Source organism: Eretmochelys imbricata, chromosome 13, assembly GCF_965152235.1.
Source record: "Eretmochelys imbricata isolate rEreImb1 chromosome 13, rEreImb1.hap1, whole genome shotgun sequence".
Lineage (NCBI taxonomy): Eukaryota > Metazoa > Chordata > Testudines > Cheloniidae > Eretmochelys > Eretmochelys imbricata.
The window spans coordinates 28,324,729-28,468,907 of record NC_135584.1 but is presented as its reverse complement, the minus strand read 5'-3'; the positions used below and the strand labels follow the sequence as shown (position 1 = coordinate 28,468,907).

Here is a 144,179-nt window from a genome sequence, read left to right as displayed (position 1 = left end):
AATTCTGGAGCACAGAAGGGTCCACTAAAGGACAGACTAGATAGTCTGAGCTGATGTGGCAATTCCAGCATTCCCAACTCTGCAACCTGCTGATTTCCTGTGGCAGGAAGTTTCCCCATCAGCTGCCCGATGAGGCATTTCCTTTCTCCCCCTTGGCAAAATGCTGCCTTTTGGCTCTTTCACAGCCCCCTAGTTCTTGTCCAGATTAGTCAGAGGTTATGGCTACACTCAGAGACCTTACAGCTGTACTGATGCAGCTGCGCCATTGTAAGCTCTCTAGCGTAGCCGATGGGAGAGAGCTCTCCTGTCCACTTAACTAGCCCACCGCCAACGAGCAGCGGTAGCTATGGCGGCAGGAGAAGCTCATAGCGCTGTTCACACCAGCGCTTAGGTTAGTGTAACTGTCACTCAGGGGGTGGCTTATTCACACCCCTGAGGGACATAACTTACACCAACGTAAGTGGTAGTGTAGAGATAGCCAGAGACAAGCTGTCCTTCCTTTTAACAGCACAATGGAAGCCAGAAGAGCTTCACAGAAAACATGGGCGCTTCCTCCCACTGCAACAAGTTTCCCAGTTTGTCTGGCCAGACAATCCCCAGCCAGAGACCTCACAGCATCAACCTCTCCAGCCAGGGGTGGATCCTGAGGTGCTGTGTCAGGGAGCTCAGTTTAGCACAATCCAGTGCAGTAACCCATGGAGAGCACTATTGTTTTACCAGCTGAACATTCTTACCAGAGCAGAACTAACTAGACGGTTGGCTTTAACTCAGGTAGAAGGGACACGTTCCCAGTAGACCTGCGCCCATCCTGCTCCTTGTTAAGGGATATGGGTATATATCATTCTCCTCTTTGGCATTTGTCTCTTTACACTGCTGACCTAGGTAAACAGCTCTAGGCTGCCATGTGCCTTTTTACAGTAAGCAATTGAGTCTGCCCACCTCCTGGCTGCCTTGCATTTCCTCTCAGGCGACACAGTGGCTTGGGTTAATGGGTTTACTTTGTCATGTCTAGTAGGGAATGGCCTCTGAAAGTGGGTGTTAATTTGTTATTCTAAGCCGGCAGCTGTGTGGTGGGATGGAGAGAGCAGGTGGCAGCCCAGCGACCAAGGGCAAACAGGGGGGAGGAGGAGGGAGGGCAGGGCTTCTGTCAGAGGAGGAGGTTAGTCATGAGATCACTATGTCCTGTATCAATGGATTAAGCATCATGTGATGCCAGCCCCTGGAATGATGCCAATTATATTATTCCACCGAGAGGCAGACTTTTCCTGGGACCACCATGCTCTGCTCTGTGCCCCACCGCCGCCGTGTTTGATGCTTAATTTAATCACAACATTCTTTTGTCCTGGTCTCTCTTTCTTTAGCTTAAAAAAAAAAGAACCCTGAGAATCTGACGCTGAGAGTTGAAAATTGCCAATTACACGCCGGAATCTGCTTGGTAAAGCCTGGAGTCCCAGACCAGCACCTGCGTGTTCTGGTTGGTCAGGAAACTTGACCAGGGGGTGAGAAAATTCTTTCCAAAAAAGAAAGAATGAGACACACATAGGAGTCCTGAATTGCATGATGGGAGCTAGTCTGGGGAAGTGGGCGGGGAGGGGTCTATTTCTATGGTTGCCAGTCCCATGCTATTCCATCGGGACACACTCGGCAAGTTGAAAGACAGACGAAGGAAGGTTTCATTTTCTTGGGCGGGTGCTACATTAGCCTTTTCTACCTAAAACTTTCCCAGCGGTTCTAGCACCAGCAGCTCCAGAGCTAACGGCAATGCTAGAAACGCTAGGGCTGATAACGTGCCAGTCTTTCTCCGCTTGGAGCACATCTAAGGCCTGATCTACACCTAAAACTTAGGTCGACCTAGCTACTTTGCTCAGGGATAGAGAGACGCAGTTAAGCCAACCTAAGCCCCTAAGTGTTCCATCGACCTAACTACCACTTCTCGAAGGGGTGGATTATTAACTGCAGTGCCGGAAAACAGCCTTCCATCGCTGTAGCACGTTTCTACACCATGGCACTATAGCAACACAGCTGCAATGTTATAACTGTGCCACTGTCATGTCTGTAGTGTAAAAAAGCCCTAAATTAGACAGCAGTTCAATCTACTGTGGCCTTCCAGGCCTTGTCCATACTAGCTTTCCAACCATCGCTATTGCAGGGGAACCTGCCTGGCTGGTAGCAACTGGGAAATTTTAGAGGGGGGGAAACTAATGTAGATGAGGCCTCTGATCCCTGATGGATGGAGCTGGCTGAAGAGTGGAAAAGGGCTATTACAGCTAAAGCAGGATGTTATGGCTAAAGGATGGCTCAGGGTAATGGGGAGAACACCAAGGAGGAAGTGAGCTAAGGAGGTACAGTTAGGAGCAAAGACTGGAATTAGGTAGAGGAAAATGTAGGTTGATTATGACGAATGTTTCCTAACAGTGAAGTGGAATAGATTGGGAAAATAGCTCTCCCTGAAGGTTATGAAAGCCCCTTTATTTGGGTCATGGGGACAGACTTCTCAAGATGATGGCTTTAAGGAACAATTCTGCAGGGATGCACTATGACTGTGACTTAACTTCTTTCCATCTCTGCATCCCTGCAGGATTGTTCCTTACAGCAGCATCTTGACATATTTCTTTACCCGAATATTAATAGTCCCTTTCTCCTGCCCACTCCTCTGTCTGTCCTGTCCATTTAGATTACAAGCTCTGTGGGGCAGCAGCTGTCTCTTGCTAAGTGTCTGTGCAATATCTAACACAGTGGGGCCCTGATCTTGGCCAGAGGCTCTAAATATTAATGGGATACAAATAATGAATAATAGCATAACATTAACCTGTGGTATTCACTGCTGCAGGTTAATGGGGAAAATAACTTAGCAAGATTTGAGAGAGGATTAGACTTGAATTTATCTGACTAGAACAGCATCTACTGTTCTATTATTGAGTCTAAACATGTCAAGGACTTTCAGAGCTCAAATCCCTTCCCTCTACCCCCCAAAAGTACTGCACAATTGTCCCAATGCACTGCAGGAATTTGGTCTTAATACTTAGCATTTACCGGTCTTTATATCTTCAAGGCATTTTACAAACATGAACTAAGGATCTCTCACAATGTATCCGTTAGGCGAGGAAGTGTTATACCCATTTTACCAATGAGGAAATTGAGGATGAGCTGTTATGTGCCTTGGCCAAAGCTAGAGAGTCACTAGCAGAGGTTGGATTTGAACTCAGGGGGTCCTGGCGCCTAGGCCAGAGCTCAGGCCACACTTGTTCCTCAACAAGAAGAGAAAACAATACAACCAATATGTTGGTACTTGGTGGCATCCCAGCCAGGGAGGGCAAAACAGGTTCCCATGGCCTGAACTCCCCAGTACCACTTCACTAACTCTCACAAATCGTGCCCGCCACGGGTCAGCATCACACATGCTACACCAGAACTGCAGGCCCCACCACTCCCCACACTGCCCACCTGCTGCAGGCTCATTGGGGGGCACAGTGACGGCTGGTCAGAGGGGAGGCTGACCAGCAGCAGGGGAGCACGATAAGCAAGACTATGCACAGTGGGCAGAAGTGTGGCGGGAAGGCCTGAAGGGCCCTAAAATGTTCTGGTATGGGGGAAGGGCAAAGGAGGGAGAAGGGAGTGGGGTAAGCAGGAAGGGGCGGCACATTGCATGAGGCAAAGAGCGAAGATGGAGGAAAGGAAGAGGGTGAGGCAGGAAGGGAATGGGGCTACTGGAGAAGGGGACAAGAGCAGAGGACACAGGAGACAACTCGAAAGGAGGTGGAGGAGGGCTGGGAATTGGCCAGGAGAGAGGAGAACCTCAGAGTGCCAGGCAGGATAGCTACCTCCAGGACTGGGCAGGGTGGAGCTGCAGGGAAGAGCCGGATCCCCTGGTGAAGATGAGAATGGGGGTGGGGGTGGGGGGAGTATTCAAAAGGACACAGTGCCCCTGTCACTGCTATTTCTAACCCTGCCATAGCAGAGTGTGGGGATCACTGTGCCCATGCATGTGTTCATGGCAATCCCAGGGGCCTGTCCGGATTGATGTTCTCCTTCTGGTTTTTCGCCTAGCTGTTTGCCTGAGGACAGACAGACTCCCACAGCCCCTTGCCTGGCCAGAGGAGATGAGTGACACACAGACAGGGTGCTCTCTGCAAACGCCTGTTTCCTTATCCATTCTGGCCTCCTCTGTCAGAGAGCAGCTTAATGTTCCCCTCTCACCTTTCCTTACCCCGGCCTGTTCCTCACAGGGAAATGGCTTTAAATAAACATTTCGGCCAGAGCAGCAGAAATGGCAGGCAGGTTTCTGAGAGCTGCTAAACTCCCCGCAGGCTTTCACTTGACATGTTAAAGGCACACTGCCTTGTTTACACTCGGCTGCTAACCTGAGTTAGCTAACACCTTCTAAATCCTAGCCTAGACAAGGCCCACTTGCTACAGCAGCTCAGCCCCTCACAGCAAGCCCCTGCACACACTCCGGCCACAGGAGTTCCACCCTCACTGGATAGCACGGATAGACAACATAGCACGGATGGGTATCCAGCATGCATTGCAATATAGCATGACTGGATAGTATTCATAATGGGTCTAGCTCTTCTGATCAGTAGATCTGAGGGAGTTATACAAATGAGGGCAGTATCATTATCCTCAGTTTACTGATGGGGAAACTGAGGCAGAGAGCAAGGCAGTGACTTGCCCAGGATCACCCAGCAGTTGAGCTAGGAATAGAATCCAGGTATCCTAAGTTCCAGGCCAACGCTCTATCCACTAGGCCATACTGCCTCCCAAATAGCCTGTCTATTCCAAGTCTGAGCCTCTGGTATCCCTTCCCACAGCAGTTAAGATTAAAAAGCTTCTGCCACTCGAATGACAACACAAGTGGTCTGAAGATGGGGCTTTTCCTTGAATAATTCTGACTCATAGGCCTGCTGGCCCATCTATCACTTCAATCTTTGCTCACTGGCTGAGACTTTAGAGCTGCTCCCCCACGCACAGTCAGTGAGTAGAGATTAATCTGATGGCTGAGAATTTATCAGTTTGCAAAGAAAGAGACTGTCTCTGAACCCCAGTCTGGAGAGTGGCAGGAATTTACGCTCCCTTGGGCCATCAAGGAAATTCACCCCAGTACAGAGCTGTTGTTCCTGGCATCTGCTAGGCAGAAAGATCATCAGATGCCCCAAATATCCGTTTACTTTAAAAAACAAATATTCGCTTCAGGATGCTGTTTACGTAACAAGTCTCATATAGCTTTAAGTCATCGCCTTTTGCTCATTGTCACATGCTATTATTGCACATTTAATATTTATTTAACTCTGCATGTTGTGCCTATGGCAGATGGCAGGCAGTCTGCTAGGCTAGCCACTGAGACAGATTAGTGCCACATCAAAACTAAAACATTGGATGGTTTGGGGAGCAGCAAACTCATCTGCTTCAGAGCTGTATGTCTACACATTGGTGTTTTCTTATTATCACAGATGCATGAATGTTGAAGATTTGTGTGTTGCTGTTGGGCCCAGATTCATGCTGGAGACCACCTGCCCCCGCCCCACCCCACCCGCTCGGTATCCAGGTGGCACAGGGATGACTTCTGAGCACAGGCACGGCCCGACGGCTTCAGCCTTTGCTTTTAGGCTGACCTCGGAGGCTCAGCTTGTGTTTCTGCATTAGGATGAACAATGGGAGCTAATCTCCTTAGCACTAATAAAAAGCCTCAGCCAGCTTGCCTGAAGTCTAGAGAGAGCCAAGTTCCAGGGAAAGAAAGAGACTTAAATGGCAAAGGGTCTAATAACCTACACCACTTGCTGAGACACAAAATGGGAAGGGATCTTGTGCCTCAAGCATGGGCTGATCACCAGTCAGGTCCAGGAAGTGATTCTCTTCCCTTTAACGGTGTAATGTTGCACAAAATCACGATGGGGCCTTTCTCTGAAGCAAGATGAGACAGAACCAAGATGCCAGAGCAGAGAGATCAATGATCTGTTTCATTGTGGCCATTCCTATGTGTCTAGCAGCCCAAAACATTCAGCATGATGCCGTCTAAAGGAGAGGAAATAGTGTACTCAAATCACAGGGTCTTTCACTAGCAACATGCAGGGCTGACAAGAAAATACATCATAAGCTCCTCTGTTTAAAGTGCCAGCTCCAGAAGTAATCCAACATTTCAGTCTGAACACAAATGCAGATTCCTTCCAGTCCATGACTGCTACTGACAGTCCCCTCCATCATCTATGCCCCCAGAGGGGGTCTTGGCATCACAGTGGCCAATGTAAATACCACTCATGCACAGCAAGCACAAGTGATGGCAGGATAAGCCTTGCTCTTCAATGGATGGAGAGCTGAGAGGCCCAGCACAGCGAGCGACACCCCATCCCTAACAAAAATAAACTAAAAACAAGGGGAAGGGGAACAACTTGGAGTCACAAGATTTCCTAGGGGTTAATGACCATCTCAAGCCTCTTTTGGCAACCAAGATACAAGAACATAAGAGCGGCCGGGGCAGAGCAAAGGACCATCTAGCTCAGTATCCTGTCTTCCAGCAGTGGCCAATGCCAGGTGCCCCGGAGGGAATGAACGTCTTTCGGTCTTTTCAGCTGGTCATTATACCCCAGGGAGTCCTCCTCCTTGCTGGTTGTTGCTTAAACCCCACTGGTACTACTTTCCACTTATGGGGCCTCATCCTATAAGGTATGAGCACTCGTTTCAGCTCCCATTGACTTAACTCAGCTGCTTGTGGGATGAGGGTCATACAGTGCCTTTAATCAGAGGATCTCAAAGCACTTTACAAAGTAAGCAAGTCCTCTTCTCCTGTTAGAAAGTAACTGATGCATGATTGATTGCAGTTTAGATGCACCAGTCAGGAATCTCTCCAGTGAGAGCTGCAACGAATGGTCATGGGAACGTTAAGAGCAAAATCGCTTTTACTTACGAGCACTCTTCCATGATGCTTTTCTTCCACCCCCTTTGCTGTAGCTCAGCCATGCTGTAATCCAGGAGCAACAAATGGCGTCTCCACTTTTCCCTGAGATCCATTCTGGTTACAGAAGGTTTCTTCTCCCCTGCAAAGGGTAGAGAAAGAAACGTACATACTCAGTGAGAAGTCAGGACTCGGGGTAGATTTTCCCTTATAGCTTTTCCAGTCACATACTGGCCAAGTGCAGAGCATTTCCTTAGGCCACGTCTACACTACAGAATTACTTGGGTATAATGTTACTCAGGGGTGTGAAAAATCCACACCCCTGAGCAACAGAGTTCTACTGACCATAACCCCACATGCAGACAGCACTATGCTGACAGAGAGCTTCTCCTGTCGACATAGCTATCGCCTCTCGGGGAAGTGGAATAACTACGTCAATGGGAGAAGCTCTCCCATTGGTGTAATTGCATCTTCACTAAAGTGCTGCTCCAGTGCAGCTGTGCCTCTGTAGCACTGTACATGAAGACAAGCCCCTAGTCACAAAGCCCTTCCAGTGCCACTGGCTCTTTGAGTAGCGAGCAAAAAGCCAGATGGGATTAGGTTTACCAGCAGCACTGAGGAAGCATTCACTGCAGGGGAAGCTGCAGTGCTGTGGTGGTCCATACTGCGCAGGGAGGCTGCAGTGCTGCGGTGGTCCGTACTGCGCAGGGAAGCTGCAGTGCTGCGGTGGTCCGTACTGCGCAGGGAAGCTGCAGTGCTGCGGTGGTCCGTACTGCGCAGGGAAGCTGCAGTGCTGCGGTGGTCCGTACTGCGCAGGGAAGCTGCAGTGCTGCGGTGGTCCGTACTGCGCAGGGAAGCTGCAGTGCTGCGGTGGTCCGTACTGCGCAGGGAAGCTGCAGTGCTGCGGTGGTCCGTACTGCGCAGGGAACCTGCAGTGCTGTGGTGGTCCGTACTGCGCAGGGAAGCTGCAGTGCTGCGGTGGTCCGTACTGCGCAGGGAACCTGCAGTGCTGCGGTGGTCCGTACTGCGCAGGGAACCTGCAGTGCTGTGGTGGTCCGTACTGCGCAGGGAAGCTGCAGTGCTGTGGTGGGCCGTACTGCGCAGGGAGGCTGCAGTGCTGTGGTGGGCCATACTGCGCAGGGAAGCTGCAGTGCTGTGGTGGGCCATACTGCGCAGGGAAGCTGCAGTGCTGCGGTGGTCCGTACTGCGCAGGGAAGCTGCAGTGCTGCGGTGGTCCGTACTGCGCAGGGAAGCTGCAGTGCTGCGGTGGTCCGTACTGCGCAGGGAAGCTGCAGTGCTGCGGTGGTCCGTACTGCGCAGGGAAGCTGCAGTGCTGCGGTGGTCCGTACTGCGCAGGGAAGCTGCAGTGCTGCGGTGGGCCGTACTGCGCAGGGAGGCTGCAGTGCTGTGGTGGTCCGTACTGCGCAGGGAAGCTGCAGTGCTGTGGTGGGCCATACTGTGCAGGGAAGCTGCAGTGCTGTGGTGGGCCATACTGCGCAGGGAGGCTGCAGTGCTGTGGTGGGCCATACTGCGCAGGGAAGCTGCAGTGCAGTGGTGGTCCATACTGCACAGGGAAGCTGAGATGGTACAGAACGTGTTTAGATTTTATTGAAATCTTGTGAGTTGCTGCCACCATTAGTCTCGCTTATACCATCCATATCCCATATTGTAAGGTAATATTTGAGCATTGGTATTGGAAGCCTCTGTAACTAGGTAAATCACCAGTCAGGATGGAGACATTAAATAGTGCCGAGTGTCAATCTGCAATCAAAGGAGCTACACCCTGCCCCACAGGGAAGGTCAAGTAACACCAGACATACTATTGTGGAGCGTTAAAGAGGACAAAAGACTTTGTTGCTCTGCTCTCCCCACTCCGCCCCCATGAAGATAAGTCATGCAAGTGGATTCCTCCTGTCAGCTGAGTTTGCAGCTCAGCACACAAGGCAGGAGGGGGATAACAATAAGTAAGAAGAAGTACTGTACTGTTCACAAGAAGTAACTGTGTCTCTATGCAGCTTGGGCTCTGGAGGGCAAGGTTTTCTAGACATAAGCAAGAAGTCCCCAGCTGTTTAGCCCTAAAGGACATATAGAGCTTGCTTATTATAAAAACTTCTATTACCTTTTGAACTTTGTAACTCATTTGGGTATCTCTCTTAGGAAAAGGAAACAAGAGTTATGTATAAGGTTAAAGCAGGTGAGCCTATTAATAAATCTGCGTATATTTTATTATAAGATTGGCTACAAGCATGGGCTTTGATGTTAGATCTAAGGTGTGGTTGACCTAGGATAAGTGACTGGTCCTTTGGGACTGAGATTAATCTGACTATTGCTGTGATTCTCGGTGTAAGGGACCATCTATCACACAGGCAGGTTTATCTGGATGGCAAGACAGAAAATCCAAAATTGCTGTCTGTAACTCCATGCTAAGGCTGTTATAGTACCTGAGGAGTTTACACTTAATAAGTGGTGGGTGAAATCTATGTATAGAACTCATCAAAACCAATTTGGGGTTTGGACCCTTGTTCTTAACAGTCTGCCCTGAGGCTGGTGCTCACAATGCAGGCAGCTTGACAAGGCCATTAATAATTGTCTTCAGAGCAGGCTTTGAATAGAATGTAGTAAATAAGGCCTGGTGCCATCCATTGAACAAGGAGGAGAAACATAATAATGTAATAGCTGCTCATTCAGTGTGTACTGTCTTTCTTGTGCACTGAATAACACAGAGGTCTAGTGGAAAAAATAGAATGTGATCATGTCATTAAACAACATACCATAATACATACCCTTAAGCTTGACAGGCAACCTCAATTTCGGCATTTCCTAAGTTCTGAGTGCTAGACTTTGCAACCTAACTAATAAGCTTTCCTTGTTGTCTGTGTATTTATGCACACAACACTCACAGAATACAGATTGCATTTTTATACCCCAAAGTGTATTTTAACAACAGCAATTTTAATGATAAAAATGAAGATAGAGCCCAATTCCATGTACCCATAAATCTCCCTAATTTATGCAGCTATTTAAAATGTATAGAACAGAAGGACATATACTAGAAAACATCAGGGGAACAGACGGGTGCTGCTCAGTTGCACACAGAACATAAATACATAGGCACAGAAAGAGGTCATTTTTTTTGTAGTGCAGCAAATAAAAACTGCTCCAATTATTGGACTGGGCTAGGATGGCAATTAACCCCCATGGACGACTGTTACACAGGCTACTGTACTTGACTACTACACCTCAACACGGCAAGCTGCAAGACACTCCTGGCTTGTTACGGGGTTTGCAAAAGGATTCATAATCCTCACACGCAAGGCAAGTGGGTTATTGGGTGAATGACTGCTCTCTGGGGAGAGCCAAGAGGCAAAAGGGGAGGAACTGATCTCTGTTGACACAAAATGTCACAGCAGTGCTGGGGTGAAAGGGTTGTTACCGCTCCCACTGCAAACTGGGGGGATCCTGCTGTGCTATGTGTTTCTTTCAGTGCTAGGCGAGCACCTCTGTTCCGAGTCACTAGGAGGAGGGAAGGTAGATTGCTGACCAAAATGAAACCATATAGAAACCTTTCCACAACTCTCCAAAGAAACACACAGGCACGCACTATTATTAAGATTTATATAGCAACTGGAGTGGCTGGAGCAAGAAAATATAGCTCAGACTCTTACCAGCACTCCACTGCATGGGGGTGTCACCCTGTGTACAGAAGGCACCTGCATCACCCAGCTGCCACTGAGGGTGCAATTTTTATTATTATTCCTGGGGGTGCATGAGAAGGATTGAACCCAGCTTGACTTGGAGATCCCAAAGTGTCGACAGGGCTGGCAGACAGAAAAAAGCACACTTTTAACCTGTAAAGAGAGTGCGTTCAATACGCCCAGGCCACTTTGGCTGGGAGGGATGCTGGGTTCCTTTGCAGCATTGAGTATGGTGCGCTTGCTAGGATCCTGTGGGCACTTCGTCTAAACAATTGCCTGCCATTGTAAGGACCTCAGGCTTTGCTGGCACCTTGTTCTCACCTGTTCTTTGTCTGTGGACTCAACAGTTTAGACTCTTGAGGACTGAAATGTGTTACTCTAACTAAAGTCATTGGGCTCAGGATAGGGGTGTCCGGGTGAAACTGAATGGTCTGTGTTATACAGGAGGTCAGACTAAATTCTAATGGTCCCTTCCGGCCTTCAACTCCATGGAAAGCCTCTGAAAGAGAACAGACATGGAAAACCCATGATGCTTTTCAGAACTGAACTGCACTTTTCCCTAGTCTAAACAATGGAGGACACAAGCTCACTCCATCCACACCCACACAGCATTGCATGGGCCTCAGGACAGACCGGCTCATCCAGCATTTCCTTGTCTCACAGACGTTCCCTTCGGGATTCTAGTTTGTGACAATGGTGTCTGTCTTCTGTAGGATTGATGGACTCAGCCTCTGCTCCTCTTCTCAGAGAGCTCTGAGTTGCAGGTCCCCAAACACAAGTCCCCCACAACCCATCTCACGTGCCACAGTAACTAATCCAGTATAAATGTCTGGTAGCCAGACTCCAGCTCATGTCTCCTTGTCAGTGTAAAAACCCAATAGAATCCCCAAGCTGCATGCTGGGGGATAACTGTGTCAAAAATGTGACGTTATTTGTGTCATGCAGTTTGTTGTGTCAGAGGGGCCCAAGCCTACTGACTTAATGCTTTTATAGGGAGAAGCCAATGGCAGATATATGTACCCTACACCGATGGTAACACACTTCAACCCCACTTCCTTCCTCTGTAGGGTTACCCCTTTGATCCATTTCACCTCTGGAAATATAGAACAGGAAACAAGCTCTAACAGTTCTGATACGAGTGGCACTGCTTTATCTTAGGGCAGCACTGGAAGGGACTAGAAGGATATTTTGCTGTAGATGTATCAGCAAAGATAAAGAAAGAGCAAAGGGGAGATAAAATCTCCCTATCTGTTTGGAAAATAACTGGTTAGAGACAATAAATGGGATAGAGACTTTGCAGAAGCCTGGGTTTCTGGAGTACTTTCTGCTGCATTTTGGTGCTGGTGGTGTTGGGGAATGGTTCAACTTCTTCCAGGTCCTCTTTTTAGTGGGGATCTTGATTATTATAGCAGCATCTAGAGCTGCCAACTGAGATCAGGGACCCACTGTGCTAGGAGCTGTCCATACACAGGAAGTCACGGAGCTTGTCCCAAAGACTTTCCATTACTTTCTGATGAAAATAACACTGGTATTTCACTAATCTGTTTAGCTTTTGCAGCCCTCTTCTTGTACTTCCTTTCCAGAGCAGGCATGCCTTCTAAAACAGGCGCCATGCTGCAAGGTCAGGCTGCACAGAGAAAAATGAAATACCATTGACCCTGTGAGGAGCAGCAGCAGCAGAAATTGCCAGCACAGCTGTTGCTGCACCATTTGAGTGCTGTGGCATATGGAGGACTCCAAGGCCAGATAGCACTCTTTGGGGAAACTCAGTCTGCCTCAGCTTCGGTAGTTTTCTAACGGGTCTGTGGAGCATTTCCAGATGGTCAGTAGAGCTGCTTCCGTAACATTGGTGCAGCGTCTGTCAGTGTTCAAGCAGGGATGCTCCCTGGAAGCTGGAGTCAAGTCCGTGACTCTTTCAGGGTTTTCAGAGTCTTTTGCGACCAGCTAAACACAAAACCCAAGTCCTTGTCAGCATTCAGGACCACATCTCTCTGGTCCCATTAGTGTAAACTCAACCACAATCAAGTCTGCAGATGACACTGAAATTGAAGTGGTAGAAGACACTCAGGAAGACAGAACTAAATTGCAAAATAACCTGGAGAGAGACAAAAGCACTGAGAGGGTTTTGGTGGGAGGAGAGGAGAGAGGGATACAGGCTACAAAGGGAGGTTTGGTCCTGAAAATAAATGTTAAACCCAGCATTCAGGAAGAGGAAACAATCACTGAGATAAGACTAGACTGCCACATGGACTACGTTCAAAGGGAGTTAATTTTTACTGTCTTCCTTTAAAACTGTCCAAAGTGACAGGACTTCTTCATGTGAAGAAACTCTGCTGTTGTGTAGGGAAGGTATGGAACCAGAATTGGGAGGACAGGTGAGTCCATGAGAGGATCTCTGTCTAAGAAATGGCCAATTATATGAAAAAGTGAGATTTATTGCAAATTCTTTAAGGTAAGGTAGGGGTTCTCAAACTGGGAAGCGTGACCCTTCAAGAGGTCATGAGGTTATAACATGGGAGGTCATAAGCTCTCAGCCTCCCCCGCACCCAAACCTTGCTTTGCCCCCAGCTTTTATAATAGTGTTAAATATAAAAAAAAAGTCTAACTGCATGTGTGTAGTTTTAATTTATAAAGGGGCGGGGAGTCGCACTCAGAGGCTTGCTGTGTGAAAGGGGTCACCAGTACAAAAGTTTGAGAACCACTGAGTTAAGAGCTGTCCAGAAACTTTCCTTTAATATAACAGGAACTGAGCCATTAGCTGCAGTCACATCTGGTGAAGAGCCCATTTTTTTCTCCTGCGCTGTTCAACAGCATGCATGTTGCAATCAGACCATGCTTTCAATGATCTGAGCAGCACTGCTCCAGAGAGGACACTGTCTGCCTTTCCTACAGGTGAGCTGGCCATCTAACTTAGACACTGGACAATCAGCCTTTTGTATTTGAAGGGTGATGGTGGTGGGATGTCTCATGTGCCTCCTCTTCTGCAGGCATCTGGCTGCAGCTGGTGTAGGCAGCAAACACAAACTGAAACCTGTCTGCCAAACACATCCAGCTGTATGCGAGCTCCTGCAGATCCAACCACAGCAAAGCAAAGCATGGGATTCTACAACAGATGGGCCAGGGAGTCCGTCTCTCCCAAACTCCTCCACCCCTTGTGCTCCTTGTTCAATCCGGCAGTCCCCCACTGGTATTAAAAATAGCATCTGCTTATGGAAGACTTTTCTGAGCTCCTTGCAGTATTGGGGTCTATTATATTATAAAACTCGTTTTATATTATACCCAAGTAACTCCCCTACAAAGTTCCTCAAAGCTACAAAATGACACCTCTCTTCAGAAAGGCCAACAACTCAAAGCAAAAAGGGAGTTTCTAGCCCAAGCCATTCTGGAGACTGTATGAGCCAAACAAGATTAAAATGAATTCCAGATACATTTTTTTCAAGACACCCTAACATTTAAAGTCCTTTTCTGAATTTTATCCCAGAGAACTATCCCAGGATGAGCTGTGGCATATGGAAGTTAGTTTATTTTGTTAAGTCAGGCTGCCACAGTGTGCTCTACTCATCACTGAGTTGACGCCTCCTTCTGGCAATCCTGGGGCTTCACTCTGCCCAGTTCAGCACTCCCTTTCCGGTCTTCCAAAGTGCAGTTCTCCTCCCACTCATGGAGTCACCGTGCAACTGTTTCATGACTTGGCCCTTCGGCCAGGTAACCCTCTGATTTGCCCTTCTGGGGGACTCTTTCGAAGTCCCTCTGTACCAGCAGCACCAGGCCGTCCTCATGTCCACTGCCTTGACTACGTCACTCCTGCAGTGACTCAGGCAGTCATCTCATTCACTGCCCCAGCAATTCCACTATGCAGTGGAGGGTAGCGGAACCCAGGCCCGCCTTCTGCTTTGGGTTCTGTCCAAAGCCCTACAGCAAGCAGTTAAGGTCTGTGGTTATATCTACCTTACTGCTCTTGCCCCTGGACTACTTCCTACCATGCTTCCCCAAACTTTTCATTCTCCAGCCTTCCTAGTCAGACCCCTCTCTCTTAGGCCTGCAAGGTAAACTCTTGCGGGTGGGTGGTTCTTCCCTTCCCTCAGGGGGCGAGACTACAGCCTTCTTCCCTGCAGCTTTATGCTTCAGTCTTTGCAGAACCCTATCTGTTCTTCTCTTCATTTTCATCATGTCTGCAGGGGTGATAAAGTAGAAACTAAGCCTGAAAAATTACTCTATATTTGTCCGGACATTATGCAGAATAGCTGCACAGTCATTCAAAACTCCCTTCCACTCCTGCAGCATTTCTAGGGGGACTGTCTTGGTGACTAACTTCACAGAGAACCTTGCTGCTCTGCCCTTTGCCTTTTATGAATAAGGCCATTTTTTACCTCCCAGTCACCTGCCTCAGTGTAACATCATAAAAGGGCAGGACAGTCTAAAGGCACGTAGAGAGGGTTATTACCCATCTGTCCCCCAGATACCACCCACTACCCCCTGACATCATAGAAGAACCTCCAAGGCATAGCAAAACTGCAAAGCCAGACCTGAAACCTCCTACCTCACCACCACCATCTTTGCTTTCACGGCCGAATGGCCAAGCCAAATGGCACATACAACAGATAAAATCCCAACGCAGCCCTCCTTTCACACACACCGCTTACCATCTCGGAGGTTCCCCGAGACTGGGATTCTTCCCAGGGAAGGACAGGCAGAAATGTGTATTGAAGTGGCTGTCAGAGCCTCTCTGAAATATGAACAATAATCACTTGTGGGGGTTTTGCGCTCGCACAGCCACAGCCCCTGCTCCAGCCAGACGGTCTAGGACAGGGCCTCTAGCAACGGCCGAGCGACTGGCCAACCTGACGCGTGTTGACATGTTCATGGCCCTCAGTACTGAGTCCCATAAACCCCAGAAAGCAGCAGGAGAGGTGGAAGCAGTACTGGAGTATGCAGAGGGAAACCAACAGGGAGGTCTCCAGAGAGAGTGGCCAAGGACAGCATTGCCGTGGCATAAAGACAGTAACGAAAAAGATTGGGAGATGAAGAGGCGGCTCCTGGAGGCAATACACAGCCACAAGGCCCTGCTGCGGCACATGGTACTATTAGGGCAGCAGGCAATGCAGTGCAAACCAACACCCAGCCATGTTATGCAGCCCCTGGACAATACCAGCTACTGGAAACAGCAGCAGCTCCTCCCCACTGTACTCTGCAACACTACTCCCAGGGACCACTTCCTTCCCAGACCCCAGCTCAAGGAACTGAGAACAGTTGTGCTTGGAAGCCTGGCTCTTTTGAGCCTTCTAGCCCCCCGGGGAACTTTGAGCCTCACCACCCAACACCAGAACGGTTTATGAACAAGAAGAGGCAGAGGCAAGCATACTTGCTGGTGACATTAACCCCCTCCCCCTGTGTTCTGCCCTGTTTCATTAAAGGTTTCTTTGTAGTTGCTAGCTAAGACTGTTGTTTAATAATAAAAACCTGTTGTTTCATTATCGTTTCAGGTACAGGTTTGTTTGTTTGTTACATAATACATTGCTGTTTATTAATAATAATAATAACCTTGAAAACATAAGGAGTCGACAATGCATTTTACACAGAAAATTGTTACGTCTGAAATAATTCATAGGGTTAGGCAAAGACACAAGGTAAAATAAAGATTCCACAATGTTACATGTTCACTACCCCTAAACAGCACCGAACTGATCACAGTCCTCCCCCACGCCCTCCCCCGGGTTAACAGCTGGATGTACAGCTGCACAATTTCAGGCCTGAGAGTCAAAACAAGAGCAGTAGACATCCCTGGCAATATTGCCCTGGCTGTTTCCATTTTCTGTGGGACACATTGCTGGATGCTGAAACCACGGAGTAAGTCTCTGCTTCTCAGCCTCCCACCCACAGTTAAGGACTTCTCAGTCACTCACAAATATTATGCCAAATACAACATGCTGCTATAATCTTTGGCACCTTTTTTTCCTGCTGTTTCCAACCTATTCCGCAAACAGCGCCACCTTCCTTTCGACTCCGCTGTCATTCTGCAGCTTCTGAGGCGATAGTTAAACAGTTTCTTCCTTCTGTCCCATTGGTCTGTGAACAGCTTCATTAACTGGGGAAGCAGAGGATAAGCCGGGTCTCCCAGGATAACTGGAGCAGTGTACCACCATTAATGTACATAGTGATCCTGGGGCAAAACAGTCCTTTCTCCATTAAGGTAACAGAGATGAGTTCTGAGAGATCCTAGCATCGTGGACCTTCCAGGCCACTCACCATTTATGTCTGTAAACCTGCCACAGTGGCCAAGCAGCCCTGGAAGCCCCTTGGAGAAATACCCCTTTCTGTCTATAAATTCTGAGCCCTGCTGGGGGAACAAATAATAGGCACAAGGGTTCGCATCAGTTGCCCCAGAAGAGTCTAGGAAGCCCATGTGTGCAAAGCCATCAGTGATCTCCTGGGCTTTACTAAGTTTTATAACATGGTGCAACAATGCCTTTACTGGGGCACCACACACCTGCAGGACAAGGGCCCCAACAGCCAATCTCCTCCTCCACCAAACTGGTTGACTATGGACTGGTAGCATTCAGAGTGACCAACATCCAGATGGCAATGATGACCCACTTCTCAATGGGTGTGGGGCACCACGTTTGTACGCTGCAGCTCCAGGGTTAGGTTAGCACAGACCTCAAGAAAGGCTGCCTTCAGCATGCTGAAATTCCCTCACCATTGCTGGTCATTCCAAGTCTGCAGAACGATCCCTTCCCCAGACTCCAGGCTGGATTCCTGAGCCCAGAAATGGTGCTGCACAGCATGAAGCTCCTCCAGGAGCTACTCCTGTTCTATCAGTTGCTCAGCGTCCTCCTTCTCTTCCTTGTCCTCATCCCACTTCCTCTGCCACTCAAGCTCTTTCTGCTGCTGGAGGAGCTGCTGCTACATCATCTGCTCGGTGGTGCAGCGGGTGCAGTCCAAATCTGAATTCATCTGGTTTTGAGTGCTGAAATACAGCCCTCAAACAGTTGTTGCGGCTGCCAGCATAGCAGTGAAGAGCACTGTTGCGTCTATGCTGGCTGACAGAAATGGTGCTGCCCTGCCCAGAAAGGAAGCATGCGGCCAAGGCACCAGCAACATGGCATTTTTTAAAAATTTGGACTCACCTGGCTTCTGCTATGCATCCCACAATGCACAGCGAGAAAAACCCCTGCATGCACATTTCTCAGCAGCAAAGCAACAGACAATGGAATACCCTCCAAGAATGCCAAATGCTTAGTACGCAACAAGCCACTGCCATATGTACACTGAAAGAGGGCACAGGCATCCCATGTGCACTATTAGTGCAGCTTGTGTATTGCACGTTACCTGACATGCATAAAAAAGCTGTGTATTAAATTGCCCATGTAGACAAGCCCTAAGACAGCAGCTAGTTAGTTCTGGTGTTGAACAAAGAAGCTCAAGGTTATACTAGTATTGAAATGCACTCAAGAACAGCCAACTGATTTCAAGTACATGCAACTGATGGTTGCCCATGCCAGTCAGGACTCAAAGTAGAGAACTGCCTTGTTATAGGAGCAGAATAATATACTAGAGGAGCTCGGGCCATGGTGGAGCAAACGGAGGGTCCACATGCTGGCAGAGCATTGTTTGAGGGCCAAGAGGGTGTAACTGCTTCTTGCCCAGATCCACCTGATTACAGAGCCCCCATTGGTCCCCATTTCTCAACCAGGCCATTTGCATTTCTCCTTATTTTCAAGGCCCTGCAGAACTCAGCCCCTTACCACAGAAACACAGGGAATGCCTTCCCAGATTAGATCAAAGGTCCATCTAGAGTCATAGGTTCTGAGGCCAGAAAGGACCATTGTGAGCATGTAGTCTGATCTCCTGAATAACACAGGCCAGAGATCTTCCACGAAATAATTCTCAGAGCAGATCTTTTATGGAAAAAAAATCTAATCTTGATTTTTAAAATAGTCAGTGATCCACCACAACTCTCAGTAAGTTGTTCCAATGATTAATTACTCTCATTGTTAAAAATGTACACCTTATTTCCAGTTAGAATTTGTCTAGCTTCAGCTTGCAGCCATCGGACTGTGAGATACCTTTCTCTGCTAGATTGAAGAGCCCATTATCAAATATTTGTTCCTCATGTAGGTACTTATAGACTGTAATCAAATCACTCCTTAACTTCCTCTTTGGTAAGCTAAAAGATATATGGTATAGCTCCTTGAGTCTATCGCTATAAGTACCATTTCCAACTCTTTAATCCAGGGGTAGTTAATAGGCAGACCATGGGCCGAATCCGGATCACCAGACAGTGTTTTCCCCAGGAACTGAAATGTTTTTTTTTTTCGAATTTACGGGGGTGGATGGGAAGGGCCGATGAGGGGTGAGACCCTGAGGGTGAAGGGGGGGCTGTATGGCACCATAGTAAAAACTGAAAAATGTTTCATGACCATTTTATTAGATTTAATTCGTGTTTTAAAATCATCACACAAATTAAAGTTGGCTACTCAAGCCTTCTATGAAGCACTACATCTACATCCTTCTTGGTTTGTTATAATTTTGCACAACTCTGTTAATGAACTTCTTGAATGCAGTGTGTTCATCTTTGGTGGCTTCTTGTGTGTCCGGTACTTCCATTCCTTCAGTTGATATGCTCATTAGTTCACTCACATGATCAGGCAGAAAGCGACTTCTTTCGGAACACAAAATTCTATTCAATGATGAAAAAGAACGCTCAACTGTAGCTGTTGTGACTGGGAGTAGCAAGAGATGAATTCTTACTTCTTTCATCCCAGGAAACAGAACACAAAGATCGGGTCGAGCCACGAGTGACGATAAAAAAAGAAGTTGTAGTCAAACCTTCATTCATTCGTCATATGATATTCCACTCTGTGTTCAAATTCTCTATTCTGTCCTGATCAAATGGCAGCCCCATTGCTGATAGTGCCTCACTCCACTCAATCGTTGGTGTTTTAAAGGACAGGGATCTGTAAAAGCTACGTAGAGGTTGAGTAGAACCTAGAAGTCACAGTTGAAGATTTTTAAGAATCAAGCCTGGGTACTTTTTCAGTTGTCTTAACAAACACTTCTTGTCCTCTTCACTTAAGGATTCAATACAAATGCCTTCATTAGTCAACTTCTGGACTGAAGTCTTTGCTTCTTCCTGTACTTTTTCAAGGGATAGCTCTCGGATTGATCCAAATGTAGCTTCTATTGCTGGACAAAGATCTACTATTGTTGTAGCAGATGCCAGGATGGCATTGTTTAATGACCCAAGTGGTTTCAACAGTAGACTTTAAAGAGAGAGAATGGCAATAATCTTCTCTGAACGTAGTAGCAAAAGTAATCCACCAGCCTCACCACTTAGATCCATCCCATTTTGGTAGATACTTTCCAAAGCCAGTAATAACGGCTGGAGTAATTTTAAGACAACAGCCAAGGATCGCTCATGAGAAAGCCAGAGGGTTTTCCCAGGTTGGACTAATTTGAACTTCAGTCCCAGTGTATCTTCTATATTTTCCAAGATATTCAGTCTTTTTGGACTCTTGCTGAAAAAAGAATATAATGAAGACATTAAATTTGTAGCTTTTTTAATGTCTTTTGAAGATTCTGCAGCTTGTACTAGTGCTAGTTGGAGTAGATGGCCTCTGCAGTGTGTATAGGAGAGATCAGGCTTACGCTTTTCTCTGAGGAAAGCTTGTACTCCACCATGTCTTCCAGAGAAGTTTTCAGCTCCATCAAATGCACAAGCAGCCATCTGTTTGGGGTCCAATTGACAAGTATTTAACTCTTCTAAGATGTGGGTTGTCACAGATGAAGCCAATGTGCCTTCTGTAACTTGAACAGCTAGAAATGAATCTACTGGCCTACCACTGACACCAAGATAACGTACACAGTGACTTAATACTTGATGCCAATTTGCATCGATGCATTCATCAGCCATGTATGCAAATTTTTTGAATGTGGTGAGAGAGTTCTTCACTTTTTCAACTGTTGAGTCTTTCACTGTTGCACCACATGCTTCTAGCCAGTCAGTTGAGTTTCTTGCAGAAAGATAGTGAACATTTGCTGGTCTTGTTCGGAACCAGTGTTCAACTTCAGGATAAACAAGTGACAATGCACTTAACATTGGCCTCCAGTTTGTAGTGTGTGGTATCTCTTGCTTAAATAGAAAGTATGATGCCACAGCCATGTGTGTTCACATGAACTGTGTTGTGTCTCCAGCATTCTTAACAGACTCATTAACACTCACCAGTGTTGTCCTTGGTCAGTGGAGACTCAGAGTTCAGAGGTGCTTTCACATGAGTTCACCTCCCAGGTGGGGGGAAAGAAGGCATCTTGCTCGTTCCTCCAGCTGCTCAGTGTTCGCTCTGGCCACTGTTGTTTGTTGAGCCACCGTTCACTCCATCAATCTGTTGTCAATGGCCCTGCGCCATCACCTTCTGCTGCCACCTGCCACTGTGACCTCTGCGAGTTGGTCTCTTGAGGTTCCACACAGCTCTCAGTGATTTCAGCTGAGCTCTCAGTGGGGGAACCTCGCTGCTAGTGCAGACTGGGCTGTCTCTTCCACAGAAACACTGTCCACACAGCAGGTCTACGCCCTTAGACCTGATTAGCAGTGATCTCAGCTGCAGTGGTCACTTAACAAAAGACTATTTATGGAGCCTATTCAGCTCTGTCTTTAAAGAGTGGAGAGGGGCAGGTCAAATAGTACTTGTGACTCAGGCAGACCATCAAGCAAAACACCTGTCCCCACCCTCTCTCTTGATGCCCTCAATCAGCACAGGCTAAGTACAGTTCTACTGCTCTTTACTCATACAATAAGAATAACAAAATTTCATTACCCCCCCTCCGCATTCAAGTGATTTGTAACAGAACCCCAGCCAAAATCTATCTCTTGGGCAACACAGCTCTGTTTGCTGGATACCTAGGTAGATTAGGTGTGAATGTAAATACAATCTGGTCCTGAAGCTTTCCCCACCCCAACCCCCTAGCTCATCATTAGCTGTCAGGGAGAGCTCATTTAGACTTTGCTTACAAATCATAATTTGAAATTATTAGGTTGGCCAACATCACCAAAATGAATGTACTCACATGGTCATAAAAAACAACAGCTGTATAAGGAAGCTAGTCTATGTTCATACTTTTCAAATCTATTATACTTTTTTAGATATACGCATATACCGCATACGCTTTTAAAGTGTGTATTAATGTTTCAAGTTCAATTCAAATTTCCAAACGATCACTAAATTGGCAACACTGCATGTAACTAGTTCATAAAACTGGGGGGTGGGGGGGGGTGCATGTTGGGGAAATTCAGCGGGGGTATAGGGAAATCCCTGCCACCAGATGCTTTTGAACAGACCCCAAAATCTTTTTATTTACTTATTATCATGATGATTATTATGTTTGGATTTATTTTCTCTGGAGTCTGGACCTTGACTAGACCTTGACCAAGAAATTTGGACCTTGACAAAAATAACTGACTACCCCTGCTTTAATCAGTCTTGTGGCTCTTCTCTGAACCCTCTCTCCAATTTATCAATTATGGACATCAGAACTGGTCACACTATTCCAGCACAGGTCACATCAGTGCCAAATACAGAGGTAAATTAACCTCTCTGCTCCTCCTCAAGGTTCCCTTCTATGCAGTTAAGGATTGCATTAGCCCCTTTGGCCACAACATAGCACAGCTGATTATTCACCATGACCCCCCATCTTTTTCAGTTGTACCCTCTTGCTTCTCAGGATAGAGTCCCCATCCTGTAAGCATGGCCTCCATGCTTTGTTCCTAGAGGTATACATATAGCCAGATTAAAATGCTTTACTTTGCTTGCACCCAGCTTACCACGTGATCCAGATCCCCTTGAATCAGTGACCTGTCCTGTTTGTTATTTACCACTCCCCCAATTTTTATGTCATCTGGCATCCTGTGTCCAACATTAGGAAGTACCAGATGCTTAAAGGATGGTACAAAACCCCTGTTACTATGGAATATGATACCCATCAACATTTTTCTACCCTCCTACCCCCCGGTTGGTTTTCATGTGAGTTTACATCCTTTCTAAATATTTATCCTGTCTACCGTAACTGTGGATGTTCTCATTAGTCATATAAAACTCTCCCAGTTTTATTTTATTATTAACAATGCTAGTCTCAATGCCTTGGTTATCCACGTCTACAACTGTCTGTGCCTTTTCCTGTGCTGTGGATGGAATGACTTCCTAACTCTGGTCCAACAAGCCACTACACTCACTTCAGTCAAATCTCTCAAGTCCTACTTCTTCTACGAGGCCTACAAAAAGTGAGGCAGAAACAACGATTACATATAGAACTCAAATGAGCCACAAAGCTATGCACATACCTACCAGGTAATCATTAGTAACCCTCACTTCTCCCTTACCCCATTCCCTCCCTGTTTGCTACTCCTATCCCATGCACTGTGCCATGTCTAAAATGAGACAGGAAAGCCTTCAAAACAGAGTCTATGTTATGTAAAGCATTTAATCCATTTCTGGGAGCTGTAATATTAATGATGGAAGCAACTCTCTTGAAGATGCAGGAGGTGAGGAGATGAGTGCAGGCATACAGGAATGGTGAAAAGCAGAGGATAGTGCAACAACAAAAATGTAAATATCAAAATGCACATAAAAGGGCCACAGGGAAAATGTTAAGGAAGTGTGAAAAGGAATAGGCAAGAAAATACCAGAAGTATTGCCAACTACACAGAAGTTGCTATCACAAAGGCTTATACTTGATGGCTGGCGGAAATAACAAATCTTGCCAGCATAAATCTAATCTAAAGGAAGAACAAAGTAAATGGGAAGAAAGAACATGAATCAATTGCATCTAAAGAGGCAGAATAGATGTTTACCAAAGCTAATGGAAAATGAAAGAAAAAATCACTTTAAAAAGAATGAGACTACTAAGAAACTACTCTAAACATTAAAGAAGAATTGGAACGGGAGTCTGAAAAGCAGAATTCTAGCCTCTTTGTGAAGATTCATACCAGGGGTCAAAAGATCCATGAGGTTCTAAAGGCAGCTAAAGCAAAGGCTGCTTGTCTTGAAGTAATCAGAAGTTACAGAGGAAAAGGAAATATGGCTGGAGGTCAAAATCTAATCTGAGGCCTTTACTACATGGTGACCTAGCATTAGTAATAGAGAACTTGTCCATGTTTCACAACCTGCACATTTTATAGTATATTCATTTATAGATTTAATAAAACAAAGTGGAATAGAAAGCATTAAATATGTATAGGCTTGGAAGGATTAGACTTTTATCAGTAAATATCAGTAAACATCAATTTCACTGTGCACAAAAAACTCACAAAAATAGTTCCATTGATATAAATCAAAATTTACATATATGCAGTAAGAAAGTAAGTAAGAAAAATGCTGCTTGAGAACTTATTAGAGTCAAAATTCAGTGATTTCGATTTTTGAATTAAGCTTGTTACAAATGGACTAGTGAATGAATAGTAAAACAGATCTGATTTGTTGATGTAAGGATATTTACTTCGTATATTTTGACAATTTGTGTTTTAACACTTTATAAAGCTTTAACTTTTGAATCTCAATGTCTATTGTGATTAGATAATTGTCACCCCCACCCATAATTTCCTGCAACTCTGAAGATTTAAATAGATAAAAATTTAGAAGCATGTTTAAAAATAAACATCAATATTATCTGTCCAAATTATTACCAAAAAATAAAAATGCCAAGCTTAAATATGTACAATGGGGTGCTGGTCTTAGGTGTTATGGTAATACAAATAATGAATAATACAGTGATGTGCGATTTTGCTTTGAAAAGTGATCAAATAAAACATGATTTACACAACAGATCTACTATTTGTGTAATCACAGTCCTATTCTCCCCCTCCCCCGCCCACTTTTTGCTACTGTTAACACTACAGAGCTAAAACAGGTAAAAAAGTGAGTGATTCGATTCCCACTTGTGTAGTCTGAATGGAATTATTAACTCCATTCGAGTCACAATACCAAATTCAGTCGCTTGGCCTGCAATGGAATTGTACATGTGCATAAGAGCAGAACAGGTGTAACTGAAGGTAAATTGAAGACAATAGTATTATGCAGTTATAATTGGGGACAGAATTTCATCTACAGTCTACCTGTTAGAATGCATGACAAATAAAGAGCCCAACTTGACTTTTAGGATGCATCCATGCTGCTAGCAGATAGATTTTTTTTTTTATTTGTAAAATCAGCACATTTCATTTGGAATCACTGATACAATAACAAAACACGGAACCATATCATGTTGCAAAGGAGAATCACATTTTAATGTTATAAATGGAATCTTAACTGTTGCATTTTCCTTTTTAAATGTTAACAGCAGATGCTTACCGTTGCATTGATTATTATTGTTTGTAATGCAATAGCCCAGGGGATTGGGGCTTCATGGTTGTAGACGCTGTAAAACCAGGTAGTAAAATGACGGTTCCTGCCCTAAAGACCTTGGTCTTGGTTTATGACAATGCATAGCAGGTGGATAAAGGAGGTAAACATTAGTAACAACATGATTTTACAAAGATTAGCTCTATGCACGATTTAAAATTATTTCTGAAGGGTTAATACCTGTTATGATAGCTGGCGCCTGAGCAGTACTCAGAGCTAAGGCTGCCAAGTCTTTCCATTCTAAGTCCCTGTTTTTCCTTATTCATAGCTTTCTAATACCTTCACCTTCCGAGACAAACGTGTCCAGGCCTGGTTTCTGTACAGGGGTGAATTTTTAAAATAGACTGTTGTTGGATCGAGCTATGTAAAAACCCAAGGAAAGTGTGAGTGAGGAAAGGGAGCAAAGAGGGAATTTCTTTTCCATTCATAAAAAAAGCCTGTTTTTTAAAAACAGCTCTAGCTCCTCTGTGTTTTGGGACAGGAAGTGGAAATTTGGGGCAAAGAAGCTCTAGGGGGTGAGGAACGCTAAGTGTTGTGAGTCTGCTTTGATTTGGCACACACAGAAAAAGGGGGACCACTGCAGTGGGCTTGTGCTGACTGGGGCAGGCCCTGCACTAGCAGACCTTGCAGCGACTGGATCCCAGCAACCACCCCACACAGAACTCACCCCACCATGGGGTTCAGAGGATGCCACGTCGTGCTGCCCATACAAATCCCAGCCCCTTCTGCCCCCGAGTCCTCCAGAATCCCCCTGCCCCCTGCATCCCTCCCTCCCCCTGAGCATCCCCAGATCCTCCCAGCCCCTCCCGCCCCCGAGTCCTCCAGCATCCCCCTGCCCCCTGCATCCCTCCCTCCCCCTGAGCATCCCCAGATCCTCCCAGCCCCGAGCCCTCCAGTATCCCCGTCCCCTGAATCCCTCCCGCCCCCTGAGCATCCCCAGATCCTCCCAGCCCCTCCCGCCCCCGAGTCCTCCAGCATCCCCCTGCCCCCTGCATCCCTCCCTCCCCCTGAGCATCCCCAGATCCTCCCAGCCCCGAGCCCTCCAGTATCCCCCTGTCCCCTGAATCCCTCCCGCCCCCTGAGCATCCCCAGATCCTCCCAGCCCCTCCCGCCCCCGAGCCCTCCAGCATTCCCCTGCCCCCTGAGCATCCCCAGATCCTCCCAGGCCCGAGCCCTCCAGCATCCCCCTGCCCCCTGCATCCCTCCCGCCCCCTGAGCATCCCCAGATCCTCCCAGCCCCCGAGTCCTCCAGCATCCCCCTGCCCCATGCATCCCTCCCGCCCCCTGAGCATCCCCAGATCCTCCCAGCCCCTCCCGCCCCCGAGCCCTCCAGCATCCCCCTGCCCCCTGAGCATCCCCAGATCCTCCCAGCCCCTCCCGCCCCCAACAGCCCCAACGAACCCTCAGCCCCCAGTCCCCTCCGCCGCCAAACGGCTCCCCCACGCGGCCCAATCAGGGCTCGCGAAGAGGGGAAACGAGTCTCGCTCCGTGCGCGCTGACGTAAGCGCGCCGATCGGGGGGCGGGGCGCGGGGCTCCAGGGGCGGGGCCGGTTCGGAGGGGCGGGGCTTGCGCGGGGCCTGTCGAGCGCGGCGCTGGCTGCCTGTAGTAGCCGCCAGTGTCCTGTCCCGTCCCCGGGTCCGGCGCCGCCCGCCTCGCAGCCGGAACAAAGAAGGGTCCGGCCATGGTGGGGATCCCGGGAGCCTTCCAGTGTAAGAGCCGCCTTCCCGCGCAGGCCATCCTCCCTGCCAGCGTCCCCCGACCCCCTCCGGCTCCCGCCGCCCCGGCCCCCTCTCCCGCCTCGCGGTCGTGTCCCGCCGCCCTGTCCCCATCACCCCTGTCCCCTCTGCCACCGCTACCCCCCTCGCTCCTATCCCTGCCCCCGGGTCCCGATCCCTGCCCCCCTCAGCCATCCCCTCGCCATATCCTGGCCCCGATCCCTGCCCTCCTCAACCATCCCCTCGCCATATCCTGGCCCCGATCCCTGCCCCCCTCACCCATCCCCTCGCCATATCCTGGCCCCGATCCCTGCCCTCCTCACCCATCCCCTCGCTATTTCCTGGCCCCGATCCCTGCCCCCCTCACCCATCCCCTCGCCATTTCCTGGCCCCGATCCCTGCCCCCCTCATCCATCCCCTCGCCATATCCTGGCCCCGATCCCTGCCCTCCTCACCCATCCCCTCGCTATTTCCTGGCCCCGATCCCTGCCCCCCTCACCCATCCCCTCGCCATTTCCTGGCCCCGATCCCTGCCCCCCTCATCCATCCCCTCGCCATATCCTGGCCCCGATCCCTGCCCCCCTCATCCATCCCCTCGTCATATCCTGGCCCCGATCCCTGCCCCCCTCAGCCATCCCCTCGCCATATCCTGGCCCCGATCCCTGCCCTCCTCACCCATCCCCTCGCTATTTCCTGGCCCCGATCCCTGCCCCCCTCACCCATCCCCTCGCCATTTCCTGGCCCCGATCCCTGCCCCCCTCATCCATCCCCTCGCCATATCCTGGCCCCGATCGCTGAGCCCCCTCACCCATCCCCTCGCCATTTCCTGGCCCCGATCCCTGCCCCCCTCACCCATCCCCTCGCCATATCCTGGCCCCGATCCCTGCCCTCCTCACCCATCCCCTCGCTATTTCCTGGCCCCGATCCCTGCCCCCCTCACCCATCCCCTCGCCATTTCCTGGCCCCGATCCCTGCCCCCCTCATCCATCCCCTCGCCATTTCCTGGCCCCGATCCCTGCCCCCCTCATCCATCCCTTCGCCATATCCTGGCCCCGATCCCTGCCCCCCTCATCCATCCCCTCGTCATATCCTGGCCCCGATCCCTGCCCCCCTCAGCCATCCCCTCGCCATATCCTGGCCCCGATCCCTGCCCCCCTCATCCATCCCCTCGTCATATCCTGGCCCCGATCCCTGCCCCCCTCAGCCATCCCCTCGCCATATCCTGGCCCCGATCGCTGAGCCCCTCACCCATCCCCTCGCCATATCCTGGCCCCGATCGCTGAGCCCCCTCACCCATCCCCTCGCCATTTCCTGGCCCCGATCCCTGCCCCCCTCACCCATCCCCTCGCCATATCCTGGCCCCGATCCCTGCCCCCCTCACCCATCCCCTAGCCATATCCTGACCCTGATCCCTGCCCCCCTCACCCATTCTCTCACCATATCCTGGTCCCGGTCCCTGCCCCCCTCACCCATCCCCTCGCCATTTCCTGGCCCCGATCACTGAGCCCCTCACCCATCTCCTCGCCATATCCTGGCACCGATCGCTGATCTCCCCCCTCACCCATCCCAATGCCATATCCTGGCCCCAATCGTTGAGTCCCCCTCACCCATCCCCTAGCCATATCCTGCCCCCAGGGTCGCGATCCATGAGCCCCTCACCCATGCCATATCCTGGCCCCGATCCTTGAGCCCCCCTCACCCATCCCAATGCCATATCCTGCCCCCAGGGCTCTGATCCCTGAGCCCCTCACCCATCCCCCGCCCTGCCCCTAGTTCCCCGATCCCTGCCCCCATGCCCCTGATCCCTGAGTCCCTCACCCATCCCCATGCCATATCCTGGCCCCGATCGCTGAACCCCCCTCACCCATCACCTAGCCATACCCTGGCCCTGATCGCTGAGCCCCCCTCACCCATGCCCAAGCCATATCCTGTTCCCAGGGTCCCGATCCCTGAGCCCCTTGCCCATGCCATATCCTGCCCCCAGGGCTCTGATCCCTGAGCCCCTCACCCATCCCCCGCCCTGCCCCCATGTCCCCGATCCCTGAGCACCTCACCCATCCCCTAGCCATATCCTGCTCTGAGCCCCTCACCCATCCCCTAGCCAAGTCCTGTCCCCAGGGTCTCGAGCCCCTCACAACATTTTCCCATTCCTGATCTCTCTGAATCCTTATCCTGGATCCTTGTGCCCTCACCCCACCTATTTCTTTTCATGCTCCGCCTCCCTTCCCCTGATCCCTCACCCGCATCCCCATTCCGTGTTCCATCCCCACCACCTTCCCTGTGCTCCTCACCAGCATTCCCCTTCCCTCTGGGTTCCCATCTCCTGCCTGTCCCCCACTCCCCTCATCACTTCTGATCCCCATCCCCCTGTCTTGCCTACCCCGGGCCCACTTCTTGCCCCTGCCCCTTCCACTGGGATCTGGAGCAGTGAATTGATGTTTAAGAACGATCTAGTAAATGCCTGCCCTCTCTCTACCTCGGGGGTTTCTAGGGAATGAGCTGCTGTTAGTGCAGAGCTTTAAGGGCTGCTTCCAATGTACAGTTCTCCATGGTGGGAAGGGCGATCTAGATTCTTTCTCTCCTTGGGCTGGTTTAGTGTCAGCCCCCCTGGGTTGCCCTTGATAACCACACTGGCTGGGTAGCTGGTGCTTGCTTTGACGAGAAGGAACGGCAGCTGAAAATGAGTGTGTAAATTAATGTTACTCCTGACTGCATTCACAGTTTGTTTATTTTTGTAGGGAGATGGGGAAGGAAGTGCATTTGCTGCAGGGCTGCCTGCTTCAACAGGGTCTGGGAGATTGTGTTATGGGAGTAGATATTGGTCTCAAGCTTGAGCAGGCCGGGCAGCCCAAGATGTGATGGATGTGGGGTGGGGGACACACCGTTACTCTGGAGTCAATGTACCTTAGCATTAGGTGTGATCAAGGTGTATTGGAAACTGGGTGGTGGCAGCTGTGAATGCTTTTGCTAAGCATCTCTGCCACTTCCCCTCCAGATGTCCAAACCCACTTTCTCCCTCACCCTGGCCAGTGTTCTTCTGTTCTGTCATTGATCTCCTCTAACTTCTATTTGTGCACCAAATCTCTTCAAAAATATCGAATTCTATTGCCCTTATTGCAGGTTAAATCTGTGGAAAACTTGAAAGCCCCAAAGTTTTAATTTTTTTCCTTCAAAGGGTATTTTAAAAAAACAACACCAAAAACTTCAAATAGTGTGTTCAGCTTTGTGGAAACTTTAAAAGAAATTGCTTCTTGGCTCAGACTAACATGAAAAATGTTCATCTCCAAAGCAGCATTTTTGAGAGAGATCTGAGGGAGCGAGTGTGGGTTTGGAATGGGCCTCTTTTTGTTGTGGTGGTTGCAATCGATGACGGTTAGTCTGGCCTGGAGAAACGAAGTCTGCAGCTCAGATATCCCAGGATTTTTGGGGCCAGTTCTTGCTCCCATTGAAGTCAATGGCAAGATTTCTGTTTACTTCAGTGAGAGCAGGACTGGGCCCATAGGGTAAAATTCACCTCTGGGCAGCGAGGAGCAAGTGCAAGGGTTTAATTGTTATATAGGCTGTGTGCTGGCATTTTGCACTGGAGTATATTTTACCCCTTGTGAGACAATGCTTATTTCGAATGTTGTTAAGATAACATGCTAATCATTCTGGGTTCAGTCTAACTATTGGGCAGGTGCAAGAGACCATTACATGCCTGTGGAGTTATTGACTTAAGTGAGGCTCTTTTGTAGACATGTGGGTTCACCCAGAAGGAATTGGGTGCAGGATTGGGCCCGTTCATCTTAAAAAGCTTGATTCTCCCTACTTGCCTTTGGCATTTACAAAAGTGTGTTCTTAATTTTGAGCAAAACCTTTTCAGTTCTTTTTGAAGGGAAATGTTTTATGGATACCTGAGGATTGTACAATTTGTGTCTGGGAAATTGTTTTCATAACAAATGTAAGTTTTTCTGCAATTCAAGTAGATCTGTTACTTCAAGAAATTGTGCAATGTCATATTAACTTCATTTAAAAAATAATATGACTAAACAAGTGTCCGTGTGTGAATGAAGCCGTAAATGCTTAGGGCTGTCTAGACTAGAAAAGTACCACTATAATTATGTTGGTTGGGAGGGTGATTTTTTTGACCATTATACCAGTATAGTTAAGTTGAGATAGCTTTACTGGAATAACTCCCCATGTGGACACTCTTATTCCAGAATAAGAGTGTCTACGTGTGGGATGCCATATATTAGTGTAGCTTATTCCACTTCTGAACCAAAGTAAGCTATATTGATATAAACACTTTTACACTGGTATAACTCTGTCCATACTAGTACTGTTGTACTGCTTTAACTATACTGGTATAGGTAAAGTGGCAAAACTTTCTAGGGTACGCAAGCCCCTTATGAAGTACTTCCTATTTTCAAAACTCAGTGAGTATTAACTAATCCTTTACAACCCTCTTGTGAATTACTTGGGGCGGGAGGGATAGCTTAGTGGTTTGAGTATTGGCCTGCTAAACCCAGGGTTGTGAGTTCAGTCCTTGAGGGGGCCATGTAGGCATCTGGGGCAAATATAAGGGTCAGTACTTGGTCCTGCTGTGAAGGCAGGGGACTGGACTCAATGACCTTTCAAGGTCCCTTCCAGTTCTATGAGATAGCTATATCCCCATATTAAATCCTTTCCTTTTCACAGATGGGGAAATAGAGGCAAAGGTTGTCATCAGTGCCTGGCTGCAGAGGAAGTCAGTATCAGAGTAGTGTCCTGTACTGGGATCACTAGACTGCACCTATCTCTACTAGCCCACTCATCTTCATTACACTGCATGAGTTTAGAGGGAAGGTTAAAACCTGAAACTACTTGATCTTAAGCTGTTCAGGGTGTTTGCTTTAACTCTGTATTAAATGATATTTTACACTGAAAAGTGGTAATTGTCCCCATAAAGGAACATTTTTGACCTATAACAACTTGGTTTTGTTCTATAGTTTGTAAATACTCCATGACAAAGTATTCTCTGTTGTAGAGCACAAATGTGTTTCAAGTCTCTCTGGGCTGGTAAAGCAACCGTATATCTGTGTAAAATAAATTGAACAGAAAGAATAGAACTGGATTGCAGATCAAACTGGAAGGTCAGAATGTAGGAGTCTTTGTTTTGCTTTCTGACAGTAATGGTTCTTCACTGCAAAATCCTAGTAAACCTACTAACGGTCATGTTTACATGTGTCCTTCCTATCAGACAAACAGCCAGATGAACTAGAAACAGAATTGTGTGCATGCATGTGTGTAACGGAACACTTCAGTGTTGCTATATAGCAGCCTACAGAGTGCTCCATTGGGGATAAGAAGGTGATTAACTTGAGCTCCGTTTTAACTAACTTTACCGAAACAGGAGGTCTCCTTCTAGGAAGAGTTGCAGTCCTTTTCTTTGAAAGCTGTAAAGTTGGCAGGGCTGCAGGGAAGTACATTACTGCTGCCAGGGAGTGGATAGATGGTTAGTGTGTGTATATAGCAGTAATAGCTATATTCTTCTGTTCATTCTTCTCATCTTTTCTTATGTGTGCAGCACTTTGTTAATTTATGGATAAACTTGTGTGTTCAGAATTGATTTCAAGCAACAGTGGGCTGAGTTGTACAATGCAGGAAGAGAGAGAGATCACATTGTGATGCCTTTGTGTAACTGTGGAATAGGATGGGTGTTCGCTAAGATCAGTTAAACTGTATCCTGAGTGTGTCTGTGTTGACAAGTTGAGTTCAATGAAGCAAGGCAACCAGTGAAAGTGCATCCTGAAGTTCAAAGAAAATGAGAGAGCATTTTAAATTGAAATGTGCTGGCTTGAAAGGGAATCTGTCTAAAGACAGATGCCAGCAGTAATGTAGAAACAGCCAGAAAAGCTACATGCCTGGTTACTGAAGAAATTACCAAATGAAGGAAACTACAGATGATGGATAAATCCTTGTGGGGTGGTGGAAAAATGTACTGGGATGTGGTGGGAGTGAGGATATTATGCAATCAACCCAGTTAAAAATATTTTTGTGTCAAACCCTGCACACTCAAAACACCATATTGCCCAGGTGGCTGCTGAGAGAAGTAAACTCTAGTAGAGCGGTCATATTATAATAACATGAGTTAGATCATGTAATTACATGTCTCACATTCGCAGGCTATGAAAGAGTGTTCTTCAGCTTGGATGTGTCTTGCAAAAATAACTTGCAAAAAGTCCCATGGTGACCTGTTTGTGGCGCAGAATGACTTTGCAATCAGTGGTGCAGGCATTGACAAGAATGCATATTGGTGCAGGACCAAGCACGAGGTGAAAAGACAATCTCTTAATACCCTACTCAGAAAAGCCATTCAAGGGGGGAGGAAGGATGGTCCTGTGGTTAATGCACTAGAGTGGGACTCTGGAGACCATGTTCAACTCCTGCCTCTGCTACAAATTTTCTGTGTGACCTTGGTAAGTCACTTAGACTTGGATCCTCAAAGGTATATAGACACCTAATGCCCATTGAAATCAGGTTTTGATTCAGCAAAGCATTGAAGCATATATGTAACTTCAAGCCTGAGAGTAGCCGTGTTGAAGTCAATGGGTGCATGCTTAAATGCTTGACTAGATCAGGGCCTTTTGGGTAGTCTCGGCGACACTGCAATCAGGAGATCAAAGCTAGTTCTAGTAACAAGAGCAGTAAAGTTGCAGCAGCACAACCAGTGGTAGCATGGCCAGCAGCCATTCAAGTTTGTACCCAGTATCCTGGGCAGGGTTGTACTCAGGAGGTTAGCCCATGCTGCTGTCGCTGCTACACTGCTGTTGTTACTAGAACTAGCAATGATATTCTACATCGGGGTCGGCAACCTGTCAGAAGTGGTGTGCCGAGTCTTCATTTATTCACTTTAATTTAAGGTTTCGCGCTCCAGTCATACATTTTAACGTTTTTTAGAAGGTCTCTCTCCATAAGTCTATAGATTATATAACTAAACTATTGTCGTATGTAAAGTAAACAAGGTTTTCAAAATGTTTAAGAAGCTTCATTTACAATTAAATTAAAATGCTGATCTTACGCCGCCGGCCCCCTCAGCCCGTTGCCGGCCTGGGGTTCCATTCACCTAGGCTGGCAGCGGGCTGAGTGGAGCCTGCGGCCGGGACCCCGGCTGGCAAGGGGCAGGCAGCCAGAACCCCAGACTGGCAGCAGGCTGAGCGGGGCCGGCAGCAGGGACCCCAGACTGGCAGAGGGCTGAGAGGTTCAGCCCACTGCCAGTCTGGGGTTCCATTCGCCGGGTTCCGGCTGCCAGCCCCGCTTAGCCGGCTGCTGGTCTGGGATCCCGGCCCTGCCCACATAGAGTGGGTACCTACCTTCTCCCTGATTCTAGCCCATTCTCTTCCTCTCTCTCTGCACTGAGCTGAGGGTGGGAGTGCACTGACCACAGGGCTGGGGGTGAAGGAGCAGGCTGGGGGTTGGGGTGTAGGGTCTGGCCAGGAGCTAGAATGAGGGAAGGGGCTCAGGGTTGGGGCAGGAGTTTGGAAGTGGAGTGCTTACCTGGGCAGCTACCATTTGGTGCGAGGGGTGCAGGTGGGAATGTGGGGGTGGGGGTGGTGCAGGAGCTCCCGTTTGGTGCGAGGGGTGGGGGTGGGAATGTGGGGAGTGCAAGAGTCTGGGCATGGGGTGTGGGGGGGCTGGGTATGTGTGGGGGGGCTGGAGTCAGGGCTGGGGTCGGGGGGTGCTGGAGTCAGGGCAGGAGGCTGGGTTTGTGTGAGGGGGTGCAGGGTTCAGGGCAGAGGGCTGGGTGTGTGTGTGGGGGGGTGCAGGAGTCAGGGCAGAGGGCAGGGGGTGCGAGCTAGGGTCATGGGGGTGCTCCCAGCCCCCTGCCCAGAGCGGCTCACGGCAGGGGGCTGGAGGGGATATGGGATATGTCCTGATTCCACCCCCCATCCCCAAGGCCCTGTCCCCACCTCTTCTCCGCCTCCTCCCTGGAGCAGCGAGCACCCTGCGGCTCTGCTTCTTCGCCTCCCTCGCAAGGGCCATCAGCTGATGGGCGGCAGGGAGGGAGAAGAAGAGGGGCAGGACCCCAGCACTCTGGGGGAAGAGGCGGGGGAGGGGGAACTTGCGTGCCTTGCAGCACAGCTGGCAGAACCAAGCTTCTTCACCCTGCCCCCGTGGGCGGGGCGGGGGTGGGGTGTCCCGGCCGCCGGCCCTGCTCAGCGTGCTGCCGGCCTGGCAGGCAGCAGCGTGCCATTAAAAAACCGGCTTGCATGCCGTCTTTGGCACATGTGCCATAGGTTGCCGATCCCTGTTCTAGATGATCAAACCTAACTCAGCTATGTCTACGCAAGCTGCAGTTAAATCTCTGGACTGCTGTTTGGACATACCCTTTGCCTCTTTGTGCCTTGATTCCTCATCCCTAAAATAGGCAGAGGAATGCTCCCCTACATCTCAGGGGTTCTGTTAGGATAAAAGTACCAATGTTTGTGAGGTGCTCAGATATTATGATGATGGAGGCCATGTAAGTAGATAAAGAGCAGGCAAAAAAATGGTGTGAGTGCCAGTTATTGTTAACCATATGGGCAGCAGCTGAACACTAAGGAGCTTGAGGCCAACATTTACCGCACAGTGAAGCGTAGTGTCTGTCCGAGGACATGTTTACATTTTGTCTTTGATATTTAGAAGAAGCAAGTCAGCAGGAGTGGGCATATAATGTCAGTAATGCCAAATATATACATTGACTTGGTTATTTGGCTAATGTTTTCATTACATTAATGAACAAATTTACTGGCTGCATTGATAAAGTACTGTGGAGGAATCCTTAAATGTTCTCTATGAAGCTGATGGCTCAGAATAGAAGTGGGAATGCAGGTGGCCATGTGTGTTTGAAATTGGGAATATTCCAGATTACTTTAAAATAGATATTAGCATACCTCACTTGCATATATCTCTTTCTGGTATGATAATGGGGACAGCTCTGATGCACAAAAATTAAAACTGATCTTTTAGGGACTTGACTTTGCTTTTGTCCTGGGGTAAATTCAATGGCTTTAGTGGAGTTACTCTTCCTTTACACCAGAGTAGGTAAGATCAGAAGTGGGCCCTGAATCTTTTGAACTGGCTGAACAAGAGAAGCTTTTTCTTGAATATGGTGTGCGACTTTTCCGAGCACTGGATGGAAAACAGCACGTACGTGAGGTAGAACTCATGAATCGATTTGCTTCAGAGCAATGTTGAAATGAAAAGTCACCGAACTTGAGACCATTATTAAGAATTTCATCATAAATTAACAAAGTCTCACAACTAGCTCAATTTTTACACTGTGCCTCTATTTTTTTTTTTTTTAAAAAGGCCTGCTCTGCTTTCACTTCTATTGGTGTAAATCAGGAATGAGTCCATCTATGGCGTTAGCATGGCATAAAACTGATGTAAGTGAGAAGGGAATCAGGCACCACAAGTCCTCTGGTACGGGAAGTTATGGATTCAGTGCCTCAGCCCAGATAATTGATTCACCTGAAACTCTTCCAGGCAGTTTGAAACTATTTTTCCAAGGCTTCTCCTTGCCTCCTGTGGAGAGTATCAATGAAAGAAAGTCTGTGGCAGAAAATTGTCCCTATGTCTGTCTTCTCTTCCCCACACCTGAAGCCTGTCTAATTCAACAGGGAAGATTACCATCTAATGTCTATTATGTTGTCTCAATAAACTTTAGTCTCCAGGGTTGTAATGCCTGCACCTTTCATTAGTGCTAAAATTCCCCTTCCTTTCCCCCAACAAAAAGCCCATCCTTCTGGAAAGAGAAGCACGAACTGCTACAAGTAATGACAGGTTTCAGAGTAGCAGCCGTGTTAGCCTGTATCTGCAAAAAGAAAAGGAGTACTTGTGGCACCTTAGAGACTAACAGATTTATTTGAGCATAAGCTTTTGTGTAGCTCACGAAAACTTATGCTCAAATAAACTGGTTAGTCTCTAAGGTGCCACAAGTACTCCTTTTCTTTTTGCAAGTAATGAGTTATCCTTCAGCTGAACTTTGTTCTATAAATCAGCCTTTAAGTTATAAGCAGAGACACGAGGTCAGTGGGCAGAGAACCCTGCATCCTTTTAGGGCTCAGAGTCTAGCTTTTCCCTTGAACGTACAGAATTCTGGAAAATTTGAGACTTCATTTAAAAATAGCCCTCACCCTTCTGGTTGTAAGGATGCTTTAAACCGTGTGCTACTGGCATGACTGAAACTGAACAGTGACATAGTAACACTGTTTGAAACATCTCATTCCACCCAAAAAATCTTCTAATTGGGATGGTGCCAGGTTTCAGAACTAGCTGGCAATTTAAAATGTTGATATTAGCCATTTTTCTGTGGATCATCTCAGAAGGAACTGTCTAAAGCAGGTATGTACCTGATGTTCCATTAATTTAAAACAGTGCTGTAGATGAACACTGCTGCCGCTTTTAAAGACCATCTAAGCTAGTCTTTGTTAAAGTAAATCAATAAAAAACCCCAATAAAGGGCCAGTTCTGCCGTCTCTAATGTCTCCCTTTCTCCTTCTGGTATCTGGGGACTCTGTTGTAATAGCAAATGCCTCCAAATATATCACCTGGGGCCAGTGTAGCTCTTGTATGTGTTTGCCCAGCCATTTCTAATGCACTCATTACTGTAACGTCTAGGTGCAGATCTTGTGGTGGATCTCACCCCGCTGTCCCCCATGGACAGCAGTTGCAGGGCCTGGGATGCTGAGCAGGACATGCTGGGATGATCTACGCTCCCAGATGGACAATGGACAACTTCATAACGTGACACCTTTTGCAGCCTACTTCTCCTCTCCCCCACCCTGCCCAAACTGTTGCCATCTCTGCTGTGGGGCCTCCTGGTTGTTGGGGTGGGGGAAGAGACTGATCTCAGGGCTCTGAAACTCTTGTGATGGGAAGGAGAGTGGTCCTGTGAAGAAAGTGCCGTTGGGAGAGCCTCTGCTCCCCACACCCTGTGATTCCCTGTAATGAGCCACATGAAGCATTTATTGCTATTCCTATTGCTGCTATAACAGCATCCCTCCATCGTGATAGCAATGACAAGTATTTATAGAGCACCTCACTGAGTGGTGGACACTTTACAGGAGTCTTGGGAGGCAACTGGTGGCTTTTTCTCTCATTAGGTCATCTTCTGGGCATTGCCAGCTGGCCTTCCTCCCCATGCCAGATCTTTAGGGAGTTACCAAAGGGGCCCTGAGCCCCCCTCTCGCCAAGCTCAGAGCAGGCTGTATAATTTTCAGGGGCAGAGCTGCTGCAAGACTAAGGGTGAGGCGTGGCTAGCGCACTGAGCTTGCAGAACTCCAGTCCCACCTTCCAGGGTCTGGGCCCAGGCTCTACCACTGCACCATGCTCGTACGCGGGCCTGTCAGATACAAAATGCTGGATTCCTGCATTGCAACCTTGGAGAAGCTGTGGGTTTTCCATAGAACTCGTTCCAACAGCAGTGAGCGCAATGCCTGCCCTTACCCTATTTCTTAAGATGTTCAGTGACCCATTTATCTTATGTTATCTAGTATTAAGACATAACTTAAGAAACAATACATATTTCCTAGATTTGGGACTCCAAGCTCACTGACTCTTGTTGCCAAAATTCCACAGAGATATCAGCATTTTGATTAGATGCTGTTCAAAGACAGAGATGCTTAAAAGCCATGTGGGCTCTCCTTTCCCTGAGGCCAGACCTCCTTGGAGCTAATGAAGGTTACGTGGGCCTGGCAAAGAGAATGTACTCCAATGGCTGTTTCTTGGTACCAAATCTTCAGTAGTCTCTGTGGTTACGCTGCAAACTAGATTTTCCGGAACGCTTATCTAGAACTTCTTGTTATCTAAAGCAGTCGTGGCTCCAGATATAGGGAGTTTCAATAAAACGATGTCTGAGTAAATGTGTGTGTGTGTGTGTGTGTACGTGCATGCATGCGTGTGCACACTCACATGTGTGAGGAGCCCAAGAGCCAGGGTGTGGGGTGCTTTAGCTGAATGCTAAAACACCGTGGAGCCCAATGCCTCCCAGGATTTCCACCACTGTCCTGGCTCCTCTGTTCAAGGAACCCGGCCAGCAGCCTTTCAGGTCTGCAGCCAGGGTCTTCCCTCCCCCTTATCCATAGCTTTGTTGGGGACCAAGAAACTGTTGGATATTCGGGACTCTATAGGGTTTTTGTTAGGGAGGGGAAAAAGTGTTCAAGGTGGTTGGCTCCCTGATGGGCCATACTCAGGCAGGTGGCTGGGTTTATCTTGTGACACCACTCCAATGTCTGACATTTCTAGCTCAGAAACAATAACTTGTGCTAAGCTTGTCTTATCTGTGGACATGTTTTTCTAATTAAAGACAAAGCTCAGTAAATATTTTTTAAATGATTGAATTGCCAAAGTATGAAATACACATGTTGGAAGTCAGACACACTGAATACCATGTGCGATTTCCCATAGCCCTCCATTAGAGAAGGTTAGTGTGATGCAGATCTTAGAGCTGTGGATGACAGGTTTATCTGGGATGATTGGCAAAGATTTATAAACTAAGAGGAGATTTACTTTACACACACCTCTCTCCCTCTCCCCGGTTCCACCCTGTCTCAGAAATAGGAAATTGGGATCACATTAAAGTCCTAATTGGTTTGGCTCCAGCAAAGGTTTGGCGGCTGCCAAATAGTTAATTTATTGTGTGAGAGTTTGGCCATGTGTTGAGAGGCAAATTTGCTTTAAGCAAGGGATCTTTTGTAAACTGAACATCTATTCATTCAGCAGGCTCTGTTTACAAGTGAGCTCTGAGCAGGCCCCAGGAGAAACAGGCCTGTTTTACATAACAATCAGAACACAACAGGGCCCATGGACTCCAACACAGCAGGAGAAGGGAAGAGAGAAGGTTTGGGTCTTTCGAGCCCTGTGATGAGCTGAATCAATGGATGCAGGGTTTGTCCTCTCTTCGTGTGTTAGAAAAGCTTTGGAAATACTTGGGCGAAACAGTTTAAAGGGGTTTTTAGTATGACATTAATTTTAAGTCTCTAAAATGTTTGTCTTCATGAAGGTAGGGGAAGCTCTGAGGAGAAAGTTTTGGAAAGAGAAGCAGCCCTAGTGCTGTCACCTCTAGCACAACCTGGTGGGGAGACCTACAGGGTCGTTAGTTTTCTTTTCCTTTATGTTATGAGGAAGGGTAAACTGGAATGCACTTTTATCTGGCTGGCTTTCTGTAGCCCTGCAGGACCTTGCTTTGTTCTTGATCCCGGTACTCTGTGAGATCGAGATCGCTCTTGCTGGTGATAATTTTTCATGTTAGATTTGTTATCTCTGGCTCTTTTCTCTTGGGTCTGGTGAATCTAGTAAGGTTTGACTCATGTGAACTTGTGTGGGAAGCAGTCTCAGGCTGTCACATTGGCTTTAACTATAAACCGCTCTTATTTAGACTATCATCTTTGTTTGGTGTTCTTGAAATGGAAGTTGCATGTAGTGGACAGGATATTGCAGACTGAGATGCAGTATCTCAGCATGGCTTTGGACTTGGCATATGGTTTGAAGAAGCTGATAGGGACTAAATCATGGCTGTAATAAAAATTATCTTTAATTTATCACTGACAGTTAAATAACTAACTTTGTGTTAGGGACCCGCTTCCAGCTAAGAGGAAACAATGGTATTACTGAGGTGCCCAATGGTACCCTTATTGTCAGTTGTCATTTCCATTACAAAATTGAGATCTTAAGGTTCAATATTTTGGCCATTTAATTTTCAGCTGTGAAATGTTCCATGCATGCTAACTACAAGGCAAGAGCTCAGAGGGGGATTTTAGGTGCTTAGCCCTGAGAAGGAATTTGTTCTTGTGCCTTCAGATATTTCAGAGTGCTGAGCGTTTAGGAGAAATTGGTAGGTGGTTGCAGCACACTCTCAGCAATACTTTTCCTTCTGTAACTTCCATCTGCTCCTCAAGCAACTTCCTTAGCTGTGCTAAAATCCATTAAGTCCTATTTATGATCCAAAGGCAAATACAATACAACCATTGATTTGTTTATGTAAATGTAACCTTTCTCCTGATAATTGTAATAATTCTGAAGACACCTAATGATAGTACAAAGTCAGTAAAGGTGTATTTTATGTATGTATCAAACACTTCCAGTGGAAACATGATCATTGTCACAACTGAATGTTAATCAATTTGTGTGTGTGTGTGGGGGGGGGAGTTGCAGAGGCATCAGTTCAACAAACAATATTAGATCAAGCTGAACCTCTTTGTACCAAAGCTGCTTCTGCCTGGGGCTGCCACATGCTATTCTGACACACAGACTAACACATTCAGCATGTGGCACCCTCCGTTTGCCAGTTTTAGTGTTGAGATGATGGCAGGTTCAGGCAGCATTAACTGCTTTGTACAGACGAGTTGCGTGGGTGTTGGAGCAAACAATAAAGATTGTTTTATAGAGCATCTTTTCATCCCAAAGGATCCTAAAGAGTGTAAAATCTTGTCCAGGAAACTCTTCTGCACCCACCACTCTGGGGTTAACTACAGTAATTGTTTCATAGCACACAACAGTACCTAACAGTTTAGGCAGGAAGCAAAGAGGAATACTGTATCCAGTTGCAGAACAAAATAGAATTAATATCAGGATTTGCCTCAAATAGCAGAACTGTCTTCATTCCAGCTTTGCCCAAGTTGGATGAAAGTTTTCTCTCCATTGTCTTTTCTTTGTTTTAAAGAACATCGTACTTAAATCAAGTCCTTCTTAATGTAATGATTAAAAGTAGCAAATTTTAGCCAGAAATTCTTATGAGCTCCTACCACCTGCTGTGTTTGCAGTTCAGATTACTTTACCTGGGAGAGCTGTTGACCTTCCGACACCAATGGCCCAGCCTTTACTCTTTAAGCTGGTTAACTGCCTAGTTTGTATTCCACAATGTGCTTGAAAACTCCACCACCTTCATGAAACTGTTACATTCTCACTTTCAGAGATGCTTGGACCAGGAACCATTAAAAAGCAGTTAAACTAGCTTGGGGTCATGTGCCTCAGTGTAAACACCTGCCTCCTGTTTGGGTACTGTGGCTCAGGAAGGGAGCAGTGGCTGGAAGGTGAGTGTGGATCTGTGGAGGGGAATATATAATATATCGTTTGTTTGTTTTTTAGAAGTAGCCTACTTATCAATAACTGCAGTCCTCCATCATGGGGTAACTTTGTTGGAAGTAAACAGTGGCTGGGATGGTTAGAATATGGAACCGCCTTTCTGTCTGCATAAGCTTAGCATGCCAGTGGTTTGAATCTGCAGACCAGAACTCCTTTCCAACTGGCTACATTTACCAGGATGACTGCACCATCCACAAATGGGGGTGCATCAGTGCTTTTTGCACCTGTTTTGTAACACAGCAGTACAATATGCAGGGCATCCAAGTAATTTATACCCCAGCAAACACATCCTGGCATTGGGAACATGAGTTTCCATCTCATTAAGCTACTGGCAAAGCCTTGGTAATTCCAGTCACTGGTACAGTAGAGGAATTATCCCCCCAACACTGCTAGTTCTGTCAGTCCAGAAAATCACTGTTTATTCTCACCAGTTGTGTGTTTACATTTGAGGGAAGGAGAGATTGTGCTGAAACCATTGTGAACTGTTGCTTCAGTGTGGTCTGCTTTAGTGTTCTTGTTATAAGAACAAAGGGTTTTTTAAATACATATATATAATAGAGGATTTAGATGCATTGAATATAGCTCGGGGGATCTATACCTAGGTTATAATGTTAAATTTGTTTGGAATCTATGGTTTTTAAATGCAACAGATTGCACTGATATTAAAGCTTACAGAGGCTAGATTGCTTAGCAGTTTATGGAGCCATTCATTTCTAGATCGACTGCAGCCCAGGTTGGCATTGGCAAAGTTATTACCATCTGACAGCTGTTTGTTGGCCTGTGTGAAATGAGTTGTTGGTTTCAGTCCATTCCTAGCAGACAGGTGTCCATATCACAGTTGGTCCCTTTTTGGCAGACTCACTAGAGATGCCAGGGATTAAATAGACCATGGAGACCGGGCTCTCAGGCTCCTAGAAGTGAGCCTCTCCAAGTAAGAGGTGAGGCATATTGATGGAAGAGTGGTATGCTTGTGTTGTGGGGGTTTTTTTGTGGTGAGGATGCAAGGGAAGTTTGCACTGCTTGTGGTTTTGCAGGTTTCAAAATATTTTGTGTACAGAAAAGAGAATCATGTACCCGTGGCCCTGTGTTTCATTACACAACTCGTAATAGTCTTATACAAAATACACTTTGGAGGTTTGTATTGCAGCCTTAATGAGAAAGGTCCATAAAGGAGAGGTCTTGCAGGTCTTTCATGAAAATCTCTGCGCTTCATGAAATGCTCTGCTGTTTCTTCATTAAAACAGGATTATCTACTTGAGATTATCCATTCCACATGGGTTGGGCAAGCAGCACTCTTCCATTTTCATGTTAAAATCCTCTAGGCTACAGACAGCCATTGTAAATCGGCTGAGGTAAGGAAGAGTTTTTAGTATCCAGGAGGCTGAGCAGTGCAGAGTTTTGGAAATGTGACTTGAGATGAGAGGAGCTTTTATAAGTGGCAGTTCAATTATGTTTGACTTTTGGACCCATGGGACAGATTTGTGGGTTGTCTTTGCAAACGGCATCTTCAGCAATTCTTAACATTCAAGAGTCCTGTCTCAGAGATTCCTTCTGGCCTTCACTAATCACTTTTTTTTTTTTTAATCTAAACCTTAGAGAAAGAGTTCAGAGTTTTTCTAGACATGACACCAAGCAAATCAGTCAGGCAAATAGCTTCCATTTGCATAGAGATCTTCTGTATGGTGACCCCTCAAGCTTCTTTTGAAATGATGCCCTCAACCAGATTATCATGGTTGTCCTTGTTACACCCAAACATAGCATTGGCCACTGCAAAACTTTATCCCACTTCTAATGTAAGTTTATTGCATCTGATCCAGTTTCATAAAACTTAAATTCTAGTAAAGGTTCATCTCACTTGGGAAATACCTTTCACATCATCTTTTCCATATTTGGGCTGGGCAGGCTGAGAGAACTCACCCCTGTATATATGAGTACAGTGTCTTTTCACCATTCTATACACCATGTCTGCAGTCGCAGTATGAACATCCCATTTGCTTCCGTGGAAGCTTACGGGGAGTGGTCACGGTGGTGGTGAAGGTAGAAGTATCAATACATGTGGCAATCAGATTAATTACACAGTATCTTAGTTGTAATAAGAATTTGGACTCTTTAGGTCCTTTTTGAACTACTTTATTGTCCAAGCTGCAGGACCAAGTTGCACACAGGCGTAATTGGCCAACATATGAAACATGGAGGTACTACTTTGTTACAATGGACATGCCTTTGACATTTTCTCTAGATTTATAAACAAATAAAATTGAGCATATGTAAGGCTCTAGGTGCCTCTGCCATAAATTACAAAAACAAATAAAAACGTACATCACCAAAACTCCCCTCCCTTCTGCACATCTACCCCCAGTCAAAACCCACCCTGTTTTGTAGTATATGTCTTGCAATGTGCGCTGCAGGCTAGCAGTCCTGGGCTATTTTAGATGTGGGGGAGCTTTTTCCAGAACTGAGGTCCCCTTTGGAGAATGCTCTAATGCCAGGCCCATCTCTTTTAAGTTATTGGGGTCCAGCTGGTGTGCCTCTGATGATTGTGTGCATCAGTACAGCTGGAGGAGAGAGCCATTTAGGGCTTTATTGATCAAAACCAACACTTCATCTAAAGTCTGAAAAACCAACAGGCAGCCAGTGCAGATCATGGAGCACAGGTGTCATGCACTGTCACCTGGAAGCATAACTTAATAGTGCAGAAAGCAGCAGCCTGCCTATCTTAAATTTCTGGATTGATTTAAAGTGTTAACCCCAGGTAGCAATTCTGAGGTGACAAAGACAAGGATAACAGTTGCCAGATCCACATCCAAAAGAAGCATTTACAATTATCTAGCCAGGCGCAGGTGGTAAAATGCCTTCCTGGACATTAATGCTGTATGATCATTTGTGTACCAACCCAACCCCCAGATTACACTCATGCATTACAGTTGATAGCATCTCACCCTTGATCAAATATAGTGAAAATACGCTAGCTGTATCTTCCAGTTGCTTCCAGCATCAACTCACTCTCATCTGGACTGAGTTTCAACCTGTTTCCTCTCCTCTATGCTCATTCTCCCTGGGACAGTGGGCCTGACACTTAACAGCTGTCCAGGTCAAGAATATTTTTTCTGTCTGGCTTTCAAACTTAATATGTGGGCCATTAAGAAACATTTTCTTATTGATGATTAATGGATCTTGATACTTTACATTTGTGTGAAATTTGCGTTTTTAAAAAAATTATGGTTTAGGGTTGGCAAAAAACCGACCACATGAGACTCCAAGGACTTCATTGTTTTTGCTGAACTGTCAATCAAAAGCTAAGCAAATGTAAGTGACCCTTGTTCAATATAAAAATCTATGTGCCAAATTTCAGATCAGTGGCGTTTGAAATGGCCAGCATTTTAAGTGACCAAATAGGATTCACAGTCAAAATGCTGATATGGCCTTAACGACATCAGTACTATAGGGAGCTGTTATAACTCTTATCTGCTTTTAAAGCACAAGGCATGGATGTGAAAGGCCAGGTGTTTGCCTTTAACTGCAGCTGCACCATCTGAGCAAACAGGTGGAGATGCTCAGGGTAGTCAGCAAAACGCAGCTGATAAAAGTTAAGAAGACATCTGATGTGCTATTTTACATGAGTAAAATGGATCCCAAGTGAAATCACGTGCAATTAAACACAGCTTTACCTTAACATAGGTGTTGGCTGGACACAGGATTAATAAAATGAACAAAAAATAATGTATGTTTCAGATGTGTTTGTTCTCTCTGGGCAGCAAAGCTGTCAAATCAAACCAGCCATTTCAAAAACTGTTTGTGGGTCACTGAACTTTGGGCAGTTATGCCTACCTCACAGGACTCTTAATGCCAAACCCTGCACGTTACTGAGAATGTTGTACTTTAGAATTGATGTTTTTTGCCCTCTCCCTTGAGGTCAATTCTGTTTCATTTAAATTAATGATTAAATTGAAAAAGATTGCATTTTTAAAATTGTTTTTTGTGTGAATTGGCCTGTTGGAATTTTCCATGGAACTATTTTGTAGGCAAACCCTGATTAACTTGAATCCCTGCACAAACTTTTGACAAACTGTTTAAACTAAACATAAAACCTCTGTAGAAGTCCTCTGATCTACAGTAGTGTGATGTTGTAATTCAGCAGATGTTTTTGTAATGTAAATGAAAATTCTACTCTTTGGTCCTCTTAAAGGCTTGTGCGTGTACATTTATTATTTATTGGTATTGCAGTAGTACCTGCAGGCCATGGTCTGAGCCCCATTGGGTGAGGCACTATGCAAACAGGTAGCTAACTATAAGTTAGTCCCTGGCTCAAAGTGAAAAGGAGTACTTGTGGCACCTTAGAGACTAACCAATTTATTTGAGCATAAGCTTTCGTGAGCTACAGCTCACTTCATCGGATGCATACTGTGGAAAGTGTAGAAGATCTTTTTATATACACACAAAGCATGAAAAAATACTTCCTCCCACCCCACTCTCCTGCTGGTAATAGCTTATCTAAAGTGATCACTCTCCTTACAATGTGTATGTTAATCAAGTTGGGCCATTTCCAGCACAAATCCAGGTTTTCTCACTCCCGCCCCCCCCACCACACAAACACACAAACCCTCAAGAATGCTCAAGCATTCTTACAACTACAGTACCCAGCTGCGGAAGTGAAGAAACAGATTGATAGAGCCAGAAGAGTTCCCAGAAGTCACCTACTACAGGACAGGCCTAACAAAGAAAATAACAGAACGCCACTAGCCGTCACCTTCAGCCCCCAACTAAAACCCCTCCAACGCATTATTAAGGATCTACAACCTATCCTGAAGGATGACCCAACACTCTCACAAATCTTGGGAGATAGGCCAGTCCTTGCCTACAGACAGCCCCCCAACCTGAAGCAAATACTCACCAGCAACCACATACCACACAACAGAACCACTAACCCAGGAACCTATCCTTGCAACAAAGCCCGTTGCCAACTGTGCCCACATATCTATTCAGGGGACACCATCACAGGGCCTAATAACATCAGCCACACTATCAGAGGCTCGTTCACCTGCACATCCACCAATGTGATATATGCCATCATGTGCCAGCAGTGCCCCTCTGCCATGTACATTGGTCAAACTGGACAGTTTCTACGTAAAAGAATAAATGGACACAAATCAGATGTCAAGAATTATTCATAAACCAGTCGGAGAACACTTCAATCTCTCTGGTCACGCGATTACAGACATGAAAGTTGCGATATTACAACAAAAAAACTTCAAATCCAGACTCCAGCGAGAGACTGCTGAATTGGAATTAATTTGCAAATTGGATACAATTAACTTAGGCTTGAATAGAGACGGGGAGTGGCTAAGTCATTATGCAAGGTAACCTATTTCCCCTTGTTTTTTCCTACCCCCCCCCTCCTCGGATGTTTTTGTTAAGCCCTGGATTTGTGCTGGAAATGGCCCACCTTGATTATCATACACATTGTAAGGATGAATGCATCCGATGAAGTGAGCTGTAGCTCAGGAAAGCTCATGCTCAAATAAATTGGTTAGTCTCTAAGGTGCCACAAGTCCTCCTTTTCTTATTGTAAGGAGAGTGGTCACTTTAGATAAGCTATTACCAGCAGGAGAGTGGGTTTGTGTGTGTGTGGGGGGGGTGAGAAAACCTGGATTTGTGCTGGAAATGGCCCAACTTGATTAACATACACATTGTAAGGAGAGTGATCACTTTAGATAAGCTATTACCAGCAGGAGAGTGGGGTGGTAGGAAATATTTTTTCATGCTTTGTGTGTATATAAAAAGATCTTCTACACTTTCCACAGTATGCATCCGATGAAGTGAGCTGTAGCTCACGAAAGCTTATGCTCAAATAAATTGGTTAGTCTCTAAGGTGCCACAAGTACTCCTTTTCTTTTTGCAAATACAGACTAACATGGCTGTTACTCTGAAACCTGGCTCAAAGTGTTCACAGTCTAAACACTTGACATCAAAAGCACTGTTCTCAGTGGTTGAAATTAAGCATGTACATAAATCTTTGCAGGATCAGGAGCCAATAATTTAATCCAAGGGGAATCCAACTGAATAGAAAATATGAAAACTGCAGGTTTTTGTCTTTGAAATATTCAGCACAGTTATCACTTATTTGAAGTTACCTGATAGTTCATGATTTATTTATTTTTTAGCTTATTTGTCAAATACACCCTCTTGAGCACTGTATTTACACTGCTGTAGGAAGCTTTCAGTCAAGCAGTGCTGGGTGGGAGCAGGCCACTTGGATTTCTTTTAAAAATAAAGGGGCTGATGAGTCTAGTGGGGTGGGAGGAGGTATTGTTTCATGGTCTCTGTGTATATAATGTCTTCTGCAGTTTCCACAGTATGCATCCAATGAAGTGAGCTGTAGCTCACGAAAGCTCATGCTCAAATAAATTGGTTAGTCTCTAAGGTGCCACAAGTACTCCTTTTCTTTTTGTATTATGATGATAAGGTACATTACTAATTAGTTCTACGTTGTGGTGTTGAGAATAAAACCCTATGCTTTTAATTAGAAAACGTGCATTTCTAGGATGGACATATTCATGGCAGTGGGGCATTTTCCATTAATGAGGTATTTTTGATGGAAAAGTAATTTTTGAAAGTTTTGAGTATGATTTATTCCTTTGTATTTATTGATAACTCCACAAGGGACGTCACTATTTATTTGATGTGGCCAGGCGCTCATCTACCATGGTGGTGGGCAGCAGTATAAAACCCTAAAATAGACAGGTCAGTTTAATCCTCTGTCAGGAATAAGCAAAGCCAAAACACACAGATTTACACTGAAAAGTGCCAGGCTTGGAGTTTTGCTGATGCTCACTGCACTTCCCTATTTGAACTGGACCCATGCTTTCTAGGTAGCTACTGATGGTTAGCATTCGTGTAGTTCTTAAGTTTGTAATGGAAGGTGGGTTGGTGTGTTCTGTCAGCATACACTTGATTTCAGATGTTTCTCCTGTGGCACTGGCTTAATATTAGTTTTTGAGACCTAACACAACATGTAAGGGAAATTACAGTGCATAATATGTTTGTCCAATGACATAAATTCACAGCGAGTAATGCTACTGCATTTACGGTGTTAACTTAAGTTGCAGTTTTACCTGAAAAGTTGTCTGTATAAAAATGGCCCCATGCTACATAGCAAATCTGCCCTTGTGTGAGTATTCAGTCATATCTGCTCACTTTAGTGACTAAAACAGTTTTTTTCTGCTTTTTCCTCCTGTTCACCCTGCTGAGCCAGCACACCTAAGGGAACGAGCTGGAGTTGATATCTTTCTTGTGTATCCTCAACGGAATTGTTTATTAAATTCTAGAGACAAAGGTGGGGGAGGTAATATCTTTTATTGGACCAACTTCTGTTGGGGTGAGAGACAAGCTTGCTGTCTTACACAGAGCTGCTCTTCTTCTTCAGGTGACCCTCAGTCCCATCATAATTTTTTGTCTGTGAATTTTAAAAGAGCTTAGACTATTTTTGCTCAGCGTAGCAATCCAAGAGCTCACTTAGGAGAAGCACTTCTCACCAAACTTGTAGGAATGCTAATACTGTTCCTGGAAACTTGTAATCGTGAACCTCCTCGTGACATACTTCATGGTGCTGGAAGAAAGCCTCATTTGTGACAAAAGGTGAAGGTAAAGATTTTCAAACATGTTGGCGTGGAAGTTGGGCTCCTAAATCCATATTTAGGGGTTTACAGATTTAAGTGGCCCAATTTTCAGAGGGTACTGAGCAAGGTGAAGGGCTGCTGCTGCTTGGGGCACCTTTGCAAAATGAGGCAACCTTTTCTTTAGTTTTCTTAGTATGGATTTTGGAGCCTAACTTTAGGTCCCTAGACTTGGCATAAATTTTGTCCTGAGGTAAGTTTGTTCATGATATAATAATAGTATCACATTTTTCTTTAGCAGATCGCGAAGTGCTTGACAAAGGAAGTCAGTGTCATTATTGCCATTTTACAGATGGGGAAACTGAGGCACAGAGTGACGCAGTGACTTGCTCAAGGTCAGCCAGCAGGTCAGTGTCAGAGCTGGGAGGAAAACTCAGGTCTCACAAATCCCAGTCTGGTGATCTCTCCACTAGACCACATTGCCTCCTTAAAACAGTGCAGAATCAGGAAAAAATAACTTTGCTGGGCAGGATTTAGAACATAACAACGGCCATACTGGGTCAGACCAAGGGTCCATCTAGCCCAGTATCCTGTCTTTCAGCAGTGGCCAATGCCAGGTGCCCCAGAGGGAATGAACAGCACAGGTAATCATCAAGTGATCCATCCCCTGTCGCCCATTCCTAGCTTCTGGCAAACAGAGGCTAGGGACACCATCCCTGCCCATCCTGGCTAATAGCCATTGATGGACCTATCCTCCATGAACTTATCTAGTTCTTTTTTGAATTCTGTTATAGTGTTGGCCTTCACAACATCCTCTGGCAAGGAGTTTCACAGGTTGACTGTGCGTTGTGTGAAAAACTATTCTTTGCTGTGTTTGCAACCCAAACACTGAAGCTACTGGGTAGTGAGAGCCAGACTGGACCTGGGCTGACTGCCAAGATACAAGTAGTTGCTCTTGAAGATCCCACTAAGTGCTTATCTGCATCTTTAGGTTCCTAAATACCTTTAAAAATTGGCCTTTTGTACTTAGGGAGCCGCCAGTTTTTGCTCTGAGCCATAGTGCCGTGGCTGCTGCTGCATCACTATCCCAAGCAATGCTGCCCAAAAGCTATTGACTCTTCATGGCGCAGCCCGACATTGTCCGAGAAGGAGCAATGATGAGGGCTGCCGCTGCCTATCAATAATGGGGATATTTGAACAAGCAAGCAGTTAGCCATACTTCTCCCCAGTTCCTTCCTTCTCCCACTCCTTCTCCGTGCTCCCCCAGACAAAGATCCCAGCTGGCTGGGCTGGCAGGCTGCAGAGGAACAGCCTCCTGGGTCCCTCCCTCTCTCCTTTGGTTTATTGATTGAGGTGTATGCTTTTGGAGATGCAATGAGCGTTTGAGGCAGGAAATGAAGGGTATGGGGAGGTAGCTGAACTTGGCGTAAATGTGTCGGGGATGAAAGGAGTAGAATGAGTTTATTTTGGGAACAAGTGATTGATGGGGTTCTGTATGTCTAAGGAATAGCTGGGGAGTTGAGGGTAGAATTTGCAGGGATGATGGAATTTCGGGAAGGAAGAGAAGAACTTCACAAAGGAGAGAAACAGGATGGCAAAGGAAGGAAAGCGAAAAGATGCTGAAAATGTGCAGGAGAGACACCAAGAAGGAAGGTTTCAGAGTAACAGCCGTGTTAGTCTGTATTCGCAAAAAGAAAAGGAGTACTTGTGGCACCTTAGAGACTAACCAATTTATTTGAGCATGAGCTTTCGTGAGCTACAGCTCACTTCATCGGATGCATACCGTGGAAACTGCAGCAGACTTTATATATACACAGAGAATATGAAACAATACCTCCTCCCACCCCACTGTCCTGCTGGTAATAGCTTATCTAAAGTGATCATCAGGTTAGGCCATTTCCAGCACAAATCCAGGTAATACTCACCAACAACCACATACCACACAACAGAACCACTAACCCAGGAACTTATCCTTGCAACAAAGCCCGTTGCCAATTGTGCCCACATATCTATTCAGGGGACACCATCACAGGGCCTAATAACATCAGCCACGCTATCAGAGGCTCGTTCACCTGCACATCCACCAATGTGATATATGCCATCATGTGCCAGCAATGCCCCTCTGCCATGTACATTGGTCAAACTGGACATTCTCTACGTAAAAGAATAAATGGACACAAATCAGATGTCAAGAATTATTCATAAACCAGTCGGAGAACACTTCAATCTCTCTGGTCACGCAATCACAGACATGAAGGTCGCTATCTTAAAACAAAAAAACTTCAAATCCAGACTCCAGCGAGAGACTGCTGAATTGGAATTCATTTGCAAATTGGATACTATTAATTTAGGCTTAAATAGAGACTGGGAGTGGCTAAGTCATTATGCAAGGTAGCCTATTTCCTCTTGTTTTTTCCTCCCCCTTCCCCCCCCCCCCCCAGATGTTCTGGTTTAACTTGGATTTAAACTTGGAGAGTGGTCAGTTTGGATGAGCTATTACCAGCAGGAGAGTGAGTTTGTGTGTGTATGGGGGTGGGTTTTTGGAGGGGGGTGAGGGAGTGAGAGAACCTGGATTTGTGCAGGAAATGGCCCAACTTGATTATCATGCACATTGTGTAAAGAGTTGTCACTTTGGATGGGCTATCACCAGCAGGAGAGTGAATTTGTGTGGGGGGGTGGAGGGTGAGAAAACCTGGATTTGTGCTGGAAATGGCCTAACCTGATGATCACTTTAGATAAGCTATTGCCAGCAGGACAGTGGGGTGGGAGGAGGTATTGTTTCATATTCTCTGTGTATATATAAAGTCTGCTGCAGTTTCCACGGTATGCATCCGATGAAGTGAGCTGTAGCTCACGAAAGCTCATGCTCAGATAAATTGGTTAGTCTCTAAGGTGCCACAAGTACTCCTTTTCTTTTTTCAAGAAGGAAGGAAAATTAGGAGCAAAGGGCAGTGTGAAGGGAAGAGCAAATGAAAGGGAGACGCTGGAATTTACAATCTTAAAAGTTACAAGTTGGTGGGAGAACAAACACTTGCAATAAGTTGTGCATCAACTAATATCTTTGCATGTTCCAACACCACAGCATGGCTGAAATCCGACCATTCTTTGTCTGACCTCCACTCTTTTCCCCTGGCCATTCTGGTTTTTGATTGGCTTCCTGTACTAAGTGAAACCACAACCTTTCAAACTCCTCCAGGCAGAATGAAAGGCACATGGCATCAGTGTAAGAGGAGCCCCTTGCAGTCTACTGTGCTTGGGTGGGCGTGCTGGTTCTTTCGTAAACTAATAGCTCCCAGCAGTGCTGCTAAATCAGACTTCATGGAGCCAAGAGCTGAGAGCTTGGAATACCACTGCAGGCACAAAAGGTCTGTCTCTTTTCCAACTGCCACCATTTGTTATGAGGCTAATGATCCAGAGGCCCAATTGACAACAAGAGCAGGCTGCCAAAGATTGCCTTTGGGAGGAAAAAGTTCACATTTAGATAAAAACAAAACCGAAAGTTAAGTCACCCTTTATTTTTTGTCTTTGATCAGGGAGGGGCATGAGAGAATTCCATTCAGCATTACATCTGCAAAACTAACAAAAGTTTGGCAACAATCGGCATTCTTATTTATATTACTTCATTGGAAAGTGCTACTTCAAATCCATTAGTTGGTGGTTTGCAGTGCAGTGTTGGTCACAATTTTATAGCTTCTGGGTGCACTGCAAAATAGTCTTTTAAAGAGAGGTTGTGGTTTGGGTTAGAAACTTGGGTTTTAAAACCCAAGTTATCGGGTTAGTGACTGCTGTAGTCTGCCATGAAAGCAAACCTGGACTAGATGACCTATTGAGGTCCCTTCCAGCCCTACATTTCTATGATTTCCTTCTGTGCCTCTCCAGTACCATAACATATTTAGGCACTGTAATCATGCAGAGGTAGTAAGGTACATGGGGAAGCAGCCACTTGATAGCAGATATTATTCAACTAAAATTTGGGGGTTTTTTTAATGCAATTTCAAAAGAAAACCAACAATATTATTTCTGTGTAATGCTTGTGAATAAGAAATAGAAACCCATGTTGAGGGGTTAAAAACCTCTATTAAAATAGAGATGTGATGACAAAGAAACAAAACAAGCTATTGGCTGGGTTGGGAAAAGTATCAGCCTTTAAGGAATAAAGTAATGATAGAGGGAAGTACAATACCAGGAAGTAAACTGCCTCTGTGGGACAGTATGTTTCACAGCATACTTGAGGTGTTTGGGATCCATCACATTCATTTTATTGTGAATGTTATTCCTACAACAAGAGAGAATTCAGCAAATCACAGCATTGAAAATTCCTGCTTCAGTAGATTTTTAACAGTCTCTGCTACTGTTTTCCTAGATCTTCTGCTCTTGTGGGGGGGGGGGGGGGAGTTCAGTGTGGTTTATAAGAGAGTAATGCTGGAGGGTTTTTGAAGTGACTGAGTGTGGTGATTGAGTTTGCCAGAAAAAGATTTCAACCAGTTTACATTCCAAAGGTGGTAAATATTCCTAATCATCCTCACTGAGATGACTAGTTAAGAAAGATAAGAGTTGCAGAAATGGGAGTTATGAGGATATATATCTTTTTAATGAACACCTGAAGTTGAACGAATCCAGAATCTTGTATCTTTTCATCCTGCCACTTGGAAAATATTGTTGTTACAGAGCTATTGAACTAACTGTTTAAATTTAATCCTCTGCAGGCTGGGTTTTACTCTTTCCAAATAGGATTACTCATATTTTCCATATTTCAGTGTTTGGTTTAAATACCCGTGACGGCTACAGGGACTTGGATTTCTGGTCAGGGCAAGGGTGTTAGATTTAGAAAAAGTTCCTTTTGTTGGAAAGGATACAAAATTCTCAGGTATTTTTTTTCTTCACTTGTGAGGTAAAGTGGCAACAATGAACAGGTAACCTTTCCTTCCATTTTTCTCGTGTGGAAAACATTATCTGTACAAATTCAGTAGACTGCATTGTAGTAAGTGTCTGTCTGCTTAATTCATTGCTCTTGAACTTTCATTCCCAACTCACTTCTTAGCCCACCTTGCTGTTAAATGAAATTCCTTGCATCCCCAGTTCAAACTTTGAAATAAGTTGACATCACCTGGTGTATATTCTCTACCTACCAGACTGCGGGGGGTGGGGTGGTGAGAGCTTGGGATCTTGCAGCGGAGTGGTGGGGTAGGGGCTTCTGCCCAGCGGGGAGAGGGGTATCAAGGCTTCAGCTTCACAGGGCACACCTGCCGGGGCTTTGGGCTTCCACAGCAGTGGGGCTGAAGCCCCGACAGGTGCAACCCTGTCTCTCGAACTTCTGAAGATTGTCTTATGTGGTTCAGAGGGTCAGTAAGTTTGGTCACTCCTGACATAGTAAAACCAAATGGTAAAACCCTGACTGCTTAGTCCATGTAAATAATCAACATTAATTGCACTGGTACCAACAGGTGGCCAGCCTGTTATGGTAGACAAGCCTGCTAACAGAATCGGCCATGTGCTGGTTTAAACAATGAACTTGTTGAAACAGGTATGTTTAAGTGTACTGAATTTACTGCACACCAAGAGATCTAATCTCCAGTCAGTGCACCTGAGACGATGGCTTCCGTGCAGCACTCTTGCGAACTTGAATGAGCATTATCCACGTTTCCCCCCAGACAGCAATAGGCAGTGAGCTTCCCCTGAACCTTCAAAAGCATCCAAGTCTGCTGTCCCTTCCTGGATCTAGTGGCTTTCATATAAGGAATAAAAGGGGCAACCAAACGTTTGACTTTCCTGCCAAACTTGGAGACTAGAAGCGGAGAAGGATTCCAATTGGTTTCCATCGCATTCCATTTAGCATGAATTTACAGTTTCCATTTACCCTGACAAATGACTTTGGCTTCCCTGGAACTTTTGGATTTATTTTCTATGCAGTGGAAAGTGGGGAGCTTAAAACGGTAAATACTTTCCATGGTTGCCATGAATAAATGTGAGGTGTCTTTCCAAGATAGGAGCCCAGAAAGCAAAAAATAAAGCCACGGTGCATCATGAAATATGTGAGGAATTTAATAGAAGTTAAAGCACGTTCAGATTTTCTCTGTTTGCCGGGGAAATGGACTGTGATAGGCATAAAAATTCCACTGGAAACTGGAAAAATTCTCCAGATTTCTCTGCTTTCCCAGAAACCACAGCTAGCAGCATATATCAATAGTCTGCAGTGTTCAAGCTTTGTTTTCATAGTTCTTTCCATGGAACGTTCCCATGTGAAGAAAGTAGAACCAGATTAATGCACAGAGACGGGGAGAGCAATTTTCCTAGCCGCTGCATGCAGTATTAGTTCTTTCCATGGTGGTGTCCGCGCACAGTATCAACATCTGGATTGCAGAATCCTTAGCGATGGCTGCTGTCAGAGCAAGCTAGCTAGTTGCCTGTTTTAACTAGGGATCCTGCTTGATGTCTGTCAATTTACATGGTTTATTTTTTCTTGTTGGTAGGTCTTGTCTTTATATTTTTTCCTTCTGCTGGCAAAGGCGCAGGGAGTGGATGGTTAGCTTAGCAGAAAATTTGATTCAAGAGACCTGCTCCAGAGAAATACCACCATAGTTGAAGGATTTGCTTTGTTTCTCAGTTGCTGAGCTTTGTAGTAAGGAGTCACCGATAACTTATTTTGAAATACTTTTCTTCGTAAAGAAAAGTAAACGATACAAAACCATTCCCTTTTGGTCTAGTGAATGGAATACTGAGCAAGGGGTTTGGAGATGGGTTGCATTGATGGGCTGTGTGACCATGGGCAAGTCACGTAAGACTTGATCCAAAGCTCATGGAAGTCAATGGAAAGACTCCTGTTGACTTCAGCAGGCTTTGGATGAGGCCTCTAATCAAGGTTCACTCGCCTTTGTAAAGTGATTGATAGCTATAGATTAAAAAACATCCATATAAGTGCATATTTTTCTTTATTACAGTGATGCCTCTTTCTGTCACAATGGGTATATCTACGCTGCAAATAAAAACCCGTGACTGGCCTGTGCCAGCTGACTTGGGTTCCCAGGGCTTGGGCTGAAGGGCTGTTTTGTTGCAGTGTAGGCTTCCTGGTTTGGGCTGCAGCCTGAGCTCTGGGACCCTCCCACCTCAAAGGGTCCTAGAGCCCGGGCTCCATCCCAAACTCGGAGGTCTACACAGCAATGAAACAGCCCCACAGCTTGAGTCCAACGAGCCTGAGTCAGCTGGCATGGGCCAGCCGCAGTTTTCTAGTTGCTGTGTAGACAGACCCTATGAGGCTACTCAGTGCAGTGCATTTCTGTTCACCTTCGTGAGAAGTGGGTATGTCTCTTCTCTTGTTTTGACACAGGCAAGTAAAGTAACATTTTAAATTCTCTTTTAAATTTGGTAAAGGGTGTGCAAATTTTCCTAATAGCTCTGTAACACTGAATTAATATATCTGTAAACTGCTTTTAACATCCTTGATGTCTCTGATTTTTCTCCACTTAAAAACTATTTTCAGGGTTGTGAAAATAAGGGGAAAGATTTGTTTTGCCGCTGAGTGACAATTGACTGCTACAACAAAAGTTAGTGCTCTCAAAGGCATTCTTGCATATAACGACTTGAAATAAAATTTTGTAGGCCATTGGGGTTTTGTTTTTTTTTCTTTAAAAATACCTAAGAATAAGTTGTTTGGGGGGAATCCTCAACAATTCATGTACCTGTTGACAAAGTAGTTTTCTTCTGATGGCTCCTCAGAAGCTTTCTGCCATTGATGGGGTGGTATCATGAAGTGCCCTTGCTATCAGAGTAGCTTTCTGTCATTTTAATAACACTGGTACGACACATCCAATCAAAGCCACTAGTACAACAAGGATTTGAAAAACTTGTGTATACTGCAATGTGCCTCTTTGCACGGAGTATGGATGTGGTCCCAATCACACACCTCAAGGCGTGGGTATCTTAGTCGCCCATGGTTATACTCTGAAAAGTGGCTCTCTTAAAAAGGTGCTGTGAGGCTTCATATTTGTATCCAAATGACTTGAGCGACTTTGCTCATGTTACAAGAAAAAAGATGTTTGACCAGATCCATCTGGGCAGTGTGTCCATATTACACTGCAACATGTGGGCAATCTGATTGTAGAGCTGGTATATTTGGCCCCGGGAGGATCATCCCACCACATGGGGGACTTCTACGGTCATAGAGCCTCCTCTGCTACACCCTCACCCTGCTGCCAGCATATGGGGTTGACTAGAGGAAAGATGATGTGGCTGGGACTTTCTTGTGCTGTGTCTGTTCCTGACTGCAGTTTTGGCCTCTTGGGGCCGTTTGCAGCCAGAGTTAAAGCAGTCTATGCCTGTTCTAATTTATACTTGGGAACTAGCTGTATGTACAGCAGAATTGGGTGGAAATCAAGAGCAAGCTCTATGCCATCTTTTTGTATTCTCCGCCTCCCCCGCCCCACCCTTTAATCTGTGCTCCTTAGCAGTAGCTGACAATAGTCTGGCCTGTTTCTTTTAATGCTATATCCTGCAAACTCACTTTGAGTTCTGGAAACTGAGATGGGTTCTTTGGCTTATGCACGGTAACCAATAACAAGGGATTTTGCAGATGGAACCTAGTTGACAAAGCAAAAAAAATAAAAAATAAAATAAAAATAAAAAAAATATTCAGTTCTCTCTCTCAGAGCTGGGCTAGCTACCAGGACTTAAAGGAAAAGCTTTTTTTGTCACAAAACAAAGATATGAATCTGAACCACAGAGCACATCTGTTGAGTAAGGTGCCATTCTTATACAGTCATGCTTCTGACTGTATAAGGATGGTGAGATGCCCCCAGGGCCTCTGAATTTGGGGGAATACATTTGCACCGCAACAATAATAAAACAATATTTAACAGTTTTTGTGAAACTGTTGCATTAATATTTTCCCAGTTTCCCTAATTGTGTTGTTTAGTCCTTGGACTGAACTAGCTGTCCGCAGCTGTTGCAAATTGACTTTTCCCCTGGTGGTGTTTGGGACTGCAGGCCAAAACATGAGGAAAATAGTTCTTAAATTTTAAAATTTTAGGTTTTTTATCTTTTTTAAACTTGTTTTTGTCTGCATAACTAAGATGCACTTTTTTTCTCTCTTGTTTTGTGAAATATTGAGAGCCTCAGTATTTTGCATGTGCTTTGTAAAAGGCGATAAACACACCCAAAACCCTAACTTTTTCAAATGAAACCTCTCATGAACAGATCAGTACTTCACCTGCTTTAATCTCTCCGATGTAAACTGTTTTACAGAACAGTTGCATAGCTGTAGGGGACTGATTGCAAATGTAAACTCTGGTTCAATTTCTTTGGGGCAGAAAGGCTAAATGTGTCAGCTCTCCAAGTGATACCCTCCCCTAGCCGTTGGAATGAATCACGTCATTCAGATGTACTATACTAATAACAAGCATAGTTGAAACTGAACTCTCTTGCAAAGGGAAACTATTGTAAAGGGACACTTAGGTTTACTAATTTCCATTTGAACCCTTTCTTCTCAAGGAAACTGAAATTTTAACATCATTTTGTTATAGCTAACTTTCTTATTGATGCACTGACACCTTGGTTGTCACTTCATGGGACATAGAGATCTGAGAATAGGCTGAAACTAGTGCCCCCTCTGCTGGCTGGTTGACTGACTGTAGAGCACAAATAAATAGAGGCTTTGGGGATATTTGAATAGACCTTTTTTTTTTTTTTTAGTTAATTATAGAAAACAATCCCCACCAACTAAGTTTTAAGAGGGGTGAAGCCTTGTGATTGAATGACTTCATATGTTATTTAGGAGGAAATGCTCCTTTGTGAGCAGACACCTCATTACCATGCTCTGACAGAGTGCTGCCCAAAGGGAAGGATGGCACACATGTTGGGTCCTGTAAATCCTGATTGTGGCTCTGTGGGCTGAAACTCCAAAGCTGAAGACAGAAGCATGTGTGAGTCCAGGGTGCTGTTATTACTGAGTTGGTAGGGGGCACGCTCAAGTGACTGGAGTTCTTTCCCTCAGTACCTCTAACCCCACCCTTGCTGCTTAGGAAGGACTAGCTCCGTCTCCCACAGAGCACTGTTTTAACCTTTACTTTAAAAGCTCCTCCTCTCCCTCCCTATCCCCTTCTATTCCACCCTCCCAAGAGAAATGAGGCGTTCTTGACTTGACTTGGGAATGATGAGAAACAGGGCAAATTGGGGATGAAGAGGGAGATGAGACACTGAAGTGGCCATGTCTGTTGTGAGCCTGGGGCTGTGGGTTTCTGAGGACCAGTAACCAAACAAAGCACTGGGAATTTAATAACTGAGAACCACCTTACCAGTTTTGGGTCAGTAATTGGCCAGCATCCCTGGATTCTAATTGTCTGAGGCCATTCATTTTCTGTATAAGTTCCAGTAGCCTGGGGCCTGTTCCTGCAAGTATTTTTATCATACATAGTACTCTCTGCTTGGAGTAGTCCCATTGCACGATTGGCCCTTAGATATCATTGTGGTAGAATCATGCAGTAAAATTCTCAGGGAAGCTAAATAACTATCTACCATCCATCATCAGCCACCTCTGCCATATTTGTGCCAAAGATCTTCAGAGAATTACATCTTAATCAGGATTTCCCCTTTTTTAAGTCAGCATTTGGTAGTCTTGGCAATGTTGGGCTTTACATTGTCATTAGGTGCTGGGAGTTTTGTTGAGCTGCCTAGCTTTCAGACAAATAGATGGGAAACTTTCAGTGTTGCCCACAGGATTTTTAAAAGGGCCATGTTACATGTTTGAACCTGCACAGCTCAAAGAAGTCCCCAGAGGCAGTGTGGTGGTGCGGTCACCTCTTTCCTCCTTCAAGGAGCTGAAGCAGTGTGGAACTCAAGCAGGGACCCTTGTATGTGGGGCACTGGCTGTGGAAGTGAACTGTGCAACCCCTAGTTCCCAGCATCTGGCTCCATGTGTGAAGCACTGGTGCAATGTGATCACTGTAGTTGCTGCCGGCTGAGGTCTGTTGTTGTCCAAGGTGTATGTTGGTGAGTGGCTACAGCAAAGTGAGAATCCTGGCAGAGGTGCTTACCTGTTGCAGAGCTATCATGTCTAAGGCTATGCTTACGCTTAGTGGTAGATAGGCACAGCTGTAGCGCTTCAGTGTAGATACCTACTGCAGTTATGATTGGGGTTCCCCTCTTGCTGTAGTAAAGAGAGGCAATGGCTAGGTAAACAGAAGAATTCTTCCTTTGAACAAGTGCTGTCTACACTGGGGGGTTAGGTCAGTTTGGGGTGGTGGATTTTTCACATCCCTGAGCGACATAGCTGGGTCAATCTAATTTTTTCTAGTGTAGACCAGCCCAAAATACTTTACGGAAACACTCCAAGTTGGTTGTGTCCAATGGCTTTCTTCTATGAGCTTCCTTGGTGACTGCTAAAAAAAAGATTTATCCCATGAATCCACTATACATAGCACTAAACAATAAGGCATGTTTTTCTTTAACAGTTCACCTCCTCTGTGATTAGTATGTTACGTATTTAATCACTCCCCCTCTGAGTTTTCCAATCCTGGTTATATATTCTTGCACCATGAGAATAGTATCTTCTTATTGCTTCTAATTGTTAACACATGCCAGCTTTGCAATTTTGCAAACTGGGACTGAAATTTGAAGGCTGTTTACACGAAAGATTTACATGTACTAGGAAACCTTCAGAAAATTAATTTGTTTACCAAACAGTTTATCCAAATCCAGGTTTTAAAACTGAGTGCTAAAATTAAGGCTCTCTTCAGCACTACAGGCTGCCTACGAGAATAATTTACAACAGGCATTCTCCACAAACAAGAGCTGTGTAAGCATGAAGGCATAAAGGATTTTGGAAGGGTCAGTCCAGTTGAACGTCCAATAGTCTTATCCTTTGAAGCCCCTCTTCACGGGGAGCTAGCATGGATTGTTGGAGCGCAGTATCAATGTTATTGTCAGCCATAAACAAATTATGGGTATTTAACAAGTTAATGTCAAAGTGGCTGAGAGTCACTGGTAGGTGTGTGCTTAGTGACATCAGCTGGCAAGGAGCCCTGGTAACAGAGAGAGAGAGAGAGAGAGAGAGAAAGAAGGGAGGGTGTGTGTCTATATCTGGGTATTCTGGCGAGGTAAAGAGCTGGTCTGTTTGGCTGGACCTTCCCATCTGGGATCCATCTGTGTTTCCCTGGGATCGGACAGGCGGCTCTAGTCAGTGAGAAATCGCAGATGTGAGAGAGCTGACACATGTCCAGCTAATGAAAGAAGGAAGGCTGGTCTGAGGCTGTGCTCGAAGATTAAGAGCAAAAAAAGAGGAGCATTTTATTTATGTCGAAGAAATTAGGTGAATTCTACAGCAGCTGGATTGTTGTAACCTGGATATTTCGGGTAAGCAATATTTTTAAATTTGATTTTAAAACATTTTTTAAGAGGTTTAGCTGTAGGGTTTTTTTGTTTGTTTGTTTTTTTGTTGTTATGCTGTTTTGCTGTGTGCTAATTTTTAAGAGTAGAAACATTTTTCTGTTGTGTGGATCAGTTGAACCTTGAGCTCAGATCGTGTGAGAGGGTGTATGTCTGTGTATGTGAACCCTTACATATGCAGTGCTTTGCAGTGTCGCCCTCCCATCTCTAACCATCTCATCTCGTTTAGACTGCAGTGGTTCTGCTGGTAAAAACTTCAATAGATGAGCTGATTTGGTGCGTGGATTATGCAGCTAAAAAAATAGTAAACTATTTTTCTAAGGAGAACTGCGTTAGAGCTTTCTGTTCCTTACATTGCGATGGAAGGGTTTGGTTTTCCTGGGTAGAAGGCTAGCATTGAGCATTTCCTTGTCTAATGGGAAATGGAAAAGTGGGAGGATTTTTTTAATGCAATGTGTTTTTCATTGTGGCAAGCTATATTCTCAGTTTTGCAAAATCATATTTTATAAACTGAGATTTATAATATAGGAGTAAATTTATAGGGTTGTGTCTCCTCCATCAGCTCCCAAATGTTCTTAATTTTAATGCTTCCCCCCACACACACATTTTTTCTCTGCATTGTGCGTGAGAATGCTACCTTTTTGTCTTTATACTCTCAAAAGCAGCTATTGATGCTACCAACATTTAAATACCTCAGTTCAGTTTTGTGATGTAGTAACATCTCTCTTTGCTGTTAAAATTTATATTGCAAGGCTACTGTACGTTGGATTCCATTTTATTCTACTGGAATTCCCAATCTTACATATACATCTTAAACCTGCTTTTTGTTTTCCTTTTTTTTGCAAAGGTTCAGCAGTTTTAAAAAGGTTCCCCTGATCCATCAGGGCATACTACTGTAAAAATTATACCGTTGAACACCCGGTGAGCTATTGACACTGGGGCTGAACGTTTGTGTATTCCACTAACAATTATTGGCTCTCTTTTTGCATCACTAAACTCCAGAGCTACTGCATTTATAATCCATTGTGTTCCCCTTATGCTCATCCATGAAATGCTGCCCAGTTGCACCAAATATACCAGAATCCACACTTAAGTTCTGAAGGCTAAAAGTGAGGGTGGGAAACCTTGCTACAGAATCATAGATGGAAAATATTTGTTGGGTTATCTACTACATCTCCCTGCCAGTGCAGGACTATTCCCTATTGTACACTTACTAGTGCTTTGTCCAAGCTAGTTTCAAACCTGTCAAGTGTCAGGGCTTCCCTTGGGAGAATTGTTCCACAGCCTGATAGAGCTCACTGGCAGCAAGTTTATCCAGCTAGTCAGCCTAAATGTCCTTATTCTTAGTCTCATTTCATTATTCTTACTTACATGCTCTTACCATCTTAAATAATTTTCTTTCTCTTGAGTTTGCAAACATTCACTGGGTGTAGGCTGTTTCCGTATGCTTTGCAAGCCAACACCTTGGCTGATGAAAGTGACTCTGCACATGGGCATCTAAACCTTGCTGTTTGTCTCTTGATTTCCAACACCTAGGAAGTAGCTGTGAAAGCGTACTGGGCAATGCTGTGCAAATTAACATCCCAGAACATGCCAGAATGAAGGAAGAATGTCTCAAACCATACAAGCGTGTGCAAATTCCTAACAGTGAAGTTTCATGTTATGTTTTATTTGCATCAGTGTGTGTGCTATTTCTGGTACAGTTGGGTAGCTTCAGCTATGATGGTATTGAAGACCTGCAGAATTTGCCAGAGTTAATGCTGTTACTCATTGAAATGACTTTACTCCATTTAAGACTTGATCCTGCAGTCACTATGCAAGCAAACTCCCAGTTAAGTTATCAGGAGTTTTGCCCATGTTTGGACTGCACAATTGGGCTATTAGTCTTTATTTTAAACAACTAGCCTGCCAAATTCATGTTCGAGTTCTGCAGAAGACTGAGTCCTGAGAAAGAGAAGAAGAGATTAGAACAATACTGCAGGATGTTCAGGGAACATTTGGGGGAAAAAGTGCTTAGAACAGAGGTAACATCTAGCTATGTTTTTATTTTTTTGTTTAACACCCACGGGTTGTCCAGAATTATATGGATAATCATTATAGATATATAGGAATGGGAGAGTGCATTGATAAAATAGGATCTGTTCAAACTATTCAGCTGTTCAAAAGAAGTGAAAGTTCATGACTTTGTATTAGTCTACTTAGGACCTTGCATTCTGCCACCCTCAAGAAGCAGCATCGCCTCACTATTTCCACAACTGCTAAGAACTAATTCTGCCACATTTCAGAGTAACAGCCGTGTTAGACTGTATTCGCAAAAAAAAAAAAAGGAGTACTTGTGGCACCTTAGAGACTAACCAATTTATTTGAGCATAAGCTGTCGTGAGCTACAGCTCATTTCATCGGATGCATACTGTGGAAAATACAGAAGATGTTTGTTTTTATGTACACAAATCAGGAAAAAATGGGTGTTTATCACTACAAAAGGTTTTCTCTCCCCCCATCTCACTCTCCTGCTGGTAATAGCTTATATAAAGTGATCACTCTCCTGGATTTGTGCTGGAAATGGCCCACCTTGCTTATCATACACATTGTAAGGAGAGTGATCACTTTACATAAGCTATTACCAGCAGGAGAGTGGGGTGGGGGGAGAGAAAACCTTTTGTAGTCATAAACACCCATTTTTTCATGATTTGTGTGCATAAAAACAAACATCTTCTGTATTTTCCACAGTATGCATCCGATGAAGTGAGCTGTAGCTCACGAAAGCTTATGCTCAAATAAATTGGTTAATTCTGTCACACTAACTCACATTTAGTTAATTTGGAAGTAGTGGTGGTGTAGCCGTGTCAGTCCCAGGATATTAGAGAGAAAAGGTGGGTGAGGTATAATATCTTTTAGTGGACCAACTTCTCTTGGTGAGAGAGAGAAGCTTTTGAGCTTACACACAGACCTGTTGGAATCAGTGGTAGCTCTCGTTTTTCTGAACACCGCTATACTGAAAGACATCAGCAAATTGGAGCTGAAATCAGAAAATGATGCAAAATTAAGGATCTTGAAGGGCTGATTTGTGTGAGAAGGTTAAGAGAACTAAGCATGTGTAGCATGATTGGATGATGACTAAGGGAAATATAACCAAAACCGAGTACTAGAAGGCTGTAACCACAGAAAGGGAGTGGAATTGCTCAGAGTGGGCCAGTGGGGTATTGCTAAGAGTAAGAGATTAATTAGAGCACATCTTAAATTGACTACAGGGATACATTCTTAATCTGAAGAGTATTCCTAGACTGGAATAGTCTTCCTAGAGGAATGATGGAAGCACCATCACATGGGTCATTTAAAACTGGAAAAAACAAATACAAGTGCAATTTCACTATGAGTAGCGATTATGGAAAAGTGTTATCTTCTTGCTTCACATACCTGCTTGGTGTATTTGAATTGTGTCTGCTAATAGTGCTGAGGGCCTGATCCAGTGCCCACTGAAGTCAGTGAAAAACTCCCATCTATTTCAATGGGTTTTAGATAGGGCTCTAATTTTACAGGGTCAGTTCTCATAGGCCTACAGCGGCATCATCACTGAGGTTATGTCTACACTGCAATTAAAAACCTGTGCCAGCTGTCTTGGGTTTGCAGGGCTCAGGCTGAGGGGGCTGTTTAATTGTGGCATAGATGCTTAGGCTGGAGCCCAGGCTCTAAGACCCTGTGAGGTGGGAGAGTCCCAGAACTTGAGCCCAATTGTCTATACTGCAATTAAATAACCCCTTAGCTTGAACCCCACGAGCCTGAGTCATCTGGCACTGGCCAGCTGCGGGTGTCTAATTGCAGTGTAGACATACCCTAAGAGAGATCTGGATTTGATTTCTTCTAGGGCTTCATCAACATAATTGTTTACCAAGTCCCAATTGGTTACACCTTTGCATACCCACTTGAAGGCGAAGGCGTTGCTCACATATCATTGAAGGCATAATTTGGCCTGCAGAACTTTTTAGTCATGATGGTAATGCACAAGAAGGAAAGAACAGTGCCTGACTTCTGGATTCCAGGTTAAGTTTGCAAGGCTGGCAGTTCCAGATTCAGCGTCTTGTGTAAGTAATTGGGATTGTAAACATGGAAACTCCCAATGCCATGTTTAGTTACTCTTAGTAGAAAATACCATGGTTTACAACCCTGATTTGGTATGGGGAGGACTAAATGGACTGTTCGCTTTCCCATTTATAGTTTTTATGATCTGGAGAAAGAATCTCTAATTTGATTGGTACCCAGACACTGTTCCCATTATATTACTAGATCGCTGAGTACAATGCAACAGAATATGAAGGGACATCTGTGAAATGTGTGGAGGGAGATATTTGTTAAAAGGCTTATGGGCAGCATTAGATAACATTGTGTTTTTAAATTTGAACTGAAGAGAAAGAGAGTCACTTAGTGTCACCTACTCCTTTTTTACATGCTAGAAGAGCTGAGATAGATGGTAAACCTTCCTTGACTAAACTTGATGTCTAGCTAATATTTACATACTCCATTGTTTTTCAGAGATTAGGTATAAAATTGTGTTCTAAGAAAAATTTGACAGTGGTCATTGGGAAAGCCATGTTGTACCCTACACAAAGGCTAATTAGACTTTACTTCTGAGATGTTCTTTTACTTACTTCACTTTTACAAAGATTTGGAAGTGGCTCCTGAAGTGTATCAGAAAATACCCATATTTCTGCTTACATTTGATAGCAGGGGCCTTGAAGTACAGGGAAGTGGTGGTCTTGTACTTAAAGTATGGAACTAGGAGTCGGACTTGGGTTCCATTCTTGGATCTGCTAGAGATTTTCTGCGTGACCAGGGGTGTGTAATTTCTTTGTTCCTCAGTTGCATAGACTCTAAGGCCAGACAGAAGCATTGTGAACTTCTAGTCTGACCCGTATACACAGGCTGTAGACTTTTTTCCCCATAAACTGGATTTCCACATGTGTAAAACTGTCATCATCTGCTCGGTATTGAGTCTTAACTCATTGTATTCTTATAGCACTTTACAAACCAAGTAATTAACGTTGTTCTTAACAGCTTTGGGCAGTGGCGCTTTAAAACCTACCCTGAGTTTTTAAAACAAGGCTTAATGAGTTTCATTGTCCCGAGTCCCCTGCTCAGATGCAGCATTTCCTCCTTTCTTAGTTGTGGCATCTCTATTGCAATTCATGATCAGGTGGGTGGACTTTCGGATAGAAGAAGGTTGTTAGCGGCTGGAACTTCTAAGTGTCCACTGTTACTCTTCAGTGCCACGAAAGCTGCATGACGAAAAGCCAAAAATCTATCAGTTGGCCCACAAATCAGACGACTTTCTTCCAGTCTGACCATGGAACTTAAATAGCCATCCCTGTATTGACAGCTGTCTGTTATTTAACTAAATCTAAATGAGGAGGGAAAGGGAGTGTGCAGAGAATGCTGCTGCTTTGAAAGAACTCAAACCTGTTGCTGAGCTGCAAGCTGTGAATGTTTAAAGACCTCGTATTACTTACCATGCTGGAGGAGCGAGAAGGGAGGATGGAGGGGGGGTTATTGTGAGGGTAACAGATGTGCCCTATGCTGTTGACGCGTGCCGGCTCTGTTCCTTCGCTCTTAACACCAGGTGCAGCTATTGTTCTGGCTGGTCTCTATTCATCCAGGCTCGTCTGTTACTCTGCTTTTTCTAGCTCATTGTTTCTGAAGAAAATTAGCATTAAAAACCCATCCGAAACCCCCATGTCCCTCAACTGCAGGTGACTGTTATTGGCTCCAGCTGCCACCCTTGCGCTTGATTACTTCCATATGGGGTTGTGGTAAGAAGTAATATCCACTTACTGATTTCCCTTCCCCCCCTCGCACCCCCTGCACTTTATTACTCACAAAGAACAATACCCTGAAATCTATTAGACCCCCCAATAGGCTCCGCATTCTACTTAGTATTAGGATGGTTACTAACATTTTACAAGTGAAGCTAATTATCTCCCCCTCCCCCCCCATTCTCTTTCTTCCTCCCTCTCCTCCCCTGTAAAAGTGAAATAACCAAGGGCCGATGGGCAGTAAATTAAATCTTTGAAATATCCAGAGATGAGGCGTCTTGCTAACAGGAAAATTCTGCTATTTTTTGGATGATCTTTAATGGAAACTATTTAGCTATCATCTTTTATATCCTGTTGTGCCATACCTATGAACCAGATGAGCAAATCACAGTTCAGTGAACCACAAGAGAATAGATGCTGCTATTTCTATAAGTTGATTGTTAATTTCATAAGTTTAGACAGACAAAGGGAGGGGCAGCGGAGACGCTTATTTAAAAAATGTGAATGATATAGTTGCTAGGAGCAGAGCACTCCTCTTTTTTTAATATTAATATAACACATCTCAAGAATGGTGTGTTTTGATTTTGTTTTAAATCTAAACCATTTAAAGTGTGTTTTTACTGTAAAAATAGCACTTTGGAGCTCCCAGTTTCTCCTTGTGACTCCAGGTTAAATGTGCTTAGATTATAAAGGGGTAAAACACATTTCTGTCAGCCCTGCACCTCAGCCTAGGATCTGAAATCAAATGGCATTCTTTCTGGCTTGTGCCTCATCATCACCCGCAAAAAATCTTTCTCTGTTACACCTGGACAGCCCAGTTGTGCAACTATCCCATTTATTATGATACTTGAACCAGATGAGAATCAAACTCTCTCACCTTTCTTCCCATAGCTGTGTTGACCTTGCAGAATTAATAGGAATCAAACCAAAAACTTCTGTTGTCACCAAAGTGAAGAGCTGGGACTCCTGTGTTCTATCCCTGGCTCTGCCCCTGACTTGCTTATGACTTTGGGAAAACTGTCAAGTGGTGTATTTACCTATCCTATAAAATACTGATAAGACTTCCCTACCTCATAAGGGTGTTGGGATTCCTGGTTTTATTCCCGGCTGGTGTCCAGCAGCCTAAACAACTGGATGAAGGTCAAACCTTTGTGGTGCCGGGGCTAGAGATTGCCCCTCTGGAGAATTACCCAGCATTCTCTGCTTCCAAAGAAGCCCAAGCAGCAGATTTGAGTCTTTTAACCAGTTTTCCTTTATTTTATTTTTTTAAGATAAATTAACTTTATCTTCAGCTTGGCCCCCTACCAAATTCTGACAGTGGAACCAAATTCAGTGGGAGTTGGGTTGTTTGGGGCCCTGTGGCTGTTGTTTCCCTCCCCTGCCTCCCTGTCAGAATGGGCAAAATGATGAAGCAAGGGAAGAGGGCTGGGCAGGCTTGAGATGGAACAGCTCTGGCATGCAGGGGCTGCGGCAGGTAGTTCTCTCTGTGATGCTTTATGAGGAACAGGTCCAGCCCCACAGTTGGTGTTCGGGCCAGACAAGTTTCTAGCTGTAGGAGCAGCCATCCAGCTCAGACGCCTTTCTGCTCCCCAGCTCTTTTCGAGAGATTTAGCAATATAACAGCAGGCAGCCGTGGCACCTTTGCCAGTTCAGGAGTCCGTGCAGCCAACACCTCAGTGCCCAGCAGCAGCTGCAGTGGGGGAGGGTTGCAAAGCAGTTCCCTACTGGGGCCTCTGCTCTCTCTAGTGGGCTTTGCAGAGGGACAGCCTCGTGACATCAACTCTCCCTTTAGGGTTTCAAGTCTCCTGCCAGGGGCAAGTGGGCTGCTCCAGCCCTTCCACCTTAGTTTAAGGCAGCTACACATTCCCCAGGAGGTAATGAAGACGCTCTCTCTCTCTCGCTCTCCGGTGGCAGCAATGCATGGGTGCTGGGGGTGCTGCAGCCCCCCCGGCTTGAAGTAGTTTCCATTATGTACAAAGTTTACAATTTGGTTCAATGGCTCTTAGCATCCCCACTGTACAAATTGTTCCAGCACCCCTGAAGTAATGTATGTGACATCCTACCCCACATGCCCTTATTTTCAGCTGTTGCAACTTGCTATCACTCCTCAGCCTTCCCCTACAGTGGATACCTGTGGGTCTCTGTCAAAGCACTTAAAATATTCACATGTGAGAGGAAACCAGCCAGCCTTCTCTGGTTTCCACTAGGAGCAAATGGCCTCCAAAGACTGAACTGATTGCCTTAGAGCCCCTAAAATGCTTGTCTAAAGTGAAACTCCTCTGTTTGAATCAATGACGCACTCATTGGTAAAGAGAAACTGGAAGTCAAGGAGGACTCCCATTAAAACAAGTAAAAAAAATCCAAATATTGTTCTGAGAAAGGTCACAGAGCTTCATAACCTTCCATATTCTCCTCTCAAGAAATAGGAAAGCTGTCCAGATCTTATCAGGAGGAGGGAGCTCTGAATAGACTATTCCCCTCACCCCCATTTGTTTGAGGCGAGGTTCAACAAGTTCCTGCCTATGCTTGGGATCCAGCCTCCATGGGCAGAGGATCCAGAACAGAGTGGTAGGGCTGGCCAAGTCACCAGAAGTGCTTTCTTTCCAAATCCAAGGAGATTTACATTTTCCTCCATCACTTGCTGGATGATCTTATCAAAGCAGTAGGATAATGCCCAGGTAAGGTAAAGGGGCTAGATAGACTGTTCTTTTTTATTAAAAAAAAATGAGAGAATTTGTTACTACTACAGCATCTGCCTTCAGAATTCTATCTGTGATCAATGCTACAGTGATCCCTATGGAAGGGGTGATTTCTGTCCAAGGAACCAACAGCTAAGAGAATAGAATCATCTGATGAAATTGAGGCCTCAGAGTCAGTCTTTAAGGCATTTGTCACTCGTACCGGCTTCTCGAGGGCCATTCTAGCATCGGCAGATGAGCTGAGAAGTACAGTTCCTTAAAAGGATAGGAAATGGACAATAATCCTCCAGAAGACATCTCTGACAGCTTTGTTTGTTGCAGATTCTTCCTTGGATTCATTTGAGATTTGCCGTCTAATCCATGGCCTCAAAAATTGTACGATGAAGATGTCTCTGTCTCTGCAAGGTGGGAATGCAGTCCGAGCATTTCAATGCTGTACACAATTGGTTTTGCATTTACGATAGGGCAGCTTCTTTGGAGTTTGACAGTAGTAGATGCTCTGTAAGGGAAGATCGGATCTGTGTAGATAAATCGGAGATGAGAAAACGTGTCGGAAACATGTGAGGCTAGTAAAGTGGCCTTTTGGAATATCCCCAGCAGCTTTCTTCAGACTTGCATTAAACCTACAAAGTCAAATCCCAAATTTAAGGGGTTTCTTGTCCCCAATTAAATGATCAGACCATATGGTGTTTACTGAAAGTGCCTGTAATATGGAAGGAGCCTACCTACTATATCACTCTCTTTCAAAAGAAGCTGCTTTACCTAATGTCACTGTCCTGAAACCCGCAGGTTCTTCTCAGCAGCAGATGAGCTGGGGATTATTCCAGTGACCTTCTCCCTGCTGTTGGTATAACCTTCTGATTCTGCTGCTGTGATGCTGCTTAATCTTATGTGCATTTAGCAATCTCCCCTGTCTTTCACCAATATAACCAAGGTGTCTTTTTTTTTTTTTTCCTCACAGGGACCCTACCCAGGTCATTGTCTTTCACTCCCCTATAAAAAATAACTGGTTTAAGGTCCTTGGGATGAGAAGGTTGGAGCAGCATCTCTGTTTTCTAAAAATTACTAATTCCTGTCATTAATAAAATAGATCACCTCTTCAGGGGGAAGTGTGCGGGTCAGGAAATAGTAACTCTCTGACTTTTTTTTTTAAATGTATTGTAAAAAGTTGTTATCAAAGACTGCACATGGAAAGAATTTTCACATGACTTCTGAAGAGAGATTAATTAGTAATGTAGGGGAAGGAGGAAGGCAATCCGGCAACTGTTTTGCTACGTGAACTTTGCGTTTATGGGAATGGAAAAGTGGCAAAGTAATCCCTAAATCAGCATGTGGCACAAAGGACTGAAAGTGTCCAGAATTGGGGCAGTGGCCTTGGTGTCCATTTATAAGTTGGCCCCTGGTCTAGAAAATTAACTTCTAGTTCCTTTAATTTACTTGTTGGGCTTGAATGTAGCTTGTAATGAGTTCTCACTTGTCTTGCCAGTATATAAATTAATAATACTGTGACACCTTACTCGAGTTTGTGTGGTGTAAAATCACTGCACATGGCATAGTTATCAGAGATTGAGCTAAGATGATTCTTTCCTCCTCCCCTCTGACCCCCCTCCCTCCCACTCCCACCGTTTGTGCTCCAGCATCAAAGCTTCTAGAATCAAAATCCATCGCCAAAAAGGTGCCACATCAATGTACGTAATACTTAATGTGTAGTATGCTTGAAATGTGGTTCCTCTCTAAAGAGTGTTGCTGAAAATAGCATCAGGAGGGCACTGTGTTATCTCAGTGGTTTCTAGAGAAAGTGTTCTCAGTTGGCAAGATTCGCAAATGTAGTCTGGGGGTATGTCTTCACTACCAACGTTAAAGCGCCGCCATGTAGTCACGGCACCAGTGCTGGAAGAGAGCTCTCCCAGCGCTGTAGAAAACCCACCCCCCACGAAGGGAGTAGCTACCAATGCTGGGAGCCCAGCTACCAGCGCAGGTGCGTTGTCTACCCTGCTACTTTATAGCACTGAAACTTGCATCACTCAGGGGTGTGTTTTTTCACACCCTTGAGCGAGAAAGTTTCAGCACTGTATAGTGGCAGTGTAAGCAAGGCCTAAGTTTTGAGAGTTGAGCTGGGTTATCTCGACTTTGCACACAATCACCAGTAATAAAGCTGCTGCGGGTTAAATGATCTCTTCAGTGACACCCGAGCAAGCCCATCGTCTTCTTATTTATGCCCTCAGTGGCACTTCTGCAGTCCCTTCAGTAAGTTTGCACAGATGTAACTCATTGGAATATAATGAATAATTTTGTTGTTAGACACAAGAAGGAACAGAATCTGTGGCTTGTTCAGTCTGAGCTGGGATGGGTCTTTGGGTAAAAGGAGTAAAATCAAGTAGTTAGAATCCGTTCAAGTTCCTTTTGAAAAGTAATACCGTAAGCCAATGTCAAGTGTGTTGCAAGAAAGAAACTAATCTTGAAGGGATGCCTCCCACAGAGGTGGCTGTGTTTTAGTGGAGATGGATCGAGTGAAGTCATGCCTGTTTGCATGGCTTGTAATTCTGCACCACACTTAGACTCAAGTCTTTTAAAATACACATACTACACGGAAAGCAAACTCTAAAGAACAGGAGTACTTGTGGCACCTTAGAGACTAACCAATTTATTTGAGCATAAGCTTTCGTGAGCTACAGCTCACTGTAGCTCACGAAAGCTTATGCTCAAATAAATTGGTTAGTCTCTAAGATGCCACAAGTACTCCTTTTCTTTTTGCGAATACAGACTAACACGGCTTTTACTCTGAAACTCTAAAGAATGTTACCCTCAAATGTAGCCCCACTGTGAATATCAAGAGGACTCTCCATCTCTATCCAAAGTACCAGCAGTCAGCATAATTCATGAGCTTATTAATCTATTTTTCTTTAGGGTCTCTTTCTTGTCCTTTTAGTTACTATCTCATGTGCAAATCTAATTTGCCTAATGGCCTGGTGAATGTAATTGAAAGGCACTCTACACTTACTTGATTGTGGAAAGTCTCACTCAGATCACACACAGATAGGACTCTGCCTCTGCTGAGAGGAAATCTATAGGCACTGCTGCTCTGTGGCTGGAGACGGAAATGTCATTTGAAACTCATTTGGCTTTTACTTTTTTGAAAACACACTTTCTGATTCCGATTTCTCTAATGCTAAAGCTGGAACCTTCCTTTGCTGGACCTTGGGAGCTGGTCAGAGCTGGTGTATTTAAGTGCATCACACCATTTCAGTGACTTGTGAGATGGAATGGCATCTGTTAGTTATGCCACATTGTAGACAAGGCACTTCCAGTTTTTAAAAACAAATGCAGTGACGAATGCTATTCATTGTGTTAGCAAACTATATTCATGAAGTTACCATAGCAGCTTAACATGTGTTAAGATACACTAAACCAGATTCTCTGGGCTGCCAAGTTCACTTTGCATCACTTACACAGCACTAAATGAACTTAAAGCATCCAGTGGCTGCCCCTGGATAATTCCCTCCCATCTAGGAATATTAGGTAGGCAGCAATTATGAGGCCCAGAGTGTTCAAGGCACTCTCTCCAAAGAGAACTAACATGAATTATGACTAGATTATTCTGCCTTGGATACATGGGTAAATTGACAGGGTAGCAAGTGTGGGGCTAAGAAAAGTAGCACAAATGGAATGTGATTAATGGTTACAACAGCAAAGCCACAATTGGTTATGATGTGAGGGACATTAATATGCCACTTAGATGGTGCTGGATTCTGATGACTTGACCTTATAAGAAATTGTGGATATTAGAGATAGGAAAGACCTACTACCCCATCACTAGAACTAGATCCGTCAGGGTCATGACTGACAGTGTGGCTTGCATGTTCTATATCAATCGGCAGGAAAGACTGAGACCCTCCTTTCTCTCTGTGTTGAAGTGATAAGGTTATGGAACTGGTGCATAAAACATTGCATAGGAGCAATGTATCTTCCAGGCAGACAAACTGTTTTACGGCCAATGCTCTCAGCAAGTATTTTCCCCAAGACTACATATGGAAACTGAACCCCCATGTCCTGGTCAGCATTTTTCAGATTTGGGGATTTCCAGAAGTGAACCTCTTTGCAACAGCTACAAACTAAAAGGCCAACAGTTTCATTCAAGGGGCGGTTTAGGTCCCAGTTCACCTTCTTACTCCCTTGGATAGGGAAGCTGTTTTATGCTTTTTCCCCCCAAAGCCTTTGATCCTCAGAGTGTTGAACAAAATCAGCCAGGAGCAGAATCATTCTAATAACCCCAATGTGGTCGAGGCAAGCATGGTTTCCTTATCTGTTGCACCTAGCTCTTTGTCCACCAATAAAACTTCCAATCACTTCTCAAATCCTCTCTCAGGATGCTGGTCAATTGGTACATCCCAATTTAAGTGTTCTTTGCCTCAAGGTGTGGCTCCTCGATGGTTCGCAGGACTACAGTCTTCTTGTTTTGCAGACGAATGGCACTTATCCTTAAATAGTAGGAAGGTTTCTACTAGAAATACTTACTTTTAGAAGTGGAGAAGATTTAGTCACTGGTGTGAACTCCAAGACACTGTCCCATAGTCTGCACCACTTCAGCTCATTCTGGAATATCCGTTGCAGCTAAAGAAAATATGGCTGTCACTTAATTCTCTCAAGGTTCCTCTGGCAGCTGTAACAGCATTTCATACCACTCATGTTGAGGGGTTCTCTCTGTTTGCCGTAACTGCTAGGTTCATGAAAGGCCTGGGAGATTTCTTTCCACCAGTGCAAGTCCCTACCCCTGTTTGGGACCTTAATCTGGTTCTTAAAAGTCTCATGAAAACTCCCTTTGAACTGATAGTGACCTGCTCTTTATCGAATTTATCTGTGAACAACAGCCTTCCTAGTGGCTATTAGCTCAGTCTGCAGAGTCAGAGAGATTGGCCCTTTAATGGTGGATCCTTGTTTCAATTGTTTACAAGGATAAGGTTTCCCTTTATCTGCATCCCTGGTTCCTTTCTAAAGTGTCTTCTAAGTTTCATCTGAATCGGATCATTTACCTGGTAGTTTTCTTTCAGAAACCACCAAGTCCAGCGTGCAGACTGCACTCCATACTCTAGATGTCAGAAGGGTGTTATCTTTCTGTCTACGTAGGATTAAATCATTTCATAAATCCCCTACACGGTTTGTTCCATCCGCAGACAGATCAGAAGGCTCTGCTATTTCTACCCAGAGGTAATCAAAATGGATTTCTGCATCTATTATAGCTTGTTACAGTGCAGTCAACATCCCCTGCTGCTGGCGTGTCAGCTCGCTCTGTGAGGTCACAGTGTACACCTGTGGCTCTATTTACAAAATGCCCCTGTTGCTGAGATTTGCAGAGCTGCTACATGGCCTTCGGTACGTGCCTTCTCCAGACACTAACCTTCAGACGACGATGCCTCCAGATCGGATGCGGCAGTTGGCAATGCAGTTCTTTCCTCTGTAATGGACTCAACTCTGAAGCTCCCCCCACTCCTGATGGGGACACTGCTCGGGAGTCACCTGACGTGGAGCCCCAATAGGTGCTACTCGAAGAAGAAAGAGAGGTTACTCACTCTGTGCAGTAGCTAGTTCTTCGAGAGGTGTGTCACTATGGGTCCTCCATTACCCGCCCTCCTTCCCCTCTGCTTTGGAGTTTCCTTCTGAGACTCAGCAGTGGAGAAGGACCTGATGGCAGTGCACCCGTGCAGCTTGATATAGTGGCAGCATGGGGCATGGGGATATCAATGGCACATGCATGGGCTGAACAGTCATGGCTAATGAAAATCTCCTATGGAAAATGCCTGCGGGGGCAGGGTTGCGTGTTCCTGAAATGGAACGCCCATCGGGATGCATTTCGAAGAACTACCGTTACTGCGCTGGGTGTATAACCTCCTTTTTCCCTGGTCTTCAGCCTGCGTTCAGGGAAACAGGGTTGCCTGTTGAACTCGGCCTTCTGGTTTGAGAAAACTTCAGTACAAATTTTCATTCCTGGGGACAGTTCTTATGGTGGTTTGTTCATTTTGTCCTGGTCGTTCTTTTGTTGTTAATTCTCTTTTGTGTTATTGGTGTGACTTCTGGTTCTTGTTTGGCAAACCTGATCTTGGCTTGTACCTGTTTTTTCATCCAAGCCAGCAGGTATGACTTATCAGTTCCTGGACTGTCAGTGCTCTGATTTAATGAAATCTGACTGGTTCAGTGCTTCTGTGCTTGTTATCTGGGAGTTTTGATAATAGTGTACTTCTGGGGTGGCACCCTTGGTTCCACCTTATTAGTAGGCATCTTCTAGATGGTCCTATATTTATTCACTTTCTGTGTTCAGGTAACTAACTGATTTTTCTTTTCAATGCTCCCTGCTCCTCTTTTTATTTAATTATTAATGATTAAGACCGTGTTATTCACCACGCTGTTTAGTAATTATTCATGACACTTGGGCTGTTGATGGGGATATTTTCCAGCCATACATTTGACACTATTTTATCTGCAGTCTGTTTGCTCCTCGTTACTGGGTTACCTGTTTTGGTGATTGACACTCATTGGATACACTTGTGTCTTTTGTCACCAGATCTGTTAGGACCCATCCCTCATAACCTTGTTTGTCCTCGGGGATCTGTGCACTCAGACATCTCCCTTGTTGGAGATAATCCAGACTTGCGTGAGGTCTGGCTGCTTTTCAGCAATGTTTTCAGCTTAGTTGATAATGACTGCTTGGGATCTACCAAGCAGCAGGGATTTTAAAATTTTTGTTTGAATACTCTGATTTCTAATATCCTTTCCACATTTTCTGCTGAGGTTAAGGTTTCTTCTTTCAAGCCTTTCGGTGGTTTGCTAGAGGGCTTGTATGATAAATTTGCTGCATCTGTTCTTAAAGAGGGAATATTTTCTTTTCTAATAATTCTCAGGTTGTTTTCCTCTTGTCTTATATTTTTTACCTTCTTTGGTCTCCAAGGATGATTGTGTCTATTGCTGAGGTCAGACAATAACACTCTGCAGTATGTAAAACCATATGTGCAGCTCTGATTTGTCTTTCGTCCAACCTGGATGCTTCAAGGACTAAGAATTTGGTCACAGCTGGGAGATGGAAAAATCTAGCTATGGCAAAATGGATGTGCTGCTGGCAGGTTAGGAAGAATCACCTCAAGGCTATGATATGGGGGTCAAGAGTGCCTGGTTTCATTACTAATGGGGTTTTTATCCACTTTTTGTGAAGGAAGCTTGTGGTTTGGATTTGCTTTTGAACTCCTCAGCTACTCCTGGATTCTCTTGGGGGCATTGGGGCCAAAAAAGTCTCTTTGTATCTGGTATGAGAGTTTCTCTCAGATGTGGACCTTACCACAATTATCCACACCTTGGTGACCTCTAGACTGTTATTGCAAAATGCTTTGCTTGGGGCCACCTGGAAGGTGCAGCTTGTGCAGAACCATGCCTCACTGTATCAGCAGTTGGGAGTACCTCATGGCTGTGCCAGCTCCTTTGCCTGCTGAGTGAAATTCAGAGTGATATATAAAGCCATGCATGGGTACTGGCTGCCCGAGAATCATCTCTATGTGACATGAACACAGCTGAGATCAGATGGGGCTTTTAAAGTAGGGGTGCGTAGAGTTGAATGGTCTAGAAGTGCAGGGCATTCTTAGGGGAGAGCCCCCGATGATCTGGCAAATCATCTGAATACCTTAAAATGCTTTATAAACATTAAAGAATTGGGCCTCTTTCATGCACATACATGAGCTCGATACTTTATTAACTCTGTTTCACAGATGAGGAAACAGGTGTGGTGACTTGCCCAAAGTCACACAGCAGGTCTGCAAGGCAATGTTGGGGCCAGGTGTAGGAGCCAGATGTTCTGACTTCCAGCCATATCTTCCGCTGTCACTGGCTTCATTTTAAACTTAATTTCTGAGAACAGTAAAAGTTCTTGAAAGGAAAATTTGCAATGCGTTCTGAGGCACATGCACAAGCCCCTTGGTCACTAGCTGTGCCACACATGCATTATGGGGAACAGTGGGTCTAGAATGGCCTTCCTCCTTCAGTTTAGAAATCGGTTCCTCTCATGGGGCCACACCCCTCAGGTTCACAGGCCGTCTGGTGCTCAAGTTTCTTTGCAGGGTTGTCTGCAGTCCAGGCTGGATCATCCTTCCAGTGCTACAGGGTTGAGCAAAGCCTGGTTCTGCTGAAGCTGGCTTGTGCAGCTTCTCTCTCTCTGGGTTCCCCTAAGGATGCCATGGAGAGACATCCTTTCCCCTCCTTGACCTTACTCCATCCCTGCCTGGAGCCCTCTGGTGCAGACAGGCAGGTTACATGAGGGAAGCTCCCTAGATACTTCTGCTCCCTGATGTATTCAGATACCATCCAGAGGTTGGAATGAGGCAACAATCAGCGGGAAACCCAGGCTGCATAACTATTTGTGCTGTTAAATAAACCACAGTGGCCCTGGAGCAAAGAGCTAATGTTCTCTGTTCTGAACTGGAGCAGCATCTGCTGGCGTGGGGCTTTGTCTCTATAGTCTATATCAGCTCTTATAAATAGAGTTGAGAAAGGACACTGTGGCTGGAAAAATTCCCTCCATTCCTCACAGCTTCTTTTTCCTGCCAAATTCAAGAACTAGGGAATAAAACAATGGCTGGTGAGCATGAAGGGTGAGCAACTCAGTAGTCTGATAGCTAAGAACATTCCATCATAAAGTTCTGCAGCCCCCAGGGGAACAGGCTTCGAGTCAAGCACCACAGAAAGAAGTCCACAGTGCCAGGTGGAAATTGGTTTGACAAATGTGTGAGTTGTTTTATACTCTCTGCAGAGCCAGTTAGGGCTGGGGTTAGCTGGGTATTTGTAAAAGACATTTTGCTTCCATGGAAAAATCGAGGAAGAGGTTGACCTGCAGATGTTCGTCCTTGTTTTTAGCTGCAGCTCTGCATGGAGGAGGGTGGGTTCGTCTTTGGTAAGTATTGACGCAGCGTTGTAGCAGTGATCGCATTGTGCCGTGGTGAATTCTCTTCAGCTCAGTCGATTATAAACATAACGAATGCACCACAAGTTCACTATTCCCGGTGCCACAGAAATGCTTTTCAAAGCCTCCCATCACTGAACTAGTGAGATAAAGAATGACAAAAAAAAATCCGAAAGGTGGATGAGACTGGGAAGAGAAAGTGTTTCAGACTGCGTTAAATGGAGCCCAATTTGGTGCACATTTGGGATTTTTAAGGGGTTTTGTTTGTTTTTAATTGCGCCACTTGTTAGACTTTGGTTTGTTACCTTTTAAAAATAGCTCCACAGCTTAAGTCTCTTGCATGGTAAACACTGCAGAAAAGCAGTGCAAAAGGCAGTGTCCTCCAGGAATATTCCCCATTAAACATCTTTTAGCAGTTTAGACTTGAAATCTGACCTACTTTAAGCATGTAACCTCACCAGGCATGCCCACTAGCTTCTAAATATTGTTTTATTGCAAACATGCTAGTGTGATTAAGAAACTAAAAGGAAACATCATTACCATGGCCCCAGTCCTGCAACATGATTCACTAGCAGGAGCCTCTGCAACTGCCCAGAGTCCCACTGACTTTAGTGGACTCCCCATAGACACACAGGTCTGCACCAGCAGGCCCTGATCCTCCTTTGCGATCTTTGTTTTGATCTTTACTATGAGCCTGATCCAAAGCCCACAGAAGTCAATGGAAAAACTCCCAACTGCACTGTGCTTTGGATCAGGCCCTTTTCCTGACTTTTAAGAACACCACATGTTCGCGGCTGCTTCAGAGCTAATTGGGACTAGACCTGCAGGATGAAATGCTGTTCCCAACACTGCACTGGCAACTTTACTGTTGTTGCTACAGCAATAAAGAAGTTAACAGAATGGCGCTTGCCCTTCATCACGGAAGCGGGAGAGAGGTGAGGATGTTTATTAAAAGGGAAAAGATCAGACTTCAAGATGTCAAGCTTTTAACAGGAACGAAAGAATGCTAAATAAAAATAAACACCAGATGCTCTCCCCAAAAACCATTGCAAAGGTAGAAAACGCTGCGAAAAAACTAGAGTTTGTTTCACCAATGCACTTGCGCATATATCTGCACCAAAGCCATGACCTACTACAGAAAACTACCTTTACAGAAACTAAAGTTATTGCTTTATACACTGCTTTAACTGCAAGAAGGGCAAAAAAATCTCCCACAGAAATCATCACTCTTAGGGAAGCAGTAAACAGCTGCGTGTCCTTCCACCTAACCTTTGGCTTTTTGATACGACAAATGAAATGTCCTGACTGGCACCTCAGCAAATCTTTACATTGATTTTGTTTAAATTCAGCTCTTATGAAGTTGCGATGACTGGAAATTGGAAAAAAAGTCCGACGTGGCTTCTGAATCTGTCATTTTTCAAAGCAATTTGTCATGCTCCTGAGCTCTTCCCTCATTAGTCTTAGAAACAAGCAAGCAGGATAATAGTATGCAGTTTAACAGGTGATGTTCTCTGGAAAAGGCACTCAGGATAAAAGCTGGTTAAAGCGAGTGAGCGACTTACCATTTTTTTTGGTTTCAGAAACTCACTTACTAAACAGAAAACAAGTTCTTCTTCGAGGGATTGCTCATGTGTATTCCACAATAGGTGTGCGTGCTCGCCACGTGCACCGGTGCCAGAAGTTTTTCCCCTAGCAGTACCCCGAGGGGGGGAGCACCCCCCACGACTCCTGGAGTGGTGCCTGCCTGGCGTGGTATAAGGGGAGCTGCGCGTTCCCCCACCCTCAGTTCCTTTTTGCCGCCAGTGAAGGTGCGTCGGAACTACTCTGCTCCAGCTTTGCTGTAGCTCGATCCCCAGTCCTGTTAGTTTGTTCAGTGTTAGTACCTGTAGTTAGTTAGCCGTTTAGTTAGTCAGCGAGCCCAGGCCGGGGCATGCCCCATGCCCCAGTGTTTAAGTCTTGCGGCTCCTGTAGGCATTCTATGCCAAGAAGTGACCTGCACGCAGACTGTTTGCGCTGTTCAGGAGAAACCCATATCAGCAAAAGGTGCAAGATTTGCAAGTCGTTTAAGCCTTGGACCAAAAGAGAAAGGGACATTAGGCGCTGACTCCGACTCCGGCACACCGCTCCGAACCGGTACCCAGCACCGCGGCATCGGTACGCAGCAACCCTCTGATACCATCAACCGGGTGGCACCGCTCCCCATTCACGGGGCACACCAAGAGGACCAGGAAGACTCCCTCTTCACAGCAGCACCGAGGGAAATCTGGGACAGAGGCTAGACCCATGTCGGGCAGTCCTCGCTCCACACCAGGCTCCAGGCCTCCAACTCAGCTCCAGGCCTCCAACTCACGTTGAGCAGAGTAGCTTGGCCCCTTTGGAGCAAGCCTCTACGGATGTCCGGATGCCTTCCACGCCTGAAGCCTTCCAGGCAGCCCGGGACGTTATGTCCATGCCAGTGCCAGGAGTGCCACCGATGTTGGCCCCACGCTCCAGAGGCAATCCGTCGCTGGGATTTCTGCAGTCGCCTCCGGCTCGGTCTTGGGAACATTTCCGACACCATTCATCGCTCAGCGACCACTCGGGACAGAGTCCAGGTGGCTCGCCCTCAACGCCGACCAGATTGTGTGGCTGGGTTCCGTCCGGCTGGGACTCTCGGCACTGCTCATCCTCAAGGAGCGATTATCGACAGGATCGCGGCAGGCGCTGCCAACGGTCCTACATCTCGGAGGGGGTACCGCAGCCGGTCACGGCATGGTCATCAACACCATTCCCACTCAGACTCCCTCTCCAAGTCTCTGCCAACACATTGCAGCACTGGGCGTCAATCGCCGGCATCTTGCCGTCGCGTGTCTGCCCGTTGAGGTCGTTCGCGAAGTAGTGCTACCGTCGGTACAGGTCGTCCACGTCGAGATCGTGGTCCCGTGGCCGACGTCAATCCCGGCACCGCCGCTCCTCCCCATGCAGAGGCAGCAGCAGATCGTACACCAGCCCAGCCTCTGTTCGTAGCCGTCCTTTGGTGGGCCAGGCCAGCCCAGCCAAGCCAAACAGCTGGCCCCGCTGGTGGCACAGCAGGTGCAGGGGCACTGAGCGTTGTGGCGGGCCCAGTGGTACCAGTGGGCACTGTGGCCTCTGGCGCAGCCCCTGATCGGGGCTCGCTTGGTGGCTGGAGCTTCAGAAGCACCATCGGCCTCCCTCTCCGGACCCCCAAGGAAGGAGTCAGTGGGATGTGCGTCCTCGGCACCGTTCCTGGAATCCGACCAGGTGGTGGACCCTCTGGTGCCGGCTGATACCCAGAGCACAGCACTGGCCTCCTCCACCCACCCGGAGGAGGCGATTGCAGCCCCGCTCCCCTCCGCCCTGCAGGAGGACTTCAGGGCCCATCAAGAACTCTTAAAGAGGGTGGCAGCAAGCCTTCACCTCCAGGCAGAGGAGATGGAAGAGCCCTCAGACTCCCTGTTTAACATGCTTTCCTCGTCGGCACCGGGTGGGATGGTCTTGCCTCTCCATGAAGGGGTGGCTAAAATTTCAAATGCCCTGTGGCAGACACCAGCCTCGTTGGCCGCTATCTCTAAGAAGGCGGAACACAAGTACTTTGTACCCATCAAGGGGCATGAGTACTTGTATACCCACCCGGTGCCCAACTCTCTGGTGGTTGAGTCGGTCAACCACAGGGAACGGCAGGGTCAACCAGCCCCGACCCCAAAGAATAAAGACTCTCGGAGACTGGACTCTTTCGGAAGGAAAATGTATTAGTCTTCGAGCTTCCAGTTGCCAGTGGCAAATCATCAGGCTCTCCTGAGCTGGTATGAATTCAATCTGTGGGGCTCCCTGCCCAAGTTTGAGGACTCCCTCCAGGAGCGTGATAGAAAGGAGTTCAAGGCGCTAGTGGAGGAGAGGGCAGCGGCTGCTAGGGCATCCCTGCAGGTAGCATCGGATGCTGCGGATACGGCCGCATGATCCATGGCTTCCGCGGTGTCCATGAGACAGGCATCATGGCTCCTACTCTCTGGGCTTTCCAGCGAGGCACAGTTCTCCATGCAGGATCTCCCGTTTGATGGGAAAGCTCTGTTTGTGGAGGAGACAGATACAAGGCTGCACGGCATGAAAGACTCCTGCATGACCCTCCAGACTCTGGGCCTATATGTACCGGCTCTGGCAAGACCTAAATTCAAGCTGCAGCAGACTCCCACCCAGGCCACCCTCCCGAAGTCTGAAGCTGCCCACAAGAAACAGCATGACTATAAGAGATGCCCTCAGAGGCAGTCTTGGCCGGCCCCCCAGCCTGGTTCCTCTAAGGACAAGCAGGCAGGGAAAAGGTGCTTTTGACGGGCCGCTCAGGGCACTCCGCCAATCCTCATCAGGGATCCACCTTCAATAAAGCTCCTCTTCTCCAACCGGTTGTGTGCTTTCCTCCTGGAATGGGCGCGGCTAACCTTGGACCGATGGGTCCTCAACACCATCTCCCAGGGTTACACCCTCCAGTTTACTTCCTCCCCAACCCAACCACTCCCTGCCCCCATCCCTATTGGGGGACCCCTCGCATGAGGCTCTGCTCGAGCAGGAGGTGGGGCAGCTCCTAGGACTAGGAGCAGTAGAGGCAGTGCCTTAGGAGTTCATGGGCAAGGGGTATTACTCCCGATACTTCCTTATCCCGAAGGCCAAAGGGGGGCTCAGACCCATCCTGGACCTGCGAGGTCTGAACCAGTACTTGGTGAAACTCAAGTTCCGCATGGTTTCCCTGGCATCCATCATCCCCTCCGTGGATGCCAGGGACTGGTATGCTGCCCTCAATCTGCAAGTCACATACTTCCACATCCACATATTCAAGGGGCACATGCACTTTCTCCATTTCGTGGTGGGACAGAATCACTACCAATTCACGATCCTCCCATTTGGTCTGTCCACTTTCCCCAAGGTGTTTACAAAATGCATGACGGTGGTAGCGGCCTACCTCAGACAGCCGTGGGGGGGTTCAGATTTTTCCCTATCTGGACAATTGGCTGGTCAAGGGCACCTCCTGGTCGCAGGTGAGGGATCACGTGGCGCTCCTACTGTCCACGTGCACCGCCTTGGGCCTGTTTGTAAACAGCACCAAATCCATGTTAGTCCCAGTCCAATGCATAGAGTTTATCGGGACGCTCCTGGACGCAGCGTCAGCCACAGCCTCTCTCCCACCAGACAGATTCGAGACCCTGAAAGGTCTCATTGACTCGGTTTCAAAGTTCCCAGTGACAACAGCCAGGGTTTGCCTGCAGCTCTTGGGTCATGTGTCAGCATGCACGTAAGTGGTCCATCACGCCAGAGTCAGAATGAGGCCCCTCTAACTCTGGTTGCTCTCGAAGTTCTCCCAGGCCACGGACAGGATGGACAAGGTCCTAACCGTGCCAGACTCTGTGATCACCTCCCTACGGTGGTGGTCCACCCCAGACAACATGCTCCAAGGGGTCCAGTTCAGGGACAGGGCCCCATTGTTGGAGCTGGCGTCGGACCTGGGTTGGGGAGTCCATTGGGGAACTTTCAGACCCAAGGCCTGTGGTCGGCCCAAGACCTGACCCTACGTATAAACATCAAGGAACTCAGGGCGATGCGGCTGGCATGTATGGCCTTCCACTCGCACCTGGAGGGCAGGGTAGTCAGGGTCCTCACGGACAACATGGCCTCGATGTTCTATATCAACAGGCAAGGTGGGGCCTGATCCTCTGCTGCAAGGCCCTCGGGCTGTCGGACTTCTGTATAGCCCACGACATCCACCTGAAGGCCTTCTCCCTACCGAGTGCCTGGAACGAGAAAGCAGATCGCTTGAGCAGGGACTTTTCCTCACAACACGAGTGGTCCCTCCACCTGGAAGTGGCCCATCAGCTCTTCTGAAGGTGGGGAACTTCCCAGGTGGACCTATTCACGACTTGGCAGAGCTGGCGATGTCCCCGGTTCTGCTCTGGGGGGGCCTAAGGAGGGGCGCTATCTCTGATGCCTTTATCTTGTCCTGATCAGGCTGGCTTCTCTACGCCTTTACCCCGTTCCCTCTAATCAGCAGGGTCCTGGAGAAGATAAAGATGGACAGGGCCCGGGTCATCCTGATTGTCCCGGCGTGGCCCAGGCAAGATTGGTACGGGACCCTCACGGGCCTGGTGGTAGCTCTGCCGTGGCCACTGCTGCTCCACCCGGACCTGCTCTCTCAGGACCAGGGCCGCCTCCTCCATCCCAACCTAGCAGCTCTTAACCTCACGGCGTGGCTGCTCAGTGGTTAAGTGGAGAGCAGAGGACATGCTCAGAACATGTTCAGCACATCCTCCTTGAAAGTAGATGGCCCTCCACTCGCCATACTTATTTGGTGAAGTGGTCCCATTTTTCTAGATTGGCAGTGGACCACGGTGTCTCTCCCGTGACCTCCCCAATCCAGCTTATTTTTGACTACCTCCTCCACCTGAGAGCCCAGGGCTAGGCGTCTTCATCAGTCAGGGTGCACCTGGCAGCCATATTGGCCTTCCATCCTCCAGTGCAGAGGCACACTATATTTTCCCATGCTACGACTGGCCAGTTCCTCAAGGGGTTGGACCATCTTTTCCCATATTCTAGACCCCCTGGTCCCGCAGTGGGACTTGAACCTGGTGTTGGCTCGTCTCACGGGGCCCTCTTTTGAACCACTGGCCACATGCTCCTGGTCTCACCTCTCGTGGAAGGTGGTCTTCCTGGTTGCAATCACGTCGGCCAGGCGAGTCTTGGAGCTCAGGGCCCTGACCTCCGAGCCGCCGTACGCAGTTTTTCATAAAGATAAGGTGCAGCTCCTCCCACACCCCGCATCCCTTCCGAAGGTGGTCTCCACTGACCGCATGGGTCAGGACATTTTTCTACCGGTCCTCTGCCCCAAGCCCTGGGCGTTCAGTGAGGAGCGCCGTCTCCATGTGCTCAACGTGCGACGGGCTCTGGCTTTCTACCTTGAGCAGACCAAGCCGTTCAGAAAGTCCTCGCAACTGTTTGGCGCCTCAGCCAAGCACATGAGGGGCCAGCCGATTTCCACTCAATGGCTTTCCAGTCGGATCACTTCGTGCATCCGTACCTGTTATGAGCTGGCAGGTGTTCCCCCCGCTGCCCATTGTGAGGGCACACTTGACTCGGGCGCAGGCCTCATCGGCTACCTTCATGGCCCATGTCCTTATTCAGGACATCTGTAGGGCCGCCACGTGGTCTTCAGTTCACACGTTCACCTCGCACTATGCGATCGTCTCCCAAACCAGGGATGACGCCGGGTTCAGCAGGGCTGTCCTCCGTCCTGGGAACTTGTGAACTCCTACCCACCTCCAACAGATATAGCTTGGAATCACCTACTGTGGAATACACATAAGCAATCACTCGAAGAAGAAAAGACCTTTACCTTTTCCATAACTAGTGTTCTTCGAGATGTGTTGCTCATGTCTATTCCACATCCCACTCTCCTTCCCCTCTGTCGGACTTATCTGGCAAGAAGGAACTGAGGGTGGGGGGAGCGCACAGCTCCCCTTATACCGTGCCAGGCAGGCGCCGCTCCAGGGGTCGCGAGGGACCCCTCCCGCCCCTCACAGGTACTACTAGGGAAAAAACTTCTGGTGCCGGTGCACATGGCGAGCATGCACACCTATTGTGGAATAGACATGAGCAACACATCTCGAAGAACACCAGTTACGAAAAATGTAACTGTCCTTTTTTAAATTAGTACCTCCAAAACCAGAGAATAACATTGAGGAACTCCAGGGTACTAGGAGCCAGAACGGTTGTGACTTACTCAGGACCACGCAGAGCCAGCAGATTTCCCATTGAAGTCAAGGGGACTACTCATGTGCTTAAGTACCTTGCTGAAATGGGGCCTAAATGAACAGATTTTGTCCACATTACATAGTATTTAGAGTAGGACTGGATTTACATAGGTATTTAAGGTGCCTAAATATGTTGCAAATACTGTCGTAAATCTGGCCCATACTCTTTAAAAAGGTCTTGGCAGAGATTTAAGGAATGTAACAGTAGGTGCAGCAGAGACTTGGATGGTAATATTTCGAAGGAATTCTTTTCCCAAAGTGTGTCTGAATGGCATCGCCTGTGCACCGTCTCCATATTTATCACGCCAAGGATCTCAAGGGAGAGTTTCTATGTTTGTAACGTAGTAGAAGCACATTTGCTGGATTATGCAGCGAATAATTTCAGAACATTTGGAAGCTTAACGGCAATTTTTTTTTTTAAAGTGGAATAATCGGGCTTCCTCTACACATGTCTCAAATTAGCACATACAGCGAAGGTGTGTATAGACCATAAGTAGGGTGATTATCATAATTTTAACATTCATCTTAAGTTTTTGCTTCTGCTGTACACAATATTTAATGTAAATGTTACCACTGTATTCTGTTTTCCATGTACCGTTTTTATGTGCATACACTTCACACATACATGCAAGGAAATTACCCGGAAATCATCTTTGATTCAGTGTTGGGTGACGGCTCAACAATAGAAACTGCTGTTCTTAGTGTTCTTAGGTTGTTTCCCAGCTTTACTTGTTATGTCTGATCTCCGTTGGACTTAAAGTCATTAATCTTCCTCATGTTTTCGCCAGTAAGGCAAATACAAGACAGATGTCCACATCTGGAAGGTTAGTTCCAGCCATCATTATTGCACTCAAATAGTTTAAATTACAGTAAGACTATTTGGAGAGCAATAAAGTAAGAGGAAATTTTTAAGAACTCTGAATATGTTATTTTGGTATTCATTAAAAATGTTTAGCAGCTGTAATTTTTCATTCGAAATGCTGTTAACCTAGTGAATAAATATTGCAGAGGATTAAATATCTGTGTTACATTAGAAATGGATTTTCAACTTATTTTGTACCCCTGTATGCAGTAGTAAACAAACAAAATGTTACCAAAATGTTTAGAACTAATTCAGCTAATTAGCGAGGATCTTTTGCTTCCCTTGACCCTGGTTGGCCATCCAAGGTCTGGGCATTATATTTCTGGTTACAGTATTGGACAGCTAGATCGTGATGGTGAATAGGGTTTTGCTTTTTGTGGAAGGAAGCAAATTCCTCTGCAGAAGGGGTTCAGAGGTATTTCATCATTCTGTCACTGCAGAACGCCAGGCACAAAGTCTAGACAGGTTTATTGGCTACTTTCAACAGTTCAGAAAGGAGAAAGATGGACTCCTGAGGGAAGAACTGCACTAACTTTATTCTTGCACTTCTCAGTGTAAGTTGTGCCTACAGGGCATATTTTTATAACAGAAACGTTTATCAGGGTGTGCATTAGGTTCCTCTCGATTCCCACTTCAATTGCATTGTGTGACGAAAGGCCAAAAGCCACATGCCTACAGCTGAGGGAGAAGGGCCCCAGTAGCTGTCTAATGCACCCTTTGACATAGCAGGCAGTATGGCTCACTAACCCTAATTTTTCTCCAAAACACTTGTGAAGCCTCATGCAAGGTGTCCTGCTGTGGAAAATACTGCATAGCAGAAGAACAAGAGGAAATTATTTTTTCTAACCTTTATTTTACAAATGGTCTCTGGCTGTTCTGGAGTCCTTCTCCCTTCCCCTGGGCCCAGCAGCCATTTGTGACTCAGCAGCCCTTGCCCTTTTAATTATAAAATCTAAATGGTGACTATTGAAGAGCTCTTCATTTGGCATTTCCAATACAAAGTGAGTATAAGGGCTCCGGAACCATGAACTGCTGTTGCTAGGGCAGTTTGGCATTTAGAGAGCAGGAAAGTTTAAAATGTGACCTGCTTCCCCGCCCTTCAGCTGCCTCCCTTCAATTCTTCCACCCCCTCCCCCAGGCCACGCTGCTAATATCTCCCCCACACCACATACCCCTCCATTTAAAATAATGGATGACGATGCGGGTTTCGTTCTGCAGTGATTCCATCCCAGCCATGTCCCATTGAGAACTGGTACATAGCTGTAGAATGATCAAAAACCCAACCAGCTTCTGTCAATGTGTCCAGCCATGACCCCTCATGTCTATTAGGGACTAGGCTGAGACTGCTAAATGTATTTCAGTTGGGCTCCAGGTGAAAGTCAAAGCCGTTAACTATTTTGCCATCGAGCTCCATAATAAGTCTATTGAATGAGCAGAAAGAAACTGTATATTAAGCAATGCTCCTCAGACCTTTTTAGAGAATCAGTCCTCTATGATGCTAGTCAAGTCATCAGCAAACCTCTGTTGGCAGAGATTCATTTGTGCATGTGAAATTAGAGAAGTGATTTCTTGCATACCCTAGCTATGTATTTAGAGATTCTCAATTAGCTGATCCAAGCTACGTGTCATTAGGTTGTGGACCATATTTTTGTGGCAGTTTTATCTCCTAAGCACTAAATTTGCTGTGAGTCTGGAGACCAGAACTGAGCCATAGACTCTCAATGTGTTCTTGAGCCAGTTGCATGTCATGGTTGGTACTGTACTATTTATGCAGGAGGAAAGCAAGATCTAGCTGAAATGATAATGCTGAAATTAAATATGTGACAACAAAATAGGAAGAATCGCTATAAAACTGAGCAAATGCAGACAACTTTATACTGCCAAACACATTAATAGGTTTTCATAAAATCATTGAAGGATAAGACCGAGAAGGATAGCAATCAGCCTTAAAGAAAAGAAATTATTAATCTTATTTTCCTTATTAACTGCTTTCTTGACTGGTTGCAAATGATAACATATTCTGCTATTTCAATTTCTTATAGCTGAGTTCCACATAACTGAGCTTGAAAGTGAAACAGCTGTGTGTGGGAGATGGAGATGCATGCATTTATTTTTGATTTGTGAAATATCTATCCCAAACTCTAGGGGCTTAGTCCTGCAAGGTGCTAAGCACTGCTGTGAGGTGCTGAGTCCCCTCCACTCCCACAGCATCTTGCAGGCTCAAAGCCTCTGGTGCTTTGTAAACTGAAATATACAATACAAAAATGGATTAATCATATTCAGTGAAGTACCCAGGCAGGAATCTTATACCCACCCATCACAATAGGACCCATAGTAACTCCTTATAAAACTGTCTATGTATAAAGGAGGATGCATTGGGCATCAGTAGATCTGGGCTCACCCAGATTGACCACTGACTTATTGTGTGACCTTGGGCATGTTACTCAACCTCTATATGCCTCAGTTTTTTTAACTGTAAAATGGAGTACTGTAGCAACATTTGCCATCTTTGCAAAGAAGCTAGACAAATTCGGACTGGAAGTAAGGCAAAGTTTTAATGGTGAGAGTAATTAACCATTGGAACAATTTACCAAGGGTTGTGGTGGATTCTTCATCACTGACTATTGTTCAATCAAGATTGGATGTTTTTCTGAAAGATCTGGCTAGGAATTATTGAGGGGAAGTTCTCTGGCCTGTGTTTTATACAGGAGCTCAGCCTAGTTGATCACAATGGTTCCTTCTGGCCATAGAATATATGAAAGCACTTTGAGGCCACTGGAAACCTAAAATTTTTACCCTGTACGTTTTACGACGTTTTTCCTCTTCCCTGCTCCAGTTAGGTATTTTGTAACAAAATACAATTCACCTTTTCCTCCCCTTAAGCCTGCTTTTATTCATTGTCTTTATGCTGCTCTCATTAATGCTTTGTATATCTAATCCTTTCCTCTTTTTCCCACCTTTTTATGTAATTATATTGCCAAATGATAAAAGATTTGCTCTTTTCTAGGCAAACTGATTTTCATTTGAGCTTGGGAGATGCTACCAGGTATCGGACTGTAGGCTGATATATTGCTGAGCTATTCGAACAGGGTGGTAGTCTGACTAATAACACAAATGCTTTGCATTCATATAGCTCCTCTCATCTGAGTATCTCAAAGCACTGTGCATAGGTGGAAAGGTCTTTATAAATGGCTTGAAGCTCTCAAGGGGAGGAGACAAGACAACCTCAAAGAGCAAAGCAAAGATGTTAAAAATAAAATTTAAATGTAATTCTTCCCATTTCTCAGTTCCTAATGTGAAAATTATTAGCTTGGTGGAGACTGAAAACAGATGGTGAGCAGTTTGGAGCAGATAAGCACGTTATTCAAAATAAACATTCGCTGAAGCTGGGAAGGTGACCAGCTATATTTCACTCCACCCTATTTACATTATCAGGTCAAGTTACAGTGATGCGGCTTTTAGGCTGCATTAAAATTAACAGGATCTCCTGGAAAGCAAGGAAATTGCAACGTGTCCTTTTAATCATGGACTCATTTGGGCTGGAATGGACATCTAATAAACCCCTCAGCTTCAGGGCAGTATTGATTTAATTATCCTAAACCATCCCTAGTAGATTGTCAGCAGGATCTAGTTAACAACCGAATAGCCCCCAGAGATGTTAACTCCATCCCCTCCCTTGCCCTCTTGTTCCTCTTCTGAACCATGTTTCTCCTAGTGTTCAAACTGAGGGCTTGTCTAGTTGGGATGTGGGGCACAGCAAGCCAGTGGGTGAATCTGCAGCAGGCTAGCTTGCTGCACAGTAACATCCTGTCTGGACAGTTCTACAGCACGCTAAAAGTTCTAAAATACATAACTTTGCTTTATCTTAAACCTCTTGTTCTGTCCTGTTCAACTATGAGAGTCCACAAAGCAGCCTGAAGGGATGTCTTAAGTGGTCTGAGTCTCCACTTTGAAGTATTCACAAAAAGAAAAGGAGTACTTGTGGCACCTTAGAGACTAACAAATTTATTTGAGCATAAGCTTTCGTGAGGTACAGCTCACTTCATTGGATGCATTGTAACTTGAGGTTCATGACCCTGCAGGTTCATGACCCTGCAGGATCATCTCAATCTTTTTTACTTACACGGCAGATAAATGTGAGTTCCATGCATTTGGCTTTTTTTCTGGAAGGTGGCTCTTTAGGATGAAAGACAGTCCTGTCTGCTCTGCAGGGATCAATGATCCCTGGGCACTTACTGTATAAGTAGCATTTTGCCTTGCTGTCTCAGCTAAAATGTCCCCTTTCCCTACTTCTATGTTATGCGCTTCTCCCACCCTTACCCACTGAAATGCAGCTTCTTGAGTGAATGTATACAGAATCCTTCACTCCAGAAAGGCATCATGTAAAAACAAAATATGGCTACTTTACAGACTTTAGAATCCAATCATCTGGTGGCAAGTGCCTGGCTGACTCTGATCACTCCAACTGTGATGAACAGTGGGTGGAGAGGGAAGAGGGCTCTTTGGATATATGGTCGGTCTTACTATAAACAAACCTGTGAGCATTCATTTACTTTGCGTGGAGATGCTCTCCTGCCTTGCTGCTTCTAAAATGTTTTGTTTTTAATACAAAATACAGAAATCAGTTTAATAGCAAAGTTGGTTGAACCCAGCAAACAGGTTTGTGTGTTGCAGGACAGACACTGCGCTGGTTTGTAGTTAGGATCTACAAACTAAGGGCTTGTCTACACTTGAAATACTACAGACGCACAATTGCAGCTGCGCTGCTATAGTGCTTCAGAGTAGAAACTACCAACGTGGATGAGAGGGGTTCTCCCATTGCGGTAGGTAATTCGTCTCCCAGAGAGGTGGTAAGAATTCTTCCGTCGACCTAGTGCTGTCTATACCAGGGGTTAGGTCGGCTTAACTATGTTGCTCCAGGGTGTGGATTTTCCACTTCTGAGTGACGTAGCTGGGTCAGCCGACTCTTTTAGTGTAGACCAGGTCTAAATTCAGATTGAGGCATGTACTTCCTTAATTGAATTAACTTTTCCAGCACTGAATCAATTAAATACATGTACAAACCGGAATAGCCTTATAATCTTAAGCTTATTAATATATAAAAGGCAATTAGATTGTCTACGTACCATATTAGCCTTTGTTCCATTCTTCCCAGCACTGTATATTTGCCTGAAAGCTCACTGCTCTGGCTTTTGTACCAGGATCGACAGTTACTCTTCCACTTCCACCATTACTAGCTTAATGCTAGCAGCCAGTTTTGTCACTGGGAAACTGCTTGTGCTCACCTTTTAAAAACTAGATTATTCCACATTGTGTATTGACCAGGCGATGGATGTGCCTATCCCAACATTCTGATTCCTTTCATAGCAATCCAGCCTCTCTCTCCAGCTACCCCCAAACAGCATTGCTTAACATTGTGAGGTCCGTGGCACAGCATCTTCCCACCATCGGTTCCACTTCGCTTCTAGTTGAACCTTCTCTTCCCTAGATGACTTCCCATTTCTCCCAGCAACACTACCTCCGTCTATTGGGACGTGTTTAGGTTTCTTCTGTCCCGCTCCAGGACTGTGCAGTCCTCAAATATGCCAGGATGCCAACTTTTTTATACTGGAGCTTAATGTTATTATGTAACAGGTTCACAAACACTTTTTATTAACACATGTAAATCGCACATCCTGATATTATCCTATCAGCCTTTTGGAGTCATCCAGTCCCTCCACTGGCCATGGTTATTTCATACTATACTTCTTCTTATCCTCACCTTGAATTCTCGTGGTAGCTGCTTATCTAGCTTTTGTCCTGCAGTCCTTTATTTCTTGTGGTTCTCAGTTTCTTTCTTCATTTCCAAAGACTTTAAGATAGAAATTAAATGTTTAGAGTCGTTTAGACACACCCTAGCAACCCAGCTATTTTGATTGTGTTTTTTACCTTTTTCAAAACCATATGAATGCAAAGGATTATTAAAACAGACTTTTCTTTTTATAGTTTACAGCGTAAGTAGAATTTGGCTATTCTTCTGAGGTCACCCATCATAGCAACACTCTCCTTTTCTTAAGTGCAATAGCAGGAAGGTTTACTTAAAGAAAGTAAATGTCTTGAAAACCTGTCTTGGTTGGTGTTTAAACTGTTGAGTTGAAAAAGTGTGTATATTGTGGACACAATAGGGCATGTTTAATGCTCAGCTGTTGCTGGAGAGCTGAGGGGAAGAACTTCTCTGATTTGTGAGTGAAGGCAAAGGTGGTCTGACAGCTTCCTCCAGAACCTGTTCTAGCGTATTGTTCATTCTGGGACTTGATCCTCCACTAGAACTTAGCCTGTGCTTGTTAAATGGGAAGTTGATCAGCAGTGCTACTCTTAACTGTTGTTCTTCTTTGTCTGCTACATTAAGACAACAGTTAGGGAGCAAAATAAAATACAATGCAACTCGCCTAGAAAATCTAGTCAAACCAATTACTGGAGTGCCATGTAGTATATGTTGCAGTTGGCGGGCAGGGGGGTGTCACGGGGCATACTCACCGCTGGTGGCACCTTCTGTTGGCCATCCAGGGGATTAGTTCTGCAAGGTACTGTGTCCTCCTCCAGCGGTGTCTCTCCCACTGTCTTCTCATTCTGAGGCCCACTTGCTCCAGGAACTGCAGCCTCCTTTTCGTGACTCAGCCTTCTGGCCAAGTCACAACATTGTCCCACCCTTCCGGGGGGCAGGGAGGGGTGTGTGTAACAGTCTTTCCCAGACCAAATCGTCCCAAACAGTCCACTCTTCTCTGCCTCGTATTTGCCATGTCTCTAGTGGCTGGTAGGGGAACCGGGGCCCACCCTCTACTCCAGGTTCCAGCTCAGGGACCCTCCAATTAGCCAAGGCCTGCACTGCTATCCCTTGCTACTTCTCCTACCTTCCTGGCTTTTCCCTTCTTTGGGTTCGCCAGGGAGTAACTGTTAACTACCCTCTACAGTCCCAACACACCTCCCTCTTCGCAGGGAGTGACTGCAGCCTGCCTTCTTGCAGCCCCTTTCTGTTGCCAGCTTCCTGGTTTATATAGGCCCTGCCTGGCCCTGCCCAGTTGAGCCTTGTGTCTAATTAATCTCTGCTCCCTGGCTCCTCCTCCAGGTGCAGCCTGGACAGTTAATTGGGCCTGATTTACCCTCTCAGGGCCAGTGAGTATACCCCATCACAGCAGGATACAGTACAGCTTTGTGGTCAGCAGTTCCTTGAGTAGGCACAAAATCAATCCAAGCTCTTGAATGCATGGATCAGCATTCATATCACACTCCCGGTCAGTGCCCGGCCCAAGCCGGGGAAGCTAATGATCCAACCAGTGGACCAAATTCAGTGATGAATCCTGGTCACGTGTCACCTGAGGCACATTGCGCATACGCTAAGAAGAACAATGCACTGAAATTGATTTTCGCCACAAGGACTTCCTTAGTGGCACCCCCCAAACTAAACGGCTTCCTACCTCCAGGCCATCCAATATACAAAATCACAAGCTTTGCTATTACAGCTGAATAACGTGGAAATCAGCTGAAATCTGTATTGATTAATCATTGTAAAATCTGGTTTTCAAACTCCCTGTGTCTCTGTTGCTTTTCTCCATCACATTTGAGAGGATGGAGACCCTAATGGTTGTCAAGTAAAGAATAAAACAGAATGTCAATGGCCAGGATTCTTTTAAACAAAATGAATCTTATTCCCTGGTAACACTCCAGATTGTTTCAGGTCAGTTCAGTATAGTTTTCCTCTCATCTTGACACTGGCAGGAATATTCTCTTGTTCATTCAGCACATCTTCATTAACCAGTCAACATTTGCTATCTCTGGATGTGAAGTCAACACAAGTCGTCATAAAATTGTGATGTTTGGCAGCTTGATGGCAAAAGCTGTGTGCTAAAAACATGTTCAATCTGTGTCCTGCAGGCAGTGTTTGGAAAATAGCGAATTCATAAATGTTTCTAAAATAGATCCAATCAGCACCTTCAGACCAAACCATGTCAGCTAACATTCCCACATGAGACAAGGAGCAGCGAGTTTGATAGCTTTGTAAAGGAGCAGGAGTTAGCACTGAAGTTTGTCTGGAATTTGGAAGGAAGCCTGTTTGAAGTATAACAGATTAAGATGTCCAATTTAGGAAGTGATGCTAAATGGACGCTCCGAGTAGTCAAGCTATTAAGTGCAACTGCTTTTCTTAAAGGGGGGCTGCAAGAACAAAGGCAGGTTTGGAGGAAGAACTTCAGTTTGCCAGTGTTGTCTTGTTTGGTGCTTCTTATGAGCTTTGTACGTCAGGGAGCTGAAAAGCATCCTAACTTGGATGTGCATTTGGACTGAGCTCATGTCTCACTTCCTGCCTCCAAACATGCACTTGATTCTATTCAACTTGATTTCAGATAACTGGCAAATTCTATGACTTTCACTCAGTTTGAACAGCCACTGGGTGTCCCTTCTCCCTAACCACAACTGGAGATCAGCAGCTGGAGACTGAATTAAAATCCTGTTATTGATGAGCCATCAAACCTTCCTAAACAGTTCAGTGTGAGAAGAAAGCAATGTTCCTTCAGCCCTTGATGGGAGAGCTGACCTCCTCATCAGTGTCTGCACTGCCTCATTTTAGCTCATTTTTCTCTGTGTGAAGTTGAGTAAAAACCCATGTTATTCCCATTAAAGGGATATGTAAAATCAGAATGTTTAGAAGACAGATATGTTCTTATCTGGGTTACAACCACCACAATCCAGTAATCGAAAGCTTGTGAAATCTAACAGCACTGCTTGCTTTTTGTATTTGTCTCATGGTGAGCCATGAAAACAAGCCACTTGATTTCTTGTGAGTTTTTTGGCTTTCAGATTCTTATGGACTGCCACAGAGCAATGAGGTGTTTCACAAGTTATTACAAGTACATGGGATTGTTTATTGGAGGTTGAGGGGGTGGGAATTCCATTGAACTTTTATTATAACTGACAGTGGCAATATTTCTGCTTGGGCTTTGTTTAAAAAAACCAACCAAACAACACTTTATTTTTAAAAATGTGCCCTTAGTAGTGTTTTGACAGTATGTTTAGTATGTCCTGCAAATGGTTTGGAAAGAGAGATCATCAAAGTCAAGGTTCCATTCCATGCTCTAGTGAGATCGTATGTCTCGTGTTATGTTCCCCATATGCAGTTGTGGGAACAAGTTTCACAGGAAAGGGGTGAAGAAAACAGAGTATGAAAGGGGTACTGTGCATATGTTTGCATGTAAGCCGTCTTGTTGGAGATAAAGGCAGGAGAGAATATTGAATTTTGTAAAGCTAGAACGGGAAGAACAATTTACAGTGAATGACATTTATCAAATGTAGCTTCTTTTCTGTTTTTGTGAATTATCCTGCCAGTCGATTATAATTTCCATGAGTTAGCTCACTCTTTGCATTTATTCAAATGATTTGTGCAAACATATTTCAGTTGCTGGGTAGCTCACAAACTATGGAGTAAAAGTATTGGATGTTTACAGTTAGAACTGTTTTGACTGAACGCTGTAGAATCTCATGGTGTGTTTCTGTTCCCTGAACAGATGAGTGCAACTCTTAGCATGACGTTTCTGGTGTGAATACTTTTGGATTGCAAATTCAAAATTTGTTCTCTGTGAATATTCTGGAATGCTTGTCTGATTCGCTGTTGGTTCTCTTCCCCTCCCCCCTCCCCCTCCAATTTTCTGTCAATAAACTTATTTGCTAGAGTATTTGCAGGAAGTGAACACACAGAAAAGATGGACACATTCAGTATGAATTAATGTAAAAGTGTGAACTAACACTTGCATACAGAAGTGTACAGTATATGGCCAGTGTCTTGAATAATCTCTCTGGTCGCTTTCTTGGCGGATGGGAAGCTGAGATTTGAACAAAAAATTACTGATGTGAAACAGGGTTTATATAAACTAAAAGACACACCTGCTGCTATATAAATACTTTAGAACTGCAGATTTTATTTGATTTGATTTTTAATTGTGAGCGATCCCAAATCCATTGAAATGGAGGGAGTTTCTTAATTGCTTGAGTATGGGGGTTTTACTGTATAGTCATCTCTGCTCACGCTGCCAATGTCACCTCTCTAATCTCACAGAGAGGGAGATTGTTGGAGTGCAAGATCCATTTGTTACCTTGCTGACCTTAAGGATAATTTTCCACAAGGAGAATAAAGGAGAAACCTGTGGTCTGGTGTATGCAGGAAAAACAGGTGCTTATGACTTGCCTTGGGGATTTCAGGCCATCGGCGATGGTGCCAAGTGCTTGGTGCAGAAGGGCTCTGGCACCAGGTTGTTCCTTCTATGCTTTCACAAACCAGCACCTTTGCTGAGGAGAACAGATTGTTGCCGTAAACTGCAAAGCAGCAGGTTTTGTGATTATAATTCAGTGAAAAACTTCTCAGTTCAATCAGTTTCCCTTTTTTAAAAATAGGATTGTTCCACTCAGAGTTTAAGCCCTGGTACAACTGTGTTCTTTAGTGCTGATTGATAACTTGCAAAAATGACATCACTATGTAGTATTTATGTATTTATACAGCACCTGAAGTGAGTTAAGCACAGCTCTCAGTGGGCAGTTCCTTATTAAGTTTCTCTCAATAGCTTCCATCTCCAGTCTAGAGAAGTGTAGTTGGACACAGGTCTGGGAGCCAGGAATTTCTGAGTTCTAATTCAGAATTGGAAACTGATTCCTTCCAGGGCTTTAGAAAAGTCACTTCACCTCCGTCATTTTTTTCCGGTTGTAAAAATGTTTGTGCTTCTTACCTCTACTGATGGTTAATGCTTTGACGATGAGAAGGGCTGTTCTAACGCTAAGTATTATTTGATGTTTCTAATCAGCCCCAGAGGTCTAGGTGGGTCCTTTCTGCCTTTTAAGTCCTCACTAGTAATACAGATTATGCTATCAGAAGCTCACGGACCATTCTCTTGTTGCTGCACATGGCGGAATGGATTCCAGCTTGCTCTGCAGTGCTGATAGAAGTTAGATTTGTTTTTTGGCAGTGAAGGAGCTGTGAGTAGCAATTTGCTGTTTTTCTGTCGTGCCTTCCTATCATAAACGTGCTCTGAACTCTTTGGTGGGCTTGTTAGACAGGAAAGTGCTTCATTATATATAAACAAAAAACTGCCCAGCCCTCCTTCATGACAAGGGAAATGCCCCATGTGCCGTGTCACCTTTCAAAGTTCCAGAATGCTTTTTCCTTTGCCCATAGCCAATCAGCATTGAAGGCAATTAGTTTCAGCTGTTATAAAGGTATCCAAGCAGCTGAAGTTTTTTTTGTCTTACACTAGAAAGAATCCAAACTTTTCAGTCAACGCTTCTGGAGGCATTTCAGTGCATTGCTTGTGGGCTGTGTTGAATTCCAGCTTATGCCAAGTGGTGAAGGTTGAAACGTGTCTAACTACTACGCTCTCCTCCAGGCCTTTGGCAGCCTTGCTGAAAAAGCAGGTGGTCTGCAATGATGGTTCCCTTTGGGTTCTCACACACTGCACACAACACATAGAAGTGAAAGACAACTGTCAGTTCCTTCCTTCCCTTGCTCCCTCCCCTCCCCGTCCCTGGCCAAAAAAAAAAAAAAAGTACCAGGGCCCAGATGGATGTGCTGGAAATCTTTCAAGGATTTTAGGAAGGGCATGCTACCACATCGTCACAACACATTCAGGAACTAATCAGATGAGACAGGCATCGGTTTCAGGAGCAGAAAATGGTCAGCACATTGTTGAAGGGGATGATCTGGATCACATTGTCTCACATTACTCCTTTTGGGTCACACACTTATGGATGAGCTGCATGCCAGTGTCATCAGAGCAGCAACAATAAGCATCCATGGTCTCTGAATAATATGCTGGCGGGTTTTGGGCTTTGTCTTTTTCTGCAGGAAAGTGGAGAGCTATCTCAATATCAAATCCTAGTGGAAACAAGAAACAGAGTTTTTATTGATGTAACTAGTTGAGCTCAACCCTAGAGCCCTCCACCTGGGGTTGATCTCGACTAGCTATATCGAGATTAAAAACTATGGTGCCATGTCTCCCCTAGGATTTAACAAAGAGTTAACTGTCCCACCTTTTTTGCAATGAAGACATGGCCTTAAAGGTGAAGTGGGGTGATGTTTTATAAAAACTAATAGTTTTAAGAACCCAAATCCTTAGGAAAATACTGTACTGTATGTGCATCCATACATTTTATAGTCTTGATTTTCAGTGCCCACATAAGTACTCATCTATTCAGATGTACTTATCTGAATGTTCACACATCCTTCCTTTTCTGTGTGCTCGGGTAGCGCTGTATTTCTACAAGGGTGCACAGCCCATGCTATTCACAGAGGGGAGGTGTTCATTTGACACCTGCAAACCCACACCTGCTGGGGCACTGAATATCAAACCCTGAAACAAAAGAGCTTTACAAATGTCTCCTTTTCTTACCTGTCAAAGCCAGAGTTTGTTTTTTCCACCAGCCACCTGTTGGCATCACAGGCGCCTTGTGAAGAATGTAACTCTGCCTTGCGTTGTGTGATGGTGGTTCCCTAGAGCTATGTGCCTGACCTCAGGGTTTAATGAGGGATGGAGATGTGAAAGTCTTTCATTTTCACCTGCCTTCTTTCAAACTCATTGGGCTCTTGTATTCTATGGGTGTGATTTTCAAAAGTGTCTAAGGGACGTAGCAGCATAAATCGTACAGACTTTCAATGGGACTTGTGCTCGTGAGTCACTTCTCAAAATCCCACCCATGTATCTACAGTGTGCTGGCAGGAGTAGGCCGGCGTTGCCAGGCAGGCTGGTTACTTTTGGAAAGATTTAACAAACAACCAAACAAAAAACTTGGAACAGTGTGTGTGAATGTGTGCACGCGTGATCAGTCCAGACTGTAGTGTGCGCCATATCAGTATCCTGCCTGCAGAGGTTTTAACCTGTTCTATTCAGGTTCTCACACCGCCCTCATCACTGCAGCATATGAGCACCTTGCTTTCTCTCCTTCTGCCCTGCAGCGTTGTGAGTTCAGAGGAATGATCTGATGTGGGGCTGAGGTGTGTGTGGTTTTGACCTTCAGTGAGCTTTAAACTCTCTTTTTCTTCTCTTACCAGTTGCTAGTGAGAAGAGGGTGCCAGTGATGCCTGGATCGCCTGTGGAAGTGAAGATACAGTCAAGATCTTCTCCTCCAAGCATGCCACCACTGCCACCTGTGAACCCAGGCGGACCCCGGCCAGTGTCGTTCACTCCTACAGCATGTAAGGCTTGTCTGTACCTGGGTCTGATCTGATGTTAGGAAACTGCTTTTCCCCTTGAATTTTCAACAAGACTCTTAATCTCGACGTGGGGGAAACATTCAGTTTTTAAAAATTGCTGCCGATATTGCAGCTGTTTTTGTGTGCTGATACCTGGACTAGAGAGTGAGTTGTGCACCGAAGAACTAGGAAGGGGGATTGAAGCTCTCCTACCAGGTAGTTTATCCAGTGCCTCTCCCTACTGCTGCAGAATTGTTCACTATGATACACTGACTCAAATATAGAAGTGCTTTTTCCAGATTAGTTTTAAAGAAGACCAGGGCTGGCGCTCACACTGCTTCCCTTGGGAGATTAGTCCACGGGTTGATGTATCTCACTGCCAGGAAGGTCTCATGGCTCCTCCTTATTCACCCCAAATTATCTCTCTCCATTTCAATTATTTATACCCTTCCAATAAGGGTTGAGTTTCATTGCCCCTCCTCGACATAATTCAGTCCTCCATACCCCTGCTCTGTTTGGTTGCTGTTCCAGCTACTCCCTCTAGTTTTTCTTTCTGGTAGTGTGATGCCTAGAAATAACACTCTTCTACCTGCAATAACACCAGTACAGTACAGAGGGGTATTTCCCTCTCTGCTCCCTCATGCCTCACTTATGCAGTCCAAAGGAACTTGGACTTTTTTGCTCCCATTATGACATTGCAAACTCGTATCCAATTTACCAGTCGCTATCTTCCCAAAGCCTTTCTCAGCATTACAGCTTTCCACTTTTCTTCCTTCCATGTAACAGCTGAGTTAAGGGTTATCTTTCCCCAGGTGCACGAGGTGCATTTTTTTTAGAAGGTTGATTCTCCTCACTGTTTTCTGCCCACACTTCTCATCTCTCTAGCTACCTGTGTATTATTTTACTCCCTCACTGATGTTTGCAACCCCGCACAATTTAGTGTCATCTATGAATTTCACTTACCGCTTAACCTCTCTGCCAGAATGCTTAATTAGATATTCCAGAATACTTCTCACTGGGCTACCACATCAGACTTTCGCTTGCCCTCATCTTTGATACATTGGTTTTTTTATGGCATCCTAGTTTATGGTTATTCAGTCTTATCTAAACCATTTTGAATTAATTTTTCAAGTAAGGTTATGAATCACACAGTCTCAGATGTTTTACTAAAATCCTACTGGGGTCTAGTCATTCGCTAACTTAGCTTTTACTGTAATTGCAATGAAGTAGGTCTGGTGAGGATTAGTCTCATTATTTATATTCCAGTAGTGCTTAAAGGCCCCAGCCAATGTCACGGCCTCTTTGTGCTCGACTCTGTACATACGCTATAATAATCTGCCCCCAAAGAACTGATCATCTAAACCGAACAGGCAGACAAAAGATCCTGCGGGAAAGACTTGTCTGACTTCACCCAGCAGATCAATAACAAGGCTAGGAATAGAACATGGATCTCCCATTCCAGTGTCCTAGCCAGTAGGCCATGCTACGTCCCTTGCTTCTTACTTATCGTTGTTTTTTTTAATGGTTAGTTATTGCATTTTTTTTTTTTTTTTTTACTATGAATAGATGTTAATTATGGGGAAATAATTGCCAGCATCCTCCTCCTTGAAATTCATTAAGACATTTGCTTTTATCCAGTCTTCTAGTACTGTCCCAAATACTTCTCTTGGATTCATCATGCATGCTAATATCATGTAATGCCTGTCATCTAGTTTGGCTTCTTTGAAAGTATTTAAATGTTCCATAGATTCCTTTACTTTTTATTTTTTAAATAGAAAAATACATTTTTTAAAAAACATTCAGATCTTCCTTACCTGTAATGATGACACACACAACTCAAAAGCTCATCTTTATTTTTCTTTGCAGGTCACCTTTAAAACAAGAGCTCAGCATGTTGACATTAATTTCATTCCTTCTTCCTTTATTAATGGACCTACCTTCCATCTAGCAGTACTTTCCCTCTGTAGCAGCCCTTTCACCCCTTTCATTAACATGAGCAAGCTTTGATATTTTTTTTTCTGCCCTTATCTTTCCTGTGAATCTGTAACTGACTCTGGTTATTCTTCTTTGGTTGTCTCCCCGCTTCTCCACTGCCACGACAGGTGTGTGGAGCTTTTATAACCTCAGATCTCTGAGCAGCCCTTGAGCGGTTTAACTGCCCTAATCCTTCCCTTCCCGTCATTTGAAAAGGTCTCACTAGGGTAGTCTTTTGAAGTTGAAAGGCTCTCATTTTAAGAGAACACAGTAATTTTATATAATTCTTTTTAAACTACCATAATTTTCACAATACTAAGTTTATAAATAATTTTTCCATGCTGTTTCTCATGGTCCAATTTGGTAAATATTGCTGGATTTCCCTGTTCTTTAAATGAAGATGAAGTGGTCATATCTGTTTTTCTTGAACAGCCATGTCAACTCTCTGTTTCTCTCTCTTTATGCATGTGTACATGTGCATGCATCAGCATCCCAGAAAGACAGCATAGTCCTGGGCATTCTTTCTGCAGTGCTGCTCCAAACAGTGCCCCTTAAAAGAGGACTTGTAATATTTTTGTACTCTTTGGGGCCTGATCCTGTATTACTTCCTCAGCCGAAACTCCCAGTGACTATAGTGGGTGTTGGGGTACAAGGAGTCCAGTATTGGGGCTATAATTTTGAAACAGTGGATTGACTTAAAATATATGTTGAATATGATGTACTTTTCCACTCTGCAGTTCATGGTTTGGATCGCATTAGGGCCTGAATCATATGCCTGCTTTAAACGTTTCCCAGACAGGACCTCAGATTGCACAAGAGCTGTATCGGGATCTGAACAATTTTTCAAATCCCTCCTGAAGCCCCTAAACATCAGCAGCTTTGTCTAATTTAGTCAGAAAGCATGTTGAAATAGACTAACAAGCTCACCAACATGATCAGATCAAAAACACCAGACACTTGCAAAACTGAGGCTGATGTAAATTTCCTGGGGAGAGGCATGGCCCTGATCCTGCAGCGGGATCCGCCTGGATGGACCTTTACACCTCAGCAAAGGCCTCTTGATGTCCGCAGTACTGCATGTGGGTGCAAACATCTGTGCTGTCAGATGCTTGGCAGGACTCAAGACTAAGTGAACAAAATTGATTTACCTTGAATTTGTCAGGTTTCAGAGTAACAGCCGTGTTAGTCTGTATTCGCAAAAAGAAAAGGAGTACTTGTGGCACCTTAGAGACTAACCAATTTATTTGAGCATAAGCTTTTGTGAGCTACAGCTCACTTCATCGGATCCTGCATCCGATGAAGTGAGCTGTAGCTCACGAAAGCTTATGCTCAAATAAATTGGTTAGTCTCTAAGGTGCCACAAGTACTCCTTTTCTTTTTTCTTGAATTTGTCAATTTTTAAGGCCAGAAAGGACCATTGCAATCATTTAATGCAGGCCAGAGAATGTCACCCAGAAATTCTTGCGTGCAGCCCCTAATTTCTGGGTGAGTTAAAGCATATCTAAGCCCTTGATCTTTATGTGAGACACTATTCTGCCTTACACTGTTAAACTTTATGAAGCTCAGCTCCCCGAGAGCTATCACAACCATAGGTATTTATTTAGAAAGCATTTGTTTTTAACCCTAATTGTTAGTAATGATTTCATGTCTTTGGAAGTTAAGATAGGTCTTTGGAGTCTATTAAAGTCCATGCTCTAAATTTCAATAGGATTCAGATGAGAAAAACATTTTAAAAAACAGCTGACAGGTAGGTTTAAAAAAGAAACCATGGACAGCTGATCTGGCCTGCAAACTTTTACAGCTGGTCTACAAGCGGCTGAATAGTTAAACTTCCGTATCAGAATAGAGCCAGAAATGGAAAGGTTAGAGTGCTGAAAAGTAATGGGTATAAATGCCATTCAACAGAGCTGTGCCTGCATCCTTGTGTTTGAGTACATCAGCAGGAAATGTCCTGTGTTTTCATCAGCACTTAGAGAAACAGGTACAGGGGTTGAGGAAAGAAACTCATTGTGGCCATTTTAACATGGTATTTTTGCTTTAACCCACAATTCTGGGGTGCTCTGCTCTGTTTCTAGTCAGTTTTCTTTTCTGAGTCTCTCGAACCAGAATGGAATTGTTGTATGCCCCTTTTGGGTATTTCTACAGTATGTTGCAGCAGCGGTCACTTATGCTTACGTTTTGGTTTGGTTCTGCATTTCAGTGCCCAATGGGATTAACCATTCTCCCCCGACGCTGAATGGGGCACCCTCTCCACCCCAGAGATTCAGCAATGGTCCTGCCTCGTCATCTTCATCCTCACTGACCAATCAGCAACTCCCAGCAACCTGTGGGGCCCGGCAGCTCAGCAAACTCAAGCGTTTTCTTACCACCCTTCAGCAGTTTGGCAATGACATTTCACCAGAGATTGGGGAGAAGGTCCGGACCCTTGTCCTAGCACTAGTGGTAAGCACTAACAAATGGAGTCCTGGAAGCTGCTCAAGACTAAAGCCTCTCAAATGGCCTTTGGGGCTTTTCTGGTGGGCCAGAGCTCTGCTAATGATGGGAACCTGGCAGCCGACATGTGTATATATTGCACAATACTATGCATTTGTGGCTTATGGGAAAGCTATTTACCAAGCAAGTCTAAACTTTGTATAATGTTTACCCTGTCTCATAACTTTTCTGTTTTTCATCATCTTCATTTGGCTTCAATAAGCTGTTGGACTCTCATCTGTATTTATCTTCAGCTACTAGCTGGATGCCACTAAGCTCCATGAAATCCAGAGGGGCTTGGGCTAAAAATCCTACCTTACAAATCACAGGCCTGTTCTGTTTTTTTTCCTAACTGAAAGGAGAGTAGCAGGTCTGATTTTTTTCAAAACAGTAATTTCCTATGATATAAATCTTCTGCTAAAGGGTCCTGAACATGCTCTCCTCAGCCTTCTCTTGCAGATAGAGCTTCCTTGCAACTGAGAAGTGCATGTTATTTTTTTGCTAGATAAACCGTCTCCTGCTCATGTCTTGTTGTAACCCTCTGGAACATGAAGAATTCCTAATTTTCCTGACTCTGGCTGCTGATGGATTTTACTCTAATCTGCTTCCAAACGAAGGAAATGCCAGTTTGACACACCATTTGTTAAATACTGTCATGGCTTCAGTGTGGTCAAACTTAATATTTCCTTGCTGCATGAGGCAATGTGGTCTAAAGGAATGTGCAGAGGGGAGAGAGAATCAGGAACTCACAAGTTCAGGCTCTGCCACTGACTTGTTGTATGGCCTTGGGGAAAACCGATAATGTTTCCTTGCTTCGCGGGGCTGTGGTGAGAGTGGACTGATGTTTGGTGCAGTGCTCTGAAAAAGTGGTGATGTAAGTGCTAGGTCTGATCTATACAGGCCACCATGATATTTTCTGTAACCGTTCAGTATGTGGCTGACTGGTTGAATGCATAAGCTCCTAAAGATATGGAGAGAGATCTCTGGCAAATCTTGGGGTCCTCTGGCTACCACTGTACAGGGATAGCTGCTGTAAATTCACTGATTCAGTCACTATTTTAGAAAAAGGTAAATTCTAAGCCTCCAGTGAGCGGAGAGACTCATGTCACGCAAAATGCTTCTGATGGGATACGTAGCAGAACACATGATATGTATTAATGGCTGTTTGCTCTTAATGCCAGGTTTGGGCTGCCCCGCATAATTTAATCCAGATACACTAGGAGAGCAAAGGAAAATAGTGCTAAACTCTCGTAAGTGTTGAAAATTAGCCTTAGCAAATGATGGCTGAACTTTCAGTGTCCTTCTTGTTCACATGTGTGCACGTACTTGCATGCACTATACAAATTTGTCAACACCTGTGCAGACTCTTTCAATGGTCTTGACACCTGGGTAAGTGTTCGAATACAGTGCTGGTGCAAACCCCATGGCTTGGTCGATACACACCTGTGTGTGCATTAGGGTTTGTATTTGTGCAAGTGTTAGAAATGGTTATAGTGCATGCAGGCTGTCATAAATAGACAGGGAAGGGTAACCACCTTTAAATCCCTCCTGGCCAGAGGAAAAACCCTCTCACCTGTAAAGGGTTAAGAAGCTAAAGATAACCTCGCTGGCACCTGACCAAAATGACCAATGAGAAGACAAGATACTTTCAAAGCTGGGGGGGGCGGGGGCGGCGGCAAAGGGTTCTCTCTGTCTGTTTTTTGTTTTTGCCCGGACCAGAGCAGGAATGCAGGTTAGAACTCCTGTAAAGGGCTAATAAGAAATCTAGTTAGATATGCGTTAGATTCTGTTTTGTTTAAATGGCTGAGAAAATAAGCTGTGCTGAATGGAATGGATATTCCTGGTTTTGTGTCTTTTTGTAACTTAAGTTTTGCCTAGAGGGATTCTCTATGTTTTGAATCTGATTACCCTGTAAGGTATTTGCCATCCGGATTTTACAGAGGTGATTCTTTTCCTTTTTCTTCAATTAAAATTCTTCTTTTAAGAACCTGATTGCTTTTTCATTGTTCTTAAGATCCAAAGGTTTGGGTCTGTGTTCACCTATGCAAATTGGTGAGGATTTTTATCAAGCCTTCCCCAGGAAAGGGGGTGTAGGGTTTGGGAGGATTTTTTGGGGGAAAGACGTTTCCAAGTGGGCTCTTTCCTTGTTATATATTTATTAGACACTTGGTGGTGGCAGCAATAAAGTCCAAGGGCAAAAGGTAAAATAGTTTGAACCTTGGGGAAGTTTTAACCTAAGCTGGTAAAAATAAGCTTAGGGGGGTTTTCATGCAGGTCCCCACATCTGTACCCTAGAGTTCAGAGTGGGAAAGGAACCTTGACACAGGCATTTTTACCTACAGAGTAGAAGTGATGGTCCCCAATTAGTGTTTCTTACCAATTTTTAAAAGCCACGTTCGAAATCACTATGGTGCTTCCACAGAACTCAAGCACTTTCTATTGTATTTTAGGTTGTGGAGTATGTTTTATGGATTTGGAAAATCTTTCAGTCATCCTCTGCGGCAGTGGACTGGTAGGCCAGTTAGGGGATAAGGTGCTGCTGACTAAAATCTGGTGCAAACGTTATTGATCCCACATGGCAAATAAAAAGGCTAACTTCAAGTTTCATTGGTTTCCTTCTTCACACAGAATTTATTTTAAGGACTAAACTATGCAGAAGATGGAGTTTCATTTTGTTTCTTTTTACAGAACTCTACAGTGACAATTGAGGAATTTCACTGCAAGCTCCAAGAGGCCACCAACTTCCCTCTTCGTCCCTTTGTGATTCCATTTCTGAAGGTGATGGTGAAACTGCAGGGTCTCGCTAATGTCACATGTTGAACCCAGCAGCCTGTGTTGTTTGGCAGCACTGCAATTGCTGGGAACCAGTAAACCGGAAGCTCATCAGAGCAATTACACTTAACGTCGCAGGAAGACGGTCCACAATATACAGTCATGTTGACCTAATATGACCAGCTCAGAGGGAAAGTGTGACTTTGTCATGGACATCATTAAAGATCCTGTATTGTCCATTTCCTCTGGGCTGATTGCATCTGAAGGTGATGACTGAACTTCCCGACACATTTCTTAGCATAATCTCATTTTTCCACACATTCTTTTTAACTCCAAGTATCATAATTTATTTCTTGTTTACTCCATAACTAATTTCAGCGGACCAGCTGGGCATGTATTGAACAGAGGAAATACAAGTACTTAGGGAAGGGAGTTTCTGAGGTTTCAGAGAAATTATGCACTCCACCAAAACAAATAAGTAATTGATATGTAATGTTGAATGCTGTCATCTTTTCATTAGAGATGCACTAAAATCATAAAGCATATGTTCTAAATGTTTGTTTATACAGCAATCTGGGATAGCCCTAACAGCGTATTAAGGTCTATAATGGCCTATCATGTCTATTTGTGTGTCAGAAAAATAAAACAGAACAAAATTCAGCAGTGATCTAATCAGGTCTTGCTTTCAGATTTTCAAGGCCCTGAAATAGACAAGATGCTGGAATCACAAGGAAGGTTATTGTGTAACATTTTGTTTCCTAACGCAACTGGTTTCAGGGCCTCTCTAGTTCTCAAAAGAACAGTTTTTTCACATAAGCACGTGTCACCTATACAAACATCATAAAGTGCCTTTTTAGTGCACAGCAAGGCTGTAGCACAGGCCCCGTTAATTTTAAACTGTGGACGCTAGTCATGCCATTTTGACAGATAATTGGAGTCAAGTAGACAGACGGAATCAACGCTGCTGTCAGACTTTACAAACCAAAACTGCAATGCAGTGCAACCTGTTTTCCAGGCCAACCTTCCCTTGCTGCAGAGGGAGCTGCTGCACTGTGCCCGGGCTGCCAAGCAAACTCCTTCCCAGTACCTGGCCCAGCATGAGCACATCCTGCTGAACACAAACACCACATCCCCAGCCGACTCCTCTGAGCTGCTGATGGAGGTGAATGGAAATGGGAAGAGACATAGTCCAGACAGGTAAAGGGAACTGCATGTTCAATTCAGTTTTTAAGTAGTGGCCCTGTTCCTGGAGCAGTGAAGTCAAAGTGAAACCTAATACTGTTGGAAGATGTTGTTCTTGCCTTGTGTTAAGCCAAGTGGCCTGTTCAAACTCTCACTCGCAGTTAATGACCCCTCTAATTCGCTCTCAGTGCTGTGTCCAACGTGGCTCCATAAAAATGCTCCAAGAGAATGGTGTGCTTGTGAGGACACTGCGCCGGGCTTCACAGGGTTTTCTTCAGGCACTGATACGCTTTCAAGCAGAGTCTGCCTGAGAGTGCCTCGCTGGCTAGAAGCTAGCATGACGTCTTCAGTCTGGCCTAAAATGCAAGAGGTGGCTGTTCCCTGAGGCTTTCCCTGGAGGAGTGGAGTGCGTAGGGAACGGGAGGCTGTTCTGGAGGAGATACTGGGAGTCAGGGAGGGGTGTGTTTCAGAAGTCTATTTTAAGCTTTGCTAATTGTATTTTGGATACAGTTTTGTGTATAATTACATAGAATGTGCCTGGAGTTTAGAGAAGAGCAACTGGAAATAATCTACATTAACAGCTTCTTTTCTCTTCCCCCTCCTCCTCCCCCACCCCCACGTGGCAGTGTGTCCTGTAGTTGTGTTTTGGGTTTTTTCAAGTGTAATACATTTGTTTTGGCTTCCCAGCTTGTTCCTGCTAAGTTCTGCTGCTCAGAGTCCTGGTTTGAAATCTGTTTCTCTCTCTGGACAGCTGGGTTCATCTCTTTCCCTTTCTGAATATGTTCTTAGTGCTGACAGAAATCCACCTCTTTTGGCATGTTTGCAGAAGAGAAGAAAATAGTTTTGAGAGAGACCCGCTCCCATCGGAGCCACCTGCCAAGAGAGTGTGCACCATTAGTCCAGCTCCGCGACACAGCCCTGCCCTGGCTCTACCCCTCATGAATCCTGCTGGGCAGTTCCATCCAACCCCACCTCCACTCCAGCACTACACCTTGGAAGACATCGCAACTTCCCACCTGTACAGAGACCCCAACAAGCTCTTGGAACAGAGGGATATGCGCGACAGACATAGCAATCTCGGTAAGAAAGCCCTGGCCCCTTCTCTGTCCCATATGTGATCTTGCCTGATCTGTCATACTAGGGCTCCTATGGAATGGTCCAGTACACAGCTGGGCAGCACACTGAGGAGATCCGCCAATAAAATGCACATTGCCGGAAATTGCTTTCTGTAGGCAGATGAACCTGTGGGGGGGGGACAGGGCAGGGCAGCTGTATCTAAAGAACCAGTTGCAGGAGCTCTTTAGAATACAGTATAAGTGGAGCTATCTGCTATCATCTGAGAGGTCCCTCTTGCTGTAGACAGTACAGGATATGTCCTGCATTGCATTGGGGAGTGTGCCTCCCAGCACGCGTAGACAGACTTGTCTTAGCTCTGCGCAAGCTGGCGCACTGAAGTAGCAGTGTTTACACTGTAGCTTGGGCTAGCCACCAAAGCTTACCCCCAGAAGGTCTGGTGGGCTTGGACTCAGGTGACTATCTGCAGGGTAGCCATGTTCCCAGAGACCAGTTTCATAGGAAGTACGTGCATTTGGCATTAAAGGGAAAAAATACTTGTTCAAATGAAGATTTTTCTCTTTTCCACGCCACTGCTCTTCACTATTGAAACGTACATTTTTTCACTTTAACGAGCCTTATTTGTTATCCGCTGGCTGGAGCTACCAGATCACGATTTGAAAGTGGGGTAAAGTCTAATGGAAGAAATCATGCTGTCTGGTCCTAATTTTGGGTGTAATTTATAACAGGTTTAAATGGCGGCTATCAGGATGAGCTTGTGGACCATCGCTTAACGGAGAGAGAGTGGGCTGATGAGTGGAAGCATCTTGATCACGTAAGGAACCTAAAAAAAAATAAAATCCTTTTCCAGCAACCAAACCACCAGCTGCTTCATTTTACGTGACTGTGTCATAGGTGGTGTCAAATCAGCATTTTCTGAGTGGCCTATTTTAGTGCACACTAAAAATGTTTTAAAACTGCTGCCGATTTTTCCCTAACCAGTCTCTGATGTCCTGTGATAATCTGGGTTTTGGCTAAAACGGTGCATCCTACGGATAAGGAAACAGCAGGAGGCAATATATTTTCATGGAAACTGCAGTGTAATGTAAAGACATTGTAATTCCTATTGCTAGTTAAAGAAGAACGAATACTTTTTTTGCTGCTGTTTATAATGCAATGTTAACTGAAGCTGGGGCACAGCTATCTTCTTGGGTCTGTTTGGAAATGAAGGGCTGATTGTGACATGGACAAGTGGCACAAACGTGTATCTTTGTGACAGCTGTCATCTTGCTTGGCACTGTGGGGATTGAACATGGGACCTCCAGAGCTACTGCAGCTTGAGCAAAAGTTCGGTAGCTGAGTCTGTAACAGACTCATACCCTCTGTGGGGTAGGCACAGGAGACTCTGTAACATACACCCACATGTGGGTTACACCTGCACTTTGCAGGCACAAATGCGTGTGAGGCCTTACATTTGTTTATGACCTCAATTAGTAACCATGGCATCTGCAAAACCAGTTGGACCCAATGCTACCACTTGCATGCACCTACAGGTACAAGACTATTTCAAGGGTACATACAAATATTAGCATTTTAACAGGTGTTTCCATCTGCAAAGTGCTGAGCAAATTGTGGGGTAATTGTGCATGTGCACAAGTGGAAGCTGGACAGAGACCTGGCTGGAAATTTACCCCAAAATACTGTTCATTCTTCTGATACTAATCCTGGATTCTGGGAGTCTGTGAAGGCAATGAAAACTATTAAATTGATCCCTGCATAAAACATAATTGTGATAAAATTGTGTTGTGAGAGGGGAGATGGTATCAAAGCACTTCCAAATTCTGCGCAGCTGGGATATGGCTAGTTACTGACAACAGAGATTGTAGAAATCCGTTTGCTGCAGAAAAATGCATAATTTGCATTTTTACAGAGAATCTTTAATTTTTACATTTTGTGAAAAAATAAAAACATATTACTTATTCACTAAATTTTACTGAAAGTACCAGTGACACTTATTCCAGAAGTTCTCAAACTGGGGGTACGCCCACTGGAGGGGGAAGGGGGGTGGAGAGTCTGGAATGCATTCTGGGATGGTGTGAGAAGCTGCTGTCTGTGGCACTGCCTTCAGAGCTGGGAAGCCGGAGAGCAATTTCTATTAATTTATTTTATTATAATGATTGATGGCTCTAGTAGGTTTTGAACTTGCTTAAAAATTGTAACTATATCAATAAAACGTTGTGTTCAACTGATAACTTATGTATGGGGTTAGGGAGACTAAAGTTCAGTGTTTCATTTTAATCACAGAAAAACATGGATTTTTATGTTTTTTTTTTTATCGGAGAACTTTGGATTTTATAAGGGAAAACTAGGATCCCTGCTGACAACTATCTGTTCCCTAAGACAAGGTCAATCTAACTGGCTGATGGAGAATCCCTGGGTACACACTACATTCCCCTCTGTTTTCTGTGCAGCTCCAGATGATGGGAGTTGGTTAGAAATTTGAACACAGTATGCTCTCTTTTCAGGAAGAGTTTTAGAAATTTTAAGAGTGTCAGATTTCAGCCCTCTTTCTCATGGCTGATGTGAAATAGCCAAAAATTGTGTTGCAATAAGAAATTTCACTTCTGTAAATCCATGACTTGATTAGAGCTGCAGAGCAATAAAAAGAAATTTCTCACTAATTCTGTCCCACACTGTTTCAAAATGGGGTTTTCCACCAAATGCCAGGGGAATGAATAAACGCTATTTTTGAACAATAATTGTGTGAGTGTAGCTGATATTATTGCTTTCTTTCTGGCTCTCTGAGCATATCAAGGACCTTCCAATGGTTGAAACTATGCCAATAATTGATCCAAACAGGGACAGATCAGATCCCTAGTCTTGTCTGTAGATTTATAGAAAAGAATAAGGAGTCAAATAGGAACCTGCTGTCATAGATCTGATAATGCTAAAGCAGAACTCATTTGAATAATACTTTAACAAGAGAAATCTCAGCTGTTGAGAGAATGTTCTGCTTTATTTCACTGGGACTTTGAATGTCTCTGATTTTCCCATTGCATTCAAATGATTCTGCGTTCTTTGGTCTACATAAGCAGGCTGGGCCTGTTGTTGGGAAGTACGCTCTCAATTTGACATTTTCCAGTAAGAAACCATTCTCTGCTATAGAGAACGTCAAAGAAACAGGCATCGGTAACCAGTTCTGAAAATTCACCTTTCTCTCCACAACAGGCTTTGAATTGCATCATGGAAATGGTGGAGAAGACTAGGCGCTCCATGGCTGTTCTGCGGCGCTGTCAGGAGGCTGACCGGGAGGAGCTCAACTACTGGAAGAGGCGGTGCAGCGAGAGCACAGAGACAAGGAAGGGAGGGAGTGAATTCATCTCGAGACAGCACAGTCCCGGGAGTTCTGACTCCATCAACAGTGGTAAGAGGGGGAGCCAACTGCTGCCACGTAGTTACAGGGCGGCTTACTGGTCACTTGAGGCTGTGGTTCCACAGCAATGTCCTCCAGCTTTGGGGGAGACTTAAACCTAGAGGCTAAAAAAAAGTTCCCTTTGGTTCATCGGATGTGTCAGATCTAAAAGCAGCAGAACGTGAAATATTGCATGGCAACATCCGGTTGGATCAAGTGCTCTGAAACTTACATGTGTCAGTGAGTGACTGGAGGAAGAATACATTGTTCGTATGCTCTGAGACTGAAAGGGTTTCTCCAGACTAGCCTTTTCCCTACTTTGAGAGTATCCTATAGATCTGAAACTTGAAAACCAAGTTGATGTTGAGTTTCAGGTGCACCCCAAAAATAGAGAATGCTTTTTTAAAAATTTTTTTATTGGAAGCATGGTGAACTTGTAGCTGTCTGTAATTCTGAAATGACTTGAGCAGCTTCCCCCAAACTTTGCAAAAATTAAAATTTCTCTATTGAAATTTCTCTTTAGAAACATTTTGGGAGGAAGAGGACTGAGAATAGAGTGCAGAATGGTTGCAGTCATAATTATAAAACCAGTACTAATTGGCACCCTGATATCTCAGAAAGTGCCAAGGAAGTGTAGGCTTTGTTGTAGAAGCAGGTTTTCATTAGGAAGAAATCCTTTTCATTCAATCCGTTTAAAGCCATGAAGAAGGTATACCCTATGAATGGCCACTCTTAATATATTGGAAGTACAGTCTTTAATGGTATGCCAGGAATTATTATTCTACTCTGCTGTACTCTATCCTTAGAAATAGCACTGTGGGCTTCTGTGTTTGTCACTCAAATTTCAGATCACGGGTGCTTAAATTACAAGTAAAAAAAGTGGGTTGCTTTTTGTTTTCTCTACCTGCCTGCCCTACAGACTTACCTGGGGCTCTGAGAGTCAAGCTGGACTCATCCATTCATTTCTTTGCCATGCATAATAAAGATTCTGCAGGACAAATGATTCCCTCAAGGACACCTGTGCAGCCCTGTTGCCTTCAGTTGAGTTTTTACAGGTTTAACTGACCAGAGCTTAGCAAATAATTCTGTTGACAGCACAAAAGAGACAGAACCCCGTTCCCTCTTTCTTATCAATGTTGATTCTAAGTGGAGCAGCAAAGTGGTAAAAAGTCACTGGAGTCAACAGATGGTAATGAATACACAGAGGGAGCAAATCTGTTAAGTACAGGGAGTACCACTGAACGTCATTGCTTCTCAGAGTAGAACAGCCTTTTAAAGCTGCTCAGGACGAAGGTAGCTACAGCACCAAGGTGTTAAAAATGACTTAAAAGAGCAGGAATCTTGTTGAATTCTCCCTTAAGAGGCTGTAATATCAGGGACTGTAATACCGGTGTGTTTGAGCTAGAGGGTGCAGTTAGATCAAAAACCTCCATGTCAGTGAAACAGGTGGTGTATACACTGCAGAGTTTTGTAAGAACCTATGGAACAACAAACTCTGATATTTCTGCCTTTTCCATTACCGTTTGACTTAGTTTAGTTTAATTTTTCTGAAGTCCTGTGAACCTTTAGAAAAACATAGTTTTAAAAAACATACCAGAAAAGATTGTGTGTAAAAGCCATACTACTAGATTTCTAAAACTTTTCCAGTGGAAATATATTTTAAATTGCTGAGATCACGTGATACCAAGTAAAGATACCGTTTACCAGCATCTGTCACATTATATCTCACTGAGCTTGTGTAGTATCAGGTGTGTTTGTACACCTATAGCTTTAAGAGATGCATAGTTTGTATTTCAGTTTTAGTCTGGCAGTTGCCTTTGGGATCTTTGAAAATGAAAAGTGCTGTATTTAATGTAATACATTGTTAGTATAGATTGATCTTCACAATCATTGCACACAGCAGATGTTTGATGAGGTATATTTATAAATATAGCCTGTGATTATAAAGTATCGGAAGATGGAAGTGGATTACACTGTGCAATAAATCATGCAGGACACTAATTAAAAGTTCATTTATCATCTTGCCATTTGATGAATGGTCTGAGCTGCAGAAATCACTTGCTTGGGTTTTAGCTATTAAGCCTATCGTGGTCCCTTGGTGCTTTAGCTAGGTTTATAGACACTGTCTGCAGGTTCTCGTAGCTTTCCTGCAGGGTTTGGAATGGCTGTTTAAGCAAAATAATTCAAGGAGAGGAGACACTGCTGATCCGTCAATGCATTCCTTGTTTCCACAGATTCCCAGCGGGACTTCAGCAGCCGGTCCGGGACAGGCTATGTTACTGAAGAGATATGGAAAAAAGCTGGTAAGTATTTGTAGATGGTCACTTGATAGAGTTACCACAAGCTTAAGGGATAAATGCAGATCGGACACAGGGCCAGATGCAAAGTCATGCTTTGTAGAAAAGCATCTTGAATGTGTGGTTCCTTTCCTGGCCGGCTGGTTATATGCTGACCTAGATTTGCAAAGAGGCTTGCACCTGAGCTGAGCACACACTTGATGTGTGTGTGCAGTTTGGGAGTTTGCGTGCCACATTGAATGCATGCCCAGCCCCAGAAGTATAAATACCTGGGGAGACAAGCTTGGGAAGCTGTTGGAGACGCACTTGGGAAAACGTAGGTGTGGACTTGATGCGCCAACAGCTGAGTGTGGAGGTTTGGAGTAATACATTGGGGAAACAAATCCCATTGCAACGTAACGCAGCACCATTTCATCTAAACTAATCTGGGTCCCTCCATTTCTTGGGCCTTCAATCTGCGGGGTGTTCTTAGCCTTTTTTTGCCTACTCTTGACCTTCTCCTGTCTGGATTTCCAGTACTCTTGGTTTTCAGTGGCTATGAGCTGATAGGCTAATGACCAGAAGTAGTTGGCATCAGGGCTGGTCAGAAGGCTGTGTAGAACCAGATGGTGGATTTAGACTGGTTCCCAGTAGGTAGGCTTATCCTAGTAAGCATCATGACAGTTGGCAGTAACTAGGCACCCTTGTTGTCGGCCTCAGCAGAGCGGCCATAGATTGACTTGCCCGTGGTGACTGAACTCCCCTCTCTCCCTAGAGGTTGTCTCTTCAGCTCAAGGATGAGGTTCATTGGCACTTATTTGCTTATTGTCTCTTTAGTGTATCACCCTAACATTGAATGGTGCTGCCCTGCGGGATTTTTCTTCCCAGTCTCACTCAGTCGTCTTTGTCCAAGGCTTGTTTTGCCAGCGAGACTGGTTGATGAGACTGTTGTTTTCTTCCAGAAGAAGCCGTGAATGAGGTGAAGCGCCAGGCCATGTCTGAGGTGCAGAAAGCTGTGGCTGAGGCAGAGCAGAAGGCATTTGAAATGATTGCATCCGAGAGGGCCCGCATGGAACAAACCATTGCGGATGCAAAGCGCCAAGCTACTGAGGATGCCTTCCTAGTGATTAATGAGCAGGAAGAGTCTACAGAGGTAAGAACCCATGGCCGTATCCCTGCAGTCTGGGTTGGGAGAACGAATGGGCAGTGTTCTAGGGTGAGATATAGTGCCCAGTTCGCAGTGGACGTTGGGCTCTGAACTCCCGTTCTTTGACAGTGGGATCAATTTAGAAATGATTCCATTGGACATGCTGTGAAACCTGTGTAAGAGGCTGCCTCGTGTATGTGAAAATAGTGTTGAAGGGCCAGTGTGTATGAGGATCCTGAGTCGGAGCAGCGCCAGAGTAGCTACACCAGATTTATCCCAATACAAGAGGAAAATCAGAGCTGTTGAATACAGTTCTGTTCCACTTTCCTCTGAGTACAGCCACTCTTTCGCAACTGGCTTTGTTTCAGTCCCTGGAGAGATTTTTTTTAAAAGTTGCTTTTGTTTTTCTTAACGACTTTAAAATAATAATTAATACCTAGCTCTTATTTAGTGCTTTTCATCTCTAGTTCTCAAAGCACTTTACAAAAGGAGATCAGGATCGTTACTAGGGTGACCAGATCTCCAATATTATCGGGACTGCCCTGATACTAGGGGCTTTGTCTTACACAGACAACTATTCCCCGCCGCCCCCCCCCCCAAAAAAAAAGAGAGAAAGAAAGAAAGTGTCCCTGATTTTTCATACTATCTGGTCACCCTAATCATTACCCCCATTTTACAGATGGGGAAATGAAGGCACTGAGAGGGGAAGTGACTTGTCCATTGTCACTCAGCAGACTAGTGGCAGAGCCAGGAATAGAACCCATATCTCCTGAATCCCAGCCCAAGCACCCTACCCACTAGGCCACACTGCTGCCCAAAAGACAGGCAACATCCTAGCTTGATGCCTCACTTAATTCCAGATGGGCATTCAGAGACTTACATGGCTCTTTATATAGCAGTCTGTAAGTGTGTGTCCATGCGTCCATCTGTCTGTGCAGACCAGCGTGGTGAATATCCTCTTGTATATTGGGGTTTGTGTTGTCTTACAAAACACATGCTGCATAACAGATTCCATCTGAGATAAACACTGAACTGCGCTCCACGTATAGCCCCAATATTTTTCTCATTCGTGAAAACTCGTAAAGCCGAGTGGAGCATGAGCAATCTTGAGCAGGTCAGTGCAAAATTTTAATTTGATCCTTCCAGGATTCAAAATACCCACAAAATATACCCAACAGGGTACTTTCATGTTTTCTAGACAATGACGTTTGATTCCTTCAGAGCTAGTGGGCATTGATGGGTAAGGATAGACTTTATGAAAATGAATTATCACCTTCCTCATTAATAAAGCCTCATGTTATTACAGAGGAGATGTAGTTTATTTGCCTTTTCAATTCCCCTCATCTTAAGTAAAGAACATAGCTTGGTCCATTCTTTTTCTCACAATACTTCACTATTAAGATTGGATCTATTGTAGGGGAATATTTAACTATAGTGCTAACACTGTTTTCCCTGGTCTCTGTCCATCACTGGCAACAACTCTGCTGTCCTCCCCATCATTCAGTGGCTCAGCTTTGGGGTTATCTTGGACTCTTCTCTCTTTCTGTCCTTGTCTCATCCAAGCTCTTGCCAAATGACATTCCACCATTTTCCTCCTGATGCTGATTTACTTAACCCTGTCCTTCCCCTCCTTAGTGGGCCCCTTGAAGTGTGTTGTGCATGGTGAGTAAGGTCATGGGGTTCTGTATGGATCTGTATGGAGCTAATGGAGCAGGGAAACTAGTTTAACACTGAAAACAACAGGAGATGCACGTGAGGCATGGAGGAAAAAAGACTGGAAAGGGGAAATCCCAAAGATACTCTCTCTCTCTTATTTATTTATTTATTTTTTTTTAAATGAGGACTCTTAAGATTCTCAGCACTAACCTAAGAATATCAGAATGAACATACTGGGTCAGACCAATGGTCCATGTAGCCCAGTCTCCTGTGGGAGTGTACAGAATGTGGCAATTTTAGAGAGATCCACTCCTGTTTTCCCCTCCTGGGTTCTGGTAGAGGTTTAGGGTCACCTTGAGCATGGGGTTGCATCTCTGACCATCTTGGCTAATAGGTGTTGATATACCTATCTTCCATGAGCTTATCAAGTTCTTGTTTGAACCCAGTTATATTTTTGGTCTTCACAACATCCCCTGGCAATGAGTTCCACAGATTAATTGTGTGTTGTGTTGTGTGAAAAAGTTCCTCCTCTTGTTACTATTAAATTTGCTATTAATTTCGATCAGGTGACTCCTGGTTTTTGTATTGTGTGAAAGGGTAAATAACACTTCTCTATTCACTTTTTCCACACCATTCGTGATTTTATAGACCTCTGTCATCTCCTCCTTGTCATTTTCCTAACTCTAAATTGAACAGCTATAATCTTTTTGTCTCCTTGTGTCAAAGCTGTTCCATACCCTTCATCATCTTTGTTCCCTTTCTCTGAACCTTTTCCAGTTCCCCTATGTCCTTTCTGAGATGGGGTGACTGAAACTAGACATGCTATTCAAGGTGTGGGCACACCATGGATTTTATACAGTGGCTTTATATTTTCTGTCTTATTTTCCATCTCTTTCCTAATCGTTCCTAACCTTTTGTTAAGCCGTTTTGGCTGCTGCTGCTCTTTGAGCTGAAGTGTTCAGAGAACTATTCCACAATGACTCCTAGATCTTTCTTGAGTGACAACAGCTAATTTAGAAGCCAGCACTTAACTGTATATCTTAAGAACTGAAGTGGGTTTGTGATATAAAGAGGGGCGGTGGTTGTTTTTTTAATGAATACACAGTCATTTGCAAAGTCATGTCTGAAAGACTAGTGGCAAGTATAAACTGCTTCATTGCACTGGGAAAGTAAGAAGGAAAGGAGCCGTGCTCCTGTCTTACTCACTTGTTGAGGTTATGAAATATTACTGCTCAAATGAATAAAAGTAAGGTTCCTATGGCTCTTGTTGTTATTCCAAAGGATCCCAAAGCACTTTGCAAACTCTGGAATGAACATGTGTGTCCACTGATCTGTCTTTGTTTTTTTCCTACCCTTGTTCTCCCAACGACAGTTGCATTTCTGGAGCATCGCTGTGTTGGTGTTTCTGGTTTGTTTTGGCTCTGTAGTTTCTGGGGGAGAGTATGGTGAGCACATGGAGTTTGTTTTGCTGTGAATTGTGGAGACCAGCAATAGCCCCCTTGCTCTCATTATTTCAGGGGTTTGTGTGGTACCATGACTGTCTGAGTCTGGGAGGGAATGAGAGAGACAAGATGCGGGGGGGGAGGGATAGCTCAGTGGTTTGAACATTGGCCTGCTAAACCCACGGTTTTGAGTTCAATCCTTGAGGGGGCCATTTAGGGATCTGGGGTAAAAATTGGGAATTGAGCAGGGGGTTGGACTAGATGACCTGCCGAAGGTCCCTTCCAACCCTGATATTCTATGAATAGCTTTTATTGGACCAAATTCTGGGAGAAAATAGCATTGCCCTCCCCATCTGCTTGTTCAGGTCTCGGGCATCAAGAAACAAGAGTTCCCATTCCAAAGCATAGAAACACTGGTCTCTCTTGTGATTATGGTGTCTTTCATTGATGTAGATGGAATATGGCTCCGCATGGGGTGGTTATGTGGTTTGTGAGGATACTGAGTTAGCAGCCTGGAAGAGGCCTGTTTGGGCAACTCTCCATAGGGAGGCAAGCCTCACTGATGGCACCAGTCACCTCATTGTAGGATCGTGCAGAAAACTCTCATGGTCCCACTGAAAAATATTGATGTAGCCCAAACTGGACAAGGTAATTCAGATTCCTCCTCCAGGAATGTCTCGGTAATGTCCAATCTGCAGTGAATAAAGCCATCACTACTTCATGGAGGGTCACACAGTTCTACCAATCGTTGAGCCATGATTGGATGGTATTGCGTGCCCGGTTCTGACACGGCTGGCTCCACCCAGTACACAGGCATGCTTCAGGATGAAAAGAGCTATATATTTATTACATATTATTATGCAAGAAGACAAAAAAATGTAATATAGATAGATGTTTAGCCAAGAAATATATAAGGGCAGGGTGTAGCAGTCACTAAGCATTGAAGGATGCAGGTATCAAGGAGCAGGAGGAATTGGTTAACAAGATACAGAAGTTATGAGATAAAATTAAGTAAAGGAATGATTTTTAGGCTAAATAGCAAGGCAGACTTTTTGCTAGCGAGATCGGTTTGAGTGCTGCCCAAGGGAAGTGGCGGAAGCACCACCATGTGATAAAGTTAAAACTAGATTCTTGAAACCGCATTGGAGCATAGAGCCGCAGGAAAACCCTGGACTGTCCAGCTAGCAGATCTTTTTGTCACTAACCTCTGTGATTCTTCTGTGGAGTGCATTATTCTTCAGCCACCACGTTAAAAAGCTGTGTCATTATTCCAGCGTATCCTGTAATCCATCAAATATGGTCAGAAGCAAACTATTTTAGGCAGGAGCGTCAGTGGCTTTCAAGCTGTGACTCAATTTCTCAGGCTTCACATGTCAGTGGAGTATTTTTCCACATTCTTCTTCTGGAAGATCGACTCTCTCTCCTGTGTGTGTTGACTCTAGAGCAGTTCCGCTACCAATCAACTGAGTTAGGCTTTTTGCTACAAGCCAGCAAATTATTGCCAGGAGCAAATGGTTTTTGGTGCAGAACTGCTGAGCTGTGAGAGCTGCTAACATGCATCTTTCCGAGCTTCACGTGCGACATGCCACCAGAGAAACTCTCAAAGCTACTTCCCTTTCCTGCTCTCTTAGCAGCTTTTTGTGGGCATTGCAGAAGCGTGGTGGTTCGTGAAATACATCTTGCGGGGTGGGAGTAAGGGGGCACACGTGGAATCTGGGCAAAGCTGGTTTTTCACAGCAGACGTTGCTCTCCCAGTATGGTTTTGCTAATGCACAAGTCCAGCTGCAGAAAGCTAATCCTCCAGTTCCGCTTCTATGACCACCTGCAGTCACAGCTCCCAGTTTTGGCCTTTTGCCCTTGTGCTCCTTACAAACCAGTCACAGATTGTAAACCCGCCAGCTGACATATCTTCCAGAGTCCAGAGAGGCTTTGCTCAGCTTCCCGACTGAATCTCACCCCCTGGGAACATTTTCACCTGGTGGATAAGCTTTTAAATTAGCTTTTTCTTTTCCACATTAGCCCATTGAAACCTCTTGTGTGGATAAGCAGGATCATAGGCAAATGTTGACTCTATAGGAGTGTTGTTGTAATCTCTGTGAAGAACCCTTGGATAGTAAAAGAGAGCTGCTTAAAACAGGAAGTGAAAAGAATGTGTAGCAGCATTGTGCTCTGATTTCCGTGGGTGATGTTGCCTGCACTTGGGGTGGGATGCCAGTTGGATAGAGTCTGGCAGGTTGTTGTCATTCTAGCACAGAGGCATGGTCTGTTCCCTGGCTAGAATGTGTGTGAAAGGGCTAGAAGTGGTGGATTTTTTTACATTTATTTCTTCTGGGACAAAGCAGTGCCTGCAAATCCTGCAAATGCCTAGTAAGCCCTGTCTTGCTGCCCTCCAAACTATATTAACGTCCTCGGGAAATATATTTTAAAGTCAAGTGTTTTCTGTCTTGCAGAGCTGTTGGAACTGCGGTCGCAAAGCCAGTGAGACGTGCAGTGGATGCAACATTGCCCGGTACTGTGGCTCTTTCTGCCAGCATAAAGACTGGGAGAGACATCATCGGATCTGCGGACAAGGGTTACACAGCCAGGCCAAGCCGCTTTCCCTGCCAGCAGGGCGATTGGCAGCCACCGCCTCCAAACCAGCTGATGGGGTTCCAAGTCCTGCCCTAGAGAAGACCTCTGCAACGACCTCCCGATCCTCTACCCCAGCTTCCGTGACAACAATAGACACTAATGGACTCTAAATCTTTCCATTCAGTTCAGTAGGTTTTATACATTTTCCTGTTTTTAAACCTAAAATACACTTGCGCTCCACAGAAGGCTGTAAAAAGTCCACCGGCTACTCTAGAGCCCTGATGCTCCAGCTAATCTTCATGAGGTTTTTTCCGTTTCATTATAATCCATCAGCAGTTGTTAAGAACCACATGCCAGCCTTGCCAATGGGACCTCAACACTGCTCGCTTTTAAGTCTTGGCGCCAGAGAGCACGTCACTTGGACCTTCAGGATTATGGCCTCTTCCTCTTTGTTTTAATTGAACTTCTTTGGGAAGGAGCTCCCATGTCCTGCCCTGACATGCAGGAGACTCCAGGAGAGCAGCACGCAGTATCCAAGGATGAAATGTGGTGTTCTTTCTGCTGGATGGCCAGGCTGCCTGAGAAGCCTCCCCATACAACTCGCTACTCCTCCTGTTTCATAAGATACATATTTTTCTTCTTCCCAGTTGGCTCTGTACTTCCTAACTCTCTGCAATGAACTGTCCACCCAAACTGATTTTCCTCGGGAGAACTTCTCATTCTCCAGCATAATGAGAAATAAGCAGTTTCTTGGTTACAGATGTCTGCTTTTCCCCACGTCTGAGCTGCAAAGTGACTCACTGGGATTGCAGGGGTTCGGCATTCCCTGGAGGAGAGGAGAATTGTGTTCTGTTGAGGTGGGAAGCTAAACAAATCTCTGTGCTGAGTGGGAACAGTTGATCTTTTTTATATGGCCCATTTTAAACCCTGTTCTCTAACTGGACAGTCCATTGTTTATCCATCAGCTGGGTTAGGAGCCTCCACTCTCCTTGTGTGCTGAATATTTCAGACCAAATCTCGACCTGTCATTGTGGCCTGTTGCCCCACAGGCTGGGTTGGGTTACTTCACTGTGCAGGAAAGATTTTTCCACTGCATGGAAACTCTTAGTTTTAGATTTGTTGACTTTGTTTTCACCCTGTGAATCTCCTCCACACGATTGCAATGGATCGTTTACAGCCTGTTCTTTCCAAGCATGTTGGCGCAACGATTTTAAAAAAAATTTCAGAATTTTGCAACTAATGTCAATTTTTTAAACATCCAAGCCTAAATGGGATTACCAGAGCTCTGTTGTGTGCTGAACTCTTGGTTCCAGACCTATATTCCATGCAGAGAAGGGCAACCCCATCAAAGCACCTGGTTGCACTGCTCTAGATGACAGAATTCACTATCAGTGCATTTATAAACCAATGTATATCACCTTGTCCATCATTTTAAAGCCTGTCTAGAGATAACTGCTCAGAAGGGTGCAATCTAGTTGGGTTGTGGCGTGCTGAACTGGCTATTAGTAGGCTGGTTGGGTCTGAAGGCAATGTTCTAATCTGGTCCAGAGGGGAGGATTGGTTTGGTGCATGCAGAGAAACGCAGTTTGCCTAGAAGAATTTATTTTATGAGTCCCTTAAGAGCTTGTTATATGTGCAGCTAATGCAACAGGAATCGGAGCATGCTCGCTTTGGGAGTCCCACTGGCTTCTCATGCTGCTCATGAATAAGGGCTAGAGTATTGGCCCTTTACTGAGGTTTTGTTTTTGAGACTCTGTTGTTCTTCTGTGATCTTTGGATTAGAGCCAAACAAGGCAAATAATTCCTAAATTATATTTGGTCACTTTTTAAAATGGCAGCTGATAATGAAGATGTAGTTTACTATTCCTTGGGCTAGCGATGGGAACAGGCTTGCTGTCGACTGGATGTTGTTGATATGCCAGGGTAACAAGAGCAGGTTAGCTCATTGATCTGGCTGTGGTCCTTAGGGAGCGTAATTTGGAAACTGCAGGCTCCAGTAATGAAGTGGTTAACTCACATGTCTTAAAAGTTTTAGCTCACAGGCAAAAATCTTCTCATTGCCAAAATTCCATATTAAGAATCTCTAGTTTTTGCCCTGTGAGAGATGGTTACTACCACAGTTCGGAGCCCGGACTCAGTCATGGCCTGTAGATACAGGTTGCAGGTAGATGAAAGAGCTGCTTCTCTGGTACAGACTCTTCTGCTTCTTAAAGGAAGAACAGATCAGGATTGCAGGGTGCAGAGATAATTGCTGGCAGTATTCCTTACTTGTCTGAAGTCCTTCTCCATGGCTGTGTATACCTGCCTCAAGTACAAGAGCTGGGGCCATCTCTGGGGTTGAGGCTGTTCCATAACCATCTGTACTAACCTCACAGAACAGCTGATGCCTCCTGGATAATGGAAACCTATTTGCAAACAATTCCTATTCTGTGTAAGATTCTCATCTCTGTTCCCTTCATTCGCTACTGCTATCAGGATATTTCTGCAGAAACAGCATCTCAGGGGTGAAATCCCTTCAAAGTCCTGTTCTTCTCTTAAACTATCAGACCTTTCCAGTGATGATCCATTACCCATCAGCATTGTACTGGGTTGATAAGGAACAGAGAGAAGCTACAGAGTATGTGGTTTTCATGAAAATATCCTTCATAACAGAGGACTGGATTCTGCAGTTCTTACTCAGTCAATGCACTCAATGGGAGGTTTGATTAAGGTCCCTCTTGGTATAGTGGTAACCCTGAAAACCTTTTCAGTTGCCTCCGCTAACTAAATACCATTGCCTCAATGTTTGTAGTATCCTCTGTATTTAGCTACAAATACTGAAGTGGTACTAGTTAGTTGCCTAAGGGCAATCACTAAGATCAGACCCCAAAAAGGATGAGAGCAATACAGTGCTCTAAGGAATTATTTGTAAATAAACAGTCTTCCATAGTTTTCATTCAACTTCAATGGCTCTCTATATATTAAAATAAAATTAACCCCAATGTAAATAAATGAAATACTAACAGTCATGATTAGAATGATTTTTTTAAACATGGAATGATAAATGTGAAATTCTGGTATGGGAAGACTTGTTGGATTGAGTTTTCTATATTTTTTGTCATTTAATTCTGTAATAGGAATTTGTTACTTAATTCCCGTGCATAACTTATTTAATGTACTGTATAAAGGAACCCAAACTGTTACAGATGTATTTAGTTTGTTCTACTCAAAGTAGTCAATAAAAAGACTATATTCATCTTACCACTCCTCCTTCATCTCTCAAAGGGAATAGAATTTTATCATGATATATGTAACAGGCTTAGATTCCTTGAGGTTTCTGTAGGAACAGTGCCTCACAGTCATGATAAAAGTCATGGCTAATAAGGGTTGTGGGAAATGAAAGCATATGTCCACTTCAAAGCTGAGAAACCAGGCAGCCATGCCAATCTTCTGGCACATGCATGGAGCCCAAAATGAATCCCCAAAGTCAAATACAAATGCAGAATTCCAACCTGAGTCATGCACAGAGGGGTTTTTTTAAGTGGTTTAATTTTGGTACTCAGTCCAAGTTGTTTATTGCAAAGGATATTCTCTAGCCCCAAAATTCCAGTGATCTAATATGAAATTCCCTCCCTGCCGTCTCCCCAGATTTACTGTCATATTCAACCTGCTGAAGTCTCAGTGTTTGAGGAGGAGCACCTAACATTTAGAAACAAAAATTGCTGCTTAAAGCTCGGCACAAATTGGTTTCTCTGGGACAAATAACATTTTCAGTCATTTTAGTTTCACAGTCTGACATTTCTCTTGTAAGTAATTAGCAGAAAGCGAGGATGCCAGATTCCTGCTGGGATGGAGGTCCATTGTTACCCAAAAGAAGGGGCTGGCAAGTCACTTCATCTTGCTGATCTTCTGTTCCTCACCTTTGACTGCAGTGAGATGCTGCAGAGAGCTTTGCAAAGAGATGCTTCGTTGATACGATTCTTGCTTTGAGTGCAAGGGATCCTGGGTTCAAATCCCAGATGAGCCCAGTTAACCATTGGAACAATTTACCACGGTGTGTGGTGGATTCTCCATCACCTTTAAATCAAGATTGGATGTTTTTCTAAAAGATCTGCTCTAGGAATTATTTGGGGGAAGTTCTCTGGCTTGTGCTATACAGGAGGTCAGTAGATGATCACAATGGTCCCTTCTGGCCTTGGAATCTGTGACTCTCTTTTTTGCTTTTATGTAGACCTTCTTTTCTCCCATGGTTTGACTGCCTTGTCTATTTAGAATATAAACTCTTGAGGGCAAAGAACATCTCTTCCTGTGTACATACAGTGCTTTTCATGCTGGAGCACTTATGTTGGTTGGGATGTCTAGAAGCTATTGTAAATAATTACAATAAGTACCTGCATTCCAGAATGAGATGTGGTTGCAAGGTGATGGGACATTTCAGGTAAATAATTCCTTACTTACAGTCTTTTGCAGTCAGAAGACCTGGTCCTCATGGACTGTATTGCATAAGGAGTACATCGTTCCTGAAATGTGATTGTCTCTGGGGTGGAACACATCTAACAGTGCGCACCTAATGATGGTGTGCTGCTGTTTAGGACAGGAAGTGAACAATAAATTCTCTATCTGATACTACAGGAGAGGATTTGGGAGGCCACAATCATCACCTTTGCATGCTCTCCGTCTTGGCGCACATTCCAGCCATGGCTGTGGTTTGGTCTGGAGATTTGGATAGCTATCTCTGCTATTCTTACATGCTGCATAATCCCAGGATTTCAGCCTCCAGGGCTCTGTCGGGCAATTTTTACAAACAATTAATTAATTTTGTTTAACTTAAATTCTAAACGTGGAGAAAAACATGCATTTGTATTTGGCAGCCAGTGTTTTATCCTGCTGGGTGGAATGCATTTTAATGCATTATTCACAACGGTAAAAGCTTAGACCATAATTTGCTCTAATCACAGATTCTCAGTGTGAATTTGCATCTATTCTTGGATTAAGTCTGAATGTTAAGCTGTTGCGTTCTTTAGAATGAGTGCAGTGCTCGTTCCTGCTGTAGGCTCGCTCGCTTGCTAGCTCTTTAATTGTGAGGCAACCCAAATTGTCCAAAGAGCAAATAAGCCTGCTCTCCAACAAGAAACCTCTGGCCAGCCTGCTCTACCTTCTCTCAACTTGGCATGTGGTCTGTGATCCACATTTCTTCTATGCATTCAGCAGAAAGGCACTGGCTACTGCTGTGAACGGTTCTTCGGCGAGTCTTGCTCATGTCCATTCCATGCTAGGCGTGTGTGCACCATATGCACCGTTGCCGGAGATTTTTCCGTTAGTAGTATACACTGGTCAGGCTCTAGCACCCTCTAGCCAGGCGCTTATGCACTGGTATAAGGTGCACTGCCAGCCCCACACCATCTCAATTACTTCTAACTGCCTATGAGGGTTGCTGGAACACCCCTTCTTGCTTTGGCAGGGCTTCTTCCTAGTGGTTTTTGGACTTTTTCTACATTTGCAGTTAGTGTAAATAGTTCCTATCATAGAGGGACTTTGCCCCAGGGGCCGGGCAGGCTCTGGGCTTCAAGCTTTGTGCCTCCTGTGGCAAGGCTGTGCTGGTGAATGACCCGCACTCGGGCTGCTTAAAGTGCCTGGGCGAAACTCACACGAAGAACAAGTGCCAGATCTGTCGGGACTTCAGACCGTGCACCAAACGTCAGACTGACTGCTATCCTCATCCAAGCCGCTCAGACCTGTCTCAGAGCCAAACCGCTGTGATTCGGTGCCGAGTACTTGAGCATTAGTGCAAAGCGTTTCCCTGGCACCGTTCTCCCTCTCCGAGGAAGAAGCATCAGAAGCAGCACACGGAGAGAGAACGCTCACCAGTGTGGAAGAGAGACAAGCAGGGAGAAGGCAATTTAGTGAGACCCATGCTGGGCCGCTCTTCTACCCCCAGACCTGCGTCAGCAACATCGACTCTACAGAAGGGCATTGAGCCCAGTGAGAGACCCTCTGCCGACACCAGGAAACCTGCACTGCGGTGCCAGCAGACATGGTACCATCGACCCCAGAGGCTTTTCAGGTAGCTAGGGACCTTCTCTCCTGGTCCCACCAACCCCAATGGGGCATCTACGAGCTCCGGAAGCAGGAGGGAACAGGGTACGTTGGGCGCCTGGCACCATCTAGGGTCAAGCCCCACCTGATCCCAGCATCTTGATCTCTGGCACACCACTGGTTCCCGGAACCCCGGCACCATATGGAGGTGGAAGCAGGTACCGCTCCACCATGGTTGTTGAGAGAATAGTCTTTGGCATCCAAAGGGGAATCTTATGTGCTGCCAAAAGCCCACCATCAGTACCCAGCCTATGTTCCACTAAGCGTCAGTGCTGGACCTCTAGCAGGCTCCTGGCCAGCAGGTCACTGGCCGATGCTGCCACCTGGAATGATCCCTAGTTACGTCATGAAAGTGGTCTGGCTGGATATTCCGTTTGTTCATTGCTGGCAAACTTATTATGACACCAAAGCTTTTGGCAACCACATGATCACTGGCCATGTAGCAGCATTCCTTGGTAAACACCCTTGTAATTTGTTGGTCTTCCATCCTAATATGTCCATACCAAGAAAACTGCCAAAACCAAACCAGTGCTGATGGAGGTAGTTACGGGATTCTGCTACAAATATCCTCAGTGCCGAGTGTGTCCTTCCACTTCATACGGAGCAGCTGACAAAGACTATGAGAATCGAAAATGTCTATCAGCCACTCTTCAGCCTTTCTCAGTGCCCATGTTTCATTGCCATGCAATAAAGAGAGTTGGCATAACTGTGGTTCCGTAGATGTGCAGCTTCGTAGCAAGCCTGACGTCACAGCATCTTCACAGAGGCTGCTGAAGGACTGGAAACACGGCAGTAGCTGCTTCTATCTGAGCATCCACATCTTTGGAGACTCCAGTGCAGAATAACACATAATAAAAGGTTGGGTTGGATCCATTTGCACAGGGAACTTCTTGACCCACTGCAAATATAATTCACTCCTCCATTTGCCTGCCCTCCCACTTACAAGTGTGAAAGTTACACTGGCCTCCTGCCTGTCAGATTTCAAGCTACAGAGGTGCAAACCTGGCCAGTTCTTGCATGGGATCCTACTTTAATTCTCATCTGCCTACAGGCTTTCTCTATTTCACCTAACATACCTAAGTCCTGCCACCTCTAGGGCTTAAACACCAGTTCAGTCTCCTTTGCAGGTTTGGTCCTTGGCCTCTCCAGACACACCCCAAGGATGACAGGTGCTGTGATGGTTTGGTGTGGTGCCTGCTAGGTATTGGGTTCAGTTCATAGACTGCCACCGGTGTGACGTCGTTCGGGACCAGAAGTGCGCACTCGCTTACCCAGACCTGCAGAAGAGCTTTGTGTGGCTTGAAAGCTGGTCTCTTTCACCATCAGGGATTGGTCCAATAAAAGACATCACCTCGCCCACCTTGTGTCCCTAATTAGCATAAGCATGTTAGCTAGCCCTGCAATTGTTCACAGCTCTGAATATATGGCCCTAAATTGCTCCTGAGCTGGGCCTGCTTGGACCAGCACCCATCTCCCCTTCTTAATCCCTGGATCTAGCCATTATTGTAAAGATTTCCTAGCAGCAGTTGTACTCAGACTATGACCGCCTTTCATCTTGCTTGTATCCTACCTCCTTTTGACTGGGCCCATAGAAATCCCATTGCAGGTCCTTGTTGGCCTTAGCCCCACCAGCAGGGAAAGGGTGGACATGTGGTTTGGGCACTGGATTGGGGTACAGGAGTTCTGGGGTCTGTTCCTGACTCAGGTGCCAACTTGCTGATGACCTAGGGCAAGTCACTTAACTGCTCTGTGCCTCAGTTTCCCCATAGGCAGAATGGGAAGAATATTGCTTCTTTGGTCTGTCTTGCCTATTTAGATTGTAACCTCTCTGGGGCAGAAACTGCCTTTGATTTTGTGTGTGTATGTGTACAGCACCACTCAGGGCATCAAGGCAGTGCAGTAAGGACGTCCAGCGGTTAGGGTGGCAGTGGACGTGGGAGACCTGAGTTCAGGTCTGTCAGACTTTTTGTATGACTTCTGAGCCTCAGTTCTCCATCTGTACAATGGGGGTCATTGCACTTCCCTACCTCAAGAGGGTGTTGTGGGGAAAAACCATTAAAGATCCATAGATTACGAGGACAGAAACATCCACTGTGGCCCCTAGCCTGACCTCTTGTATAACACAGGCCGGAGACCGTCCCTGAGATAACTCATGTCTGAGGTGCGCTGTGTCAGCACCTTAGATAGAAAATACAAATAATTCACAATAAGCAGTTAGGACCATGGCTCAACGACGGCCCCACCAGCTGTTTCTGAGGCAAATATGTCATTAGAAATAACGTGTGTAATACGTGTTGAGAGAGCCAGGGTGGCAGTTGGTTCAAACAAGTTCTGCATGTTCATTACCAAACCCATCTCTTGAGTAATCCCAGACCTTTGTTAATGGTATATGTTGTGTACATCATTCGTCAAAGCAGCCGTTCTGCTCTCTGCTTTAATGAGGCTGCCTGCTTTCCAGAGTAAAAGCCTGCGGAGTTGAAGTTCTCGAATACAGCAGCTTATGCAGAGGGAAAGTTTTAATTTTGGAAAGTACCCATAATCAACGCAGCCAAGTCACTGCTCCGGCCTCCTGGAGCACCCTTCTAATTGTGCTCCTTCCATTTACTATGGCACTTCTGCAGGTGATTGCAGACAACAATCAACAGCGACCGCCTCGAATTTTCAGCCCTTGCCTTCCCTCTTCTCAGCTCAGAAAGGTTTCAGAGTAACAGCCGTGTTAGTCTGTATTCGCAAAAAGAAAAGGAGGACTTGTGGCACCTTAGAGACTAACCAATTTATTTGAGCATGAGCTTTCGTGAGCTCGTGCCCAATTGTTCTTTGGGGCTCGTTCAGCCAAACCCGGAAGGCTCCGCTGTCTGTTGGCTGTATACAGTTTGTCCTTTGGCCCTTCCAGTGATCTGCCCCTCGGGGAGACCGGCTGCTAGACAAATCGTGACAATGGCGCCTGGGTTGCTGAAGCAGTGAAGGAGAGAGATGATTGGAGAGGTGTGTGAATCTGTCACTTCCTCACGGAGTCAGACTAGTGTCAGTGTGAGCTTTTTACTGCCTGCACACCAGCGTCACCGGGTGCTGTCAGGAGACCATGGGGGACATTAGCTGTGGAGAACTGTTTGAATACAGTATGAATTTCGCTTTGCCAGCTCAAACTCGCCCCCTTAAAGTGCCACTGCTTGAGAATCCACCCAAACCAACTCCAAACTGTGCTGTAGATCGGGTTGTAAAATTTTCAGTGGGCACAATATGGATTTGTTACATATGTTAGCCACTCAGGGAACAGAGCCAGCGCCACGTGACAGGAATTCTGGAACTGTTCACAGATGGCCTGCAGAGGAAGAATCACTGCCTGAAGAAATGTGCAGATAGTTTTGGGTAATGGCTATTTCTAGGACTTTGGCAATTTGTTTATGAGCAATTGTCCAACAGCAAATTAGGGGAAGTTCCTGGGACAAATGATTAGTTGTGTATTGCTTCTTGAACTCTAACAAATATCAATCTAGATTAGATAGATGGTAGAATTGGGGTAAAAACTTTAACCCTCAATGGAGCTGCTGTCTCACATCATCAGGGTTTTGTTGTTTCTAATGAATGTTTATCGTGTACATGTGACTAGAGATCAGCCAGGCTGGCCCCCGCTGTCTCAGGCACTGCATAAACATAGAAGAGGACAGTCCCTGTCCCAAGGAGCTTATGGTGTAGAGGACAAGACCTAAGAGCTGGATGAGACAGACAAGAAACACAGCAGGGCTCATGGGGCAATAAACTAGGGCGTGAGCAATTCTTACCCAGGCAGGGCAATGTTCACAGTTCACCCTTGTCTGTCCTCACAGTACTTCAGCAGGGATGGAGTTAATGTTTAATGCATAACTCTGACACTGAAGGCTGTCCTCCTCTCCCAGCTGGGCTCAGAACACGGCTCATAAAATGCACCCAGGTTTCCCCATTTGCATTATTGCCCAACAGTGCTGAGGTGACAGGCCCATGGGGCAATCCTGACAGCAATTGTGTCTCCTTCTTTCCTCCATCCAGCAGCACGCACTCCCCAATCACTGCAAATCCCAGGATCAGGAGCCTGCTGTCTCCTGTTCTCCCAACCGGCCAGATTTGGATTGGATCTGTATAAAGCATCAGCTTCCATAACTCCCATGCAGCAAATTACAGCCTCTGAAGTGACAATCACTTAATAGCAACATAATTAGGTAAATAATCTTGAATCAGCTGCTGGAAGATTGGTCCCCCAGTGCACAAAGGGATCAGACTGAGCTTGTGAGTTTTCCTACAGGGGTTTTGCATTTCCATTTGCCTCATTTCCTGCAGAGGGATGGCACTTTTACCAACATTGTCTAAGCAGAGAGTTCTCGAAAGCTGCTGACATTTCACTTGGTTAAATAGAAGAACGGAGCTCCTTCCCTTGTTTGTCCATATGCCATGGCTCTAGCGAGTCTGCCGGTTCCTTTCCTTATCTCTGACAACCATAGAAGTAACGTTTACCATTTCCATGGCGCACTCAACCGAAAGGATGCTTTGCAAAGTATAAATGAGCTTCCACATCATCCCTTGTTGTAATGCAGTCACATCTTGTGTGAAACGCAGTGTCACAGCAACAATGGCTTAGGACAGGAAAAGAAGAATAGTGTGTGCAATGAAAAACACAAGGGCACTTTAGGTTGGTGGTGTGCAATTATCCCCACAGGAACCTGGCTAGAATGCGGGGTTAACTCATATATTCTTTCCTAAAGTACCCTGATCTCACTGATAACTATTAGTGGATCAGGGCCCCAGTGTTAGGGCTCAGCTGAGCAAGAGGCCCTCCAGTAACACAGTGCTGGAGCCGTGGTTTATTACTGACTCAAAGGGATGACAGACAGGTGGGGGCAATCTCTTCAGCATATAATAACGTTGCTGGAAAATGCGAGGTGGCAACGCTAGTCACCGGCTCGGATCGGATTCAGCAAGTGGCTTCGGCTTAAAAAACCTGAAAAAAGCAATTCGGAAATATTTCAAAAGGAAACATTTGGACTCTTTGTTTCTGGTTAGAAATGAGGCTAATTTTTAAAAACAAAAAGGGCAAAAAACACATAGAAAATTACTCAAAACTGAACAGAAAAACAACCACCAAAATCTGCATTTCATTTCTAAGCAAACCAAAACAAATCTGTTTTGATTTGAACTACAAGGAATTTTTCAGTTTGGCCCCTGCACTGAAAAGGCCACTGTTCTCTCTGCGCAAGACAGCGCCCCCTAGTGCTTCACCAGCACCACCCGCTCCAGCACCTGCCCTCGCCAGGCCCAGGAATAACACAAGCCTGCAGACCAGACTGGAAATGAAGCTTGATGATCTATGGAGACCGGCCCTGGCCCAGCTCCACTGGGAATGGCCAGACGCTCACAGACTCCCGGGGGCGGAATTTGCTCTCGAGAGGGCAGGGCCTGACAGTTAATACCAGGCTCTAGGCATGTTGCACCGAGGGACTCCTTTGTTCATTGTGTCTCCAGGGGGCGAGTCTGGAGGTTCCCAGACTCTGGTATCAGATGGCCAGGTTTATGGCCCCTGCCTACGTGACAGGCAGCCAGGCTCTGCCGCAGGGTCCATTAACTAGGTCAGGGCTTCTCAAACTTTATTGCACTGTGACCCCCTTCTGACAACACTCGGGCTGCTGCTTCAGCCCTGGGCGGTGGGGCTCAGACTTCTGCTGCAGCCCCGGACCCCAGCAAGTCTAACGCCAGCCCTGGCAACCTCATTAAAATAGGGTCATGACCCACTTTGTAGTCTTGACCCCCGGTTTGTGAACCGCTGAACTAGGAGAACGCAGCCCCACTCCGGCACTGTACGTTGCTGAAGGCCATAGGGTCAGCAGGGCCGCTCTGACCTCAGACATTGCACCATTCACTTGCCAGCATGTTCTGGGAGCCTTTTGCAACCTTCTTCCTGCTCCGCTGCCTCCCACACGGATTCCTGTGGGTTTATCTCAAGGTCAGCTGGAGCCACGGAAATGCCTGGGTTTGTAACAAGCCTCCCGCCCCTTGGGAAGCCTGTATGGCAGGGCTGCAGCCACCTGGCTTTGTGCTAATGAATTCCTTTCCCGGCCCAGCCGTTCATTGCCATTTCTTCTGCCCCGTGCTGCAGCCCTGGTGGGATGGGAGGGGTACTAGGAAGGCAGCTGTACGGGTGATGCAACCAGCTCTAGGGAATCACTCAGGGCACACCCAGCCTGCACCGCTTCCCATGCTGCCTCTGCACTCACAGCAGCAACTGGCAGGCCAGCTGTGGCTCACTGAGACTGGCACCTGATGTACCAGCCTCTCCAGAGCTGCCTGGTATGAACCCTGATAAACACCAGCAGTGAAAGGTGCCCTGTCCTGCCATTTCTGGGGTGCTGGGCAGTAGTTTGGCTCTGCAGGCAGTACCACGCAGACTTCCCCCTTATGAGAACAGGGTGGTGTCTGCCATCTCCCAGCCTGGCTGAGCCTGGGATTGTAGATGAGCAAGGTAGGTGCGACTCTGGGGGAAAGAGCTGGAGGGTATGGCAGGGTGCCTCCTGCTGCTAGTCCTGGATCCAAGAGGCTTGCACGTCAGGGGGTGACCTGGGAGCGCTGCCTGCTCTTGGAGACTCCAGCGGGGTCTGACCAAGAGCATCCCACTTCTTTCAGTACCCCTGGTACCTGCCTGTCTCACTGACCAAGGGCTCACTAAGGCACCTGTCAAGTAGGCCTAAGCTAGCGGGAGCTGGTCTTTTCCAGGCTGGACTGAGAGTGAGGTGTGTGAGCCCACCTGCCCCTGCCCCTGCCCCTGCCTTAGCTACCTGCTCTGTGGATCAATCACATCTTTCACCAGCGCTGAGTCCACCAGAGAAGGAGCTCCCAGCTGTTGAGACAGCTGGGGCTTGGCTTTCAGGGTTTGCCAGCTCCCCAGCTCAGCCTTCAAAGCCGACCCTGCCCAGCAGCCACCCAGGGAGCGTCACACCATTGGCTGCTAAATATTGTAATTTATACAGTGATTCCATCTGAGCCTGGCCCTGTCATGCCGGGGCCTGACCTCAGTTAATGATCTCTGACACCACCGCAGCTGGGAGCAGGGCTAATTGACTGCCTCTCTCAGTCCTTCACAGGGCAGGAGGCGGGTGTGTGATGGGAATGAATACAAATAACTCAATCCATGGAGGGCGATAGCTGCCACCTGGGGGCCTTGTGATCAGAGCAGACCAGGGCCCTGGGGCAGGTCTGTCACCCCCTGAGCCTGCAGGAGATAGGGTAGCCCTAACAGCTCCCACCTGGGAACTCCAGCCAGGCCACAGTACAGCTGCTCCTTTGCTTAGGTGGGTTCTGGCACCTGTGCTCTGGAGCCTGGCTTCCCATGTGCTCCTGTGAGCAATGCAAGGTGTTTTTCTTGGTTTTCTAGAGCCCTGCCTGGGTTCTCATCCATATACTGAGAGCTGGGAGCAGCCAGGAAGCTCTTGCTACCAGCCCCCACGTTTGCACCCTGGAGAGTTGTGGGCAGGAGGTGCTCACTGGGGGCCTCTCCGCTCTGCTCTCTGGCCCCAGTTTGTGGCTGCTGCTTGCAAATTCTGCCTGGCTAGCTGGGAGCTCTCTGAGCAGGCTGTGCGAGTGGCCCCTGGAGCACTCCCGGAGCCGAGTCCGGTCAGATGCCGTTCCATTTCAGGAGGGTGGTAAATGTGGCCTGGAGACTGGGCTTCCCAGATCAATAGACCCATAAACCAGTGCCACCACTGCAACCCACTGGCCAGTCTTGGAGCTGGGGCGATGGGGGGCTTACCCAGAAGGTGGCTGTCCTGGATGGGACTGCGAGCTACAGGGACGAGGGGATCCCTTTGGAACTGCCTCCTGCTGCCCTAGAACAAACCACCCTGACAGGTGATAATGTGACTCTTTATCAAATACGTCCTGCCACATGGGGCGACCTGGGCAGCAGGAAACTCTCCTCTGCTCGTGGGCTTCCTGCTGGTAACTGGATCCATGTGAGATGGTTAATAGTGTTTATTTAGGCCAGGGCCCGGAGCTGCTCTCCGCCCTCCCCTGGGGATTGGCTCAGGGAACAGAAGAGATTTTTACCTGTGGCAAATGATCATTCGCCATAAAGGGAAACAACAATTAGGGCTGAATGGCTTTATTAGCTGTGGTGAGATCCGTCAGGCTGTGGAATGCTCTCCAAAGAGAGAAAGCACTGGAGAATATCCATAGGGAACTGGCCTGCACCTGACCCCAAGGGGAGGAATGACTGTGACCTAACAGCACCCGTGGAGTGAGCTGAATTGTCTGGATTCACTCACCCACACACCTGCTCCGTTGTGATGTGCAGTAACTCAGGACGCTGGCCTCTCAGCTGCGTTGACTCACAACAGAACCCCAGTGAGTCACGGCCCAGCATGCCTTTGCAATCCTGCGTTGTGTCGTATAACACTGGGAGAGGTCACCCCTCGGAGGGAGATGTGGCCTAGTGCCCTGGGACAAGCCCCGCAGGAAGTTCTGGGTTCTAATGCTGGCTCTGGCCTGCGGAAAGGCACTTAGGGCTGGATTCTTCAATGTTAGCCCTGTGCATTTGCACTTCCCTCACTTCTGTGCCCCAATACTCAGCGGGCACAGGGAACTCGCGCTGCCAGAGGGAACTGGGCTGCACCTAGGGCGGGGTCAGCACCACAGCCTGAGATTCTCACCCTGGTGAAGCTGGTGGAAGGGTTTCTTCTGGGCATCAGCACAAAACACCCTGAGGCTTAGAGGCTCATAATTCAAACCCCATAGTTGCCCGGTTGGCACAACAAAATGGAGCCGAGGTGGGAGTCTCCCACTAACCGATGGCTACGTAGCTGCTGGCACCGCGGCAGGGTGTGAGGAGCAGCAGTGAAACGGGTGGAAGGAAGGTGTGCGGAAGCTGCCAAGCTGGTTCCCCTCATCCAAGCTACACAGGACAGAAAGCAGAATGCTCCGCGGGGATTGAACCAATGTGCATGCCCCCTTAGGAAAGGGCTTCTGGGGTCCTCACTCTGCACAGACCTGTCACAGCATACTTCATGTTATAAAGGGCGGGGGAATCTCACTGTCTTTTCAATTTGGAGATGAAGCTCTTGGTACAAAGAGGTGGCTGTGTCTGTGAACCAAGCCGTGCATTTGTCAAGGGACTGCTCTGCTACCATGCCGGCTGCCTGCTGCTTTATCATCCCTGGGGAAGCGAGTGTGCTACTCCGCTGGGGTGTGCACCCCACACCAGCCTGGAAGGGGTTAATGAAGCTGAGAAGGAGCCAATTCACCAGCAGGGCCCCAGCTGAGGGGAATTGGGTGGCCCACTTAATCCCCTGAATGATGACAGTGCCCCGCTGAGAAAGAACAGGTGGGGCAGGATAAAGCCAGGAAGCTGGTAGCAGAAGGGGGCTGCAGTGAGGCACCTGTTGCTGCTCTCTGGATATCAGAGAGGGAAGGAAGGAATCCTAGGGCAGAGGGTGTAGGAAAAGGCTCAGGAAGATGGTGCAGACCTTGGCTGCAGAGTAGAGGGTCCCAGAACTGGAACCTGGAGTAGAGGGAGGGCCTGGATTCCCCTACTCATCACCGGGGACGTGGCACCATCTGGGCAGTAAATGGGAAGATTGCTGAAGACAGTTTGTACGGAAAGACCAATACCCTGGAAGGGGGAAAACACCTAGTGACTTGGCTGGAGGGCCAAGCCATGAAGGGAGAGCACCCGGAGTCTCAGAGAGTGAGAGGGAGGCAGCAGGGTATGCAACCAGTGGCAGAAGGGGGCATCAGACCTGGAAAGTGCTAATCCCCAGAGCAACCAGGAGGAGGCGGTGAGTGTATTGCATGACAGCAGCCTTCTCTCTGTAGAGGGCAGCCTTTAGGAGCCTGTGAGCTCCCCCAACAGCGCTGATCAGCATGCACAAAATGCCTGCCCATGGCACATGAAAGCGCTGCAGTAGTTTGGTACAATACCACTACCTCCCGCGAATGGCTCTTTCCATCCAAACCTAGAGGAATCACATTCCGGTGATGGAGAGTCTCCCATCTCCAGGTTATCCCCATCCACAGCCTCCCGGTGAAAAGGACAATGGCACTAAATTGCATCTGAGATGAGGCAATAAGGACTGATGAGTTGAAAGCGAGCTCATGAAAAGCAGCTCAGGCTTCGTACTGGGGGATTCAGTGTCTCGAGCTTTGTAGCTGCTGTGCAATTAGAGCCCACACATTTTCTTGGGTCTGCAATAGGATACGGCCTGTTCTTAGTGATGGCTGGACCCCACATCTCTGGATACATACCAGGTGGCTATGCACCTGGATGATGGTCTAACCCCCTCCCAAGCCTGAAAACCAGGCTGGGATTCTCCTGGTAATTCCCCTCTTCTGCTGGTGCTGCCCGGGCGGGAGCCTGGAAGTGCCGGGGCACTGGGAACATGAAAAATGAGGAAACTTTGCCCAGGTGGTTTGTGAACCTCCACGAGGGCTTGGCTGGGGAACCAGGAAGGGCTCCGCACTGCTCCTAAATAGCTCCCCTCTCCCAACACATTACCAACTGAGTCTCTGCTGGGACAACCTGCCTGTTACCAGCAGTTAAGGCCCCGTCCACCCCACAAATACCAGAGTTTTTAACCAGCTCTCGTCCGTCTTGGGGACAACAAGCATGGCTGAGTTGTGCACACGCAGCCACTTCAGTCCCAAGCTGTTTTTCTGAGTTCCCACCCAGCCCGATGCCAGAATCCGTTTGCCCCAGAGCATTGTGGGAAGAGCCTGGGCAGCTACCCCAGAGTGCCGCAGCAGGAGACACGCACCGAGAGCGGTGCCGGCAGCATGTGGGGCAGTGCATTCTGGGATGTCCTGCAGGACAGGAAGCGGGGAGTGAGTGGCACTAGTCATGCCAGGCCCTGGGCACACGGCAAAGGAAAAGTGGTGTAGCCTGTACCCAGACTCCAACCCGCTGCCAGCCTCAGCCTTGGGCAAGGGTGAGCTGCGGAAGCATTAGCTAAACACTGAGCAGGTGGGTGCAGACACATAGCATAGGTACAGCCAGCCTGGTACAAACTCAGTCGGAAGCTGTTGTGTCCACCAACAGCTAGGCACCGTGGCAAAGGGAGAAACATTTATTAGTGGAGAGGATTAGCCATACGGTCTCCCTGTGCAATGTTGCCTCGCAGCCCAGTTCAGTGGACCCCTGCTGTGGGAGGAAGCCTCCTCCCCCTCCTGCCTTCTGGAGGCCTCCAAAGACAGAGCAGCAGGACTGCATAGTCTGATTGCACCTGACTAGGAACTGAGCATTCCCAAGGCCTGGGCAGTTGCCAACCTTCTAACGCACCTCAGCCCACTGGCTCCATTTCTGCTCTGGCTCCTTAGGCTGCAAAGACATTTCTGGGGACAGCAGCGTCCCAGACCAAGCACATCCCGTAGGATCATCCTGAGTGGAATCCGCTGGTCGCGTCCATCCCAGCAAAGCAACTCCCCTCTCTGCAGGACCCTGGAGAAGCGAATGAGGGGCAGGTTGCTCTTTGTGTTCTCTGAAGCTGTGTGTGACCATGAACGGGGCACTCAACCATTGCCTAGCCAAGGACCACATGGGCAGCCTGCCCAGAGCTCGAGGGCTGTGTCCTTCCAAGAAAGCAGACTGCAGTTCTCTTCTGTTTAACGTGGAGGTGCAGCTCACAGAGACGACAGGTCACAGCACGTGAAGCCCCTTCTTGAGCGAGAATCCGCTCCCTGGATCAAGATGGAGCATCCTGATGTGGGCCTGTCACCTTGTGGGCTGGACCTCTCTCAGCCTGTATTATAAATGGGGTTAGCTGCAAGCTGCCCTGGGGAACTCCATGGGCTGCAGGTCCCCTCTGCCTTAGCAGCACTCGGCAAAGCTGAAAAACAGCCAGTCCCACCTGGCTGTGGCCTAGATCCCCCCCAAGGAGGAAACCAGGTTAGCAATGGGACTGGCCATTGGAAAGTCCTCTGTAGACTGTGCCACTGGTGAATGACAGTAGCGGCGGGCATGGTGAGTGTGCTGGCCGTTACGTGGGTCTCCATGAGATGGCTGTTATCTTTGTCCAGGGCCAGTACCCTAGCCAGCACTGGTTCACGAGGCTCCGGCATTCATTCCGCTCCCCGGCCGAATGACAGCGGCAGTGTTGTGTTGGCAGGGGCACTGAGGCAGGCTGCAGGGTGGTGGCCACAGGTGAAAGCATTTTGCCTGTCTCAAGGGAACGTGCAAATGCAAAACTGAGCAACTTGCAGGCGGCTGGGCTGGTAAACGTACTGGCCTGCCTCACACTGGCCGGATTTCTGCAGAACGGGCACCTCCTGGTAAAAGGGCTCACTCTGCACAGACCTGTCCTCCTGCCTGTCTACCAGGCAGCCCTCACATAAGCAGTAGGCTTCCAGCACCCTCCGGGGGTACCGGCGGGGGTCTTCGTTGACCCTGTTGGAAGAAAGCGGATTAATGAGGTCACCTAATAAAATTGAGCGCTGGCCAATGCACTCCAGCTAGGGGTTCGCTGAGCTGTTCGGAAAGGGTTAATAACGCTACTCCTCCCGCACCTGTGAGGTGCTGCACCAACATTCAGGAGCTGATTGGTGGCGGCTGGGCAGCGTTACATTGAGCTCACAGGAGGGGAAACTGAGGCACAGAGTGGGGCAAAATGCCACAGTGTCACTAACCAGCCATAACTAGCTTAGTGCCTGCGGTGCATGGCAGTTCTATCCCCGCTGCCATTTTCAGAACTACCTGAGATAAGAAAATGCCCCTGTGAGCCTGAGCCAGCTGCTGCTGGGTGGAGCCTCCAGCGAGGGGGACGTGGCTGCTGGCCAGGCTCAGAGGTGTTGGTTTGTTTCCTTCTCTGCGGGGTGGCTGACTGTGGAGTGGAGAGTGCCCCTGGCATGTGTCAAAAGAGGGACACGTTCTAGAAGTGCCCAGGAGAGTAATAATTAACCCTGCAGAACCAGCCATCCGCTATCTCCCGGGGATGAGGAGGATGTAGTTTGACTCAGGAAATGCAGCTCCACACCTGAGAGAGATGGGGGGGATTGTGGGGGGGGAGAGGGAGAGGGGTTTCAAGCTCTGGATCCCAGTGGCAGTGCCTGAACCCAGAGGTGACCTTTGCTGAGATGCCCTTCACTCTGTCTGCGGCTTACCTATATGACCATGGGGAGGCGCTCCTGTCCTGGAGGCGGGACGAGGTCTGGCTGACATTCACAGGGCACGACTTCAGGTCCTGGTCAGGTAAAACATCCTCCATTTGAGCCAATAAGCTAACTCCAGGAGCAAGAAGGCGGCTGAGCATGGATTCCAGCTCTGCATCGGAGGGCTCCCGGCAGGGAATGTGGGTACCGAACATCTGACAAAAGGCAAAGCCCAGCAGAATTTGGGCAGCCACTTCTACCTGTGGAACAAACACGGGGAAAGTGACTTCGCTTGGAGAAGCTCCCAGGGATCTGGGGGGCTGAGCAGATAGGAGGTGTCTATTGTACCACCTGAAGGAGCTTTCCATTCCTCGCTGTTTAGGGGTCTTGGAGGAGCTAGGCCATAGTGCTGAGTGAGTTCAGTACCTAAGTAATGGGGGCTATTGCTCCTAAGCCACTTAGGCACTTCTGAAAGTGTTACCCCTACTGAGCTGCAGTGAAGAGGCCTGGAGGGGCAGGAAGGAGTGGGTTGCCTTGGCCAGGTCTCTGCTAAGATGGGGCATGCTCTTCTGACCGGGCAGAGAGAGAAGTGGGTGTTCTTTGCCCCCACGCTGCCATCTGCAAATGTGGCCTGTAGTCCTCCTCAGATCATTGTTAAACACATTTAATAGCCCGGGCCCCGTGCAGAACCTAGAGGCGCCCGCTCCCAACCTTGGGCCACGCTGACAGCTGGCCGGGTACTCCTGCTCTGGGCTTGGTCCCCATTGCAGACGTGAGGATGGCTTTACACACGGTAGCTAACTCGTGGTGGCTGGCTGGCTGCCATGACTTTTTTCAGTTTCCCTGACCTTTCCAATGGGCCTCATGGCATTTCATTTGCCTAATGAAACCAGGCAGGTTTCGCCTGGTGGTAGGTTTGTCTCCGGAAGCTCCTCACGGCTCTGGCCGATCTGACCCGACTTGGCAAGTTACAGGCCCGGGCAGTGTCGGCTGGGAGAGAACCCTCGCGGGAAGGGGGGGTGGGTGCTTCTGGTCCCCCAGGGACCTGACCACGTCAAGGTGCTGACCAAAATAAAAAGTAATTGGGGGAGCCGGGGGGAGGGGGGATGAACCCGTTTTACGTAAACCTTAAACAAGTGTCAGGGGGCGGTTAGGCAAAGATCCCCACACGGGCCAGGCACTGTGTGTGGTGACTATCAGCCGTACGAGAGCTTGTGCGACACCACCACCTGGATCAATGCGCCCTTTCCAGTGCGAATGTCACAAGTAGCAATAAAGGGGGGCAGACGAGCTGTGCTCAGGAGCGGGATTTTCCTTAGCTAAATACGAGTGTCTCAGCCTTTTGTTTCAGAGTAGCTGCAGTGAATCTTTAAGGCAGGGTGGGGGATGTGCTGAGTCTCCAGAGAGGCCCCTTTGCCTGAGCACAGAATGGGGTTTCCTCCTTTAATACAGGCCCAGAGAGCAGATCAGATAGCACTCAGGGGGGAGTTGCTGCAGGGCATTTCCTTATTGCAGTGCCTTGGGCTGCTCTGGCTCTGAATGGAATTTGCATGTCCAAAGTGTATTTCCTGGAGTGGGAACAGGTTGCAGCTGGCTGGGCAGTTGCATCAATTTCTCTAACCCTGCCCTCTGGGTCCAGTCCTGCCCTCTGTTTAAGCCAATGTGAGTTTTGCATTGACGTCTATTGGAGCAGGATTGGGCACTTCAGGTTTTACAGGCGGGGGGGGGGGTAGGAGGCAAATGAAGGCTCGGTTTGGCTAGTGCCCAAGGGATATTGAGAATGTAACTTGTAGTGGTTCAAGGGCTGCAGTAGGGGGATGAAAGGGAGGGAGGGTCCGTGCATCCTCCCATACCTGGGCTAGTTGCAAGTTGCCCCTCCAATAAGAAGCCGGGTGGTCCAGTAGCGAGGGGACTAGGTCTCAGGAGATGTGGGTTCTAGTCCTGGCTTTGCCAGTGGCCTGCTGGGGAACCTTGGGCAAGTCCCTTCCATGCC

General features: G+C 46.0%; 2 protein-coding genes across 7 annotated transcripts in view; one reads left to right on the top strand and one right to left on the bottom strand.

The window, feature by feature from the left end:
• The first annotated feature begins 26,549 nt into the window (after window positions 1–26,549).
• On the top strand, window positions 26,550–126,256 carry CBFA2T2 (CBFA2/RUNX1 partner transcriptional co-repressor 2). 6 transcript variants are annotated; one of them, XM_077832015.1, is made up of 12 exons: window positions 26,550–26,684; window positions 70,590–70,673; window positions 100,919–101,062; window positions 105,234–105,475; window positions 108,194–108,283; window positions 109,293–109,474; window positions 110,286–110,539; window positions 111,262–111,347; window positions 113,741–113,936; window positions 116,159–116,227; window positions 117,166–117,353; window positions 122,896–126,256. In XM_077832015.1, exons 1-12 carry the CDS (start codon window positions 26,657–26,659, stop codon window positions 123,184–123,186), a joined length of 1,854 nt encoding a protein of 617 aa, XP_077688141.1. In that variant the 5' UTR covers window positions 26,550–26,656; the 3' UTR covers window positions 123,187–126,256. The 6 variants fall into 6 exon arrangements, with proteins under 6 accessions (XP_077688141.1, XP_077688140.1, XP_077688142.1 ...); XM_077832014.1 differs by having other exon boundaries at window positions 117,163–117,353; XM_077832017.1 differs by lacking the exon at window positions 26,550–26,684 and adding an exon at window positions 61,442–61,729 and having other exon boundaries at window positions 117,163–117,353.
• A 15,006-nt stretch (window positions 126,257–141,262) lies between these two features.
• Window positions 141,263–144,179, bottom strand: part of LOC144273605 (interleukin-17D-like) — a 5,785-nt gene continuing 2,868 nt past the window's right edge. The window contains exons 2-3 of the mRNA XM_077832274.1: window positions 142,199–142,446; window positions 141,263–141,485 (exon numbers count right to left, since the gene is read on the bottom strand). Coding sequence (XP_077688400.1) covers window positions 141,263–141,485; window positions 142,199–142,446 — 471 coding nt within the window. The remainder of the gene's footprint in view (window positions 141,486–142,198; window positions 142,447–144,179) is intronic.

Bases quoted from the DNA above. Each gene is read 5' to 3' on its own strand.
- CBFA2T2 (XM_077832014.1), top strand. From the start codon at position 26,657: ATGGTGGGGATCCCGGGAGCCTTCCAGT. The intron at 109,475-110,285 runs GTAAAGGGAACT...GCATGTTTGCAG, and splicing joins AAGAGACATAGTCCAGACAG to AAGAGAAGAAAATAGTTTTG. The intron at 116,228-117,162 runs GTAAGTATTTGT...GTTTTCTTCCAG, and splicing joins AGAGATATGGAAAAAAGCTG to AAGAAGCCGTGAATGAGGTG.